Below are 137,115 nucleotides of genomic sequence, written 5' to 3'. Positions count from 1 at the left end.
GTCCCCTGAGCCTGCCAGGAGCAATTTCAGAGAGTAGAGCCAGGAGTAACCCCTGAGTGCTGCCGAGTGTGACCCAAAAACAAACAAACAAACAAACAAAAAAAATAACAAGTAGCAGTGTTAGTTTTTAGACTTAATTCTTAGCACCAGATCTCAGAGTTATTTACATGTTCATATGTATAAAAATGCTGTGAAACATTTAAGAATTATGATCTAGATTTTATGATTAATTCTTATGTCATAGAGATATTCATGCATTAGTATAGGAATAAATACTAAACCAATGTCATTGTTTTAAGCAAAGAACACATTTTACCTGAATTTTACAAATAAATTCCAAACTATTATCCTATACTTTACAAACAGGCATAAAGGAAAATAAAATTGATTTAAAGTTCTTTTTTTAATCATTCTATATCAAAATAATAGACACACATTTATTCAACAGGAAATTAAATCATGCAACATTTCTAATATGATACTTAAAAAAAATTAGTCCCTTCTTACCAGGAACTCCTGGTTTTGGCATGTAATATTTGCATAAAATGTACTTGATAGGCTTTCAAGGCAACCTACTGTATGTTGGGGAAAAAAGCTAAAAATATACTTCACTGGCAGGACTGCAAATGCTCCTAAAGATAAGGAAGAACGACTGCTTGTATAAGCAAGATGGACTATAATAGACATGATGACTATATTCCATCAAAGAGAGAAAAGGGCTCTACAAAATATACAATTTAATCTTCTTTTAAGTGACCTAAAATACTTTTTTCTTTTTTTCGTTTCAGGGCCACACCTAGCGGCGTGCAGGTGTTACTCCTGGCTCTGTGCTCAGAAATCATTCCTGGCAGGCACTAATGCTGCAGGTGTGGCCCAAAAACAAAAATAAAAACATCAAAATAGCAGCAGCTATACTGGGAAAATTCAATTAACAAGGTATTTGTATCCTTTGTATCCATTTGTATCCTTTGCATTATGATGTCTCAGAAGATAAATGAATAGGAGCCGGAGAGATGCATGGAGGTAAGGCATTAACTTTCATGCACAAAGTCATTGGTTGGAATCCCAGCATCCCATATGGTCCCCCAAGCCTGCCAGAAGCGATTTCTGAGTATGGAGCCAGGAGTAACACCTGAGCACTGCCGGGTGTGACCCAAAAAAAAAAAAAAAAAAAAAAAAAGATATTGAAATAAAAATATTGGTAACAAAATTATTTCATTAATAAATGAAATTTTTGAGTTATGCTGTTTCCTTACATAAAATGAGAATAAGTTCCCCAAGTAACTGTGCAACTAAGAACTTTGAGGCCTAGTTGCACAGTATTAACCTAACTTCCTGAATTGAGCACTACTCACTTGTTCAACTATAAAAATATTCCAGACAAAATGGACAACTTTTTGCAATTCTCTCCACTATTAAAAAAAAAAGTGTATTGAGATCAGAAAAAAATAAATAAATTTAAGTATGTGGCTAGAATAAATAGGAATGAGTAAACTGAAGGAGAAAAAAATTTGTTGGGCGATATCATAATTTGATATATTTTCTTCATATCAAGTATCTGAAGAACTTGATGGCATGAACTCACTTTACTAGCTTCATTATTATCCCTAAGGCATTAGAAATATTAAGCAGAGGGCTAGAGTGATAGCACAGTAGTAGGACGTTTACTTTGCATGCACTCATTACAGGACACCCCTGTGCCTGCCAGGAGCTATTTCTGAGCAACTCCTGAGCACCACTGGGTGTGGCCCCAGAACCAAAAAAAAAAAAAAAAAGATTAAGCAACTTCCCAAAATTTTTTGAAATTGAGACACTTTCAAGATCATGTTCTGCTGCCTCTCCTTTGATTAGAGGCAGCTAAAGGTTATAAAGCAAAATAAAACAAGACTAATGAACAGATTACAAATATACAATAAAATCAAGTAGAACAAAAAGCAAGTGAATTCATTTTGAATAAACTTATTGAATCCTATATTAAATAAACAAAACCAGCGTGTTTCTATTTTGTTCAATAGGTGTTTAGCCCCTAATATTGTCTAGCTTTCAATAGTAAAAATTCCAAAAACAAGTCCTATTCTTTTCCTACCCCAATCATCTTTAAGTCCCAAGTTTCCCAAGCATCTCTGTCTCAACTACCACCATCTTATCTTCTCTTGCTGCATTGAGCTCCAAACTGAACATCCCATTTCAATACTTCCTCCACTCAAAATGTCAAAGGTTCTGTTCAAATCATAAATCAGAACGTAACTATAAGACAGTTCATACCTAGTGGCAACCTAAGACTTCAAATAAAATCCTAACTACTCACTATAACCCACAAAGCCCCAGCTTCTGACTTGGCATTCCTGTCCTCACTATTGCCCCAGCAACACAATTTTCCTTCCAAATATTTTACCCAGACACCAAGTCATTTTTTTCATTTTAGCCTTTTTTGGTCCTTCTTTAATGGCTACCTGTAAAGTTCTTCCTGGCTCAGGTATCTACTTATAGTTTCAGTTCAAATGTCATACCCTGCAGCTGGAAAGATAGTACAGCAGGTAAAACCCTTCAAGGAGCCCAGGTTGGATACCAGGCATCCCATATGATCCTCAAGCTCCTCCAGGAGTGATTCCTGAGTACAGAACCAGAAGTAACCCCTCAGCATTGTAGTGGCTCAAAAATAAAACAAAGAGGGCCAAGAGAGATAGCATGGAGGTAGGGGGTTTGCCTTGCATGCAGAAGGATGGTGGTTCGAATCCCTGTGGTTCGAATCCCGGCATCCCATATGGTCCCCCAAGCCTGCCAGGAGCGATTTCTGAGCATAGAGCCAGGAGGAACCCCTGAGCTCTGCCGGGTGTGACCCGAAAACAAAACAAAACCAAAAAAAAACAAACAAAGATAAAAATAAAAGTCATCTCCTGGGGTCATAGTAATAGTACAGCAAGTAAGGTGTTTGTCTTGCCCAAGAACAACCCTGGCACCTCATATGGTCCCAGAGCCCATTACGAGTGATCACCAAGGGCCCGGAGAGATAGCACAGCAGCATTTGCCTTGCAAGCAGCTGATCCAGAGCCTAAGGTGGTTGGTTCGAATCCCGGTGTCCCATATGGTCCCCCGTGCCTGCCAAGAGCTATTTCTGAGCAGATAGCCAGAAATAACCCCTGAGCATCACCGGGTGTGGCCCAAAAACCAAAAAAAAAACCAAAAAAAAAAAAAAAAAAAAAAAAAACAAAGAGTGATCGCTGAGTATAGAGCCAGAAGTAAACCCTGAGCACAACAGAATATAACAGCCCCACCCTCAACCCAACAAAACCCGTAAAATCAAGTATCCTCTACGAGGAGCCAAAGAGAAACCAGAAGCTTAATTAAGGAGCTTGCCTGTATGTCGACGATCCTGTTTCAATCCACAGCAGTGTAAGGAGTGAGCCAGGAATCCCCATGAACATGGCTGGATGTGACCCAGAAACAACAAAACATAAGAATAACCGCTCAAAAAAAAAGAATAACCGCTCAATGGAAATCGACCTTCACTCATTAAATGGTTTTGTGGAACTAGAGTAACTTCACCTCCACCCAACTCCTGTTCCCTTTCTGTCTTTTACCTTCCCTATATTCCTCATCCCCCACTGTAAATAGTTACATATGATTTCCACATATGGCATATTTATAGTGTGCTTAGTTTGGACTCTAACTCCCAAGAAGTGGTTTTCGGTTTCATTCCAAATACATGTTATTAAAATTCAAATTAAATTAGAAGAATATTTTTAATTTTTTTTGTGTGTGTGTGTGTGGTTTTTGGGTCACACCTGGCAGTGCTCAGGGGTTACTCCTGGCTCCATGCTCAGAAATTGCTTCTGGCAGACATGGGGGACCATACTGGATGCCGGGATTCGAACTGATGACCTTCTGCATAAAAGGCAAATGCCTTACCTCCATGCTATCTCTCCGGCCCCTGAAGAATATTTTTAATTTTAATGACTTCCTTTAATAACATTAAAGGACTCCATTAAATGTCTACAATAATTGTCACATATGAGCTTGACGATGTATTTTATCTTTCTTTTTTCTCTTCGCTTTCATTTTATTTTTTCCACCTCTTTCAATAATTTTGCTTTCATTTATCGAAAAACAAATGTGTTATGATCTACTATGTGATGCGTTTTCATTTTTGTCTTATTTGTTATTAATATCTTTATTTAAACACCTTGATTACAAATATGATTGTAAATTAGAAGAATTTAAAAGTAAAATAGGGGGCCCGGAGAGATAGCACAGCCGCGTCTGCCGTCTGCCTTGCAAGCAGCCGATCCAGGACCAAAGGTGGTTGGTTCGAATCCTGGTGTCCCATATGATCCCCCATGCCTGCCAGGAGCTATTTCTGAGCAGACAGCCAAGAGTAACCCCTGAGCACCGCCGGGTATGGCCCAAAAACAAAAAAACAAACAAAAAAAAAAACAAATAAAAGTAAAACAGAGTAAACATCTCAGAAGAAAAGTTTATATATATGATGATTACTACTTAAAACAAACATTTCAAAATTTTATAATTTATGTGCCATTGCCAAAGGAAATGAACTGTCCAAACAGGTTATTTGAACTCTAAAGCAATGTATATGAAGAGCAAATAATTGACAGATAAAAGAAGAAAAAGCAAACTGGAACCACAAGGGTTACCCTCAGAACAATTTTAAGCATCAAGGGGCCTGGCTCCTGAACAACAGCACAGCAGGTAGGGGGCACTAACCTCACACACAGCCAACCCAGTTCAATCTCCATCATCCAGTATAGTCCTGAGAGCACCACCAATACAAAGCCAGGAATAAGCCCTGAGCATCGCCAGGTTTAGACCAAGTGTAGCCCAAATATTAAAAAAAAAAAGGGGGGGGACCCACACCTAATGATGCTCAGGGGTTACTCCTAGCTATGTGCTCAGAAATCACTCCTGGGGGCTGGAGAGATAGCATAGCGGTAAGGTGTTTGTCTTAGACATAGAAGAATGGTGGTTCGATTCCCGGCATCCCATATGGTCCCAGGAGCCTGCGGAGCCATTTCTGAGCATAGAGCCGGGTGTAACTCCTGAGCGCTGCTTTTGTGACCCAAAACAAAAAACAAACAAACAAAAAAAGCACACCTGGCTTGAGGGACCATATGGGACTCAGGGGATCTAACTGCGGTCTGTCCTAGGTCAGTCGCGCACAAGGCAAATGCCCTACCACTGAGTCATTGCTCGCCCCCCTCCCAATTAGGGTGTTTTGCCTGGCATGTAGAAGGACAGTGGTTCGAATCCCGGCATCCTATATGGTCCCGGAGCCTGTCAGGAGCGATTTCTGAGCATAGAGCCAGGAGTGATTTCTGAGCATAGAGCCAGGAGTAACCCCTGAGCACTGCTGGGTGTGACCCACCCACCCCCCAAGAAAAAAAGAGTCAAGGTGCCAGAAACATAGCTCAAAAAATTAGTGTGCATGTTTTGCATACAATGAGCATAGTTTGATAATCAGCTCCACATGATCCTTGAGTAGTGCCAGGAGCAATCCCTGAGCACCAGTCTGAGAGTAGGTCCCAAGCACTGACAGGAGAAGCCCACCCCCAAAATTAAATCTGTCAAATTTTTTTTTATTTTGTTTTCCAATTTCATTTCTCAAGTAGAAACAAACTGTGTGTGTGCAGAGAGTGGGACAGATCAAAGTAATTTGGAGATTTTTGACTCTTCATTGATCCGTAAGTACTTAAACACTAATTTTTTGGTTTTGGCTTTGTTTTGGGCCTGGTGGCACTCTGGTTACTCTTGTCTCTGCATTCAGAAATCGCTCATGGCAGGCTCAGGGGGACCATATGGAATGCCGGGGATCGAACCTGGGTCAGTCGAACCTGGGTCAGTCCCAGGTGGTCTGTATGCAAGGTAAACGCCTTACCAATGTACTATCACACTAGCCCCAAAATTTAAATTTTAAATTTAAGAATCTGTTTCTTTTGGGGGGAGGGGTGCATATCCAGTGGTGGTGGGGGCTTTCCCTAGCTCTGTGCTTGAGTTCCCTAATATGCCCAGGGACCATCTGGCACTGAGGATCAAATCCAGGTTAGCAATAATGCAAGGTATGTGCCTTAACTAACTAACCCTGAATCTTTCTGGCTAAAGTCTAATATTTTTAAGGGAATTTCAAAGTTCTACGATAATCCTCAATCAATTATTCTAAACTACTGATTCACAGATTTTCCTAGTACTGAAACTAATTTTCTGCACATATAAATTAACGCATTTTTGTTTCAGCATTATTCGAAAATACAAATATTCTTAAATGAACCGATTTCCTGTTTACTTCCCCTTCAATTCAAATGCTCCAGTACATTGGCAGGGGCAGGAGAAATAGTAAAGAAGCGAGTAGGACATTAGCCTTGTACACAATTGACCTGGAAACAATCCTTGGCACCCGGTATGGTCCTCCAAGCCCTGCCTAGAATATCCCTGAAAGCAGAGCCAGGAATAAGCACTTTGCACCACCAGGTATGACCCAAAAACGATAAAAATAAAAATAAATTCCTGTAAATAGGGGCCAGAGAGAGAATACAGCACATAGAACACTTGTCTTGCACTTGGTCTTTCCAATGCCACATATGGTTTCCCAAATCCTACCAGGAGTGATCCCTGAGCACAAAGAACACCACTAGGTACCCAATAAACTGGCCCAAAAATTGTTCTAAAATTTTCAGAGCTGGGCACTGGAGAGGGCTCACTGGCAAAAGGTAACCTGCACTTGCAAGAGTGAGGTCGTGAACTTGATTGAGGTGCTTCCCAAATGTGCTGACCTAAATTCTAGTGGCTCTGCTCTCAGGGACCCACATTATAAAAATGTTAGATCTCTGGGAGTATGTGACCCCCAAGTGAGCATCTCAACCAAGCATATGTGATCATCAGTTATCACAATAATTATAACAAAGGTAAGTGAAGGGGTAAAAAATTAAGAAATATTGTGTTAATTCATTGATTACATTTTATTTCACTGACATTATAAATTTGTACCTTTTTCATTTTAATTCTCAGAAAAATTAGTGTTCAAGTTTCCACATCTATTAGTCAGTCAGTTTAGGCAACTACCACCAAAAGTGTTAGGCTCCTTTTTATGCATTCAACAAATATCAATACACACTTCCTGAGTAAGAAGTGTATTATTTTGGAGGAGAAAAGGGAAAATTTTTAAAGTAACAGATATAGACATGTTCACAATGGTTTTTATGGTCTAGTACAGATGAAAAGAACAAATACATAAAAAACTGCTTTAATAAAAGCAAAGCAAAGCATTAAGAATTTCTAAAATAAAAAGAAAAAAGAAAAGAATTTCTAAACTTAGGATCAAGGAAAACTCAAAGGGTCACAGTATATAATCTTTATATGTAGAAGCACCAGGTTAAATTTCTGACACTGCATGGTCCTCCAAGCACCATGAGTGGCAATACCTTGAGTACCACCAGGATGGCCAAAAGTAATTTTTTTATTTTTTGAAAAGAATTTCCAGAATGAGAAATAAAGATAGGTACCAAGAATGTGGTTAAGAAGTAGAACATACACTTTGCATATGCAAGGCACCACTGAAGAGTGCCCCCTCTGTATCTCACTGAAAATAAATATTCATCTATGGAGGAAGGAGACATGTGACCTAACCTTTGAAAGTCAGACAGGATTTAAGTAGATATAACAGAGATCGAAAGAGTAAGTACAGAAATAAAGCCCAGGGCCAGAGCAATAGCACAGTGAGCGGTTGGGCATTTGCCTTGCATGCTGCTGATTTGGGACAGACCCAGGTTCAACCCTTAGCATCTCAAATGGTCCTCCGAGCCTGCCAGAAGTGTTTTCTAAGGCAGAGGCAGGAGTAACCCCTGAACACTGCTGGGTGTGGCCCAAAAACCCAAAAACAAAACAACAACAACAAATTTAAAAAGACTATAAAAAAAGACAATAAAACTTTCTTGCTGTACCATATATTATGCAACACATCAAGTTTAAGAGTCAAAATGGAATAAATAAATAAATGTGCTATGCTTTAGCATTAATTTGAGAATATATAAAAAGTAAAGGATCAGGGTGTAACTCAACAATACAACCAAGACTTGCATGGAATAACTAACATTATAATTTAAAAATTTTAAATAATAGCATGCCTATACTATTATAATAAATTGTATGTCATCAATCAAAAATAAAGCAAACATTTATCAAAAATAAATATTATACATGCCCAAGAAATATTTTAGTAAGCAAAATGTTTGCCTTTCACATAACCACGTCTGGTTAGATCTCTGGTACCTCTATGGTCCCCAGAGTAGCACCAGGACTGATCCCTGAACAGAGTGAATAGTGAGCCCTCAACTTTTACTAGGTACAGCCCAAACACTCTATTAAAAAAGAAAGAAAGAAAACTTTACACATGAGCTTTCAGAATACAAAATGAGTGGGGCCGGAGCAATAGCCCAGTAATAGAGCATTTGCCTTGCATGCAGCTGACCCAGGACAGACCTGGGTTCAATCCCCGGCATCCAATATGGTCCCCCAAGCCAGGAGCAATTTCTGAGCACATCACCAGGAGTAACCCCTGAGTGTTGGGCCACCGGGTGTGGCCCAAAAATAAATGGATGGAAGGAAGGGAGGGAGGGAGGGAGGGAGGGAGGGAGGGAGGGAGGGAGGGAGGGAGGGAGGGAGGGAGGGAGGGAAAACCTAAAGCGATAGCACAAGTTATAGAAGTGTGAGGTCTTGTGTTACTCCCTGGCTTGACTACTACTTAGAGTAATCTACTTACCAAGCACCTCCCATCATCTCCCCACAACAGCTAACAACTAACAACAACAAAAGATGCTAAATTTAGACTGGGAATGTAACTCAGTGGTAAAGTGCATGTTTTGCATGTATTAGACCCTGAGTCTTATTCCTGCCTCCCCAAATATGTTTTGAGGCCACACCCAATGGTTCTCAGGACTTATTCCTGGCAATAAGGGACCATACGGACTGCAGGGGATCCAACCTAGGTCAACTGTATACAATGCAAAGCACCCTGCCTACTATACTATCAATCTGGCCAAGGATGTTAAACTCAATGTCCAAAATGAATAAACTATTTCTCATTTCTCATCCATCCCACTTTTCACTTTAAGCAATGCCAACCATCATATTCAATCAATCATCCCAATAAATGGTATAAGGTTAATTTCACTACCATAGGTAATAAAAACTGAGGTTCTGCAACTGCCTGATTACATTAGGTAAATCAATTTCACTGTCTCTCAATTTATTTACCAGGATAAAACTGGATATATGACTTTATATTACAAAATTCTACAAATTATTAACTTTGGGGAGCACACCCAGTGGTGATCAGAATTTGCTCTGACTCTACACTCAGAAATCACTGCTAGTACGATTCACAGAAATATATGTGGTTCCAGGAAGTGACCGAGGAATCGTCACATGCAAGGCAAGCACCCTATCCACTGTACCACCTCTGGCCCCAATTTAGATTTTTTACAACTCATGCTCAAGTATAGTGATAACACACGTGGATGAACTAAACTGAACAACTCCACAGAACATTCACCATGGTTTTGTAAGATCTCACTTTCAAAGCCGGAGAGCCAAAACCTAGCTAACAAAATGTTAACAAAAATGTTGTATTTGGGGCCCGGAGAGATAGCACAGCGGTGTTTGCCTTGCAAGCAGCCGATCCAGGACCAAAGGTGGTTGGTTCGAATCCCGGTGTCCCATATAGTCCCCCGTGCCTGCCAGGAGCTATTTCTGAGCAGATAGCCAGGAGTAATCCCTGAGCACCGCCGGGTGTGACCCAAAAACAAAAACAAAACAAAAATGTTGTATTTGAAAACTACCAAGTAATATTATAACCACTTAGCTTCCAGGGAAGAATAAAACGATAAGGCAGTAAAAATGTCCAACAAAAAAACACCACCAAAGAATATCAAAATAAAAAATAAATGAATTATGAATAGTTATGCTTCGTGAATAGTTAAGAATATACAAACTTTTATACGTTTTCAGGAGCATCCTGAATGCTCAGGATGCTCCTAAAGAAAAACAAATGTCAAGAGGTGAGGGTGGGGGCCGGGAAGGTGGCGCTAGAGGTAAGGTGTCTGCCTTACAAGCGCTAGCCAAGAACGGATCGCGGTTCGATCCCCCGGCGTCCCATATGGTCCCCCCAAGCCAGGGGCGATTTCTGAGCACATAGCCAGGAGTAACCCCTGAGCGTCAAACGGGTGTGGCCCAAAAACCAAAAAACAAAAACAAAAAAAAAAAAAAAAAAAAAGAGGTGAGGGTGGAGAAGGTCCATCAGACTTCAGAGGAGGAGGATTATTAATACTTTGGTGGTTGGTTGTACTGTGGATTTAAAAGTTGTAGATGGATAGAAATACTGAAAATCAAAGAAATATGAACAGTCTTCCTAAAATACATACAGTGTTGCAAACTCAATTTTTTAATGCTCCAGTAGGTAAAGTTATATTCAGGATACCCCATCAATAACAATATTGCAAACCAGTGTCTAAAATGTAAAAAGGAAAAGAGAGAGAAGAAAAATGTCTGCGGGGCTGGAGAGATAGCACAGCAGCGCTTGCCTTGCAAGCAGCTGATCTAGGACCTAAGGTGGCTGGTTCGAATCCCGGCGTCCCATATGGTCCCCCGTGCCTGCCAGGAGGTATTTCTGAGCAGATAGCCAGGAGTAACCCCTGAGCACTGCTGGGTGTGACCCAAAAAACAAAAAGAAAGAAAAGAAAAGAAACAGTTTAATATAAATAAACATATAAGATTTCAAGGGGGCAGCAGCAGTGCACAGCGTTAGGGCATTTGCCTTGCACGCAACTGACCTAGGACAGACCGCGGTTTGATCCTCCAGCCTCCCATATGGTCCCCCCAAGCCAGGATCAATTTCTGAGTACAGAGCCAGGAGTAACCCCTGAGCGTCACTGGGTCTGACCCAAAAAAGGAAAGAAAAAAATATATATAAAAGATTTCAGAGGCTGGAGAGAGTAGTACAAGTAAGGTCTTGCACACGACAGCCCCGGTTCAATCCTTTGTAGCCAACCAGCCTGCCAGGAGTGATCCAAATCTAGAATGAGGAGTAAGTCCAAAGCACTGCTGGTGTGGCTAAAGAATTCGAAACTTCCATCATTCTAACACAACAGTAATATGAAATTACATTTACAAGTTATCATATTGGTCTAGTGATGCAGGTCAATGGGAGAGCAAATGACTTGCAGTATTAGGGCCTAAGTTTAATCCCCAGATGGACAAAACAATAATAAATAGTACACAGCAGGTAAGGCACTTAAGCCTTACAGACAGTGGACCTCGGTTTGATCCCCAGCAACCATATAGTCGGTTCCTGGAGCACCACAAGAAGTAATTCCTGGGTGCAGAGCCAGGAGTAACATAACACTTGAATACCACTGGGTTGGCCCAAAATCCAAAATAAATGTAAATTTTAAAATAATTACTCGGAAAGATTAAAAATAAAGTTAAAATCGAGTAAGATATATAAAAACCTAAGTTACAAACTGAAAAATAAAAAACATGGTCTATTGAAAGACCATCTTTTGTTTATTTGTTTGTTTGTTTTTGGGTCACACCCAGTGGTGCTCAGGGGTTATTCCTGGCTCTGTGCTCAGAAATTGCTTCTGGCAGGCATGGGGGACCATATGGGATGCTGGGATTCAAACCACCATCCATCCTGGATCTATTGCTTGCAGCAGTGCCATCTCTCCTGTCCCAAAAGACCATCTTTCTACTGCAGTTAGCAATGGCAAGAAAATCCTGTAACCTTTCCATTTTAAAAATTTGCTTAAACAGAATACTTGACTAGAGCCAAAGCTATAGTATAGTTACACTATACTCTAGGAAGGGCTTGCCTTAGATGCCAGTCCACCCGGGTCCAATTTCCAGCATCCCATAAAGTTTCCTGAGCCCACCAGAAGTTCCTGAGTGCATTCCTGAGTGCAGAGTCAGGAGTAACCCCAAGTACCACCAGGTATGACTCAAAAACAAAAATGGGCCAGAGCTATTGCACAATTGCATGCAGTTGACTAGGGTTCAATCTCCAGCATCCAATATGGTCCCCTGAGCACCACCAGGATTAATTTCTGAGTGCAGAACCAAGAGTAACCCCTGAGCACTGCCGAATATGATCCAAAAACCAAAAGAAAAGAAAAAACTGACTAACCTAAATTGGCCTTACGTCCTGGCACAAATTTTGTGGCACAAAATGTCATTCAATAAAAGTTTTAAATATATATTAATTCATCACATTTTGTGATCTTTTAAAAATTATTAAACAAAATTATTAAATGTTTACTATACGAGTAAATACAATGCACATGCATGCACGCGCGCACACACACATTTTCCCCAAGTGTGGCTTTTTAAACTGTGGGTGATGACCTCCATACATGGGGTCATTTAACCAGACATGGAAGTCATGAAAATATTTGTTTCAAGGGCCCGGAGAGATAGAACAGCGGCGTTTGCCTTGCAAGCAGCCAATCCAGAACCTAAGGTGGTTGGTTCAAATCCCGGTGTCCCATATGGTCCCCTGTGCCTGCCAAGAGCTATTTCTGAGCAGACAGCCAGGAGTAACCCCTGAACACTGCCAGGTGTGGCTCAAAAACCAAAAAAAAAAAAAAAAAAAAAAGATTTGTTTCAAAATAAATTTATGGGACCAGGAGATAACAGAGGGATTAGGCCCACAGGTAAAATCCTATTAATGGTAAATCACAGGGTGAGATTAGGAGACAACCAGTAGGGCAGAGTAAATTCCCCCCACCCACGGGAAGTAAACAAGAAGGGGGCCGAAGCTGGAAAACAGCTGAGAAATAATGCTCTAGAGAACACCAAAAAGCACCATCAAATATCAAGTATATCCTAATACATTACAACGTGAATACATTTTTCTTTTTTTTTTTTTTTTTTTTTTTTTTTTTTTTTTTTTTTTGGGCCACACCCAGTAACGCTCAGGGGTTACTCCTGGCTATGTGCTCAGAAGTTGCTCCTGGCTTGGGGGACCATATGGGACGCCGGGGGATCGAACCGCGGTCCGTCCAAGGTTAGCGCAGGCAAGGCAGGCACCTTACCTTTAGCGCCACCGCCCGGCCCCGTGAATACATTTTTCTAATTAGTAACCTACTAGTTCAACAAACATTTGCAGTGTCAACATAATACACAGAAAAATCCTAGACAGTGCCTTAAAGATAAAAATCAGAGAAGGGCCTATCCCTATCATGCCCTAAAGAAGAGATAAGACAGGTATATAAATAGCCAAATACAAGACAAAAAGTGTAAATTCCATGAAAGATATTCAGATAAAGCATTTCAGGAGTGGAGTGTTGTAACTACACAGAAATATAACCCTCTCGATCTGCTTAAAAGCAATTTCATAACAATTGCTAATCTTAATACACACAACAACCAACTCTATGAAAGCACATGTTTCCTACCATCAGAGAAGAGGAAATTGGGCCAGACTGATCAGACATAGGGTAGGGAGTATACCTTGCATGCAGCCAATCCAGATTTGATCTCTGAAGTCCCATCTGATCCCCTAGTCTGCTGGGAGTGATTCTTGAGTGCAGAGCCAGAATTAGGTACTAAACACTTCTGGGTGTGGCCAAAAACAAACAAAAACTGAAGGAAACCAAAGCAAACAGAAAAGAGCTGACCACATTTCAATATGTCACATAGTTTAAAAGGAAAAATCAGGACACCGTGTATTGTATTTTTCTGGAGAAGTAGTTCAACATGTTCCATCTCTGGTCAAATTAAAGTATTTTGATATTAAAGTAATTACATCACTGCGCGTATATGTACGTGCATATTATTTACAGCGTGTGTTAACTTTGACTCTTGTGAACAGGTGCAGGAGCAAGACAAAGCAACTGGGTACTATAAATGTTAAAATAAATAAATAAACGTCCACGTACTTTAACAGAATAATAATATGCGACAGTATTTCTTTCTCCAACCACATTTCTTCTGCAATTTTTACCCAGGTCTAAATAAGATTCTATACAGATTCCTGAGCTCAGAAAAGTTGGTTCGTCAAATAAATTATCTTTATGAAAGGATACAGCAAGACATATTTAAAAAAAACTATTAAACACTTCAGTTCTCAAGGGGAGAAGGGATTAAAAAAAAGCACACGCGATTAGCAGCGAACATCGACTGATCAAGACATGTTGAATGAACATCTCAGACCTTGTTGCTCTTTGCAAACTGCCATGTTTCGCCCCAGAGGATTGCCTCCTGGAGATGCACACCAGAAACGTGCCTTTCCACCTACTTTACTATTTACTGCGAGTGAACAACATAGGAACCCCAAAGACTAGAGAGACTCGTCCACAGGGCAACTCCCAAGGTGAACTGCTTAAGGAGGCCCCCGGGTCACACATCATAAAAAAAAAAAAAAAAGAAAAAAAAAGAAAACTGACACTTTCTGAGCAAACATTTTTATTTTCCACAAATCTCAGCTTCCCACCACACCTTTTAATACCTGACTCGACCTGATCCGGTTCATCTAGGGGAATCCAATCTCCAATGCACGGAGGCTGAGGTCTCGCTCTCTCCACCGGGCTCCCTCCAATCTTCCTTCTGCTCCCCCAAAAGAGGCGCCTTCTACCAACTGGGTTCGCACACGACTACACCCGCAAGAAATGGCATAAGGTCGAAGGTGCGGGTCTGGCCGCTTCCACCAGCCACCCTACTTCGCCATTGCACCCCACAGCCCGTCCGGAGCGCGGGACGAAGAGAAGGGGGGCAACGACTTGGGGCTCTCTGCACGCTCGGGCCCATCGCTGTCACTCCGCGGGATCCCCTTCACGGCCCCCAACTCCGCCGGCAAGGCGAGCGAGCGCCCAGGCCGGCCACGGGTGGGTGCGGCGGCCGCTGAGGGGGTCCCCGGCCCTCGGGACTCCCCCACACACACACACACACACACACACGGCCGCAGCCCCCCATTCTTCCTCCGAACTCCACAAGCCGCCTGAGGCGGCTGAGGTGGAGGTGGAGGAGGAGGTGGAAGAGAAGAGGCCGGGCCCGATCCGCCACAGCAGCCGGGCACGCTACGCCCCGGCCGGGCCCGGCCGAGACGCAGCCGGAATCCCGCCCGCCTTGGGGCGACTGGGGCGCGGAGGCCGGTGAACGGGCGGGCACGGGCGCCCACCCCGGGGCCTAACTCACCAGGAGCCGGCGGAGCGCGGGGATCGATCGGCCCGGCCGGCCAGAGGGAGGGGAGGAGAGGAGAGGACAGGAGAGGAGAGGAGAGCGGGGACGCGGCGCACGGCGCGGCCCGGCCTGGAATCCCGCGCGTCGCTGGGCCCTGCGAGCCGGGCGCTCGCTCACTCCGGGCGCCGCCGTCGCCGCCACCGCGGCTGCTCCTCCGCCACCTCGGCCGCCATCTTGCTCAGCCCCGGCCCGCACGCCTCCCCCTCCCCGGCCGCCGCGGCCGCCGCTCTGGCGGCTCCGGCGCGGCTCCTCCTCCTTCCGGAGGGCTGCGGGGCCCACACCCTCCGCCCGCCCGCCGGCCGCGCGCCGCTCCCACCTGCCTGCCTACCCCGCTGCCTAGCTACCGCCCTCAGCGAGCCCGGCTGGCGAGCCCGGCCTCTCAGCGAGCGGGCCCTCAGCCTGGCGCGGCGCTCCCTCGCCCGGGAGGAGAGTCGGGGCCCGACGGACGGACGGACGGACGGACGGGCCCGGCCCCGCGCGCTCGCTTAGTGTTCAATTCAGCTCACTCCCGGCTCGCCTGTCTCCTCCTCGAGGGACTGGCGGGCGCCCTCGTCGGAACCTTAGCCTCTTCCTTCCTTCCCCCCGCTCCCTCCGCGACGCTCTCAGCCCCAGGCCCCGAACTGCACAGGGGCGACGAAGACAGACAGACAGACAGACAGTCCTCGGGCCCTCGGCACCGGGTTTGGGTGGCTAGTGGCCAGAACCGAGGCCGGCTTGGGAAGGAACGCGTGGGCTCAAAAAGGGCTAAGTCGCACGGAGGTAGAGCGCTGGCTTTGCATGCAGGAGGACGGTGGTTCGAATCCTGGTATTCCCCCCCCCCCACCCGCCCCATGAGCCTGCCAGGAGTGATTCTGAGCAGAGAGCCAGGAGGAACCCCTGAGCGCTGCCGGGTGGGACCCAAAAACCAAAGTAAATAAATAAATAAATAATAAAGGGGCCCGAGAGAGAGCATGGAGGTAAGGCGTTTGCCTTGCAAGCAGCTGACCCAGGACCAACGGTGGTTCGGATCCCGGCATCCCATATGGTCCTTCGAGCCTGCCAGGAGCGATTTCTGAGCATAGAGCCAGGAGTAGCCCCTGAGCGCTGCCGGGTGTGACCCAAATACCAAAAAGAAAAAGAAAGGGATAAGTCGGGAGCTTACTGGGCTCATTCATTCTCAAACGCTTCTCTTGGAAGCGAGGCAGAAGGAGCGGGACTGGGGCCGGAGAGAGAGCGTGGAGGTTTGTAGGGTGTGTGTTTGCCATGCATGCAGAAAGGAGAACAGTGGTTCGAATTCGAAACCCGGCATCCATATGGTCCCACCACGGAGCCTGCCAGGGGCGATTTCTGAGCCTAGAAGAGCCAGAGGGACCCCTGAGCGCCGGGTGGGACCCGAAACCCAAAAAGAAAACAGAGCAGGACTGAACACTGGGCGGCGAGGTCCAGCCCGGCCTGCGAGCAGGCATAAGGAAGTTCCACACGGCGAGAATTCGAGCGAGTCTGCAAAGCCTCCCTGCAGAGCAGCTCGGCGTCCCAAGTCGGCGGAGGCAGATCGGATCGGATCGCGGGCCTGCCAGACTCGGAACGCCTTTTGCGCGAGCGCAGTTTCCCCTCCGGAGTCCGGGTCCGAGCCACCCGCCCGGGTGCGCAGGCGCAGAGCCGGCCGGCGGAGCATGGCGGTGCTGGAGGGGCTGTGCTTGGCGGCAGCTGCCGCCTTGGCTTGGGGCTTCCTCTGGGTTCGGGACGCTTCGGAACGAAGCTGGAGTCCCGAGCACGCCGGCCTGCAGAGGGGGGGAAACCGGACCCTTCTGGTCATCGCACACCCCGACGACGAAGCCATGTTCTTCGCGCCCACGGTTTTAGGCTTGCATCGCCTCCAGCGCCGGGTGTCCTTGCTTTGCTTCTCCGCTGGTAAGAGACGGGGGCGGGGCCCCCCTGGAAGTCTCCCAAGTGGGGGTCTGGAAAAGGATCAGTCTTGGGAGCTTCCTAGGGAACCCCCATGTCCCAGACTAGGGACAGCAGGATCCAGCTTAGGCAGTTTAGGGCCTTGTTAGACTTGGTGTCTTTCTAGGTCTTAGGATTTTGTTTTTGTTTTTGGGTTACGCCCGGCAGCTCTCAGGGGTTCCTCCTGGCTCTAAGCTCAGAAATCGCTCCTGGCAGGCTCGGGGAGACTTTTGGGATGTCGGGATTCGAACCACCGACCTTCTGCATGCGAGGCAAATGCCTTACCTCCATGCTATCTCTTCGGCCCCATAGGTCAGGATTTCTTTTTTGTTTTGTTTTGTTTTTGGGCCACACACGGCGTTGCTCAGCGGTTACTCCTGGCTGTCTGCTCAGAAATAGCTCCTGGCAGGCACGGGGGACCATATGGGACACCGGGATTCGAACCAACCACCTTTGGTCCTGGATCGGCTGCTTGCAAGGCAAACGCCGCTGTGCTATCTCTCCGGGCCCAGGTCAGGATTTCTTAACAACAGATGAGAGAAGTAGCATTTGATGGGCTGGAAACGACTCCGTATATGTGCGCTCCCCAAGACTATAGGAATGGAAGGGAGCGTGAGAATTGTTCAGACTTGCTCCCCATTCAACGCCTCCATATCCAGTGGAAACTGGGACTGTGCTTAGTATTCTTGGAGCCTTTTTATTTGAAGAAGTTGATGGTCTTACTGTAGTATAACCCAGTAGTATCTTTTCTCTTTGGTGTCTGACCAACCCTTAACGTTCTACTTATGACGATAGCAAAGGCGCTTTCTGCGACTTCAAAATGTGTATTATGGCAGGAAGATACTTGTGTCAAATGGAAGAGGTAGAATGACATTATTAAGCTGGACAATTTTATAGGCAGATTTTAAGTTCAGCTTTATCGCCTTTTAGTAGCCCTTCAGCCGTCGGTTCTAAAGGCACAAGATAACGGCATAGAAATAATCACAGTCAGAGTTTCAGCACAGTCACCTAGGTTTATTCCATGTCCATATCTGCCATGTGCAGACTTTGCACCAAGTCTACTGAACTCACCTCTCTTTCTCTCACTCTCTCTGTCACTCTTCCTGCAGATCTCCAAGGTTCCTTGCTCCTTTTTTTCCTCTCCCCTTCCCCACAGGGAAAACCTGTGTTCCAAACCTCAGACCCCTTCCAGCTGTGGGTGGGTCTGATCATACAGGTGATATTAATATATGGCATTGGGGGAGAGGTAACACCTGAACACCACAGATGCGCTCCTCCCAAACAATCTCTGTAAGAGGGAAAAAAATTTTTTTAGATTTTTTTTGGGGGGAGACACCCGGTGGAGCTGAGGGTCTACTTCTGTCTCTGCTTTTAAGTCACTCCTGGCAGGCTCGGGGGACCATATGGATTGTCGGGATTCGAACCTGGGTCGGTCCTGTATTGGCCGCTTGCAAGGCAAATCTCTCCGACTCCAAGAGGGAAATTTTAATGTCAGAAAAATAATTCCTTGTTACTGGATTATAGTGATAAATGTATAAACAATTAATTTGATATCTATGTGTATGTATATATATTTTATGTAATGTAAAAATTAGACCTCAATAAATTTTTCTATGTTGTCCATGACCTCTTCTATGTGTGGCCTATAAATTCTTTTTCTGAATAGATTTTTTTTACATTTTATAAGCTCTGTAACTTTTCGTCTTAATATTTATCCTTCATTTACTTGCAAATACATTTTTTTTTTTTTTTTTTTGGTTTTTCTGGCCACATCCATTTGATGCTCAGGGGTTACTCCTGGCTACGCGCTCAGAAATTGCCCCTGGCTTGGGGGGACCATATGGGACGCTGGGGGAATCAAACCCTGGTCCTTTCCTTGGCTAGCGCTTGCAAGGCAGACACCTTACCTCTAACACCACTTCGACGGCCCCTGCAAATACATTTTTAAATGTCTGTTTTACAACACACTTATTAACAATTTGGAACACTAAGAACCCCAGATATTGACACGTAGAGCAATAGAAACACTCTCTGAAAAATAGTACAACCACTTTTGAAGGCAGTAAGTTTAGAAGTTTCTTGAAACATTAAATATATTCTATTCCTCAGTATTTACTCAAAGAAGTTGAAATCACATCCACACTAAAATTTTCCATGATTGCCAAAAGTTGGGAGCAACTAAAATCTCCTTCAGTAAGTGAAGTGATACATCCTGACAATAGAAGAATATTTAGCACTAAATTGAATTGAGGGGTCTGAATGATATAGCACAGCAGTAGGACTTTTACCTTGCATGCGGCCAACCCAGAGTGAACTCAGGTTCGATCCCTGGCAGGAGGAGTTCTGAGAGCAAAGCCAGGAATAACCCCAGAGTGCTGCTGGTTATGGCTCAGAAAAATAAATAAATTTGAATTGTCAAATTATGTATATAGTTACTTATATATATAAAGTTATATATATAATATATATATATATTACTGTGGGCGAAGCGGTGGCACAAGTGGTAAGGCATCTGCCTTGCCCGTGCTAGTCTAGGACAGACCTCAGTTTGATCCTCTGATGTCGCAATGGTCCTCCAAGTCAGGAGCGATTTCTGAACGCAGAGCCAGGAGTAACCCAGAGCATTATGGGGTGTGGCCCCAAAACAGAAACAAACCATTTTACTAAGAAAGGAGCTGATCAAAAGGTCAAATTGGGCCAGAGAGATAGCACAGTGATAGGGTGTTTGCCTTGCATGTGGCTGACCTGGTTCTATACCTGGCATCCCATATGGTCTCCAGCCTGCCAGGGGCGATTTCTGAGTGCAGAGTCAGGAGTGGCCCCTGAGCACCACCAGGTGTGGCCCAAAAAACGAATCAATGAATCAATAAATAAATAAAGTTTTTTTAAAAAGTCAAAACTATGGAGATAGCTAAAAGATGGAGCAGAGGGGCCGGCGAGGTGGCGCTAGAGGTAAGGTGTCTGCCTTGCAAGCGCTAGCCCCGGCGTCCCATATGGTCCCCCCAAGCCAGGGGCAATTTCTGAGTGCTTCGCCAGGACTAACTCCTAAGCATCAAACGGGTGTGGCCCGAAAAACAAACAAACAAACAAAAAAAAAAAAGATGGAGCAGAAAAAATAGCTCAGTAGGTTGAGTATGTACCATATTTTTCGTACCATAGAGCCAGGAGAAACCACTGAGCACCTCCGGGTGTGACCAAAAATAACCAAAAAAAAAATGTTCTTTAGTATTCTTTTTTATTTTTAACAGCAGTACTAATATTAACATTTTTACTTCTTTTGGGGGGGGGCACATCTGGCTGTGCTCAAAGTTAATTCCTGACTCAGCTGTCACTCCTATTATGGAGAACCATATGGGATGCCAGGAATTGAACCTAAGACTGGCCACATGCAAGGAAAGCAACTTATTCACTGTACTGTTTCTCAAGCCTCTTAATATTAACACTTTTGGCATGCAGTGTTACCACATCATACCCACCACTGTCCTTGTGTTTTTGTTTATTTTTGTGCCACATCCCATGTTTGGGGGTTATGCCAAGTGGTGCTGGGATACCACAGTGCTAGGGGCTAGAGCCTGGTCCTTCTAGTGTAATTTTTTTCTTTTTTGGGGGGTCACACGTAGTGGCACTCAAGGGTTATTTTTGGCCATGCGCTCAGAATTCGGCCCTGGCAGGCTTCAGGAACCGTATGGAATGCTGAGAATCCGATTCCAGGTGGCCGAGTGCAAATGCCCTACTGCTGTGCTATCGCTCTGGCCCCTCTAGTGTAATTTTTGTTTTGCTTTGTTTTTTGGGGGGGCCACACCAGGTGACGCTTAGGGGTTGCTCCTGGCTCAGGGGACCAAATGGGACACTGGGGATTGAACCCAGGACGGTCCTGGGTCAGCCGCATGCAAGGCAAACGTCCTACCGCTGTGTTATCGCTCCAGCCCTCTAGTGTAATTTTATAATGATTTTTAAAACGCTAACCTATTCAGAGGTTAGAGAGCAGCTCAAAGGGCTAGTGGGCATGCTTATCTGGAGAGTCAGGTTTGAACTCTGTTATATATTCCACCAAGCACCACTGAGACAGATGCCTAAGCACTTCACCAAGCCCATAACTGTACCACCAAGTGCGTCCTCAAAAAACCTTTTAAAATAAAATTTGGCTGAAGGCCGATGAAACATCGCTTGTTTTACAATATAACTCCTAATTTTCATTACATGAAATTCTAACATTTTTGTTTTTATTTTGGGACTACACCCAGTGGTGCTCAGGGCTTATTCCTGAATCTGCAAGGCTGAAGACAGTTACAACTGGAAACAGTTGCCAAGGATTTAAACCAGTTTTAGCAAATTTAGATGCATATAAAGCACCATGGTGCTTAAATAAAGAAATTTATTTATTTATTTATTTTGGTTTTTGGGTCACACCTAGCATCGCTCAGTGGTTACTCTGCACTCAGTGGTGGCTCTGCACTCAGATATTGTCCCGTCCTGCAGGACTTCGTTATTCCGAGGGTATAGAGGGGACCCAGCCTGAAAAGAGAATGGGGGAAAAGAAGAGATGGAGACCAAGTAAAGTGCCTTATCAAGGTCTTGCTTTATTGATTGGTACAGGCTCTTTTAAGCACGATTAAACACGGGGTGGAGAGAAAGCAAAATGAACAGCCAGCATTACAGACAGTCTCTACAGGTAGCATCCTGTGAGTAAAATTTACATGCTATTTTTACACAGGAACCATTTTCACCCTAAGATAGTAAAGCTTCAAAGATGTCTCAAGCTTCCTGGAATGTGTGGCTGATAGGATGCTGCAGCATTTCTTTGAGCTCTTGGGCTAGTTAATAGCTAATGCCTAGGTTACATATTCAGGCCACATAAAGTAGCTTGTCCTGCAGAATTCCCTATCAGGGTTTGGTCTCTGGCAGTCTCTGACAAGATGTCACTCCTAGCATCCTGGGTTGGCAGCCTACAAGGCAAATGCCCTACCACTGTGCTATCACTCCAGCCCTAAAGAAATTATTAATATATATATATATATATATATATCAAGCCCTTTACCTCCAGTCCTATCTCTTCTCCTAGAATTTTTTTTATTAGAAGCAAAAATGCCACCACCTATTCCTTTTCTCCCCAGATTCTGGCTACCAATATTCTATTTTCTTTTATTATAAATTTGACTATTTGAGGGGCCAATAGCACAGCGATAGGGTGTTTGCATTGCACGCAGCCGACCTGGGACAGACCTAGGATGACCTGGGACAGACTTGGTTCCATACCAGCATCCCATATATCCCCCAAGCCTGCCAGGAGCGATTTCTGAGTGCAGAGCCAAGAGTAATCCCTGAACGTTGCCGGGTGTGGCCCAAAAACCAAAAATAAATAAATAAATAAATTTGACTATTTGAGGTACTTCATCTAAGTAGAATCATATAACATGAATCATAAAACATTTCCATGTTGTTAAAGTTCATTCATGTTGCATGTACCAGAGCTGCTTCTTTGTTTTGTGGACACCCCCAGTGTTGCTATAGTGCTCCTCCTACTATAGTACTTAGGATTTCCTCTAGGATTCAAACCAGTTCTTCCTGTATGCAAATTATGCCACTCTAGCTCTTTTATCCATATCCTGTTTAGATCTTTATTTCCATTTTTTGTTTGTTTTGGTGGGACCCACCCAGCTGTACTCATCAGAGCTTCTGTCTCTGTGTTGAGGGATTATTCCTGACAGTGCTCAGGGGCCATTGGGTTGCCAGGGATTGAACCCAGGTTGATCATGTATGAGATAAGCCACTTACACACTGTACTATCTCTCCAGCCTCAGAACTCTTTTTTGGGAAAGAAGGGGGTTCCACACCAAGTAGTGCTCAGGGCTTCTAGATTTGTGCTTAGGGATCACTCCTGGTGGACTTGGGGTCATGTGGCATAAGAGATGAAGCCAGGACTGCCACGTGCAAGGCAAGCATCCCACTCGCTGTACTATCTCTCCAGCCCTCTTATCTTTTTTAAGACTGAAAATGCCTTGTGTATAAATCATATTTTGTTTTCCACTCATCTATTTATGATTGTTTTGGGAAGGTGCTATTATGAGTAATGCTACTGTGAACAAGCATTCACAAATATCTATTTAGTCCCAATTTTACTTTATTTTTTTAAGAAATCTTTGTTTTGTTCTGGAACCTCTCCAGGAGTATAGAAGACTTCAGCACTACACTTGGGTGGTGTTGAGAATCAAACCTGAGCCCCCAAATATGCCAAGTTTTCACTCTAGACCTTTGAGTTATCTCTCCAGTCCCTTAAATCCCTGTTTTAAATTATTTTTGGTATATGACTATCAGTAGAATTGTTGAGTTGCATGCTTAATTTTATGTTTAAAATTTTGAGGGAAATACCAAAATGTTTTTCATAGGGGCTCCGAGGTAGCTCAAAGAGCTGTAGCACCTGCTTTGTATCCAAGATGCTGGGGTTCCATTCCTAGCTATCCCTGGTACTGCATGTAGTTGACTCCAGAGCACTGCTAGGCGTGACCCAAATTTCTCTTCCTGAAAAAGTTCTTTACAGCACTTATGTAATTTCATCTTCCCACTGGTGTTGCATGAGAGTTCTAATTTCTTCACATGCTCACCTACACTTGTAATTTTCCATATTTGTTTTGCTTTAGTTTTCTGATTTCTTATTCTCTTCCTGGTAGGTGTGAAATGCTAACTAATTGTGGTTTTGACTTGTATTTCCTTAATGACAATGACACTGAGAGTCATTTTATGTGCTTGTGGATCACTTGCATATCTTTGGAAGCTTTTTCTGGATCTTTAATTATTCAAGTCCTTTCTTACTTTGAGGATTTTTTGTTTATTTGTTTTGGGTCGTACCCAGCAGCGCTCAGGGGTTACTCCTGGCTCTGTGCTCAGAAATCACTCTTGGCAGGTACAGGGGACCATATGGGATGCTGGGATTTGAACCACCATTTGTCCTGGGTCTGCTTGCAAGACAAACGCCCTACTGCTGTGCTATCTCTCCAGCCGTCCAGGGAACTAGGGGTGGAGGTTTAGGATGCATGCTGGAAACTACGGTGGAGGGGGGTCAACACTGGTGGGTGGAAGGAATGGTCCTAACTCACTGTCACTATAAGTCTGAAATACAACTGTGAGAGACTTGTAATTCACAAAGGTCTCAATAAAAAAATTAAAAAAATAATAAATCTAGTAAAATTTAAACAAACTGGGAGAGGGTATATACATGGATTTAAGAGGACTTAAAAGACAATGTCTACTTGGAAACTAAAATATACTTTGACTTTTTTTTTTTTTTTTTTTTTTTTTTTTGTGGTTTTTGGGTCACACCCGGCAGTGCTCAGGGGTTACTCCTGGCTCCATGCTCAGAAATTGCTCCTGGCAGGCACGGGGGACCATATGGGACGCTGGGATTCGAACCGATGACCTCTTGCATGAAAGGCAAACGCCTTACCTCCATGCTATCTCTCCAGCCCATACTTTGACTTTTTAAAATGATAACACTAATATATAAGTTTTTATAAGGACTATTAAATATTAAATTTACTGAGCCAAGGAAAAACCTTAGCAACCATAGGTGCATGTTTCCTTGCCTTACATGAGGACCCGAGTTTGATATCAGATACCACATGATCCCTCAGCACCTATGATTGAAGCCCTGGTGGTTCTAACAACAATAGATCAGAGCACATTTCTGCATCTTCAAAATTGATTTTCCAGGCTTTTTTTTTTTTTTTTTTTTTTTTAGGTTTTGGGTCCACACCCAGCAGTGCTCAGGGGTTACTCCTGGCTCTGTACTCAGAAATCGCTCCTGTCAGGCTCGGGGATGATACAAAGTTGAATGAAACTGATTTTTAGGATTACTGACATTTAGAAATTAGCAATTCATTTGTGGAGAAAAGTTCATAATTATGAGCAGAATACTGGAAATGCTTACTTGCCAGGAGAAATAGGAAGCTTCTGGGGAAAAAAAAAATATGCTGTTTGATCTGAATGATAAAGGAAGAGGACAGAATAGTTTACAGTAAAGAACTGTAAGAAAGAGAAAGCTGAAACTGTATATGGAGTCTGGTAATTTGGTAAGTATTTCATCTCATCCTAAGGACAGCCTAAAAAGATCACCATTACCCCCATTTTACAGGTGGAGAGGCCATAACTCACGAATATTAAATAATTGATACAAACACAGAGCAATAAAAAAAATAGCTCAAGAAACACATTGGGGGCCGGAGCAATAGCATGGAGGTAAGGCATTTGCCTTTCATGCAGGTCATCGGTTCAAATCCTGGCGTCCCATATGGTCCCCCATGCCTGCCAGGAGCAATTTCTGAGCCTGGAGCCAGGAGTAACCCCTGAGCACTGCCGGGTGTGACCCAAAAACCACAAAAAAAAGAAAGAAAGAAAGAAAGAAAGGAAGGAGGGAGGGAGGGAGGGAGGGAGGGAGGGAGGGAGGGAGGGAGGGAGGGAGGGAGGCAGGAAGGGAGGAAGGAAGGAAGGAAGGAAGGAAGGAAGGAAGGAAGGAAGGAAGGAAGGAAGGAAGGAAGGAAGGAAGGAAGGAAGGAAGGAAGGAAGGAAGGAAGGAAAGAAAAGAAAAGAAACACATTGGTTTCAATTCTAAGCAGTTTCTCCAACATAATCAGTCTATTGTAAACAGCCTTTTATACTTCATAGTACTTGTATATAATGGATTTTGTATCGCCAAAGGTCAAGTAATTTTTTTTCCCCAGTTTTTGTGCCACATCTGTCGGCGCTCAGGAATTACTCCTGGTTCTGTACTCAGAAGTCACTCCTGGCAGGCTCGGGGGACCATATGGGATGCTGGAAATCAAACCCAGGTCTGTCTCAGATCAGCCGCAGCAAGGCAAATGTCTATTGCTGTGCTATCGCTCCAGCCAAGATCAAGTAATCTTAAGAAAAACTTATAGCAGTTATCAGAGAGTTGAATTTAGGGCCACATTAGTTAAACCAACTGTTCCCAAACTTATTTGGTCTATGACCCACTTTTGCAGGAAAAACACTCAACACTTGCCTAGAAATATTTATGCACCCCTTGTACCCAGGCTACTATGCTTCCCATCATTCCAGCTCCCCTCATCCCTCACTTCCACAGTGAGGGATGCACCGTAAGAAACTATGAGTAAATGATTGTGGTAAGTAATAATTTAAATAGTATCAAAACTTTGCTGTCTGCTATTTGGAAGAATACAAAGGACTTGTATATACCAGAACTGTTCTTAGAAAGTAGGGTTTATGGGGCCAGAGCGATAGCACAGTGGTAAGGCATTTGCCTTGCACGAAGCCAACACAGGATGGACCACAGTTCTTTTTTTTTTTTTTTTTGGTTTTTGGGCCACACCCTGTGACGCTCAGGGGTTACTCCTGGCTATGCGCTCAGAAGTTGCTCCTGGCTTCTTGGGGGACCATATGGGACGCCGGGGGATCGAACCGCGGTCCGTCCTAGGTTAGCGCAGGCAAGGCAGGCACCTTACCTCCAGCGCCACCGCCCGGCCCCAGGACCACAGTTCTAATCTCGGCATCCCATATGGTTCCCCGAGCCTGCCAGGAGCGACTTCTGAATGCAGAGCCAGGAGTAGCACCTGAGCACCACTGGGTGTGACCCAAAAACCAAAAAGAAAAAAAAAGAAAAAAGAAAAACTAAGTATGATTTATAAACACTGTTTCAAGAAATAAAAGAGAACTCAAGGAAATGGAAACATACCCTGCTCATGGATTGGGAGGATTAACATCATTAAAATGGCAGGCAATACTTCTCAAGCATTGTACAGATTTAATGCAATCCCTCTAATGATACCCATGACATTTTTCAAATAAGTGGATAAACACTCCTGAAATTAATCTGGAATAATAAGTACCCACCCTTGGGAGAAAGAAGATGGGAGACATCATTCAACTTTAAATTTTACTATAAAGTAATAGTAATTAAAACAGCAGGGTATTAGAATAAAGACAGACCCTCAGATTAATGGACCAGACTTGAGTATTCTGAGACTGACCGTCAGGTATACAACCAATCTTTGATAAAGGGGCAACAAATACCAGTGGAGCAAGGAAAACCTCTTCAACAAGTGGTGCTGGGAAAACTGGTCAATTACTTGCAAAAAAGGAACTCAGACCTCTCTTTACCACTATGCATAAAGGTCAAATTAGAATGGATTAAAGATCTTGATATCAGGGCCCGGAGAGATAGCACAGCAGTGTTTGCCTTGCAAGCAGCCGATCCAGGACCAAAGGTGATTGGTTCGAATCCCGGTGTCCCATATGGTCCCCGTGCCTGCCAGGAGCTATTTCTGAGCAGACAGCCAGGAGTAACCCCTGAGCAACGCTGGGTGTGGCCCCCCCCCAAAAAAAAAAGATCTTGATATCAGACCTGAAACCATAAGGCATATAGAGGAAAACATAGGCAAAACACTCCAAGACATTGAGACTAAAGGCAAGATGAAATACCCTGTTTAAACAGTGGAAGCAGAGATAAACAAATGGGACTACATTAAACTGAGAAGCTTCTGTACTTCAAATGAATCAATGATTAGAATACAAAGGCTACCTACAGAATAGGAGGAACTATTGACCCAATATAATCTGATAAAGGGCTAATATCTAAGATATATAAGGTACTGACAGAAATGAACAAAAAAGACATCTAACCCCACCAAAAAATGGGAAGAAGAAATAAATAGACATTTGCTCAAAGAATAAATACAGATAGCCAAAAGGCACATGAAAAAATGTTCTACATCACTAATCATCAGGGAGATGCAAATTAAAACAATAAGGTATTAACTTACACCACAGAGAATGGCACACATGACAAAGAACAAGAACAACCAGTGCAGGTGTGGAAATGGGGAGAATGGGACTGCTGGTGGGAATGCCGTCTAGTCCAATCTTTCTGGAAAACAATATGAATATTCCTTTAAAAATTGGACATTGAGCTCCCATATGATCCAACAAAACTACTCCTAGGGATATACTTGAGGAATACAAAAAATGCAATACAAAAATTACCTATGCACTTCCATGTTCATCACAGCACTATTTATAATGGCCAGAATTTGGTAGCAACCCAGGTGCCTGACAAAGATGAGTGCCTAAAGAAACTGGTATATCTACACAATGGAATACTATGCAGTCATTAGAAAAAGTGAAGTCATGAATTTTGCTTATACATGGATGGACATGGAGAGTATTATGCTGAGTGAAAAGAGTAAGAGGGGAGAGATAAACAGAATAATCTCACTCATCACTGGGATATTAGAAAAATAAAAGTGTGGGAATGATATCCGGAAACAATAGAGATGAAAATCAGGACCATTCCATGTAGGTAGATTGCCACAAAGAGCGGAGAGTGCAGTTATAGTAGAGAAGGTCTAATATGGAAAGAACATTCCGGCCACCCCTTCATTTGAAGTAGTACAAACCACAATGCCACAAAAGAGGTGTGTGTGTGTGTGTGGGAGAGAGAGAGAGAGAGAGAGAGAGAGAGAGAGAGAGAGAGAGAGAGAGAGAATGCCTGCTTCAGTGTTAAGTGGGAGATGGGTGGGAGGAAAGAGGGGGCATCAGGGAATGTGAGAGGGAAATTTTTTTGGTTTTTGGGTCACACCCGGCAGTGCTCAGGGCTTATTCCTGGCTCTATGCTCAGAAATTGCTACTGGCAGGCTCGGGGTACCATATGGGATGCTGGAATTTGAACCACCGACCTTCTGCATGCAAAGTAAATGCTTTACCTTCATGCTATCTCTCCGGCCCCTGAGAGGGAAACTATTAACACTGGTGTCAGAAAATGCGCACAGGGGAGGTTGTTATACATTGTATGACTGTAACTCAATCATGATCAACTTTATCTGTGAGGAAAAAAAACACTATTATGAACAACCTTTTAACTATGGTGTTTAAATTTGGGGCCAGAGAGATAGCATAGCAGCGTTTGCCTTGCAAGCAGCCAATCCAGGACCTAAAGTGGTTGGTTCGAATCCTGGCATCCCATATGGTCCTCTGTGCCCGCCAGGACCTATTTCTGAGCAAATAGCCAGGAGTAACCCCTGAGCACCGCCAGGTGTGGCCCAAAACCCAAAAAAAAGAAAAATACTATGGTGTTTAAATTTTAAAAAAGAAAGTATGGTATATGTAATGGCAGAATAAAGAATATGTAAGCCAGGGGCCAGAGAGATAGCATAGCGGTAAGGCATTTGCATTGTACTCGGCTAACACATGATGGACCCGGTTTGAATCCTAGCATCCCATATGGCTCCCCGAGCTCTGCCAGAAGCAGCTTCTGAGTGCAGAGCCAGGAGTAACCCCTGAGTGCTGTCAGGTGTGACCCAACCCCCCAAAAAATATGTAAGCCAATTGTAGGGGTTGGGGTTATTTTGGGTGCTAAGATATCCCTGGGGAATCAATAAAATAGTTGGTAACTTTTTTTTGGGGGGTCATGCCTGGCAGCACTCAGGGGTTACTCCTGTCTCTGCTCAGAAATTGCTCCTGGCAGGCTCAGGGAACCATATGGGATGCCTGGATTCGAACCACCGTCCTTCTGCATGCAAGGCAAATGCCTTACCTCCATGCTATCTCCCCTGCCCCCGGAAAAAATCTTAATTAGGGGCTGGAACCATAGTACAACAGGTAAGGCATCTGCCTTGCACACAGCCGACCGGGTTCAATCCCCAGCATCTCATATGGTCCCCAAGCCTGCCAGGAGACTTTTTTTTTTTTTTTTTTTTGGTTTTTGGGCCACACCCGGCGGTGCTCAGGGGCTACTCCTGGCTGTCTGCTCAGAAATAGCTCCTGGCAGGCACGGGGGACCATATGGGACACCGGGATTCCAACCAACCACCTTTGGTCCTGGATCGGCTGCTTGCAAGGCAAACGCCGCTGTGCTATCTCTCCGGGCCCTGGGAGACATTTTTGAGCTCAGAGAAGTAACCTCTGAGCACCACTGAGTGTGGCCCCCCCAAAAAAAAATTGTAATGATGCCTAAATATTTTCCTGGAAAACCCAAGATTAACCAGTCTCTTTAAAATACATTTGTAGATGGACCAGAGAGATAGCACAGCAAGTAGGGTGCTTGCCTTGCATGCAGCCAACCTAGGTTTTGTTTTTGACATCCTATATAGTATCCCCAGCACCAACAGGAGTGACCCCTGAGCACAGAGCCAGGAGTGGTTCCTTAGCATTGCCAGGAGTAGCCCAAAAACAAAAAAATTAAAATATATGTTTTAGGGGGTGGAGAGATAGTATAGTGCAGGGGTGGCGAACAAGTTCGACACAAAGAGCCAAAATGTTAAACTGAGAGTCAGAGAGCCACACCACGCAGTGACCTGCCAAAACAGACAAACACTCACACAAAAGCATCTAATTTTAACAATAATATATTAAACACATACTGCATTTTGCCATTTTGAGTGAGAGTAGAAATCCTGCAGTGATGGTGAGGGTGGGCTGCGTCCTCCACACTAAGAACTAGCGGCAAGATGTGACCCAACATGTGACACATGGGTCCCCCTGCTTGCTGGCCCATGTAGTTGTTTCCGAGGGATGGGAGACGGGACTACACGCCTGGAGATCTCAGAGGTCCCTCTTCAGAAGCAGCAGAACAAAATCCAAACTTGGCAAAGAGCCACAGTTTACAAAAGAATGAGAAGAGGCAAAGAGCCACATTCATTTTGGCCGGGAGCCGCATGCGGCTGAGAGCCGTGTGTTCACCACCCCTGGTATAGTGGTTAAGATGCTTGCCTTACATGAAGCCAACTAAGTTCAATTCCCAGTATCCTATTTGGTGTCAAAAACCATTTAGGAACTGAGGATATAACTCAGTGAATAGAAGAGCACTTGTCTTTCATGTGTGAGCTCTTGGGACTGATTTTCCATTCCATAAAGTCACTGAGTAGAGAGTAACCCTCAACACCAAACGAGGGAGATTCCATCCATTAACCCCTCCCCAGCACCAATGGGGATGGCCCCAAAATCAAAATAATTACATGTGTAGATGTATACAGATATGTCAAAGTTATCAGCTTAAAGGCTTCTGAATTAGTTTTCCCAGGTACCCCACTTGTTCTGTGTGGTTATATAATAGTTACTTCTAAATCAGTTTTTTAGTCCTTGAAGGGGGTAGGTTGGGATGAACACACCAGCAACCCTACTTTGTGCTGAGGAGTGAACTCTAGAGGTGCTCAGGGGAACATTTGTGGTGTCAGTAATCAAACCTGAGCCATCCACATACATGGCAATTACCTTAACCCCTGTATTATTTCTCCAGACTATCAGTTTAACTATTAAACCAGGGTTCATCACAACAGATTCTTCTGTCTGCATCATATGACTGGAAAGCAGACAGGCAGACAGACATAGCAACAGATACCATATATACAGGAGTATAAGCCGACCCCCTAATTTTACCCAAAAACTGGGAAAATGTAGTGATTCGAGTATAAGCTGAGGTGGAAAATGCAGCAGCCACGGGTAAATTTCAAAAATAAAAATATATACCCAAGACAATTACATTATTGAGGAATCAGTAGGCTAAATGTTTTTCAATATTTATTGCTAAGAAAAACTAAACTAGGGACCGGGAAGGTGGCGCTAGAGGTAAGGTGTCTGCCTTGCAAGCCCTAGCGTAGGATGGACCACAGTTCGATCACCCGGTGTCCCATATGGTCCCCCCAAGCCAGGAGCGATTTTTGAGCGCATAGCCAGGAGTAACCCCTGAGCGTCAAACGAGTGTGCCCCCCCCCCAAAAAAAAGAAGAAAGTAAAACTAAACTAGCAACAATAACTTTAAAACTTTAAAGTGTATGCTGGTGGGAATGCCATCTAGTTCAACCTTTATGGAAAGCAATATGGATATTCCTCCAAAAACTGGAAATCGAGCTCCCATATGACTCAGCTATACCACTCCTAGGAATATACCCTAGGAACACAAAAATCCCTTCCTTACACCTATATTCATTGCGGCACTATTTACCATAGCAAGACTCTGGAAACAGCCAAGATACCCTTCAACAGATGTATGGTTAAAGAAACTGTGGTACATATACACAATGGAATATTATGAAGCCATCAGGAGAGATGAAGTCATGAAATTTTCCTATACATGGATGTACATGGAATCTATTATGCTGATGAAAGACATTCTTGCAATAATAACTTTCAAACACAAAAGAGAAAAGAGCTGGAAATTACAGCGCACCTCATGAAGCTCACCGCAAACAGGGATGAGTTTAGTTAGAGAAATAACTACATTTCGAACTATCCTAATAATGAGAATGTACCAGGGAAATAGAAAGCCTGTCTAGAGTACAGACGGGGGTTGGGTGGGGAGGAGGGAGATTTGGGACATTGGTGATGGGAATGTTGCACTGGTGATGGGTGGTGTTCTTTACATGACTGAAACTCAGATACAGTCGTGTATGTAATAAAGTTGTTTAAATAAAAAAAAAAAACTTTTAAAGTGTAGAAAACCATAGCTTAACAGGTAATCAAGTTAAATTACCAAGGTTAAAATCCTTCAAAACTGGATTCCTCCTCATCATCATCTGTATGTCTAAACAGCTTCAGCTGTATCTGATGTGAGGGAATCAGCATAGACATTGTCATCATCACTGAGTTCGCAGAGATTACCATCACTGCTGTCGATCTCATCCAAAGCACAGATAGAATGTTGTGGGTTAAATAGTTTAGTGGCATCCAGTTCAGTTCAGCTGACTCCCTCTTCAGCTCTGCGCGACTTGTGGACTGAGCTGAAGAACCGCCCCCTCCAGCAGACAGCAGAAGACAACTGGAAACTGTATGACCCGAGTATAAGCTGAGTTCAGGGTTTCTGCACAAATTCTATGCCTAGGGGCCGGAGAGATAGCATGGAGGTAAGGTGTTTGCCTTTCATGCAGGAGGTCATCGGTTCGAATGGTGTCCCATATGGTCCCCCGTGCCTGCCAGGAGCAATTTCTGAGCCTGGAGCCAGGAACAACCCCCGAGCACCGCCGGGTGTGACCCAAAAACCACACACACACACACACACACACACACAAATTCTATGCCTAAAAACTCGGCTTCTACTCGAGTATATACAGTTAAATGTTTCCCAAAGTGGGCAATGCTGGGGGGGGGGGGTAGGGACACTGGATTGATCACTTATGATAGTTGATAGCAGTCTTGGATGCAGATGGGGACAATTTCTGTGTTTTTGCCTTGAAGAAGGTAGATTTCAGGGTCAGAGAGATGCTAAGTACAGCAGGTAAGGTGTTTGCCTTGCACCAAAAGAGTTTCGACCCCTCTCTTACACAAGCATAGAACCTAGAGTAAGCCCTGAGTGCCCCTGACTGCACGAGTAATTTTTTTTCTGAGAAGGGAATGATAGGCCAAATAAATCTAAACCTCTCACAAATATAGGGAAAATATTTCAATGTTATTAGGATTTGCACTGCTAATTACTCTCTTACTGAGTGAAACTTGAGTATGTTGAGTATGGTATCATTTTCAACTTTCTTTTTTTTTTTTGTTTTTTTGTTTTTTTTGGGTCACACCTGGCAGTGCTCAGGGGCTACTCCTGAGCTGTATGCTCAGAAATCACCCCCAGCAGGCTCGGGGGACCATATGGGATGCCAGGATTTGAACCACAGTCCTTTTGCATGCAAGGCAAATGCCCTGCCGCTGTGCTATCTCTCCGGCCCCAACTTTTTTTTATAATCACAAAATTTTCAGGTATTTAAAATTCTATAGGTTAAGTATAAGTGAATTGTTATATATTGACTGTTAAAGAAAGCCACCATATCTGTTTGTTATCTAGGAAATTACTACAATCAAGGGGAGATTCGTAAGAAAGAACTTTTGCAGAGTTGTGAGGTTTTGGGGATTTCGCCCTCCCATGTGATGATTATTGAAAACAGGTAACTTACCTTTTAACAATGTAGAAATTTATTAGCAGTAAATATGCACATTCAAATGTCTAACCCCCCTTAAAAATGCTAATGTGGGTGAATAAGAACATCTATTTGAGAAATCTACTTAAAATAGTTTCAAAATTTGTTTTTAAATAAACTGTGATAAAATATACTTTTTCAGGCCTGGAGAGATAGCACAGCGGTGTTTGCCTTGCAAGCAGCCGATCCAGGACCAAAGGTGGTTGGTTCGAATCCCGGTGTCCCATATGGTCCCCCGTGCCTGCCAGGAGCTATTTCTGAGCAGACAGCCAGGAGTAACCCCTGAGCAACGGCGGGGTGGCCCAAAAAAAAAAAAAAAAAAAAAAGATTATTTTTCAACTTCTGTTCAAAATTTGTATCTTAAGATAACTTTTATCTTCAAAACATTATACAAAATTTCAGAGTAATACAGAAGTATAAGGCAGTGGTCAGCAAGCTTATGATATAAGATTTCAATGCTGTGCCATAAGCCTTTTCTCCTACTATTTCCAGACTAATATTTATTGTATTGTTATTGACCTGCCTGTTAAATTTAAAAAGAAAAGATGTTTTTCTTTTACACTATTTAATATAATAGTTCTTGTTACACAGTTTGTGAGTGTTGCAATGTTTTGGGCTTAAAATATGTTCCTTACTTCCTTTTCTATTATGGAGTAATATGCAAGAAGTTAATTTTGCAACTTAAAACACAGTAAACAGTTGAATATGTGTGCCTCAGGGATAAAGCAGCAGCTATGCATTTGTAAAACCTATTTGATCCCCAGTACCACAAAAAGAAAAACATACTCAACAGACAAGTTCTTTTAAATATAGGAAAAGAAAGAAAGAAATATCAAATGAAATAGAAATAGCAATTTTGCTGATGTTCATTTATTCCTTAAAAAAAAGAAAAGCAAATTTTTGGGGCCAGAGAGATAGTTCAGATAGTATAGATAGTAATGCACTTGACCTGCAGGTGGCCAATTTGGTTTGATCCCTAGCACCCTTTTATAGTCCCCTCCCTAAGCTCAGAGCCAAGAGTGAACCTTGAATATTGCTAGGTGTGACCCAAAAACAAACAAAGAAGGAAAATTTTGTGGGCCAGGAAGTAGCTCAGGGGTAAAATCCTGTGTTTTACAGATGTACAAAGACCCTAGTTTGATGCCCAGTACTACCCGGCCCCAGAACTACTGGGGTTGCCCTTCTTGACCTCAGCAGCACTGGGCCTGAACAATATCACATTGTCTGATGTAGATTCAAAAAATCCAATTACTTTTCCCATATTATAGATAAGAAACAGACATAATGAAAATGAAGTCATTTGCCCAAGATCATCCAGCTGGTAGGAAGCAGAACTGGCACATGACTGACTCAGTCTATCCTCCAATGCTACTTGTGCCTACTCTTCCTGACACACATTTTTACAGAGGTCACCTCATGTAATTCTTTTTTTTGTGTGTGTGGGGGGGGTTCGGCAACACTCAGTGATGCTCAGGGTTTACTCCTGGCTATGCACTCAGAAATCACTCCTGGCTTGGGGGACAGGGGACCATATGGTCCACAGTCCATCCTAGGCTGCACACGCAAGGCAGATGCCTTACAGCTTGCACCACTGCTCTGGCCCCAATCTCCTGTAATTCTTAAAATTAACCATAAAAAGTAGGTTTATTATCTTTCTTTTTTTCACATGAAGAAACAGAGGTTCAGAGGGCTTGAGAATTCTCTGAAGTCATACTTTTTTTTTTTTTTTTTTTTGGTTTTTGGGTCATAGCCAGCAGTAGCAGTGCTTAGGGGTTACTCCTGGCTCTGCACTCAGAAATCGCTCCTGGCAGGCTCGGGTGACCATATGGGATGCCGGGAATCAAAATTTGGTACGTCCTGGGTCAGCTGCGTGCAAGGCAAATGCCCTACCGCTGTGTTAGCTCTCCAGCCCCTGAAATTGTACACTTAATAAGTGGCAGTGCTAGTGTTCAAAAGCAGAGGAAGACAATTGATTCTTGACTTTTAGAAGGAAAGTAGGTCACGCTCACTACTCCTTGAAAGACCAATGTGTATTAAAGAGAATATTTAATTGACAATGTATGTGCTAGTTCTTTCTTCCCATGGTGCTGAATGCCAATACTTCATTTCAGAGAGACATTTAGCCAACCAAGCTCTTGCAAGTAAACCCCTTATCTGATCTCTTAGAGAAGAATTCAGTTCCCAGGAAAGAAGGCGGACTTTCAGTCATTAGACAACTAAATGGATACTTGTAGTAATTGTACCCACTTCCTTTATATCTAAGGGCTCTGCCAACTTTATGAGTCATATGATATTAAACTACATGTTCTTTGGTTGACAAATACTTATTAAATATCTGGGATGGGCAAAGCACTGAGCCAGTTGTTGAAGAAAGAGAAAAACAGCTTAAAAGTGCAGAGGCTACAACTAGGGGTAGGCATGTCATGACTGCTGTGTTGTGGAAAGTTGTTTGGCTGTGCAAATGTGCAGTGCGAGCCTAAAGAGCAGAGCAGAGACTCTTTTGGGATACTTGGGAGTTGTATGTGAATGGAAACTTTCCCCAGATTGATATTCAATTGTGGCTTTTGTGTTTCTTAATTTATTAGAATGAGTTCACAGAATTATTTTATTTATACTTCAAAACAAAGCAGAAGACACCTAGAAAATGCATTCCTATATGCATAGATGACATATATGTATCATATATGTATATATAATATATAGAGAGAAATTTGGGCCACATCTGACTCTGTACTCAGGAATTACTCCTGGCAGTGCTTGGGGAACCATATAAAATGCTAGTTATGGAACCCAGGTTAGCTGTATAAAAGTATGCTTTTGTATACTTTTTATATACTTTTATACAAAATAGTGAATAGATGCTTACCTTACTCTGCATCCAGCTTTGATCCTCAGAACTGCACCGCCAGGAATAAGCCCTAAGCACCCTCAAGTGTGGCCCTCAAAACAAAAACCCCTGAGCTCTGCAAGATATGACCCTCCTCAATCCCCCCCTCAAAATGATACATGGATTGAAGGATGGATAGATAGATATTTAAAGACCACAGTGCCAGGAAGGTAGCTCAAAAAGTTAGACTCATGCAGGAGGCTCAAAATTAATCTCCAGCACATTAGGAGTAACCCACTAAGCACTTCTCTGGGCATAGAACCTGAGTACTGCCAAGAGTGGCCCGTAAAGCCAAAACACAGCAAAAAAGACTACCTTTCATAACTAATAGCTAATAAAACATTCCTCCATGTCTGCTCAGATTCTACCTACATAAGTGTATACTGAATTAGAAATAATTCTGTTGGGGCCAAAGAGATAGCACAGTGGTAGGGTGTTTGCCTTGCATGCGGTGGACCTGGGAGGGACCCAGTTCGATTCCCAGCATCCCATATGATCCCCCAGACACCTGAACAAGGAAATAGAATCCAGTATCTACTAGAAGACATAAATGAACTTGGCATTATAGTAGTCCCTGGAAGTTTGTATTTTCCAATAAATGCATGTAAACTTTTCAGTAAAAAAGAAGCCACAAGATAGTCTGGAACAGTTGAGGTCATGTTGGTAATTAAACCCCAGATTTGTTGTGACCCAATAAGAGACACAATTTTTTTCTGTAACTTTTTTTTAATTAGTATCTTTATTTAAACACCTTGATTACAAACATGATTGTGGTTGGGTTTTCTGTAACTTCTTTTTTTTTTTAATTATGTGAACAATGATGCAAAGAAAGAGCACAAGGTAAAGTTACAGTGGAAGGACAGTCACCCAAAAACAGAGTTCTCAGAAGAAATCACCCTGCTGACACCTTAATTTTAGACTTACAATCAAAGAAAGATAAAACAGAACCCATGTACAATTATTTTGTCAGCCACGATTTTTTTAAAAGACCATATACTGTCTGCCAAAATCTGATGATGCACTCTCTCTCTGTGAGAGATGAAAATAAAACTCTTATGGTTCTTTTCTCCATATACATGAAGAAGCACTTGGGCTGAAGCTTAAGGCATAGTTCCAGTTCCAGTTGGCAAGAGCAAGGCAGGGTTCCCTTCCTCCTCCCAAAGGCACAAAGGACAAGAATGTTTCCTAGAAACAAAAAACAAAAAACAAAAAAACAGGTGAAAGAGACTAAAGAAGACTAGCTGATATGGAGCTATTATTGTGAGAACTGGAAGCTACTTTAATAATACTTCAAAGGCAGATTATTTTGAGAATTGAAGGGAAGATAGGCCTCCAGTAACATAACTGGAGGAAATTGGTGCAAAAGGAATAAAGTGGTACCAGGGGCCAGAGAGTTAGTACAGCGGTAGGGCATTTGCCTTGTATGAAACAGATCCAGAACAGACAATGGTTTGAATCCTAATATCCCATATGGTCCCTCGAGCCTGCCAGGAGCAATTTCTGAACGCAGAGCCAGGAGTAACCTCTGAGCACCACCAGGTGTGGCCCAAAAACCAAAATAAATAAATAAATAAATAAATAAATAAATAAATAAATAAATAAATAAATAAAATAGCACCCAAAAATAGTAGGCAGTTAGTTATTAGTTATAGAACCATGGTCTAAAACTAAGGCAAAATTCAAAATTTGCTATGCATTTTTAATAATAAAAGGATGTTTACATTATATTGAATTAGAGTATTTCTTTTTTTTTTTTTTTTTTTTTTTTTTTTTGGTTTTTGGGCCACACCCGGTAACGCTCAGGGGTTACTCCTGGCTATTCGCTCAGAAGTTGCTCCTGGGTTGGGGGACCATATGGGACACCGGGGGATCGAACCGCGGTCCGTCCAAGGCTAGCACAGTCAAGGCAGGCACCTTACCTTTAGCGCCACCGCCCGGCCCCGAATTAGAGTATTTCTGCATTTTGGTTTTTGTATTTGTGTGTGAGTGTGTGTGTGTGTGTGCACCAGAGGTCAAACCTAGGATATGCAAAGCAAGTCTGCTGAGCTTCCTTCTAACTCCATGTGTATCTTTCTAATTTCCAAGTATCTCTTTCTCTGCCTTTCTTTTCTTTTTTTTGGTTTGTTTGTTTTTGCTTTTTTGGGCCACACCCAGTGACGCTCAGGGGTTACTCCTGGCTATGCACTCAGATATTGTTCCTGGCTTGGAGGACCATATGGGATGCTGGGAATTGAACCAAGGTCCACCCTGGATCGGCTGTGCGCAAGGCAAATGCCCTACTACTGTGCTATTGCTCTAGCCCCTGCCTTTATTTTCTTCTCTCTCTCTCTCTCTCTCTCTCTCTCTCTCTCTCTCTCTCTCTCTCTCTCTCTCTCTCTCTTTCATTTTTACCATTTTTATAGAGGTACAAGGATATAATATATACTGTTCACTATATTTTTATGCATACATCATTCCAACACCAAACCCATCACCAATGTCCCAGGGCCCCTCCCAGTCACTGTCCCTCACCACCATGTAAGCCAGTTCTAGAGATAAAATCTCCAATTTTGATGACTTTGGCCATTTTTAAGTTTGGTCCTTGCTATGTGTCTTTATAGCCCACATGTTAAAAAAGACTTTTTTTATTGTCAACATGGGGGCTGAGAATAGGGAATATGTATACTGGATCCAACTTAGAGCCTTGCTATTTGAGACATTTCTGTGCCAGGTGGTGCTAGTTTTGTTTGTTTGTTTGTTTGGGGACATACCAGGCAGTTCTAGGGGACTTACTCCTGACTCTGCTCAGGAATCACTTCAGGTGGGATCAGGGATTATATGGAATATATAAAGCAGAGCCACTCCCACCCCACCCCCAGCTGAAGTGATAATTGGTCCTAGATAAATGGCCCTAGAGTGGTTCCACTTTGACATTTGGAGCTAATTGTCATGAAGCATCTCAAACAGAAAATAGACAAGCCACGTGGCTTTGACATATGATCTCACAGACTCTTTGGAAGTCTTGACCAAGTGGTCTAGCTCCACTCCGTAGAGTAATAGACACAGGAAAATCAGATCAAAGCCAAGACCATGCAGGAGAGGGATCCAGAAAGCTATAGGAATTATGGTGGGAAAACTTGGAACTTGACACGCACAGATGCTTAAGAGTCACTATTAGACTGGAGAGATAGTCAGGGATCTAGGTGCCTGACAGGTGCCTGACTGGTGACCAATCTCAGTTTGACCCTTGGTGGCAAATGGTGCCTCAAACACAGCAGAGTATAATCCTCAAGACTTTTCTGGGTGTGGCATTGGAGATCCAAAGCACCACTGAGTTGGTCCAGGTAATCCCTGGTGCTCCCATAGCATCCTCAGCACTGGCCTTGAACCACTGGACTGGTTGAGACTTTTTGGGAGAGACCCAGGATCTCCTAACCAGTTTGATAGAACGAAAACAATTTAAATTTAAAAGTTTAGTTTTTTTGATAGTATAGTGTACTGTAGGGCATTTGGCTTCCATTATTACCTATTCGGTTTCAATTCCCAATAACCCATATGCTCTCTCAAGCATGGCTAAAAGTAATTCCTGAGTGCAGTGCCAGTTGTAACCTCTGCATTGTTGCATGTGCTCCCCTCCCCCACCGAAAAAAACTCAGTATCTTTCAAAATACCTATATGTTCTCAGACTTGTAAATACCACATGCATGTTTAGATAGTTATTTTCTTAGAGATTGGAGACCCCTGAGGTTTTAAGCCACAGACTCAAGGGCTTAGTAGACCTCAGTTAGAAAACCTTGCTGGACGTTTATTTATTTATTCTTACTTTGTGGGGGAGGAGAAACGTCCAGCAGTGCCCGGGACCCACACCTGGTCCTGCCCTTAGTATATTTTAGTGATCTATCATCTTAGTATATTCTAGTGAGTCTCAGGAGATGATATAGGTACTTAAGATAAAACTCTGGCTGTCATATGTAAGGCAAGCACTCTCTCCACGTGCCTTTAGGCAAGTGCTCTACTGTAACTCTGGCCACTGCACTCAGACTAATTTTGAGACATGGTTTAGATATTAAATCCAGGAACATTCTAACTTGCCTAAGAAAATTCTAAATTTTTGTAAGTGCTCTGAAAGAACATCAACTACTTCTATGCTTCAGAGACTAGGTACTAGGGGTTACTAATAAACAGTGCTATTCCATCCCTGTTATCTTCAGGTCAGATAGACCATCCCTGACACACTACAAGTGTGTCTTTGTTTATAATTTCAGGTAACCACACCAAATAGGGTCGACCCAGTTGGTAATGATCTTGAAGTGATTTGTATTCTTTCTTGTGTATTTATTTGCCTTTTAAGTCTTTAACCTGCTAGATATATGTTTTTCATTACAAAATATAATGCACAATTCTTTACCTTTTATCTTTGAAATACTAATTTTAGAAGGATTTTAAAACTGATATTGGCAAATTTTTATGACTGGCCAATGGAAAAGAGAGAGGATCAAGGGGATCTTTGATAGAATTTATAATGAAAAAGGGAACTGGGGGGATCCAAAACAATATACAGCAGATAAGGCACTGGCCTTGCAGCCTGCCACTCCGGGTTCCATCCCAGGCATTTCATATGATCCACTGCCTGGAGTGATACCTGAGTGCAGAGCCACAAGTAACCCATAGCACTGCCAGGTGTGACCCAAAAACCGAAAAGAAAAAGGACCCCCCCCAAGCACCAAAACAAACAAAAAGGTAGGGGTGGGGTACAAAGGCTTCACCACCTTGTGCAGAAGAAAGATCTAGCACGGTGGTGATGTCCACTGTTACTTCTATGTGACAGGAGATAATCAAGTGTACTAGAGAAATAAAACCCTTTAATCACTTGTCTTCGAAATACTGATATTAAGAGAATGGAAAGGAAGACAGGTGTCCTTAGAGGTTGGCCATTGACCCAGGACTATATAAGTCATCATAGTTATGCTGTGCTTCCTTGGCATGGACACAAGTTCTTCTTAGGAATAATTTGTCCCTTAGCAGTCATCTAGGGATCCAGAGAGATGGTACTGGGGTAAAGCAGTTGCCTTGCAGTGCTGCACATCCCAGTTTAATCCCCAGCACCCTGAGCACTGCCTGGCATGATCCCTGAGCACAGAGCCAGGAATAAGTCTTGAGCATTCCCCAGTGTGGCCCAAATCATTCTCCCTCTCCAGCCCCAACTAACTAAATAACTAAATAATAAATAAATAAACAAAAAACTGGGGCCGGGAAGGTGGCGCTACAGGTTAGGTGTCTGCCTTGCAAGCGGATGGACCGCGGTTCGATCCCCTGGTGTCCCATATGGTCCCCCCAAGCCAGGGGTGATTTCTGAGCGCATAGCCAGGAGTAACCCCTGAGCATCAAACAGGTGTGGCCCAAAAACCAAAAAAAAAAAAACTGACCAGTAAGTAGAATCTTTCTGAGTAATGTGACAGATCCCTAATTCCTCACAGCTTTGCTTCCACAAAATTCCTAAAAAGCTTCCCTTTTTGTGGACAGAGGGTAGTAACTGAGTATTTGTCCTAATTCTCCATGCCTCGAATAGTCAGGGTCTCAAAGTATAAGAATAAGATAGGATAGAAATAGGGGCCAGTAAGATAGCATGGAGATAGCATACAGGACAGTGGTTCGAATCCTGGCATCCCATATGGTCCCCGTGCCTGCGAGGAGCGATTTCTGAGCTTAGAGCCAGGAGTAACCCCTGAGCCCTGCTGGGTATGACACAAAAACAAAAACAAAAACAAACAAACAAAAAAAAACCTCACAAGGTAAGATAGAAATAATTCTTTTTTTTTAATTCATTAAAAAATCCACTTTTTTAGAAAGAAATGAAGGGACTAGAGACCTAATACTAGAGGTTCAGGTGCTTGTCTTGATTGCAGTGGATGGAGTCCTGCAGGTCATTCTTTTTGTTTTGTTTTGTTTTTTATTTGTTTTGGGGCCACACCCATGCCCAGGTGGTGCTCCAGGGACCTTGTGGGATGCTGGAATCAAATCAGTCAGCTCCAAACAAAACAATTACCTTATCTGCTATGCTATCTCTGCCCCACTTCAGGTCGTTCTTTACACTTATTCCAGGGACCCTAAACAGTTCTTGGCTAGCCGTTAAAACTTAGCCTGAACTCGCACTGCCCTCTTCATAACTGCTGGAATTCTTCAGAAAGGGAATAAAATAAACATCCTGCATGTGCCTCATGAACTTGGATGGCTACCAGAACATTGCTCGTGAAAGCTGTTCTCATAAATAGGACCAGCTCTTATCATGCTCATTTACCAGCCCCTACCCTAGTATGCTGATGCTCCTTTGTAAATATTTATATGCTATTCAAATTAAGTCAGACAGGCAATCTCCAAGTGTTTCTCCTCTGTCTCAGAGGCCTGCTCCTCTCACTGATCCCCTTTCTTAGTATATCTTCTTCAGACATCACTCTTCAGTCTCCTAGTCAGTCAGCCCAAGTTCTCACATCTGTGCTGCCACACCACCATCCTGTCTAAAGTGACAGTCACTGGGGTCCACTTAACCTTCCAATATCTTTCAGCCCTCTACCAAAGTGTGTCATGTCTCAGTATTAATCTCCTTTTATTCTAATAATCTCAATTCAGGCCCACATTGTTTCCTATCTGCCCTTCTATAGTTTTCTCCCATGGAGACTGTACCAGAGTATGTTTCCCTGAAACATAAACCTTAAAGGTCTGCCAGCTAGATGCTCACTTTAGCAGAGGATTCATTAGCAGAGGTTCCATCCTGGCTTGACTTTTTTCTTTGACATTTTTTTAACTAATCATTTAGAATTTCGATAGACCACTTCTTTGTGGTCTCAAAATCCATTGTGCATTTCTTCCTCACCATTGAATTGCCTTTCTTTCAGGAATCAAGTCCATAGCTAATGGCATTTATTGGACACTTGTCCTGTGCCAAGCTCCATTTTGTTGATCAAATATTATCTCAGGTAATCCCTTTAGCAGCCTGATGAAATGGGAACAATTAACTTAAACATTTAGCTATTTTCTCTGTGCTTTTTATTCCCTTCTCTGTAGCCACAAATTACCCTGTTTTACCCATTATGTAGGTAAAACTGAACCTAGGTCAGTTGCATGCACAGCATGCAAGTATCTTAACCTCCTATCTCTTCAACCGAGCACTTCCAGGAATGATTCCTTTCAGAGCCTAAAGTAGTCCTTTAGTCCTGTCTGTTATTGTGCTACTCTCAGTTTGAGTTTCTACCAACCTATTGATTTCTTTGCTTCAATCTCAAAACTTCCTCAGGATTATTAAAAACTTAACCATTTTTTTAAAAATTAAAAACACAATCATTTGGGTTTCCATTCTCTTTCTATTTTCCTGTCTCTCTAAAGCTTTTTTTTCTTTTTTGACTTTTGGGACACACCCAGCACTGCTCAGGGATTACTCCTGGCTCTGAGCTCAGAAATGGCTTCTGGAGGGCCTCGTGCAAGGCAAACACTCTACTGTTGTGCTGGGCAAACACCCTACTGCTGTGCTGTGCTGTGCTATCACTCCAGCCCCCTCTAAAATTTTTTGAAGTCATTTACTGGTACCACTTTCTCACCATCCACTGACCCGTCTTTATTCTTAGCTTCTATCTCTCTATTCCATTTCACCAGGGGATTACTAAAGATTTCAAGGAGTAAAATCGATTTGCCTTATTTTTGTTTATTTGTTTGTTTGTTTGTTTTTGTTTTTCATTTTTTCAGCCACAGCCTGTGAAGCTCAGAGGTCACCCCTCGCTATGTGCTCAGAAAAACGCTCCTGCCTTGGAGGACCATGTGGGACGCTGGGGGACGGAACCGAGGTCGTCCTAGGCTAGCGTGGGCAAGGCAGACGCCTTACTGCTTGCTCCGGCCCCTTTTGTCCTTATTTTATAAATTTATCTTCTTCTGGGGCCGGAGAGATAGCACAGCAGTAGAGCATTTGCCTTGCATGTGGCAGACCTAGGAGGGTCCCGGTTTCATTTCCAACATCAGATGATCCCCCAGCCTGCCAGGGGTGGTTTCTGGATGCAGAGCCAGGAGTACCCCTGAGCACTGCTAGGTTTGGCCCAACAACTAATTAATAAATAAATAAACTTTAAAAAAATTATCTTCTTCAACCCAATGGCAACATTGGGTTTGATGTCTGCTCTGCTTACTGCTTTTTTTTTGTTTGTTTGTTTGTTTTGCTTTGCTTTGCTTTGCTTTGCTTTGCTTTGCTTTGCTTTGCTTTGCTAGGAAGGATGAGACAGTTGGATCTCAGGTGCTGATGTTTAAAGGCTCCTCCCAGCTCCATGCCCAGAGGTTCTCTGGAGAACATGTGATGCTGGGGAATAGAACCCAGACCTCCTACATGCAAAGCATATTCAGCCTCACTTTTGTTTTGTATTGTTGTTGGGCTACACTCAGGGATATACTTCTGGCTCTGTGCTCAGAAATTACTCCTCACAAAAAAAAAAAAGAAAAGAAAAGAAGAAAAGAAATTACTCCTCGCAGGCTTAGGGGACCACATAGAAGCCAGGGATCAAATCCCAGTGGGCTGTGTGCAAGGCAAATGCTTTACCTGCTGTGCTATCCCTCCAGTCTCAACACTCAGCCTTTTAAGCTCTCTCTTGCCCCTGCTGTGCTTTCTTCTCTTTTTGTGTTGTGGCCATACCTGGTGATGCTCAGAGTTTATTTGTGGCTCTGCCCTCAAGAATTACTCTGGGTTGTGCTGGGGGACCATATGGGATGCCTGGATTCAAACTTAGGTTGGCCGTGTGCAAGGCAAACACCCTACCTGCAGTACTATCACACCAGCTCCTCTGCTTCCTTTTATCTCACTCTCAACTTCCATTTTACTAGTATCTTTTTTACCCATTTTTCTTGCTTCTTTTTGTTTTAGTTTGTTTGGGGGGCTATACTCGGAGGGGCTCACAACTTACTCCTGGCTCTGTGCTCAAGGATCACTCCTAGCAGTGTTTAGAGGACCATATGGGGTGCCAAAGATTGAAGTTGATTGGCTGAAAGGCCTTACCCATGTTACTATATCTCTGGCTCCCTCCCTAATTCTTTTCAAGAAGTTGTTTTTTTGTTTTTGTTTGCAGTGGGTGTTTTTTGTTTTTTGTTTGTTTGTTTGGGGTCACACCCGGCTCTATGCTCAGAAATCATTCCTGGGGACAATATGAGATGCTGGGATTCGAACCACCGATCTGCATGCAAGGCAAACACCCTACCTCCATACTATCTCTCCGGCCCTGATTTTTGTTTTTTGAGGGGACCACAACCGGCAGTACTCAGCGGTTACTCCATGCTCTACGCTTAGAAATCACTACTGGCAAGGTTAGGGGACCATTTGGGAAACTGGGAATCAAACCTGGGTCAGCCACTTACAAGGCAAACGCCCTACCCAATGTGCTCTCAAGAGTTCTTTCTTGACTGGCTTAGGAAAAAAAGTTAAAAAAGAGTTTTTTCAAGCTAGAGTTTAAGAATCTCTTTTTTTTTTTTTTTTTTTTTTTAGTTTTGGGTCACACCCGGCAGTGCTCAGGGTTTACTCCTGGCTCTATGCTCAGAAATCGCTCCTGGCAGACTCAGGGGACCATATGGGATGCCAGGATTTGAACCACCAACCTTCTGCATGCAAGGCAAACGCCTTACCTCCATGCCATCTCTCTGGCCCCAAACTTAAGGAATCTCTTGATGCAAAGCCCAAATAATTCTCTCCAAGACTCTAGCTTCTTTTTTTTATTATTTTTATTTTTATTTGTTTGGGACATACCTACAGGTGCCTCGGGATTGCTTTTGGCCCTGTGCTCAGGGATCACTCCTCGTCAGGGCTTTGGAGACCATAAGTGGTGCCGAGGATCAAACCCTGGTCACCTTTGCAAAGTAATAGCCCTACCTGCTGTGCTATTGCTGGTTCCTATGACGTATGTCTGGTTCCTATGACCATAGTTTTTTTTTAATGGGGGGGACTATTTAGGGGGGATAGGAGGGGGAGATACGGGGAAGGTGCCAAGGGGAAGAAAAGGAGGGAGGAGGGGGGTCTCAACCATAGTTTCTTTTCTTTTTTTTTTTTTTTTTTTTCCGGTTTTTGGGTTATACCCGGCAGCGCTCAGGGGTAACTCCTGGCTCCACGTTCAGAAATCGCTCCTGGCAGGCACGAGGGACCATATGGAATGCTGGGAATCGAACCACTGTCCTTCTGCATGAAAGGCAAATGCCTTACCTCCATACTATCTCTCCGGCCCCTTTTCATAGTTTCTTAATTAGAATCTCTAATAGGCTGTTTTAATTTTGATGATATGAAAATTATTTATCAAAAATATTTAGATACCTGCAATTTCAGTGCCCATTCTGGTACTTCAGATTGTTAAACCAAATGATAGCTACCTAAAATGAAAGCATTTAACTTTAAAGGGATGTTTTTAAAAATGGAGTCCTTCCCTTTCCCACTCCATTGAAAATTTCTCTTTGATGTCAGTTTATTCCTTGTTATGCCATGCCTACTTAGCTGCTAAATCTGTCAAAGTCATCAAACTAGAGCTGTTAGCTCTTTACCTTCTTCTAGTTTATGACCACAATCTGTGGACAATTATAACTGCCTAACCATCCTCTACTCCTCAGGTTTGTAAGCTGATTTTCTAAACATATCTGATCTGGCCTCTTTCTTGTAGAAATCTTCCCATTACTTCTTTATATACTAATTTCCCTAAGAATTGAGAGGATTGACAGATAACTAAAATGAATTTGCTGTTTTGAAAGTATAGCTACCAATCTACCTTGGTTTAGGCTGTTTTCCATTGTCTAGAATTTTGGTCCCTGATGGGAGGAGTTGAGATATAACTATCTGCCTCTTTGGGGGTTAGCATAGCAAATAGAACACTGTGACCACTTCAAAATTGTCGTTGTTGCTTTATTAGTTTATTTTACTTTGGTTTGGATTTGGAACCACACCCAGTAGTAGCTACTCCTGGTGGCCCTCAGGGAACCATACAATTCTTGGGATTGAACCCCAGGCTTAACTATGCAAAGTGTATGTCAAGCCCTTAGAGTTATCTCCTTGGCTTTCCATGACCTCTTTGAAGTGAGTTCAGTGGGCTGATTCTATTCTGTTTCAATAGCCATATTAGATAGTAAATTGGCAATTCTCGGGAAAAGCTTTCTCACAAGAAATTTTTAAGCTTTACATCTTATTTATTGCAGTAATATGAAATGAATGTTTTCTAACTAAAAATATAAAACTCATACTCAAGACCGGGAATTCTCCTGGAATATTCCATTGGGTGGCAGTATTTGCAGTCTGCACCCTCTGTGTTGAAAGCACCTGCTCCAGGAAAACTTCCCTGCACTCCGCAGGCCTGAGTGTTAGCTCTGAACTCAAATGACCTTTGCTTCTTGGACTACAAAGGAAGTAATCAAGTTTAGAAATGTGCTGGAGGTGGATGGGGGAGGGACAGCCTGAACCTTCCGCTTGGCTTAGAAGCCACAAGACCAAATAAGGACGTGTGAGTCGTCTGTCTGTATTAAAGTTCATAGTGCAGTGTGCAAAAGTGGGGCTTGGTTTTCAGAAGATAAACTATTACCCAACCCTGGTGGAGTTCCAGCTGCAGAGACTGACTGGCCTTTGCCTGCTGGGCTGGGGCTTGAGAAGGAAAACCTGGGTTGTGGGCCTCCCTAATGTGGAGAAAGGAAAGGAGGGAAATCTTTCCTGGTTGCAGCTCTGGTACTCGAAACCATCAATGCCAAGGATTTTCCTGAAAATTCCATTACTCTCCTGACACAGTTTAAAGAGTCAGGGTAAGTCATTAGAAAGTGTAGCAAAGGTCAGAGATTGAAGCTCTTCAGCCACTAAGAAAACAAGCGTTCTGTGAACCTTCAAAGGCTGAGAGGTCAGACTTGTTTATGAAACTAAGGTCTAGGGCAGGATGAGGCTTGGGGCATTTATTAGTAGTAGTAATGCTACTTTTGGGGGGGGGGGGGCAGTGAGACAGTACAGCAACAACAGTACTTGCCTTCTATGTGGCTGGGTTTAATCCCCAGCACTACATACTACTGAGCATGAATAGGACTGATTCAACTCTTGAGCTCAGAGTAAGCCCTGAGCATTGCCAGGTGTGACCCACCACTGCCCCCTTCCCAAATAAACAACTGTTTGCTTAATATACCCCAGAGGAAAGTTGTGAGACTACTAGTTATACCTAAAGATTAGCAAAAGTTGTCTTTGATAATAAGTTTGATTACTTCCAAAGTTCTTTCAGGGCCAGGCACAGAGCTGTCACCTCTAGGAAGAACTTTAATAGCTGCTGATTGATGATGAGATCTTAGACAAGCGAATTGCTACTGTAGCCCAGCCAGGACTTACTCTACAAATTCCTTCTTATCGTTTCCCAAACCAGAGGGGTGAGATTTCGGCTTCCTGAGGGAAAGGACCTAGACTTTTATTCATGTTTGTTTCCCTCCCCTTAGCCCCACACTTGACACCTCCCGTGTATGGTACAGTGATTCAGTTCTCAGAGTGCTGCTGTGCTTGTGGCTGCCGTGCCCCCACCCCCATCCAACCACAGCTGGATGATGGCTATGCCAATTTGCAGCAGCTCTTGTTTTCTGCCCTGGAGTTTCTCTGCCATTATTCAGTTTCAGGTGCTCAAACTTACCCCTAACTACTGACGAGTTTGTACCCTGTAGAGATAATTTATCTCTTTCCTCCTGGACAGAAGAACAGTCCACGAAGCCAGTGCCTAAAAGTGGGACCACATATATAAAGCAGCCTCATGGAAGCTCTGCCTCCTGCCTTTGCTGCTTCCTACCTTCACTCCAGTTCTCAGGAGGTATATGTAATCATATACCACATTAGACTTCTGCTGAGGCTCTGCTTTCTGGGAAGCCTTAGCTAGCACATCTGGAGACTGAAATATATTCAGAAGCTTCCTCACAGGTTTGCCATCAAAATTAATTCCTTTAAATATTTAAATATATTTCTGATCCTCTTTCATACGTATCATTCTTTTATAAAGACTGAAAAAGACACAATTACAGTTAATATATTTTTTGTTTTGCATTAAAACTCCTTATTTTGGGGGTCTCCAAGCTTTCTTTGCTTTTATGTCCTAAACCGTATTATCTTTAATGTTTTTCATAAGCCACAACTCAGGAAGTCAGAGAAATTGCCCTCTGGTGGCAGAACGGCGAAAGTACAGACCTTCTTGCCTGAGAAGTACATTGAAAGTAATGTCTGTTCACTTTGACCTTTAGAAGTCTCTAATTATTTCCTTAGAGTAAGTTTATAGAAGTTTAGGGTCAAAGAATACAGTAATCATTATGGGGCTTGAGAGATAGCATGGAGGTAAGGCGTTTGCCTCGCATGCAGAAGGTCGGTGGTTTGAATCCTGCACATCCCATATGGTCCCCCGAGCTTGCCAGGAGCGATTTCTGAACATAGAGCTAGTAACCCCTGAGTGCTGCCGGGTGTGACCCAAAAACCAAAAAAAAAAATAACAAATATAGCAATCATCTGACCAAATTGTGCCCTTATTGATATGTAAACATTTAAGCTTTCATCAATTTGATAAACGTCCCTTTCTTTTGGTTGCTCTTTTGGCTTGTATTTTGCATTTCTTTGAGTTTTTTTTTTGTTTTGTTTTGTTTTTGAGAATCAGAATATATGTATTGGGACTTTACAATTCTCCCTTTATAAAATACTCTTATTCTTCAAACAACTTTTAGTACTGTTATTTGGGGGTTGGGGGAGAGTTGGAGGATGGAATTTACTCCTGGCCCTGCACTCAGAGATCACTCCTTGTGGGCTCCTAGGACCATCTAAGGTTCTGGGAATCAAACTCAAGTCAGCTGTGCACAAGACAAGCACCCTAGCTGCTGTACTATCTCTTTGACCCTTTAGTAGAATTATTTTTTAATAATTTGTTTGGTTTTGGTTTGGGGTGGGTCACACCATCTTGAAGGCTCCTCTAATCTAGGTCTTTAGAATTAAAAATGACTCTAGCCATTTGAACTATCCCCCTGGTATTTTTATCATTCTTTCTAGTTTTTTGATAGGTCTGGGTCACACCCAGCAGTAATGGGAGCTACTCTGAGCTCTGTGCCTGGTACTACTCAGCGGACCATAGTGCTGAGTAGAACCAGGGTAGACTACATGCAAAAGAAGCACCTTAACCCCTCTGTCTCTTAGGGTTTACATTTTTTTCTCTGTGGCCCTTTCGGTAACCCTTAGACTTCCTTTGTTAGCAGCCTTTGAAGCTCCACCTGTATTCCCAGTTTTCCATTCTCGCTTATTATCTGAAAGTACCCTGGTAGATATGAGTTGTAGAGTAAAAGAGAGAAAACTAGATTTTCTAAACTACAAAGCCCAGGTACTGCATGACTTACCAGATATTTCAGGGCTTTGATTTCATTATTTTTGAACTGAGAGGGCTCTGCACTAACATCTGAAAATGAGAGACACATTATGAGAACAGTATAAAAATTGCCTGATGCAGTCACTAGTGTTCCTCTGTTTGATTTGGCCAGAAATTTGGTCTTGGCCCACCAGATCCATCTTTTTAAGCCAGAAAGAATTACTTGAGGGGCCGGAGAGATAGCATGGAGGTAAGGCGTTTGCCTTGTATGCAAAAGGTTGGTGGTTCAAATCCCGGCATCCCATATGGTCCCTTAAGTCTGCCAGGAGCATTTTCTGAGCGTAGAGGCAGGAATAACCCTGAGCACTGCCGGGTGTGACCTCAAAAAAAACCAAACAAACACAAAAAAGAATTGATTTATAGTGATCAAAACAGCATGATAGTAGAACTAAGACAGACTTTTGGGGGGAACAGGTGTCACACCCTTAGAGATTACTCATGGCTCTACATTCAGAAATTGCTCCTCCTGGCAGGCTCAGGGATATGGGATGGTGGGAATCAAACCCAGGTCCATCCCAAATTGACCGCATGGCTCTACTGCTGTGCTATCTCTCAGGTCCCAATACAGACTTTTTTTTTAAGTAAATTATTTAATTGAATCATCATGAGATACACAATTACAAAATTGTTCATGATTGAGTTTCAGTCATACAGTGCCTAACACCCACACCTTCACCATAGTGATAAACATTTTTCTTCTCTTTCTTCTTTTTCCTTTTAGACACTGTGGATATTGTTACTCATAGAGTATCATGCATGCCACTGTATTTCTTTTCAGCACTCAATTCTTGCCCATGGTGATCATTTTTCTTTTTTCTTTTTTTTTTTTTACTTTTGGGCCACACTCAGTGGTGCTCAGGGGTTACTCCTGGCTCTGTGCTCAGATATCGCTCCTGGCAGGCTTGGTGGACCATATGGAAGCTGAGAATCCAACCTGGGTCCTTTCTGGGTTGGCCACGTGTAAGGCAAACACCCTGTACTGCTGTGCTATCACTCAGGCTCCATAGTGATCATTTTCAACTATTATTTTCATAGAGGTACTTTCTCTGCTCTAACTGCACTCCTCCAAGCTTTGTTTCAAACTTCTTATCATGGACTGGTCCTCCTGGCCCTCATCTCTATTGTTTCTGGACCATGATGTTGTTTGTTTGGATTTTTGGGCCACACCTGGTGACGCTCACGGGTTACTCCTGGCTATGTGCTCAGAAATCGCTCCTGACTTGGGACGCCAAGGGATTGAACTGCAATCCGTCCTAGGCTAGTGCGGTCAAGGCAGACTTTTTACCACTAGCGCCACCGCTCCAGCCCCATGATGTCTTTTTTTTTTTTGGTTTTTGGTTTTTGGGTCACACCCGGCAGTGCTCAAGGGTTACTCCTGGCACTTTGCTCAGAAATCACTCCTGGGAGCCAGAGAGATAGCATGGCAGTAAGCGTTTGCCTTGCATGCAGAAGGTTGGTGATTTGAATCCTGGCATCCCATATGGTTCCCTGAGCCTGCCAGGAGCGATTTCTGAGCATAGAGCCAGGAGTAATCCTGAGCACTGCCGGGTGTGACCCAAAAAAAAACAAAAAAAAGAAAGAAAAGAAATACCTGGCAAGCTCAGGGGACCATATGGGATGCCAGGATTCGAACCACCAACCTTCTGCATGCAAGGCAAACGCCTTTCCTCTATGCTATCTCTCTGGCTCCATGATATCTTTTTTTTTTTTTTGGTTTTTGGGCCACAACTGGTAACGCTCAGGGGTTACTCCTGGCTATGTGCTCAGAAGTTGCTCCTGGCTTGAAGGACCATATGGGACACCGGGGGATCGAACCGCGGTCTGTCCAAGGCTAGCGCAGGCAAGGCACCTTACCTTTAGCGCCACCGCCCGGCCCATGATATCTTTTTTTAATATCCCACAAATAACCATCATTCTATGTATATCCATCTCTCCTTTAATTTTACTCAGCATAATAATTTCATATTCATCCATTGAATAATATATATAACAACAGTGGGCTGGAATGGTAGCACAGTAGATAGGGTATTTGCCTTGTATGGAGCTGACTTGAGTTTGATCCCCAGCATCCCATGTGGTCCCCCAAGCCAGCCAGGAATAATTTCTGAGCACCGAATCAGGAGTGAGCCCTGAGTGCCACTGGGCATGCGCCAGAGAAACAAAAGGAATATCTAACAACAAATCCCCAAGTGTGTGGTCACTTTTTTTTTTTTTTTTTTTTGGTTTTTGGATTTTTGGGTCATATCCAGTGGCACTGTGGGGTTACTTACTCCTGGCTTTTTTTTTTTTTTGGTTTTTGGTTTTGGGGCCACACCCGGTAGTGCTCAGGGGTTATTCCTGGCTGTCTGTTCAGAAATAGCTTCTGGCAGGCACAGGGGACCATATGGGACACCGGGATTTGAACCAACCACCTTTGGTCCTGGATCAACTGCTTGCAAGGCAAACACCGCTATGCTATCTCTCCGGGCCCTACTCCTGGCTTTGTGCTCAGAAATCACCCAGGGCAGGCTCGGGGGACCATATGGTTGCCAGGAATTGAACTGAGGTCCATTGGGGTTGGCCATGTATAAGGTAAATGCCATACCACTGTGCTATCACTCTGGCCACAACCTAATTTTTTTTTACTTTTTTTTGTTTTTTTGAGACCACACCCATTGAAATCGCTCCTAGCTTGGGGGGAACATATGGGATACTCAGGGATTGAACTGTTGTCCTTCCTAGGCTAGTGCTTGCAAGGCCTTACCTCTAGTGCCACCTCTCTGCCCCCCCCAACCTAATTTTTGATAAAGAAGTCAAGAACATGAAATGGAGTAAAGACAGTCTCTTCAAAAATGGTGTTGGGACGATTGGGTACCCACATGTGAAAAATTAAAGCTGGATCCATATATCATTCCTTACACAAAAGTTAATTCAAGTGGATTAAAGACCTTAAAATCAGACCCAAATCTATAAAATACAGTTGAGGAAAATATAAGCAGTACACTCCAAGACCTAAACCTCAAAGAATTCTTCAACAATATGATACCAATGGCAAAGTTTACAGAATCAGAGCTAAACAAATGGGACTACATCGAACTAAGAAGTTTCTGTATGGCAAATGAAACATGGGCTAAAACTTAAAGACAGCTGACTGAGAGAAAATATTTGTACTTAATACATCATATAAAGGGTTGATATCATGGATATATCAAGTACTCACAAATATTAACCCTCAAATATCTAAAATCTCATCAAAAAATGGGGAGAGAAAATGGACACCTCACAAAGGAAGACCAACAAAATGCCACAGGCATATGAAAATATGCTCATCATCACTTATCATTAGGGAAATCCAAATCAAGACAATAATGAGATATCATCTTATACTAGTGAGTATGGTACATATCAAAAATACTGGGAACTGGGGCCAAAGCAATAGCACAGAGATAGGGTGTTTTCCTTGCACACAGCTGACCCAGGATGGACCTGGGTTCTATCCCCAGTGTCCCATATGGTCTCCCGAGCCAGGAGCAGTTTCTGAGTGCATAGCCAGGAGTAACTACTGAGCATCACTGGGTATGGCCCAAAAACCAAAAAAACAAATAAACAAAAAACTGGGAACTATCTATGTTGGCAGGGATGTGGTAAGAAAGGAACTCTCATCCACTACTGATTCATTCCCTATGGAAAACAATAAGGAAGGTTCTCAGTAAACTCAGAATTGAGCTGCCATTTGACCCATAATTCCACTTTAGGGAAGCTGTCCTCTGGACAGAAAAACATTACCAGTAATCCAAAAAGATATATACACACCATTATTCATTATAGCGCTCAGTACAGTAGTTAAGAGCTGGAATCAACCTAAATGTCCAACAACAGAAGAGTGGATCATGAAGATGTGGTACATCTACACAATGAAATACTACATAGCTGTAAGGAATGATGCAGTCATGCAATTTGCTGCAACATGCATAGAACTATAAGGTATTATTTTAAATAAAGTAAGCCAGAAGAAGGATATATACAAGATGATATCACTTACATATGGAATTAAGAATAATTGCATGAGGGAATGCAGTGATTTAAATGGGTTGCCTAGAACATTCTTGATCCTAGAGTATAGTGAGAAGAAGGAAAAAAAACAAGTGGCGGGGGAGAAAGACATGGAATAAGGGGAGACAGGGATCAAAGGGATTCAGGTACATTGGTGATGTTAAAGGACAGAACTAAATATCCAATCCACAGAACCAATAATACTGAAATCATGAGACCCAGACATTAGCAACCAAACTTAAAAAGGTGTCTGTTTTGATGACAGGTGAAAGGGAGGAGATGAGGAGGAAGTATAAGGGAGGGAGTCTGGAAACATTGTTGGAAGAAGATTGACACTGCTGGTGGGATTAGTGCTGAAAATTATATGTCTAAAACTCAACTATGTATAACTTAATTACAATTATGAATAATTTAATCACAATAACTAAAATCACTATGCTTTAAGGACCAGAGCGATAGTGATAGTGGGTAGGGCATTTGTCTTGCATGTGACCAACCTGGGTTCGATTCCCAGCATCCCATATTGTCCCCTGAGCCTGCCAGAAGTAACCCCTGAAGGCTGCCGATGAATCCCAGGTACCTCCTGGCCTTCTGAACTTTAGCAGGTGTGGCCCTGGGCACTCCAAGCACTACTAACACAGCCCTAGTCTTCCCCAACACCAGTGATCCTAAGCAGATTTATATGCTTGTGCCAAACATGGAACCCTCTGGCCTGGTTGGCTGAGTAGTGCCAAGTGCAGCCCTTTAGATTCCATGAGCACTACTTGAGAGTCCACTCCCCCCACAAAGTAAAACATGAAGGACCTTGCAAATAATTCAAGGCAGTTTCTAAGAACTCTGTGCCTAGTGAACTTTATTTCCATTTCCTGTAGGCAGATCTGAAGTAAAGAGTAGCAAGGGAACTTATATAAATGCCTGTTTAAGGGCTGGAGTAATAATACAGTGGGTAGAGTGCTTGCATTGCATGCCATTAACCTGGGTTTGATCCTCGGCGTTTCATATGGTCCTTTGAGCCCTGCCAGGAAAAATTCTTGAGAGCAGATCCAGGAGTAACCCCTGAGCACTTCCAGGTGTGGCCCCATCCCGTAAATTGCCTGTTTAATAATTGAAGCAAATCTATTGCCTGGTTCACAATTCCTTCTCATAAGAAAGTCGACACCAGGCCTTCTCTTTCTTACATTCTCATCCCCTTCCTTTCTTTCGTTGTGCTGACAGGGTAGCACACTTGGTTGAGGGATTGGTGATTGGTTGCTTCAAAGCCTGTGAACCCCAGCACACTGCTGGCAGTTTCTAGCTCCCGTCCAGCCAGGGTGAGAGGGAGAACTATAAAGGGTTCCAACCCCCAGTGAGCACTGATAAAAGATGCACACGCACCATGACCAGGAAGTGTGACCCCTGTGAGCACTATAATGTTTCTGAGCACCACAACCAAAAGGTCAAGATGCATGTGTTCACTCTCTTGTAGATGCACCTTAACATGAACGTGAACTCTCTCCCCTCAGGAGACACTCATGCTCTCTTGAACAGAAATGCAAACCCCTTCTCCTCCCCCACCCTACTACCCATGTTTCTCTAAATAAAACTGTTTTTAGTTGAAAATAATAGTGCAACTCCTAAAAACCACCATAATAAAATAAGCAGCTTAATGTACTACCCCAGCAAGCACCACAGCCAGGTGTGTGAGATTTCTGGCTATGATAATAGTAACAACTGCAGGAAGGTGAGAGGGGATGATAAATAAGTAAAATAAATTAGTATCTGAGGGTCAGAGACAGTACAGCAGGTAAAGCACTTGCCTTGCACGTGTCTGGCCTGAGTTTGATCCCAGGCACCAAGATGGTCCCCTAAGCCCACCAGGAGAGATTCTTTTGTTTGTTTTGTTGGGGGGCCACACCCAGGGACACTCAGGAGTTACTCCTGGCTATGTGCTCAGAGATCACTCCTGACTTGAGGGACGATATGGGACGCCAGGGGATCGAACCTTGGTCCGTCCTAAGTTAGTTTGTGCAAGGCAAATATGCCCTACCACTTGAGCCACCGCTCCGGCCCCACCAGGATTGATTCTTGAGTGCTGAGCCATTAGTAACCACTGAGCACTGCCAGTGTGGCCCAAAAGCAGAAACAAAAATCATCTGAGATTTTTAGAACAGTCTGGGCTCTTACAACAAATTGTTAGTGTTAATCTTTTCTGTCACTCTATAACATGCACAAAATTCCTTTAATTAAAAAAGCACTTTCGGGGGGCCGGGCGGTGGCGCTAAAGGTAAGGTGCCTGCCTTGCCTGCGCTAGCCTTGGATGGACCGCGGTTCGATCCCCCCGGCGTCCCATATGGTCCCCCAAGCCAGGAGCAACTTCTGAGCACATAGCCAGGAGTAACCCCTGAGCGTTACCGGGTGTGGCCCAAAAACCAAAAAAAAAAAAAAAAAAAAAAAAAAAAAAGCACTTTCGGGGCCGGGAAGGTGGCGCTAGAGGTAAGGTGTCTGCCTTACAAGCGCTAGCCAAGGAACGGACCGACCGCGGTTTGATCCCCCGGCGTCCCATATGGTCCCCCCAAGCCAGGGGCGATTTCTGAGCACATAGCCAGGAGTAACCCCTGAGCGTCAAACGGGTGTGGCCCAAAAACCAAAAAAAAAAAAAAGCACTTTCGGGGCCGGAGAGATAGCACAGCGATAAAGCGTTTGCCTTGCATGCAGAAGGGGTTCGAATCCCGGCATCCCATATGGCCCCCCAAGCCTGCTGGGGGCGATTTCTGAGTGTAGAGCCAGGAGTAACCCCTGAGTACCCCTGGGTGTAACTCAAAAACAACAAAAATCACTGACTTGTACATTTTGGGGATAGAGAGATAGTATAAAGGTTAAGGCACTTGCCTTGCAACTGACCCCAATTTGATCTCAGACATCACCGATGGTCCCATGAGCACTTCCGGAAGTAGCTCCTGTGCACCATCAGGTGTGGCCCATAAGCCCCAAAAAGAAACAAAAAATAATTGTATGATTTAGACAGGCATGTTTGTATTATGAAAATCATAACTTTTTTTAAGTTGATTTTTGGGCTGAGAGATATTATGTTGGTTTGGTGAGCCTTACCAGGGTTTTTATATGTTTGATTGTTTTGAACCACACCTGGCAGGCACTCAGGTGTTACTCATGGCTCTGCACTCAGAAATCATTCCCTGTGCCTTACCCACTGTGCTATTGCTCTGGCCTCCCAACCAAGATTTTATTCGAAGTACCACTTCGTCCCCAGAGCATCTCTGAATGAAATCCAGGAGAGCCCTGGACACATTTGGAGTGTCTCAGATATCCTGGCACTACAGGACCCAAAGAACCCTTGAACCCTTGCGCTGAAGCACTGTCCAAGGTAGTCAATACTAGCTAGTGAGACCTCAGGTCTCTTGGCATTACTTAAGAAGGTTCCATCCACCAATTCATTTCTCCCCCAAATATTTTTTGTTTTGTTTTGGGACCACATCCAGCAGTGCTCAGAGGTTACTCCGTCTCTGCACTCAGAAATCACAACTGCCAGGCTTGGAACCAAATGGGATGCTGGGGATCAAACCTGGGTCTGCCTTGTGCCAGGCAAATACCTTGCCTGCTGTGCTCTCACTCTGCCCCTCCCCCAATTTTTGGTGTGTGTGTGTGTGTGTGTGTGTGTGTGTGTGTGTGTGTGTTCAGTTTATGTTTGTTTTTGGCCATACCCACAATGTTCAGGGGTTACTCCTGGCTTTGCACTCAGGAATTACTCCTTCTGGCAGTGCTCAGGAAACCATATAGGATAACCAGGATCAAACCCAGATGAAACATAGGCAAGGCAAGAACCGTACCTGCTGCACGATCTCTCACGCCTCATGTTTTCTGTTGTTGTTGTTGTGCCACATCCAGCAGGGCCCAGGACTTACTTCTGGTTAAGTGCTCAACAATGATTACTGGTGGCCTCAGGAAACCAGATGTAGCAGATCAAACCTGTATCAGCAGTATACAAAACAAGTGCCCTACCCACTGTACTATCATTCTGACCCCCAAAAGAAATGTTTTTAAACTACTTGTGAAAAGTCAACCATAAGATGAGTGGATCATGGGGCCGGGCGGTGGCGCTGGAGGTAAGGTGCCTGCCTTACCTGCGCTAGCCTTGGACGGACCACGGTTCGATCCCCCGGCGTCCCATATGGTCCCCCAAGCCAGGAGCGACTTCTGAGCGCATAGCCAGGAGTAACCTCTGAGCGTCACCGGGTGTGGCCCAAAAACCAAAAAAAAAAAAAAAAAAAAAAAAGATGAGTGGATCAGACTGGTGACTTCCAAACATGTTTGGTTGTTGGCTGTTTGGTTTGGGTGTTACATCCTCAATGCTCAAGGGCTAGTTCTGGCTCTGTGCTCCTAGTCACTCTGGGCAATACTCATGCAACTGCTGTCAGTGCCAAAGCATGCACTGGGCTCCTGGAGCTGTCTCTCCAATTCCTGTCCAAAGATCTTCGATCATAGTTCCCTGATATTAAAACTCAGTATGTTTCCAATTTACTGAGATTATTTATTTCAATGATATACATGTTAAACTCTGTTAATATATGATGCCTAGGGCCGGAGAGACAGCATGAGGTAGAGTGTTTGCCTTGCATGCAAAAGGGTGATGGTTCGAATCCCGGCATCCCATCTGGTCCCGAGCCTGCCAGGAGCAATTTCTGAGCATAGAGCCAGGAGTAATCCCTGAGCACTGCTGGGTGTGACCCAAAAACCAAAAAAAAAATATATATATATACATATATGTTTTTTTATATATATTGTCTAGTTTTATATAGATACATATATATACATATATGTATATATATGATGCCTAATAAAACAACTAGAAACTTAAGCAGAAAGAAAAATACGTAATTTTTAAATAAGTTTAAATTTTTTATTTCTGATTTTAATAAATTTTCATTGAATCATAGTGTAATAGTTACAAAGTTGTTCATGATTTCGTTTCAGTCATACAGTGTCCAACATCCATCCCTTCACTATTGCACAATTCCCACCATCAGTGTCCACAGTTTTTCTCCCACTTGCCTTTGTCAGATCTCTCTCTCTGTCTTTCCTTTCAGACACAGTGGTTTGCAATATTGTCTGAAGGGGTTTCATGAATATCACATTACCTCCTTTTAGCACCCATTCTTTTTTTTTTTTTTTTTCTTTTTTTGGTTTTTGGGCCACACCTGACGTTGCTCAGGGGTTACTCCTGGCTGTCTGCTCAGAAATAGCTCCCGGCAGGCACGGGGGACCATATGGGACACTGGGATTCGAACCAACCACCTTTGGTCCTGGATCGGCTGCTTGCAAGGAAAACGCCACTGTGCTATCTCTCCAGGCCCTGTTTTCACTCTTAAGTTATTTTCCCTGGTTTTCAGCTGAGCTTAGCAGATCATGTTCTGTTACATTCATATTAAGCTTGGTTCCAAGGAAGACTAGGCTTAATGCTGATCCTTCCTCTTTCTCTTTATTCTAATTCACTCCCCCACCTGCTAAATAGTCTGTTCCACTTACCTCATAAACCTTATATAAACTACATTGAATGGTTTTGAAAGGTACAGAAGAGCTGCTCTCCACACAAGGCACCCTCTGTGTTTGATTGAAGCTAGTCTATGAAGCTAAGGTAACAACTACATTAGTGAGTGCTGAGGCTTATGTTATTCCCCTACTGAGAAACGTTTGACATTCCTTGGACCAGAGTCCTAACCAGGGGAGTTAATAGATTTGACCCACAGAGGTTCTAAAGCATCCTTCCTGGTGGGAAGCTTTTTGTGTCTTCTCAGTTGCATCGTATGTGTTGGTACAGGACCTGAGCTGAACAGAGGTGGGTAATATCTTTAAAAGGGAGGTAAAAATTGAAGACTTGTGTCTTATTAGGTGATACCATTTATACACTAAAAAGGACAAGAAGAATTTCTTTGGGTGAGAAGAGGTTGTGTGGTCCATGGGGGCCACAGATTAATCTGACAGAGGTGCTAGAGACCCTATTTCTGCTATCTGGTGTGCCTCACTAGGAGTAGCAATGGGTGTGTCACCAGCTCCCTAGGGCGAGAATATCCTGGCTTTGCAGTCATAAAATCTAGGTTCAATGCAGCTCACAACTTCACAAGTAAAGTTTTATTGTTGTTTATATAATTTTATCTGTAAAGGCTTCTTCAATGGCTGTTCATGAAGTTAAATAAAATTACATGCATTTATACATTTTATTAAGGCACTGTTAATTTTGGAAGCCAGAGTGATGATAGCACAGTGGTAGGGTGTTTGCTTTGCATGCTGCCTATCCAGGATGGAACTGGGTTTGATTACCAGCATCCCATAGGGTGCCCAAACCTGCCAGGACTAACCACTGAGCGCTGCTGGTTGTGGCCCCAAAACAAAAACAAAACAAAGAAATAAATTTTTGACCAGTTTTACTAAAGATTGGTATGATTTGCTTTTCATCAGTCTGTTCTCAAATGCTGCTAGTGCTGTCCGGATCACCTGGGTTCACAATAGCCAGAGCACATGCTTCTGGAGTGTTTTCCATATGCCTGGCCCACCCACGGTGATGGGCACCAGCGTGTGATGGGCACTGTAACCATGTTTGCAGGTTTTCTCCAGGCTGGTAGTTTCACTTTAAACTTGATGATCATTTTCTTCCTTTTTTGTTTTTTTTTTGTTTTTGGTTTTGGTTTTGGTTTTTGGGTCACACCCGGCAGTGCTCAGGGGTTACTCCTGGCTCTATGCTCAGAAATTGCTCCTGGCAGGCTCAGGGGACCATATGGGATGCCGGGACTCCAACCAATGACCTTCTGCATGAAAGCCAAACGCCTTATCTCCAGGCTATCTCTCTAGTCCCCCCACTTTTTTTTTTTTTTTGATGATCATTTTCTTAAGTCTGCTATTGATTGCTTAGCATGTATTCTCCACTTTTCGTAATCATTTGGAGTTTGGAATTCATCAAAAAGTTCAGCAGGTGTGTGTGTGTGTGTGTGTGTGTGTGTGTGTGTGTGTGTGTGTGTGTGTTCTTTGTGACCTGACACTTCCTACTTTAGATGTAGGACAGCTTGTGTGTGTGTGTGTGTTCTTTGTGTGTGTGTGTTCTTTGTGACCTGACACTTCCTACTTTAGATGTAGGACAGCTTATACCCAAAAGCAGCCACTATGACTGATGGCAAAGGGCCAGAGTGATAGCACAGCAGTAGGGTATTTGCCTTGCATGTGGCTGCCAGGAGCAATTTTTGAGTATGGCCCAAAAAACAAACAAACAAAAAAAGACTGATGAGGGGCCGGAGAGATAGCATGGAGGTAAGGTGTTTGCCTTTCATGCAGGAGGTCATCGGTTCGAATCCCGGCGCCCCATATGGTCCCCTGTGCCTGCCAGGAGCAATTTCTGAGCCTGGAGCCAGAAATAACCCCTGAGCACTGCCAGGTGTGACCCAAAAACCACAAAAAAAAAAAAAAAAAAAAGACTGATGGCAGAAAGATTCCTTACCCATATAAAGCTACATACCATTATGTCACATCTTATTTATGTATACATTTGTAGTTGACACATATATCTCCACAGCTTATCAGCAGAACCCTTTCTCATTGGTATCTATTCCTTCCCTTGGCAATGAGCACAAAGCTCCAAAACTATCTAGGATTGTGCCTTATTTCTAGTTGTGTCATGCTTACTCTGACAGAAATCTGCCTTCCGAAATCTGACACTTCCTCTCACAATCCTGATACCTACCTACCTACCTACCATAGCTTAGAGAAGAAGATCCTGCTGATTCAAAATGGTGCTCTATTCTGCTTGCTTCCAGGGACTTCCCAGATGACCCAGGGGTACAGTGGGACACAGAGCATGTGGCCAGTGTCCTCCTCCAGCATATCCAAGTGAATGGCATCGATCTGGTAAGGGAACCCCTTCAGTGCAAATGTTCTGCTCACGTTTCCATTTGTATCTCTGTGGCCATGCTATAAAGAGGCCCCAGGTTGGGGAGCTAACTCAAAGGCCTGTAGCACATGTCTCTGTGTGCTTGAGACCTGAATCTAGTTCTACAGACCACAAGGTGCCCCAAACCCTGCTGGAATACTCTGGGAGCCCCAGAAAATTTCCAGGTCAACCTGATACTCCACTACTCCCAGGATTACTAGACCTAAGCACTGAACAATAATTACATAGAGCTGGACTAAGTATTGGCCCCAGAAATGGCCCCCAGACCTCTCTTCACTGCTTAGAGACTCCATATAAGTAAAAAGAGACCCAAACATTTAGTACTTTACTTTGTACTTACCACATGCAGTCTTTTTGTTTGTTTGTTTATTTGGGGGCCACACCCAGCAATGCTCAAAGCTTATTCCTGGCCCCTGACAGGGTTCACAGTGCTCTTTGAACTCTTGCCCTAGCTCCTGTTTCATACTATTTTTATAGTTTTTGTTTGTGTTTAGTGTGGGGGCCACATCTGGTGGTGCTCAGGGATTACTCCTGGCTATGCACTCAGGATAGGATGCCAGGATTTCCGGCTGATCCAGGTTTGGCTGTGTACAAGGCAAACGCCCTACTTGCTGTGCTATCACTCTGGCCCTTTATAGTTTGGTAAATCAGGATCAGCTTAAAAAACTTTCCAATTTTTGTTAAGCCTTGTCCCTCCTACCTTGCTCGCTCCCCTCCAGCCCCTGACCCCACACCACAGCTATGTGAACAAAGTTCACACCAAACCAGTCGGAGAAACCAAATGTGTAAGTGAGTAGGTAGGTTAGAAACAAAGATATTCTGAACCCAAGTTTCATTTAGAATTTCTTTTAGAATGCTAAATTCTAACTTGTTTCACTGGCCAGTAAGGAAAGTAAAGAAATAAACACTGGGATTCAGGGTTTGGTAATCTCCTTCCCCAGGGACTAGGCATGGCCATTTTGAAGTCAAGACAAGAGAAAAAGTATGACAGAAACAAGTGAAAGTCCTCCCTCCCTATTTCATTCCTTTACCCTCCTTCTCTTCCTCTGGTGAAGGGCCACACCCAACAGGGCTCAGGGGAAACTTGGTGTTCAGAATTTGTTCCTGACAGTCCTCAGAGAACCATGTGGTGCTGGGGACTGAATACAGAACTTCTTCTTGAAAGTCAATGTTATAAGAAGACAATGTTGCTGGGCCCACAGAGATAATGTAGAGTTTAGGGCACTTGCCTTGACTTTGGTTCAATCCCCAGCACCTGAGCATTGCCAGGAGTTATCCCTAAGCACAGAAACAGGAGTCCTGAGTGTAGTTGGGTATGACCCACAAACAAACCAAAGAATACAATGTTGTGATTCTCCATCCACAATCAGATTGCCAACATTCTTCTGCCACTGTCTTTAGGAGCCTTCTCATCTCTTGCTCACCTCCCACTTAGTTCTATAGGCAGACTCTCAGGGCCTGTTATGATGGGTTATTATTTATTTTCTTACTGTGTTTCTTTATAGTCTTCATATGAAGAACATCATTTGGTATTTGTCCTTTCCCTTTGACTCCCTTTGACTTTTGCTTAGCATTCTACCCTCAGTACCCTCTAAGTTGCAGTGAACTGTGGCAATATACCTTTTGTTTAACTGAGGAATTTTCTATTATGTGTATCATATACCACATATACATGTACCACAATATTTTTTCTATTTTTGTTTTTTTGTTTTTGGGTCACGCCCGGCAGCATTCAGGGGTTACTCCTGGCTCTATGCTCAGAAATCGCTCTTGGCAGGCTCGGGGGACCATATGGGATGGCGGGATTCGAACCACCGACCTTCTGCATGCAAGGCAAATGCCTTACCTCCATGCTATCTCTCCAGCCCCTATTTTTTCTATTTTGATTTTGGGGCCATACCCAGTAGTGCTTATGGGTTACTCCTCACCCTGTGCTCAGAAATTACTCCTGGTAGGCTCAAGGAACCATATGGGATGCTGGGGATCAAACCCAGGTCAGCTGCATATATGTAAAATTGCCTCCCGGCTGTGCTATCTCTCCAGCCCCTGATACCACAATTACTTTATCCATTCATTAATTGCTAGGCACTTGGATTGTTTCCAGATGTAGGTTATAGTGACTATTGCAATGATGCAATAGTTGTGGGTTACAAGTATATGAAATCTCTATTCTTTTTTTTTTTTTTCTTTTTTTGGGTGGGTCACACCCAGCAGTGCTCAGGGGTTATTCCTGACTCTACGCTCAGAAATCGCTCCTGGAAGGCTCAGGGGACCATATGGGATGCTGGGATTCGAACCACCATCCTTCTGCATGCAAGGCAAACATCCTACCACCATACTATCTCTCTGGTCCTGAAATCTCTACTCTTTAAGTTTTTGAGAAGTTCATTTACTGTTTTCCATAGAGGCTGAACCAGACAATAATCTCACAGTGAATGAATGAGGCTTCCTATTTTACCACATTCCCACCAGCACTATATTTTTCTACTCTTTGATATATGTGACTCTCACTGGTGTCAGATGATATCTCATTGTTTATATCTTTGTCTGTTTTATTTATTTATTTATTTTTGCTGAAGAAGTATCTGTTTAGCTTCTCTTCTTTTTTTTATTTTTATTTTATTTTATTTTATTTTATTATTTGGCTTTTTGGGTCACAATGTTGGCACTCAGGAGTTAATCCTGGCTCTGCACTCAGAAATTACTCCTGGCAGGCACGGGGATCACATAGGATGCCGGGATTCCATCTGCCGTCATGCTGCCTGCAAGGCAAAAATCCTACCACTGTGCTGTCTCTCCAGCTCCTTCTCTTCCCATTTTTGATGGGTTTTTTTTTTTGGTTGTTCTTTTTTTTTTTTTTTTTTTTTGGTTTTTGGGCCACACCCGGTGTTGCTCAGGGGTTACTCCTGGCTGTCTGCTCAGAAATAGCTCCTGGCAGGCATTGGGGACCATATGGGACACCGGGATTTGAACCAACCACCTTTGGTCCTGGATCGGCTGCTTGCAAGGCAAACACCGCTGCTGTGCTCCAGGCCCGAATTTTTGATGTTTTTGTTTGTTTGTTTGTTTTTGTTGTTACTAAAGTTTCTGAATTGTTTATAAATCTTGGATATTAGGACATTGCCAGATGTGGAGTAAGCAAATATCTCCTCCCACTCAGTAAGAAATCTTTTTTTTTTTAATCATTCTTGCACAGTACAGAACCTTTATAGCTTGATGTAGTCCCATTTGTCTGCTTCTGTTTTCTGAGCCAATAGCATCAACTAATTAAAGACGCCTCTTCAGTTGACACCATGTAGAATATTACCTATGTTTTTTATTCTGTATATTTTATGGATTCAGGTTAAATGTCAAGATCTTTAATCCATTTTTAATTAACATTTGTGTATGTTATAAGTTAGAGATTCTATTTTTTCTTTTCCTATTTTTTTAAATTTATATAAAATCTTTATTTAAGCATCAGGATTACAAGCATGAGTGCTGCAGTTTCTTTAAAAAAAAAATTTTTTTTTTACACATGGCTAGCCAGTTTTTCCAACATTTGTTGAAGAGCTTCTCCTAGCTCCACTTTATACACCCAGCTTCTTTGTCATAGATTAAATTCACAAACTTGAGAGTTTCTCTTTGGGCTCTCAATCTTTTCCATTGGTCTGAGAATCTACCTTTATTCCAGTACCATGCAGTTTTAATTACTATTATAGTAATTGTATTGTAATTTAATGTCAGGGAAGGAAATATCCCCATCTTTGTTTTTTCTCTTGGAATGGCTTTGGATATTTGGAAAGTTTTATCACTCTATACAAATTTGATTACTATTTTTTCTATGTCCCTAAATAATGCAGTAGGGGTATCTGAGGATGTAGTTCAGTGGTAAAGTATAAGAAAACAAAGACTCTTATGGCCCCTGGTCAGACATATGCATGCTCCTGACCCTTTAAGGGTGGAGACGTCTGTTATGAGATGTTCCTTTTCACTATTGCAGGAGGTCAATTGAGACCAGAGAATATAAGTCTGGAGCAGAAGTACCGAGGGCCACCCCTTGCCAGATTGCCCCTGCCTGATGATTGCTGCACGTTTGCCTGAGAAACTGCCTGCGGGACAGTGCTCCTGCTGCTTTTTGCTAATTCTACTATGTCTTCCTATGGTCCTTTCACTGAATGACTTCTTGCTTTAGTTCTAACCTTGGTTCTATCACTGTCACTCTCGTCTCACCCCTGCTTTGCCTCTCCCTGAATTAAATCCTGTTTCTAACACTCTCTCATTGGGGGTTTTGATTGGCCCTGACAATACCTTATGTATGGAGGGCCCTGGGTTCAATCCTAAGCAACACACACACACACCTCACAAATAATGCCAATGGGAATTATAATGTATAATACTTTAATTAGGATAGTCATTTTAGTTATGTTAATTCTTTCATAATTCTTTTCAGAGACACAGAGACAATATATGACAAGAACTAATATCCATTTATGATAGTGAAAAAAATAAACAAAATGGGGAAAGAAGGAACTTATTTCGTTATAGTAAAGGTCATATATCACAACTCACAGCTAATATATGTTTTGTTTTAGGGCTTTGAGTAGTGCTTAGGATGTACTCCTGAGTCTGTGCTCAGAGATCACTCCTGGCAGGGATCAGGGGACCATATATCAGGGGATGAAACCGAATTAGCTGCATGCAATGCAAGCACTCTACCCATTGTACTTCCTCCAACCCCTGCAAAGCTAACATGCTTGGAAAAAAAAAAAAAAACCTGAAAGGCTTTCCTCTCCCTTATAACTTGGGATAAGACAAGATTATTCAATATAGTGTTAGAAATCCATGCCACAGGGGCCGGGCGGTGGCGCTGGAGGTAAGGTGCCTGCCTTACCTGCGCTAGCCTAGGAGACGGACTGCGGTTCGATCCCCCGGCGTCCCATATGGTCCCCCAAGCCAGGAGCGACTTCTGAGCGCATAGCCAGGAGTAACCCCTGAGCGTTACCGGGTGTGGCCCAAAAACCAAAAAAAAAAAAAAAAAAAAAAAAAAATCCATGCCACAGAAATTGGCCAAGAGAGATAAATGATTAAAAAAAAAAAAAAAAAAGGCAGGAGCCAGAGCCATAGTATATCAGGTAGAGCATAGAGCCCTGAGAGCAATACCAGGAGTAATACCACTGAGTATGGCATAAAAGGAGAGAAGGAAGGGAGGGAGGGAATGAGGGAGGGAGGGGGAGAGAGAAGGAAGGATGGAAGGAAGGAAGGAAGGAAGGAAGGAAGGAAGGAAGGAAGGAAGGAAGGAAGGAAGGAGGGAGGGAGGGAGGGAGGGAGGGAGGGAGGGAGGGAGGGAGGAAGGAAGGAAGGAAGGAAGGAAGGAAGGAAGGAAGGAAGGAAGGAAGGAAGGAAGGAAGGAAGGAAGGAAGGAAGGAAGGAAAAGCTGAAAAGAAATCTAATGGAATAATAGGATAAGAAGTCAAACTAGGGCCCGGAGAGATAGCACAGTGGTGTTTGCCTTGCAAGCAGCCGATCCAGGACCAAAGGTGGTTGGTTCGAATCCCAGTGTCCCATATGGTCCCCTGTGCCTGCCAGGAGCTATTTCTGAGCAGACAGCCAGGAGTAACCCCTGAGCATCGCCGAGTGTGGCCCAAAAACCAAAAAAAAAAAAAAAAAAGTCAAACTATTCAGATGACATAGTATGATACATAGAAAACTGGAGACTTCATCAAAAATCTAGAAACATTAAGTCTATACAGTAATGTCAGGTGACAAAATATACAGAAATCAGTTTTATATGTAAGTAATGTAGAAGAGAAAGAAAAATACTTTTTTTTTTTTTTTTTTTTTTTTGGTTTTTGGGCCACACCCGGCTGTGCTCAGGGGTTACTCCTGGCTGTCTGCTCAGAAATAGCTCCTGGCAGGCACGGGGGACCATATGGGACACTGGGATTCGAACCAACCACCTTTGGTCCATGCTTGCAAGGCAAACGCCTCTGTGCTATCTCTCCGGGCCCAAGAAAAATACTTTTTAACCATTTACAATTGCTCCTCAAATATCAAGTACCTGGAAATCAATTTAACAAAGGTTTAGTGTTAGTAGGTAGGGTGCTTGCCTTGCATGTGGCTGACCTGGTATCACATCTGGTCTCCCAAACACTGCCATGAATAATTCCTGAGCATGACTCAATATGGCTCCAAAACAAAGGAGGTGAAAGACTTACGCAAATAAAACTTTAGCTTCCAATTTAAAAAGTAGGAAAAGACACAAAATTAAATCAAGCCTTGTGTTTTTCTGCAGGTGGTGACTTTTGATGCTGGAGGAGTAAGTGGTCACAGTAATCACATCTCTCTGTATGCGGCTGTGAGGTATAGATCTTACAAATGGTGGTGGAAATGGAAGATGGTTTGTTCCTTTGCTCAGGGTGGATGGTGTCTAAAACATCCTCCATTGCTCCCCACTTCATCCTTCTTCAGGCAGAGAGCACAATCTACTCTAGCAGATGGTAGATGGGGGAAAGATCAAAAGTGAGAAAGAAAACTATCAGGGAAGAATATTTAAAATTATTTAATATGGTTTTGAATTTGTGTCACATCCAAAACTTATTTCTGATGGGCTCTGGGAACTGGTTGGCATACCGAGGATAGAACCCAGGTTCAGCACTTTCGTCAAGCACCCCACTTACTATACAATCACTGTAATCCTAAGAAAAAAATATTTATTTTCATTTTGGGGACACAGCTGGTGGTTCACCAGGGCTTACTTTTGGCTGTGTGCTCAGGGAACATTCTTGGCAACCATATGTGGTGCCAGGATAGGAAATTGATCAGCTACATTCAAGGCAAACACTTTATCCACTGTACTATTTCTCCAACTCAAAGTAATTTTGTTTTGTTTTGGGGCCACACTCAGTGGTCTTCAGAATGTACTCCTCACTCCATCCTCAGGGAACACTCCTCGTGGTACTTGGATGATGACTTGCATATAGTCAAACTTGGTTCAATTATATGCAAAGCAAATGCCATTGTACTATCATCTCAGCCCCCAAACTAATTTATTATTTTGTAACATTCTATTAGCATACTCACATTACAATTTTAAAGATGAAAACTAGTGACTAGTGTCATCATTTTAATCTCTAATGGACAAAGCTTGGAGCAGAGTGCCTCAGAAGCCATTGCTAACTACTGCATGGATACCCCTAGAAAGGGAGTTCACCCTGGTCACTTCACCTGTAGCCACAGTCATAAAGCCCAGAAAGTTATCTGGTGAATTACGCAAACAACTACCTAGAAGAGCCAGGGAGATGGGTCAAAAGGCATATTTTGCATGCAGAAAGCCAGTATCCCTGAGCACTGATGGAAGTGACTCCAGAGCCTAAGCCGGGAGTAGCCAGCCCTGACACTGCCAGGTGTGATCTCTCCCAAAAATATAAAATAAAAGCAAAAAAAAATGATTCTGTCATTTATACTTTCCTTCCTCCAGGTCCTTGCACTCTGAAGGAAAGTTACCTAAAGGTAAGGCCTTATTAAAGTTGCAACTGTAAAGCTTACTTTTTTTTAAGATAATTATTGGAAGCTGGGTCAGCAGCTCAAGTGGTAAACACAGGCCCGGTATGTATGAAGCCCTGAGTCTGATCTGTGGCACCTCATTACAACATCACTACCATCCCTGAACTGCTGACTATAGTCCAGTTGGCCCCTGTTTGTCCCAATAAAAAAGAGAGACACTAAGTAAAGTATCATTCCTAAATCCAAAGGACAGCCTTTGAATCATGAACAGGTGAGAGGGAGAGGAAACATGCCTCTTGATTCTCCATGTGCCTGTCAGTGGAAGTGCCCAGACTGTGCCATGGGGAAGTGCCCTGCCAGCCAATGCAGTCCTGAGCATGAGTAAAGGCAGATGTGCTGGTCAGATTCTCCAGCAGTACAAGATAAATTAGAGGTTCTATCTATGTAATGTATTAATATATGTAATATCAACAACATATAAGATTACTTTCGTCTCTGATTGACTTGTGCATTGATGGAAGCTGAGAAACCCAATGCTTTGCTGACCCAGGAAAGCTGAAGATGTAACTTGATCTGATTCCAAACCATAGAGGCAGGAAGTCTATAGCATAATACCCCGTCCTCCCAATCCAAGTTTTGATCTTCATCAAAATAAGATACACTTAACATCTCAGCACTGTTGGGTGTGGTCAAAAACAGAAAAAGAAAGGAAAATTAGGGCCAGAGAGATAGCATGGATGCAAGGCATTTGCCTTGCATGTAGAAGGTCATTGGTTTGAATCCCGACATCCCATATGGTCCCCCAAGCCTGCCAGGAGCGATTTCTGAGCCTGGAGCCAGGAGAAACCCCTGAGTGCTGCTGGGTGTGCCCCAAAAACCAAAAAAAGAAAGAAAGAAAAAAACTCAGCCAAAGAGCAAAGGATGGGACTCAGAAATAGAGCATCTCCCTCTCGTGTATGAAGCACCTGGGTTTGTTCCCTGACATTGAGAGTGAAGACAGACAAGAAGCCACGTCTCCCTTCCTCTGCTTCTCTTTCATTTAAGACCCCAGCAGACTGGTGCCCAACCACTTTAAGGAGAACAGTCTGCTTCTCTGAACCTACCATCAAATGATAATCTATACCAGAAGCTCCCTTACAGACATACCTAGAAACATTGTTCAAAAGATAGGTATTTCAGGCCGGAGAGATAGCATGGAGGTAGGGCGTTTGCCTTGGATGCAGAAGGTTGGTGGTTCAAATCCTGGCCTCCTATCTGGTCCCCCAAATGTGCCAGGAACGATTTCTAAGTGTAGAGCCAGGAGTAACCCTTGAGCGCTGCCCGGTGTGACCCAAAAAAAAAAAAGATAGGTCTTTCAGGGCCAGAGAGATAGCATGGAGGTAAGGCGTTTGCCTTACATGCAGAAGGTCGGTGGATCGAATCCCGGCATCCCATAAGGTCCCCTGAGCCTGCCAGGAGCGACTTCTGAGTATAGAGCCAGGAGTAACCCCTGAGTACTGCTGGGTGTGACCCAAAAACCAAGAACAAAAAAAGATAGGTCTTTCATGGGACCAGAGCAATAGTGCATCCACTTGTCTTACAGGTGCCCAACCCAGTTTCTATCCCCAGTACCCAGTTTCCTGAGCATTGCCAGGAGTGATTCCTGAATCACTAAACACTAAAACAAAAAAGGTATCCCTTTTTTTTTTTTCTGTATAATTTTCTGCATTTCTTTCATTTAGTCCATTCAACTCATTCCATTCCCCCCAATTAAGTAGTCACCTATGCATGGCTTATGAATGCCTGTATGGCTAATCACTTAAATTAGAATTTTCCTCTTGGGGCTGGAGTGATAGCACAGCAGGCAGGGCATTTGCCTTACATGCAGCCGACCCAAGTTCGATTCTTGGCATCCCATATGGTGCCCCGAACCTGCTAGGAGCAATTTCTGAGTGCAGAGCCAGGAGTAATCCCTGAGTACCACCACTAGGTGTGGCACCAAAAATAAAAAAAGGAATTTTCCTCTTTCTGACTCAGTACTGTATATGATCTACACTAAACCATTTACTAAGGACACACATGTGGAACTTCTCTAGCCAGTAGAGATAATATCCAGCCTTCACAGGAGTGGCATGATGATTGTACAAATGTAAAATAAGTAGTGTATACACTTTCTGTGTGTACTTACTGAGCCACGGCCTTGGAACAAGATTGTTGTTCATTTAGTTATTAGGTCTCTCTTTGAGAGACATCCCACTCTCCCAAAACCATTATTTTATTTAGTTCTCTCTTTTTAAATTTTTTTTTTTGTTTTTTGTGGTTTTTGGGCCACACCCGGCAGTGCTCAGGGGTTACTCCTGGCAGTCTGCTCAGAAATAGCTCCTGGCAGGCACGGGGGACCATATGGGACACCGGGATTCCAACCAACCACCTTTGGTCCTGGATCAGCTGCTTGCAAGGCAAATGCCGCTGTGCTATCTCTCCGGACCCTCTTTTTAAATTTTTTTATTTTAATTTTTGGTTTTTGGTCACAACCAGCGGCAATCAGGTTACTCCTGACTGCGCTCAGAAATCGCTCCTGGGGCCGGGCGGTGGCGCTGGAGGTAAGGTGCCTGCCTTACCTGCGCTAGCCTAGGAGACGGACCGCGGTTCGATCCCCCGGCGTCCCATATGGTCCCCCAAGCCAGGAGCGACTTCTGAGCGCATAGCCAGGAGTAACCCCTGAGCGTTACCGGGTGTGGCCCAAAAACCAAAAAAAAAAAAAAAAGAAATCGCTCCTGGGAGCCGGAGAGATAGCATAGCGGCATTTGCCTTGCAAGCAGCTGATCCAGGACCTAAGGTGGTTGGTTCGAATCCTGGCGTTCCATAGGGTCCCCCATGCCTGCCAGGAGCTATTTCTGAGCAGATAGCCAGGAGTAACCCCTGAGCGCCTCCAGAGTGTGGCCCAAAAAAACAAAACAAAAAAAAAAAGAAATCACTCCTGGCTCGGGGGATCATATGGGATGCCAGGGATTGAACCCATGTCCATCCTAGGTCAGCCACATGCAAGGCAAGTGCCCTACCACTGTGCTACCACTCAGACCCCTCCTCTCTCCTCTCTCTCTGTAATGTCAGAGATCAAACTCAGGGAAAGTACTGTATCTGAGATACATCCCTGGCCTCCCTTACAGTTATGAACTGAGACTTAAAAAGATTAGCAGCTTCCACAAGTCTTAGCTCTTCAGTGGCACAGCAGGAACCAGGTACTAAACCTCCAAATTCAACAGTTTGAGTTTCTGTTCCTTCCCCCTGGCCTTGAGATAGCTAGAACCCAATCTCCACCAACCCACTTCCTTTGCTAGCAGGAAGAGAGCAGGCAGACAATTTTCCAGCCTGTGAAAAAATAGGCAAAGAACGGTTTGGCGCTAGAGTCACTTTCTAGCAGCTCTATGGTAGCTTTCTTGTCCACTATATGTGTGCCCCAACAGAGAGGTAAGATGTTCAGAGAAGAAGTGAGCCTGGAAGTAACTAGATTCCATGCCTTTCCCCTCTGACTAGGGTGTGCTGTACTCACGCTGCAGTCTGTGAATTTGCTGCGCAAGTACATCTCCTTTCTGGATCTGCCTTTTTCTCTGCGCCGTACCCAGGATGTTCTCTTTGTGCTCACCAGCAAGGAAGTGGCGCATGCCAAGGTAAAGAATGTGAATTCCTGAGGGCCTGAGAGATAGCATGGATGTAAGGCATTTGCCTTGCATGCAGAAGGACGGTGGCTCAAATCCCGGCATCCCATATGGTCCCCCGAGCCTGCCAGGGGCGATTTCTGAGCATAGAGCCAGGAGTAACCCCTGAGCGCTGCCGGGTGTGACCCAAAAACCAAGAAAAGAGAATGTTAATTCCTGGATACCTCCATTCTTGATCTAATTCCCAGATCCTCTGGTTTCTCAAAACCTGGCTTCATAGAGAGCTAACCAAGGACCCTCCATAGTTGTTTGGCATCTGATTTAGCACTGTTTTCTAGATCTTGGGACTCAATGAATTTGAGGACTTTCACCTTTTCCCCATTTCTGTTGTTGAGGATGGTGTTACAATGACTGGGGTGTACATGCCTTTAATTACAGTACCAGCTGGCGTCACACATTTGAGATGTGGTGTTCACCAAGGTAACACCCTAGGTGACAGTGCTCAGATGCTTTTCTGGTTGTAATGTTCACTGGAGTCACACACTTGGGTGAGGGTACCCTCAGAACTACTATGTAGCTATTTCTGACTCTGTGCTTCAGTAATCTCTTAATCTGAGCATATGCAACACAAGTGAGAAGCCTGGGCTCAATTCCCACCACTGCATAGTTCCCAGAGTTCCCCACAGGAGAAACCCTCAAACACAGAACTAGGATTAGTACCTGAGCAATGACAGGTATGATCCCCCACAAAATATTTAGCTGTATTTCCTATATTAGAATTCTATTAAATATTTTCCAAGTGTATTCTATATGCTAAGTCAACTTTTTTTTCAACTGAGCCAAATCTCGCCAAAACCATGATTGAAATTTTTTGAGAGCCACACAGGGCACGCACTGACAGAGGCTAGAAGCAGAGTCCTGACTCCTGGAGCGGCCGCCCAACACAAGGAAGAGCCGCATTAAAAAGTGTAAACAGGGCCCGGAGAGATAGCACAGCGGCGTTTGCCTTGCAAGCAGCTGATCCAAGACCAAAGGTGGTTGGTTCGAATCCCGGTGTCCCATACGGTCCCCTGTGCCTGCCAGGAGTTATTTCTGAGCAGACAGCCAGGAGTAACCCCTGAGCACCACTGGGTGTGTCCCAAAAACCAAAAACCAAAAAAAAAAAAAAGTGTAAACAGCCATATGTGGCCTGCAAGACGCAGCTGGCCGACCACTGTGCTAGGTTATAGTTGTTTATCATATAAAATGGTTTTGATATCACAGCTATGTATAGATCTCTAAAGCTGATATAGACCAACTTTAAATCTAAGTTCATAGATTTAGATCAATAGATAGACAGATGATAGAATTCTAACTTTTTTTTTTTTTTTTTTTTTTTTTTTTTGGTTTTTGGGCCACACCCAGTGATGCTCAGGGGTTAGTCCTGGCTCTGCACTCAGAAATTGCTCCTGGCTTGGGGTGACCATATGGGACACTGGGGGAATCAAACCGCAGTCCATCCTAGGCTAGCGCAGGCAAGGCAGACCTTACCCCTTGAGCCACCGCTCCAGCCCGAGAACTCTTAACATTTTTAGGGACCAGAGATATAGCTCATCAGTAGAGCACTTGCTTTGCATGTGTAAGGCTCTGGGTTCCATTTCTGACACCAACACACACACATACACGCATGCTTTTTTTTTTTTTTTTTTTTTTTTTTTAGTTTTTGAGTCACACCCGGTGATGCACAGGGGTTACTCCTGGCTCCTGGCTCTGCACTCAGAAATCACTCCTGGCAGGCTCAGGAGACCATATGGGCTGCTGGCAATCGAACCAGGGACTCTCCAGGGTTGGCTACGTGCAAGGCAAATGCTCTACCACTGTACTATCTCTCCGGCCCCACACGCATGCATTTTTAAAGTTTTGGAATATTAGCTTAAAGAGACAGGTTAGCAGGGATGTAGGTCAGTAAAGCGTACGCCTTGCATGTATGAGGCCCTGGCTTCAATTTCTGGTACTGCAAATAAATAAGTAAACATTTAATTATTGTAGAGAAAAACAGAAATGCCATTTTTTATGTTACATCTAGCCAAATCAATTTTGCATTACCTATCCTGTTTAAAAACTGAACTATAGGAAATGATAGTATAATAGGTTGCACTTGCCTTGCACACAACAATCCGTATTCGATCCCCAGTGTCCTGAGCCCACCAGGAGTGACGCCTGAGTTCAGAGCCAGGACTAAGTTCCACCTGAGTGGTGGTGAGTACCACCACTGAGTACTACCTGAGTATCACTGAGTGTGACACAAAAGCAAACAAACCAAAAAACCTGAACTACAGGGGCCCGAAGATAGATAGTACAGAGTGTTAGTACAGAGTGATAGGACACTTGCCTTCATGCAACTAAACTAAGTTCAATTGCCGGCATCCCAAATAGTCTCCATGTCCTGCCAGAGTGGTTCCTAAGTTTAGAGCCAGGAGTAACTGCTGAGTACCATCACCCAAAAACAAAAAATCTGAACCACACTATGTCTAAATAATAATAATCATTTAAAAAAAAAAAAACAATGATTTCCCTCACTAAGTACCATTCTTTATTCATTTTTGGAGGGGAGGGCACACCAGTGGTGGTCAGAGATTTTAGGCTAATAGATTGCATGGAGTTCCAGGGATAGAACCTAGTTCTGCTGCATGCAAGGTGAATGTCCTACCAGCTGTTCTATCACTCTGGCCCCTGTAGTTCAGTGAATTGTTTGTTTGTTTTTGCGTCAACTATACTATCTCTCTAGCTTCTCATTCCTCTTTATTCTAAGATGTGATTATACTTTCCCAGCTTACTTTATTCAGTAGCGCACCAGCCCTGTACTCCAGCTTTCTTCCCATAAAATATGTGAAACGGGGCAAGAGCAGTGGCACAGAGTGGTAAGGCATCAGCCATGCCTGCACTAGCCTAGGATGAACTGCCATTCGATCCCCCAGCATCCCATATGGTTCCCCAAGCCAGGACTGATTTCTGAGCAAATAGCCAGAAGCAACCCCTGAGCCTCACTGAGTGTGCCAAAAAAAGTGAAACAGGGCCAGAGTGGTGGCACAGCACTAGGGTGTTTGCCTTGCATGCAGCTAACTTAGGACAGACTGCGGTTCTATCCCCTGGTGTCCTATATGGTCCTCAAGCAAGAAGCGATTTCTGAGTGCATAGCCAGGAATGTCACCGGGTGTGGCCCAAAAACTAAATTTAAAAAAAAAGTGTAAAACAGGTGCTGTCCATGTCAGATCCTGGGACAGAGATTAGGAATGCAGGCTCCAGGTCCAAGCCCAGGAATGCAGCACAAGTGGTAGAGCTCTCCTGCAGCTCCACCGCTGCCCAGCTCTATTCCACAGCCAGAACAACAAAGACAAAGGAGAATGGATGTTAAGTGTCAATAGATGGCTATAGGTACTAGATCTCAGCTATTGTGGATAATAAGATCCCTCACCTGTAACAAAAAGAGAACAATAATATAGTGTTCAATTCACAGGGTGACTAAAACTAAGGGGCTGTGTGGAGACTAAGTGCTTAGATACCACCACTATATCCTTTGCTGTTATCACACGGGAATAAATAGGACAGAGAAGAGGTCGAGTACTGATTGGAGGCAGCCTTGGTATAGGAAGAAGGCAGGCAAGGGATGTGTCTGTCACACGGGAACAAGGTGGGACTGAAGATAACAGTAGCAACCTTCTTGATTCTTCTAGAGAGCCATGTTCTGCCACCGCAGCCAGCTTCTCTGGTTTCGCCGCCTCTATATTCTCTTCTCTCGGTACATGAGAATCAACTCTCTGGATTTCCTCTGAAGCCCAAAGTTTCCTGATCCAGGAGAGAAGGAAAGAAAGACCAGGAAGTCCAGGGCCTGGTGTGGAGTCAGTTCATCTCTCTGAGCTGAAGGACAGCCCCCAGCAGGGTTGCTTGAAACTTTGTTCATGTTTGGTGGCCAGACAGGCCACAGTGCTCTCCAGACTCCAACAGCTGCGTTGTCGTCGTCTTCCTTTTTTTTTTTTTTTATTATTGTCATACAATATTTATTTTAATAAAATCAAACAATGGTATACTCAAGTAAATAATTTGTGTTACATTTCTTGGAATGTCAGATTTTTATTTTTAGTCTTCATAAAACTTTCAGATAGTAGAATATATTCAAAGGCTAATATGTATTTTAGTAAACAAGGAAACCTTGTTGCCCTCATAAACTATGAAGAAATATTAGTATACATTTTCAAAGATAAGTTCAGTTTTATACTAACATGTCTTCTATAATCTCCTATGAGTTCTAACACTTATAATAACCAAACAACCCACACACATTCCAAAGAAAAGTGATCAATATCATACTGCTAAGAAGGACATAGGAGAATTTCCTCTTCTTCACCTGTACCATGGGCCATAATGTGGAGGGTTGTTTTCTTTTTTATGATCATTTAATAGAGAAGGATGAAACATAAGCTTACTTTATAGCTGAATAGTGATATAATGTCATCAAGTTAAGTAACTGTTGCTTTATTTGTTTTTGTTTTGGGGCACACCTGGTGGCGCTCAGGGGTTACTCTTGGCTCTGTGCTCAGAAATCACTCCTGATAGGCTCTGGAGACCATGGAGGGGTCCTCAAACTTTTTAAACAGGGGACCAGTTCACTGTCCTTCAGACTGTTGGAGGGCCAGATTATAGTAAAAACAAAAATTATGAACAAATTTCTATGCACACTGCATATATCTTATTTAGAAGTGAAGAAACAAAATGGTAATAAATATAATATGTGGCCCGCGGGCCATAGTTTGAGGACCATTGCTAGTAAGGGATACCCAGGATCAAAATCGGTTGGCCACGTGCAAGGCAAATACCATACCCACAGTGCTATTGCTCTGGCCCCACATCATTTTTTTGAACACATCATATAGCTTTAGGGATTTAAAACTACTATTAGTGACATTATGCTACAGAAAAACTTAAGAACAAATGTTGTCTGGAAGCAATTCCATTTAATAAATTAGAGCTTTAAGTCAGAAAGAAATGAATTAGTCATTAAGCGTTTAATATAATAGTTATCCATTTTTGACGATTAGGGATTAACCCCCTTACACATGCTAATTACAAAAATTTAAAAAGCCATTCAGAAAAAAAATCCAGATAGAGTTATGTAACAAAACCCAAAAACTACAGGGGTGGAGTGCCTGCCTAGCAAGTACAAAGTCATGTGTTCAATCACTTGTACCACCAAAGAAACAAACAAAAGAAACTTAAAAGGATATAATAAAGGTAAATATGTTTATAAATTTGATAAAATGGAATTCTCAAATGAGACATAAGTCATTGAACTAAATATTATATAGTACACTATTTCTTCCTTAAAAAATGAAGTAGGTTTTAGGGCCCGGAGAGATAGCACAGCGGCGTTTGCCTTGCAAATGGCCAATTCAGGACCAAAGGTGGTTGGTTCGAATCCCGGTGTCCCATATGGTCCCCCGTGCCTGCCAGGAGCTATTTCTGAGCAGACAGCCAGGCGTAACCCCTGAGCAATGCCGGGTGTGACCCAAAAACAAAAACAAAAACAAAAAAAAATGAAGTAGGTTTTGGAAAGTTAGCATGGGGGTCAGATGCATGTGTGGGACTCTGGTTGATCTCTGGCATCCATGGCCAACTGGGCACTGCTGGGTGTAAACTTGCAATAGTGTAGGGCATAAGCAATATCACATCTTTGAACCTCAACATTCAATTCATTGGTCTGGTTGACCAAGTATCACTGATCAACTGCTTTGAGTATCACTGCTTTGAGATATTAAATCAACACCCCCTCATACACACATATAAAGAAAGATATAAATCATAAGCCAGAAAAATAGAACACTAGGGCAGGAGAGATAGCATGCAGAAGGATGGTGGTTCGAATCCTGGCATCCCATATGGTCCCCCGAGCCTGCCAGGAGCAATTTCTGAGTGTAGAGCCAGGAGTGACCCCTGAGCGCTGCCAGGTGTGACCCAAAAAACAAAAACAAATAGAACACAGTAACGAAAAAATAATGATGATCAGTTTCATTTTATAAACACCATCCAGGCAGCTGACTTACTAGGGACCTCCAATCCAGTAACACAACGTAGGGTGCAATCTCTGGTACACAGCCAAGTATGTGCAAGCACTACAAGGAGACAGGAAGATAGCTGGAAGGGCTGGAAATGCATGTCCTGTATATAGAAAACCCATGTTTGATTCCCAAAACGGCATGCTCCCCACCAAGTACCACTAAGTGTTAGCACCACTCTGGCTGGCCAACCTCATTGCTGGACCCTAGTGATAAACCTACCCTGCTAGGCCAGGTATCACTACAGTGTCTCCCAGACTCCTGAGTACTGGGGCTCCCCTCCTAAAGAAAGCCATGAGCACCACAGCCAGTTCAACCCCAGATAATCACTACAACCAGAATATGCTGAAGCACCCCAAATAGATGAGTATGACCCTAGAGCAAAGGTATTAGGACAGAAGTGTGAAACACCTAGTAACAGAGAAGTCTGTAACCCCTGGTGAGCACCACAACCAAGCAAGTGTGACTTGATTGCAGGTCATCACAACAGAAAAAAAAAAAAGGGGGGAAGAAAGGGGAAAAATAAACACGGACATGATTTTTTTTTTTTTTTTTTTTTGTGGTTTTTGGGTCACACCCGGCAGTGCTCAGGGGTTATTCCTGGCTCCAGGCTCAGAAATTGCTCCTGGCAGGCACGGGAGGACCATATGGGACGCCGGGATTCGAACCGATGACCTCCTGCATGAGAGGCAAACGCCTTACCTCCATGCTATCTCTCCGGCCCCACATGATTTATTTTTAAGAAAGGTAAATTGGAGCCAGAGAGATAGCATGGAAATAAGGCATTTGCCTTCCATGCAGAAGGTTGGTGGTTCAAATCCCGGCATCCCACATGGTCCCCCCAAGCCTGCCAGGAACGATTTCTGAGCGTAGAGCCAGGAGTAACCCCTGAGCAAGACCACCCCCCCCCAAAAAAAGGAATGGTAAATTGGGTGTGGCTCTGTATCTAAACTCAATTTAGGCTGGTTTGCCTCATGCACAGCAGACATGAGTTCAGTCCCTAGCATCCCATATAGTCCCTCATGCACCACCAAGAGTAATTCTTGAGCACCACCAGGTGCAGCCCAAAACAAAAGGTAAATCTTATAATTAGAAGCAGATTTCTCCTTTTTTGGGGGGGAGGGGTTGGGCCACACCCATTTGATGCTCAGGGGTTACTCTTGGCTAAGTGCTCAGAAATCGCCCCTGACTTGGGGGACCATATGGGACGCCGGGGGATCGAACCTCGGTCCTTCCTTGGCTAGCGCTTGCAAGGCAGACACCTTACCTCTAGCACCACCTTCCTGGCCCCAGGTTTCTCCTTTTATTTTAAAGGAGGGGTATATTTGTGCTCAAACCTGATAGTGCTTACTCTCAAGATTCCAAGTGGGGTCAGCAAAGTGTAAGGCAAACCCTGTACTCTCTCTTTCTCTGGCCTGATATTAAATAAAAAGTGTAGTAAAAGAGCTGGAGTATATGCAAAGCAGGTGAGGCATTTGCAGCATCCCATATGGTCCCCTGAGCCTGCCAGAGCGATTTCTGAGTGCAGAGTCAGGAGTAACTCCTGAGCACCACCAGGTGTGTCAAAGACAAAACAAAACAAAAAAGTATAGCCAATACTTTGGATCTAGACCTTGGATATAAGCCTGTCTCCCTCCCAATATGACTACAAGCATTGTAAAAGTGCTCAGCAAAGATCTATGTAATGACTGACCTTGGAAGTAAAATCGAAGTGCAAAGAAAATGATAAACCATAGAAACCCCTTCTTTGATGTTAAAAATGTTTATTTTTCTAAAAGATCACACAAAAAATGGGTAGAAAGGTCAACTAGCCTACATCAAATTTTGGGTAAAGGAAGGCCAAAGAGCTGCCTACAGAAAGTGTAGCTGAGCAAAATAAGATGTCTGCTGGCTGGAGAACTGGCAGCCCAAGTTGATCACATTCAGGAGACTCGCTGAGGTGCATCAGGGATAGCCAAGTGGTGACCCCAATTCTTCTTTTTCAGGAACGAGAGAAGCAGGGCTCACTCTTTAGACATGTTCTTAATGGTCTTATGCTCTTTCATGGCCTTTTCCCAATTGCTGCCATTGAATTCCTCAATGGACACACTCCGCACGGTGCCATCATCCAGGCAATGTGGCGCAATTCCTAAAAGGAAGTGACACAAAAAAGAGGAGTTCCAAGTGTGAGTGAGACCAGGTACCATATTTTCTCTTGGATAAACCCACACATGCAGCTCTGGCTTTTCAAGAAAAACTAAAGCTTACTATGCTAGCTTCTCTGCAGTTCTCCTGCATAAATGTGAACTCTCAGGAGATCAGAATGGCCAAAGTGGAACATCATTACATATCCAGCCAAAGTTAAAAAAAAAAAGTGAAAAAACTCAAGCTCTAAGTGATCTCTGACTGCAGCCTGAAAAGGTCCCAGGTCTTTCCCAGGTGCTAGATAATTCTATAGCAAATATCTTTCTATGTGGACTTTTTTCTTTTAAAACAAAAACATCAGCAAAAGCTTTTGCTGTTCCTTGAGGAATCCAGAAGAAGACTTTATGAGACAGATGAGGAACAAACTGGAGCTGCTAAGGAAATGGGGTGAAGAGGGCAAGGGTGATGCTCCTGCCCCAGCAATGCAAGGTCCAAGATGGTCATAATCCCAACTACCCAACCACATTCTAGAGGCAGCACGTACATGAGGGACACGTGCCTGAGAAATACTACCAATATTTCCATTCAATTCATACTACAACTGATGTCATTTTAAGTAATGGCTTAAGCCCCCCCCCACCCAGTCTTTTCCTACACAGGATCTGGAGGACCATGGAGGTTTTTCTATTTTTTTCTATTTAGTGTTTCTAACAAACAATAAAATATATTGAAGGTATAATCAATACTCTTTATTTCCAGGCCCCTCTGTCCCACTTTTCACTCTACTTCCCAATGTCATCTCCCTTAGCATTAAGCTCTGGCAGTAAATGAGAAATCAGGATCTAACAGGTTTTTAAATAGCCATATTTAGTCTTACATTCAATCACTGCAAAAAAGCTCTGCTGAGGAGCCTGTTCTTATGAAAATGTATATGGAAAGACTTAGCTAGGCAAGCAGCTAAATATATCCGTGCCAACCTTTATAACACCATTTTAACTCAGAGCAGTCACAGGACCTCTCCAGACACTCCGAAGCATGTGTCCCATTTTTTTCACTTACCGAAGCCTCCAGGGTTTGAGCGAGGTGTATAAAAGCTCTGAACACCACATTTCTTACAGAAGGTGTGCTGTGCTTTGTGTGTGTTGAACGTGTATGTGGTTAAGCTCTCAGCTCCCTGAAAACAGAAAAATAAGTGTACTCCTTTTACAAAGGAATTTTTGGGTTTATTAAAAATATTAATCTTTTACAACCTGTGGTGAGGGAAAGCCCTTTTGAAAGGCTTTCAGGATTATAAGGACATGCCCAATAGACCAGAGATTAAGGGGCTTTCTGAAAGCAGGAACCCTTTACACTGCCTCAAGTCACATACAAGCAGAGGAGAGCACTCAGGTTCTCTTAGGTCTCTGCACACAGCAGAGACCGTGCAACCTCCAGCTTTCCAGATCATGTAAGCATTTCCTGCTGAAATTCCCTATGGTATGTGGTGGAAGATAGTTTATTCTAGTGACTGATTTCATCTATAAAGTACACACTAAAAAACAGAATACTTACCAGACATGGGAGACAATGTGTTAATTTTTTTTTCTTTTTTTTTTTAGTTTTTGGACCACACTCGGCAGTGCTCAGGGGTTACTCCTTGCTGTCTGCTCAGAAATAGCTCTTGGCAGGCACGGGGGACCATATGGGACACCGGGATTTGAACCAACCATCTTTGGTCCTGGATCGGCTGCTTGCAAGGCAAACACCGCTGTGTTGGGCTCTCCGGGCCCAACAATGTGTTAATTTTTATTTTTTAGTTTTTGGGCCACACCCGGTGGCTCTCAGGGATTACTCCTGGCTATCTGCTCAGAAATCACTCCTGGCAGGCACAGGGGACCATATGGGACACCGGGATTCTAACCAACCACCTTAGGTCCTGGATCGGCTGCTTGCAAGGCAAATGCCACTGAGTTAGCTCTCCGGCCCCTTCTTTTTTTTTTTTTTTTTTTTTTTTTTTTTTATTATTTTTAGGTCACACCCGACTATACTCAGGGATTATTCCTGGCTCTGCACTCAGAAATTGCTCCTGGCAGGCTCCAGGGAACAGATGGGATGCCGGGATTTGAACCACTGTCCTTCCTGTGTTGGACATGTACAAGGAAAACACCTTACTGCTGTGCTATCACTCTGGCACATGGGTTAATTGTCTTAATATATAACTATGGGGCCGGGCGGTGGCGCTAGAGGTAAGGTGCCTGCCTTGCCTGCGCTAGCCTTGGATGGACCGCAGTTCGATCCCCCGGTGTCCCATATGGTCCCCCAAGCCAGGAGCGCAGGAGCGACTTCTGAGCACATAGCCAGGAGTAACCCCTGAGTGTCACCGGGTGTGGCCCAAAAACCAAAAAATAGATAGATAGATAGATAGATAGATAGATAGATAGATAGATAGATAGATAGATAGATAGATAGATAACTAAACAGGACACTAGATAGAGGACATGAACAAGTGGTTCACAGAACTTTTTTTTAACTTATTAAATGATGTACATAAAGGACATTTTTTAATATTGGGGAGCAAAAGTAAAAAAAAAGTTGGTGAATCAACTGATGAATATATAATATGTACTATTATAAGAATATATAATTTAGGGCCCGGAGAGATATCACAGCAGTGTTTGCCTTGCAAGCAGCCAATCCAGGACCAAAGGTGGTTGGTTCGAATCCCGGTGTCCCATATGGTCCCCCATGCCTGCCAGGAGCTATTTCTGAGGCCAGGAGTAACCCCTGAGCAGCATCACCGGGTGTGGCACAAAAACCAAAAAAAAAAAAAAAAAAAAAAAAAGAATATATAATTTGGTAAAATTAGGCAACATCTATCCGAAATTTTAAATGTATACATCCTTTAACCAGAAATTCTATTTCTAGAAAGATAAAAAAAAAAATAACATTTTAGACTTACAGTTTAAGTCTAGTATAGTATAGGAATTCCATTTTTATCTTATGTACATAAATACTAAAGTACTATTTGCAAAGGCCCAAGATTGGAAATAATAAAACATCTGTCAATGGAAGACTGATGAAAGCAATTATGGACACTAATAAAATGAAATACACTACAACTTTTGAAAAGGATGGGGTGATTCTACTTACTAATGCATATCTGTATGGAACAATCTTCAAGATGATAAAACCAGAGAAAAGTACAAAGCAATTTGTATAGCATACCACCATTTTTATTTTGGGGGGTGTGGTCACACCTGGCAATTCACAGGGGTTATTTCTGGCTTTGCACTCAGGGATCACCACTCCCTGTGGGGTTAGAAGGACCATATATGGGATGCCAGGAATCAAACCGGGGTCAGCCACATGCAAGATGAGCATCTTACCTACTGTCCTGTATCACAAACACTATTTTTTTTTTTTTTTTGGTTTTTGGTTTTTGGGTCATACCCGGCAATGCTCAGGGGTTATTCCTGGCTCTACGCTCAGAAATCACCCCCGGCAGGCTCGGGGGACCATATGGGATGCCGGGATTCGAACCACCGACCTTCTGCATGAAAGGCAAACGCCTTACTTCCATGCTATCTCTCCGGCCCCAAGCCCTCTATTTTTTAAAAACAGGGGTCTCCTTATGGTACAGAAAGTGAGAGACAGGAGACACTGGCAGAAATGCTCAGCCTGGTGAGAGGGCATGACAGATTCAATGCTCATACCCAGGTTGATAATGTTACTTGGGCCTGGACTTTCTTTTATTTATCTTTTGGGGGGGTTATGGGATGGGGGGGCCACACCCAGTATTGCACAGGGCTTACTTCTGGCTCTGTGCTCAAGAATCACTCCCATAGGTCCCTGCCCCAAATAATAACAAAAACAGAAGAGCTGGAGCAATAGCACAGCAGTAGGGAGTTTGCCTCTCATGCAGCCTGGTTTGATCCCCAGCATCCCAGTTGGTCCCACAGCCTGCCAGGAGCGATTTCTGAGAACAGAGCTAGGAATGACCTCTGGGCACCATCAAGTGTGGCCCAAAAACAGAAAACAAAAACATAATCATTCCTAGCAGGGCTTAAGGAACCATATGTGATGCCAGGGATTGTATCTGGGTTAGCTAATATACAAGATAAATGCCTTGCCCTCTACTGTACTATTGCCCCAGCCCCTGAAAATTCATTCAACCACTAGGGCTACACCTGGCAGTGCTTGAAAGTCATTTGATAATGGGGAGCAAAGGTCATGCACGTACTTGAGTTATTTCTATCCCTTATTTCTATTTGTAAATATTATAGCTCATATGCATATGAATATACATATGAAGATTACTAGCATGTATGAATATGAAGATCTATCCAAGAAATAGTCACCTCCAAGGAGAGCCATTGGGTAGCTTAGCTGTAAATATGAGGTAGAATTTTCTTACTGCTTTTTTTTTTTTGGGCCACACTCATTGATGCTCAGCAATGTGCTCAGAAATTGCTCATGGTTTGGGGGACCATATGGGATGCCGGGGGATTGAACCACAGTCCATCCTACTCTAGCATGCATAAGGCAAATGCCTTACTGCTTGTGCCAATGCTCTGGTCCCAAAGTTTCTTACAACTTTTGACCTTTATCTCCTTTATGCCATAGCATACTACCCACCTGGGTCTAGGATAGTTTAGTGGATGCACATGCCTAGAATATATATGTTTCGCTGGATTCAATCCTTGGCATAAGAAAATAAAAAGTAGAGGTACCAAAAAAAATTATTTGGGGGCCGGAGAGATAGCATGGAGGTAAGGTATTTGCCTTTCATGCAGAATGACGGTGCTCGAATCCCGGCATCCCATATGGTCCCCTGTGCCTGCCAGGGGCAATTTCTGAGCATAGGGCCAGGAGTAACCCCTAAGTGCTGCTGGGTGTGACCCCCCCAAAAAAAAAGTAGGGCTGGAGAGAGAGCATGGAGGTAAGGTGTTTGCCTTGCATGCAGAAGGACAGTGGTTCGAATCCTGGCATCCCATATGTTCCCCCAAGCCTTCTGAGCAATTTCTGAGCGAAGAGCCAGGAGTAACCCCTGAATGCTGCCGGGTGTGACCCAAAAACCAAAAAAAAAAAAAGTAGTACCCTTTAAACAAACACAGAATTGAACACAGGGATTGAACCTAGCTTGGTCACGTGCAAGACAAGCAGCCACCCACCAGTGTATTTTTATATATATATATATATATATATATATATATATATATATATATATATATATATATATATATATATTTAATTTTTAATCACCATGAGATACAGAGTTAAAAAGTTGTTGATGGTTGAGTTTCAGTCATACAATGTTCTAACACTCAGCCCTTCACCAGGTACATTTACCTCTACCAATATCTCCTCCCCCACTTCTCCTACCCCCAGTCCACCTGCCTTTATGGCAGACACTTTTCTTCTCTCTCTGAAACAGGAACCTTGAACCTGGGAAATAGCCCAAAGAGCTTGATAGTATAGTATGCTTTGCTTCCTGGAGCCCTAGCACATACTCCCTGAGCACTGCCCAGAAGGGGATTCCCCAGCACCAAACTAGAAGTAGCCCTACACACTGCCAGTTGTAGCCCAGAAACAAAATACAAAAAGAAAGATGAAATATTTGCTGTCTGCAAAAACAGAAACTGTAGGGGTTAATGCTAGTCAGAAAGAGAAAGAGAGAGAAAAAGAGAAATACTAAAGCTTCACCTATATGTGTTATATAAAGGCATAAAACAAGGGGAGGCAGAGAGAAAGCATGGAGGTAGGGCATTTGCCTTGCATGCAGAAGGACGGTGGATCAAATCCTTGCATCCCATATGGTCCCCCAAGCCTGCCAGGAGCAATTTCTGAGCGGAGATCCAGGAGGAACCCCTGAGCACTGCTGGGTATGACCCAAAAAATACAAAAAGGGGGTCGGAGAGATAGCATGGAGGTAAAGCGTTTGCCTTTCATGCAGAAGGTCATCGGTTCGAATCCCAGCATCCCATATGGTCCCCCGAGCCTGCCAGGAGCGATTTCTGAGCATGAAGCCAGGAGCAACCCCTGAGCACTGCCAGGTGTGACCCAAAAACCAAAACAAACAAACAAAAAAAAGGCATAAAACAAGGAATTACACAAAATTCACCTAAAATTTTAACACTTAGATCAGGCTGCAGATCTGAAATAAAAACTAGTGGCTTAAAATAATACATAGTAAGGAACTAGAGTGCTTGCCTGACATGTACAAATTATTTGCTCCGCTTCCTGGCAATGCATGGTCCCCAAACACTGCCAAGTAGCAACCTCGTGGCTCCTAAGCACCACCAGGATGGCCCTGGGGGTTCTCATCACCTCTTCATCTAAACAGCATCACATCACTAAGCCCTAGAACTGAGCCATCAGGCCAGTTCTACTAGGCCAAATATCACTAAGTTCCCCCTGGGGTCACCCAAGCTCTGCTGGAGAAGCCAAAAACTTTACAAACACAGATTTAGAATCTAAAAAACACAATAAATAAAATGGAAACCTGCATGGGAAGCATAATAGGCTCAATTCCACACAAAAAAATTAATTAAATCAAAGATCAAATTTCAGCAATGTCTTAAATGAAAGAAGAAATTAGTTAGGAAAAATGAAATATTTTGTGAATTTTTTTTTTTTTTTTTTTTTTTTTTGTGGTTTTTGGGTCACACCCGGCAGTGCTCAGGGGTTATTCCTGGCTCCAGGCTCAGAAATTGCTCCTGGCAGGCACGGGAGGACCATATATGGGACGCCGGGATTCGAACCGATGACCTCCTGCATGAGAGGCAAACGCCTTACCTCCATGCTATCTCTCCGGCCCCATTTTGTGAATTTTTAAGACTATATTTGGTGGGGGGGCAAAGTGATAGTATAGTGGTGGGGCGTTTGCCTTGCACGTGGATGATCTGGTGGACCTGGGTTCAATTCCCGGCATCCCATACAGTCCCCGAGCCTGCCACGAATAATTTCCTTTTCTATTTTTATTTTTATTTTTATTTATTTTTTGGTTTTTGGGTCACACCCGGCAGCACTCAGGGGTTACTCCTGGCTCTACGCTCAGAAATCACTCCTGGCAGGCATAGGGGACCTTATGGGATGCCTGGATTTGAACCACCATCTCACCTAATTCGGTTGCAAGCATGGCAAACACCCTACTGCTGTGCTATCTATCTGGCCTCAGGGGAAAAAAACCGTTTTAAATCGAGGATTGGGAGACAGTTCAGAGTTTGATTCCCAGCACCATGTGGCAGTTGGAGAATCACTATATGGAATTATGGAGATCCCCTGAAAACTACTAGGCCTGAGTAGCGCCTCACTAAAACACAGGCCCATTTGGTCTATTGCTAGGAGTGGCTCTAGAACCTCCTGAGCACCATGTGGGAGACTCCCCATCAAAAAAAAAAGGGGGGGCCCTGGAGAGATAGCACAGTGGCATTTGCCTTGCAAGCAGCCAATCCAGGACCTAAGGTGGTTGGTTCGAATCCCGGTGTCCCATATGATCCCCCGTGCCTGCCAGGAGCTTTTTCTGAGCAGACAGCCAGGAGTAACCCCTGAGCACCGCCGGGTGTGGCCCAAAAACCAAAAAAAAAAAAAAAAAAAAGGAACTTAAAATGAAAAGGCCAATAAAACCCATGACAGAAGATATACCAACAAAGTATAAACAAATGTTAGAATGATAGTAACTAAGCAATTACTCTAAATGTGATCAGCATGAAACATATAAAAAGACAGCATCGGGGCTGGAGAGACAGCACAGTGGCGTTAGCCTTGCAAGCAGCCGACCCAGGACCTAAGGTGGTTGGTTCGAATCCTGACATCCCATATGGTCCCCTGTGCCTGCCAGGAGCTATTTCTTTTTTTTTTTTTTTTTTTTTGGTTTTTGGGCCATACCCTGTGACGCTCAGGGGTTACTCCTGGCTATGCGCTCAGAAGTTGCTCCTGCGCCACCGCCCGGCCCCCCAGGAGCTATTTCTGAGCAGATAGCCAGGAGTAACCCCTGAGCGCTGCCGGGTGTGGCCCAAAAACCATAATAAATAAATAAATAAATAAATAAAATAAAAAGACAGCATCAAAGTGGATAAAACAGCTGGATTCAGCCTTTATATAAATATAAGAAACTCATAAGCATATATTAAGGTAAACAGATTTATAATTAAAAGCTGAAAGAAAGTATTGAAAGCCATTACTAGAAAAAGTCAAGAACTATTATGCTATATAGTTAAAGGCGTGGTATATATACAGTATAAATGTGAAAGCATTTACCTAAAATCCAGCCAGTCCTAGTTCAATCCCTGTACTACATATGGTTCCTCAAGCACTACCAGGAGTGACCCCCTGAGTACAGAACCAGGAGTAACAACAACCAAAAAAACCCAAACACATAAGTCAAGTCGAGCTTTTTTCAGACATTATGTGGGAACTCGTAAAGATTATACTATGCTTCAATTTATGGAATAAAAATAACCAAACGAAGCAAACTGGTAAAACATTCCAAAAACAATGTGAAAAAAAAACAGAGGGAAAGGAATAGAGAGAAGGTAGAGGTTACCATTTGATAGAATTGATGGGATTTTGGTGTTGGTGAATATAGTGAGAACTGGGGCCGGGCGGTGGCGCAAGAGGTAAGGTGCCTGCCTTGCCTGCGCTAGCCTTGGACGGACTGCAGTTCGATCCCCCGGTGTCCCATATGGTCCCCCAAGCCAGGAGCGACTTCTGAGCGCATAGCCAGGAGTAACCCCTGAGCGTTACCGGGTGTGGCCCAAAACCAAAAAAAAAAAAAAAAAAAAAAAAAAAAAGAATATAGTGAGAACTAACTACAAGAACTAATTAACTATAAGTGTGAAACTTGACTCCTAAAATCTAAGTATTGCAAACTAATGATAAATCAACAAAATTAGATCAAAAGAGAAAGCTTCCACAGTAATATATCAACTATTCATTAAAATATATGGGCCGGAAGAGATAGCATGGAGGTAAGGCATTTGCCTTGCATGCAGAAGGTCGGTGGTTCGAATCCCAGCATTCAACATGGTCCCCTGAGCCTGCCAGGAGCGATTTCTGAGCATAGAGCCAGGAGTAACCCCTGAGCATTGCCGGGTGTGACCCAAAAACAAAATAAACAAACAATATATATATATATATGGGCTAGAGGGATATAAGTCTTGGATGAAGGAGGACTAGGTTCAGTTCCTGGCAATATTATAGTCCCTTGAGGAAAGCAGGAAGTGAACCCCACCAACAAGCCCCTAAACATCCCCAGATGTGGGCCAAACACAAAGTAATTTAAAAAAAATGCATATACAAATGGAAGAACCAAGGATTTTGTGTTTTGGTAGGGAGCCATACTGAGCTGTGCTCAGGGTTTACTCCTGAGTCTGACCTCAGCTGGGTCTCAGGGAACCATATGTGGTGATGGGCTCAACCTGGGTTGACCAGGTACAAAGCAAGTGCCTTACCCACTCACTGTACTATCTCTCTGGCCCAGAAAGGATGAAGGGTATCGTAGAACATTTGCCTTGCATATCTGAATACCTGGGTTCATCTACAGTACTCGTAGCAATAGTAACTTTTTAAAAAGTAAACAAAGAAAATTAAACCTTCCGATAGATGCTCTCTGCTTATGTACCCCCAAAGTACACCCTGCTCACCAAAGGCTCTGCATTCATCCTGCCCTTAGCACTAACCTTCAAGAGTTTGAAGCGAGAAGCTGGAACAATGAAGTGTCTATTCTGCTTCTTCTTGCAAATACTGCAGCTAAAAAAGAATACATGCCAGATTGTAAATAGCCATCTGCAACCTCTGAGTTCCAAGGAGGTCTATCCTCGTATGCTCTGAGAGCCAATTCACTCCAGAGATCAACCCTTTCAGCACTGTTCAGGAAGGGAGCTTCAGCAGATGGACTGGATATCTGGGTCCTCTCGTCTCCGTGAACAGAGAAGAGCCTGCAGGTCCCACAATCAGTTGCGTAGCCAACCCCTCTCCTAAATCCCACCCCAGGTGTTTGGTTGTTTTTAATAGTAAAGGAAAAGCTGGATTGCACACACACTTAGAAAATGCTAAGGCATTGCTACAATCTTTTTTATTAGCCACCTGGTAATGATCAGAGGTTACTCCTGACTCTGAGCACGGGAATAACTCCTGGCAGTGCTGGATCATATGAGATTCCAGGATTGAACCCGGGTTGGCTGCAGTTCCCAGGCAAGTATCTTACCTGCTGTACTATCTCTCTGGCCCTTAGCATTCCTACAATCTTAATGCCTTTCAAATATTCATTATTCAAATGGACAAGTAAACTTAGGTTCCCTTCAGAGAGAGTCTAGCTCCAAGTGAAACAATCTCAGAATTACCAATTTATTTGTCCACTTTTTAAAATATATATATATTTTGGTTTTGAGGTCACACCCAGCAACCCTCAGGGGTTACTCCTGGATCTACACTCAGAAATTGCTCCTGGCAGGCTCGGGGGACCATATGGGATGCCAGGATTTGAATCACCGTCCTTCTGCATGTAAGGCAAACGCCTTACCTCCATGCTATCTCTCCGGCCCCTTAAAACATTCTTATTAATAGAGTCCTCTAACAAATTATTCTGCAGTACTTATTTTCCAATCTGAACTGCACTGTGAGTAATCTCATATGGAGTTTGAGTAATTAAGTAAATTAAGATTAAATAATATCACTTATGGATTTTGAGTAATTCAAATCAGCCCACTTGAGCAATTCCATGTCATTTATTTATTATTCACACGTTATTCAAGTACTGTAACACCTACAGGCAAAAAATATTGGATAGTGCTACATAATTAGCTATATGGCAACTACTGCTCCAGAAGCCAGAGCCTGTGGTCCTTGTTATATCGCAATGCTGGGGACGGTGCTAAAACATAGGCCCTCCACAGACCTTGGAGGTTCTATCGGCCTCATAAAAGAACAGGTAAGAGTGCCAGGAGATACCAGATATGCACACCCTTACTTCCCCACTCTGAAACTGCCCAAATCTTTTCAGTGCCCAGCCTGACCACCTCCTCTATTCTCTCCCCCAATCCACCAGCAATATTAGTCTCAAGATGAATTCTGTCACAGGATGCTGTTTTGTATTTCTTGAGGCAGTGCTACAAAAGTGACCTCTCTGTCTTTCTCATTTGTTCCCTCAGCCTTAAGACACACACACACACACACACAGATCAAATTCAAATTATTTTCAGGCTACCTATCATTGTAATAAACCCTTATCCATCATTGACTGCATTTAAACTCTTAAGTCATTACTCCTGTATGTGCATTACTGCACATTCTTTCCTTTAAGTCAACCTAGGAAGAGAAATACTCACTTGCAGTCAAAGATGTGCAAGTCAGCTGAAGCCCAAACTTCAAAGCGAACTGCTCCACAGTGGCAGCCTCCAGTGTGTTTCACAAGGCCTTGGTATTCACTAAATGAAGGGGGAAAAAAAGAGAAGATTTATGAAGAATCAGGCAGAATTTTATTACATACGCTTACATTCTCCTTGTATTGTTGGACAAAGTCTTTTGCATCCAACAGGAGATGTATTTCTTCTCTTTGTTGCTGTCGTTAGAGCAAGGTCGCGTTTGGGCCATACCTGCTGTGTGCAGGAATTACTCCTGGCTCATTGCTTAGTATCACTTATGGCAGGGCTTGAAGGACCAAATGTGGTACTAGGGAGAGAACCCAGGTCAGTCACAGGCAAGGTAAGCACCTTACCTGTTGGTCATCTCTCCAGCCCCTGAATTTCTGTTTTTTTTTTTTTGGGGGGGGGGCCACACCCGGCGGTGCTCAGGGGTTACTCCTAGCTGTCTGCTCAGAAATAGCTCCTGGCAGGCACGGGGGACCATATGGGACAACGGGATTCGAACCAACCACCTTTGGTCCTGGATCGGCTGCTTGCAAGGCAAACACCACTGTGCTATCTCTCTGGGCCTCCCCCCCCCCTTTTTTTAATCACTCCTGGCAAACTCAGGGGACCGTATGAGATACTGGAATTCGAACCACCAACCTTCTGCATACAAGGCAAACGCCATACCTCCATGCCATCTCTCCGGCCCCTGAATTTCTGTTTTGACAAATATCATTTAATTGTTTCCCCAAAGGGCTATACACTTATCAATAATGAGAATATAATTCATTCTTCTTTCTCAAACAATATTACAGGAAAAATAGTTTGGTGTTTAAATGTGATTTGTGGGGCCGGCGAGGTGGCGCTAGGGGTAAGGTGTCTGCCTTGCAAGCGCTAGCCAAGGAAGGACCGTGGTTCAATCCCCCCCCCCCGAAAAAACAAAAATAAATAAATGTAATTTTTTTGCATATTAAGAATAAATTTGAGCCCGGAGAGATAGCACAGCGGTGTTTGCCTTGCAAGCAGCCAATCCAGAACCAAAGGTGGCTGGTTCGAATCCCGGTGTCCCATATGGTCCCCCATGCCTGCCAGGAGCTGTTTCTGAGCAGACAGCCAGGAGTAACCCCTGAGCAATGCCGGGTGTGGCCCAAAAACCAAAAAAAAAAAAAAAAAAAAAAAAAAGAATAAATTCGGGGGCCAGAGATATCGCATGGAGGTAGGGCATTTGCCTTGCATGCAGAAGAATGGTGGTTCGAATCCCAGCATCCCATATGGTCCCCCGAGCCTGCCAGGCATGATTTCTGAGTGTAGAGCCAGATATAACTCCTGACCACTGCTGGGTATGACGCCCCCCCCCCCCCAAAAAAAAGAATAAATCATGGGGCTGAAGTGATAGCACTGTGGTAGGGCATTTGCCTTGCACGCAGCAGACCTGCATGGACCTGGGTTTGATCCCCAGCATCCCATATGGTCCCCCGAGCCTGCCAGGAGCGATTTCTGAGCACAGAACCAGGAATAACTCCTGAGTGATGTCGGGTGTGGTCCAAAAAATAAATAAATAAGGGGCCAAAGTGATGGCACAGGGTATAAGGCGTCCCATATGGTCCCCCAAGCCAGGGGCGATTTCTGAGCACATAGCCAGGAGTAAGTCCTGAGCGTCATCGGGTGTGGCCCAAAAATAATAAAGAATTCACACAAGATGGGTCAGAGCAATAGTACACTGGGGAGGGCATTTGCCTTCCATGCAGCCCACCCCAGAATAGAATATGCTTCTAACCCCCTCCCCCCTACTCCAGTAGTGATTTCTGAGTCACTCCTGAGTGACTCTTCAGGAGTGAGTTACTCAACACCGCTGGGTGTGGCCAAAATAATTGTGGGCGACCGTACACCCACATATTCAATGGATTTTTCACCGCTGCCTGATTCAAGCCATAAGTTTGCATAAGCCCTGAGCCAAAAGAACCCTGCAAATAAATTTAGCTCACCACAGAGAATCTGGCTTAACTAGATTCCTTAAATCTTTCCATGGAACCTGTTTTTGTAACTGCTCTCATACAACGCAATTATAGATAGGTTTTTGTAAGGTTTAAACTGTAAGATCTATTAAGGATTTGCTTCCCCTCCCCCCATCCTGCCAGGTTTCTCCTTATCCTTCCCGCCATCAAAATGTGTCTGCTCCCATTGGTTAAAATAGTTGTACCTGTACAAATCTGATTGGTTTAAATTTCAATCCTATGTTTTTGCTCCTCCCACTGAAGCAGGGCATAAAAACTCTGCTTGCTCCATCATTAAAGCCTCTTGACAGGAACTCTGCTTGAGCGTTTTATTAACTTCTACGGCTTAATTTTCTAGGTGTTCACAAAAGAGCTTAAACACTTGCGAATTATTTGTATTCGCCTTCTACCTTCTGTCCTGGTTGAGAGAAAGCTGCTAGCCGGAGATCTCTCCCATTAAAGGGCAGAAACGGAGGCGAGTACAAATAATAATAAAATAAACAAAAAGTAATTAATTAATTAATTAACATAATACAAAATAATAAAGTGAAATTATTTTTAAAAACCATTTTATATATTATTCTACTATGTTGTGTAGAAAATTAAAAATGTTATTAAGAGGGCCCGGAGAGATAGCACAGCAGCATTTGCCTTGCAAGCAGCCGATCCAGGACCAAAGGTGGTTGGTTCGAATCCCGGTGTCCCATATGGTCTCCCGTGCTTGCCAGGAGCATTTCTGAGCAGACAGCCAGGAATAACCCCTGAGCACTGCCGGGTGTGACCCAAAAACCAAAAAAAAAAAAAAAAAAATGTTATTAAGAGTTGAATAAAGTAAATTGCTTTGTTTTGGGGCCATACCTAGTGGCACTCAGGGGTTACTCCTGGCTCTGCGCTCAGAAGTTACTCTTGGGGGCCAGTGAGATAGCATGGAGGTAAGGCGTTTGCCTTACCTGCAGAAGGATGGTGGTTCAAATCCCAGCATATCATATAGTCCCCGTGCCTGCCAGGGGCGATTTCTGAGCACAGAGCCAGGAGGAACCCCTGAGCGCTGCTGGGTGTGACCCAAAACAACAACAGCAACAACAACAAAAAGTTACTCTTGGCAGGCTCCAAAGACAATAAGGGATGCTGGGGACAGAACAGAGTCAATAGCATGCAAGGCAAATGTCCTACCTGCTGTGCTATCTCTTTGGTCCTAATTCACATATTTTAAATTCAGTGTGAGAGAAACAGTACAACAGGTAAAACACTTGCTTTGCACATAAACAACCTCAGTTCATTCCTAAGTACTGCAAAGAGTGATTTCTTTCTTTCTTTTTTCTTTTTTTTCTTTTTTTCTTTTTTTTTTTTTTTTGGTTTCTGGGTCACACCTGGTGACAATCAGGGGTTATTCCTGGTTCTGTGCTCAGAAATCGCTCCTGGCAGGCTTGGGGGACCATATGGGATGCTGGGATTTGAACTACTGTCCATCCTGGATTGGCTTGCAAGGCAAACACCCTACCGCTATGCTATCTCTCCAGCCCCAAGGAATGAATCATTCTTCCTTCCTTCATTCCTTCGTTCCTTCATTCCTTCGTTCCTTCCTTCCTTCCTTCCTTCCACCCTTCCTTCCTTCCTTCCTCCCTCCCTCCATTCCTCTGTCCTTCCTTCCCTCCCTCCTTCCTTCCTTTCTTCCCTCCTTCATTCCCTCCTCCTTCCTTCCTTCCTTTCCTTCCTTCCTTCTTTTATTTTTTTTGGGCCACACCCGGTGGTGCTCAGGGGATACTCCTGGCTATCTGCTCAGAAATAGCTCCTGGCAGGCACGGGGGACCATATGGGACGCCAGGATTCGAACCAACCACCTTAGGTCCTGGGTCAGCTGCTTGCAAGGCAAATGCCCCTGTGCTGTCTCTCTGGCCTCTCCTTCCTTCCTTCCTTCTTTTCTGCCTTCTTTTCTTCCTTCCTTCCTTCCTTCCTTCTTTAATTTTTGGGCCACACCCCTGTGCTGTCTCTCTGGCCTCTCCTTCCTTCCTTCCTTCCTTCCTTCCTTCCTTCCTTCCTTCCTTCCTTCCTTCCTTCCTTCCTTCCTTCCTTCCTTCTTTCTCTCTGGCCTCTCCTTCCTTCCTTCCTTCCTTCCTTCCTTCCTTCCTTCCTTCCTTCTTTTTTTCTTTCTTTAATTTTTGGGCCACACCCGGTGATGCTCAGGGGTTACTCCTGGCTATGCACTCAGAAATCGCTCCTGGCTTAAAAAAAAAAAAAAAAGAAAAAAGAAAAAGAAATCGCTCCTGGCTTGAGGACCATATGGGACACCGGGGGATCAAACCTTGGTCCATCCTAGGTCAGATACGTGCAAGGCAAACACCTTACCGCTACGCCACTGCTCTGCCCCCCCCCACAAGGAGTGATTCTTGAGGACAAAGCCAGGAGTAAACTTTAGTATGGCAAGGTATGACCTTCCAAAAATCAAACAAAATAAGGATAAGTTCAGTTAATTTAAAATATTTAATTTTTTCTGCATACATCTGTGTTGTAAAAAATTAAAACTTTTTAATTTTGATATCAAAAACATTCATCCAAAAGGATGTATGCACACCACTATTCATTGCAGCACTCTGTACTTGGAATCAACCTAGATGTCCAACAACAGACGAGTGGATCATGAGGATGTGGTTCATATACAAGGGAATACTACATAGATCTAAGGAATGGTGTAGTCATACAATTTGCAACAACATGGATGAGATTAGAAAACATTACGTTAAATGAAGCAAGAAGGATAAATACAGGATAAATATAAATATTATATTCATTTTGTATTATAAATAGGTGGTATTTAGAATTATGTTCTAAATACTATATTCTAAATATGTGGTATTTAGAATAACTGCATGAAGAAATACAATAGTATAAATAGGAGTTGTCTCGAATACCACTGGCTCCAGAGTACAGTGAGGAGAAGGAAAGAAACTGAATAGAAGAGAATATGAAATGATGGGGGCCAGAGGCCAAGTGGTCTTAGGTGCATTGGTAGTATTAAAAAAAGACAGAACTAAATACCCAAACAAAGGCAACAACAATAGAATCAAGAGACCTAAACAGCAGCAGGCCTATTTGCCTTGTACATAGCTGACCCAGAATGGACCAGGGTTCAATTCCCAACATCCCATATGGTCCCCCAAGCCTGCCAGGTGTGATTTCTGAGCACAGAGCCAGGACCAACCCCTGAGCACTGCCAGGTGTGACTCAAAGTCTAAATAAATGTTTTTTATTTATTTGTTTTTGGGTCACACCCAGCAGCGCTCAGGGGTTACTCCTGGCTCCAAGCTCAGAAATCGCTCCTGGGGCCGGGCGGTGGCGCTGGAGGTAAGGTGCCTGCCTTACCTGCGCTAGCCTAGGAGACGGACCGCGGTTCGATCCCCCGGCGTCCCATATGGTCCCCCAAGCCAGGAGCGACTTCTGAGCGCATATAGCCAGGAGTAACCCCTGAGCGTCACCGGGTGTGGCCCAAAAACCAAAAAAAAAAAAAAAAAAAAAAAAAAAGAAATCGCTCCTGGCAGACGCGGGGGATATGGGATGCCAGAATTCGAACCACCTACCTTCTACATGCAAGGCAAATGCCTTACCTCCATGCTATCACTAGCCCCGGGACACCCTATTTTTAGGCCAAATGTTTTTTTGTTTGTTTTGCTTTTTTTTCGTTTTTGGTTTTTGGGTCACACTCAGCAGCGCTCTGGGGACCTTATGGGATGCTGGGATTTGAACCACCATCCTTTAGCATGTAAGGCAAAGGCCTTATCTTCCATGCTATCTCTCCAGCCCCAGGCCAAATGTTTTTTCTTTCTATTTTCCCTAACTTTTGTTGCACCTATGCAAAAAACAAAAAACAAAAAAACAAAAAACAAAAAAATAAACCTGTCACCTTTTTTTTTAATCTTTTGGTTAAGGACTCCTGCTTTTTCCATAGAAACTTGGGACATTAATTACTTGGTTTTAGTCTTACACTTCTGCATTTTTCTTTCTTTTTTTTTCTTTTTTTCTTTTTTTTTTTTTTTTTTTTTTTTGTTTTTTTGGGCCACACCTGGTAACGCTCAGGGGTTACTCCTGGCTATGTGCTCAGAAGTTGCTCCTGGCTTGGGGGACCATATGGGACACCGGGGGATCGAACCGCGGTCCGTCCAAGGCTAGCGCAGGCAAGGCAGGCACCTTACCTTTAGCGCCACCGCCCGGCCCCGCATTTTTCTATAAAATTAAGAAGGGGAAAAAATAAAAGATGGGGCCGGGGACAAGTGGTCTCGAGTACGTTGGTGGAGAAAAAATTGAACAGAACTAAATATCCAGGCCAGAATTAACAACAATGGAATAAATCAAGAAACCCAAACTTTAACAATCTAAACTTGAATGGGCCGGTTTTACTGGCAGGCCAGGGGCAAAGGGTGGTGGTATAGGGTACACTTTGGGAACAATAGTGGAGGGAGGTCGACTCTGGTGATGGGATTGGCCCGGATCATTGTATGTCTGAAATCTAATTATAAAGGACTTTGTAGATCACAATGGTTCCAATAAAATAAAATAAAAAGTTTAAAAGTGGCCTATAATCCTCATAACCAAGAGAGATGCAAACTATTCGCTAATTCTCCTTTTTTAATACATTAGCAAAACTAATGCAGTAATATATTCCTATTGCACGCAGTCAATTTAAATTTAGTGGATTTTTTATTTTTAATAAATGTACGTACTCTTGCCAGTATAACAAATTAAAAGTTTACTTTTGTCAACATCTTTTATGCCAAAGTCTTTTTTTAACCATTAGGTTTAAAATTAAAATTTTACTTCGTTTGAGTTTTACATGTTTCTTCTCTACCGAGTTGGGACTCCATAGATACTAAAATATATTTGAGGGATGGAGAATATTAAAACAACTTTTTGTTATTCGGGGCCCGATTGGAGCTCACACCTTTGTATACCGGAGTCAATAGTTCGGGGTACCTAGAACTCTAACAAGAAGCGAATCTCCAGCACCGAGCAGATGCTGAACAAGTCTACGCAGTCAGGTGCGGCCCCCACACCAAAACCAAAATATTATTCAGTCCATTATGGTCAAAGATAATAAATCAAATAAAAGTGAAGCCTCTCGAGAATGCTCCATCTCCAAGGGAAAACAACAAAACGTTCTTTTCCTAAAGCAGAGACAATAGAAAACTTTTGTTCAAGATAATCCTCAGGTTGTTGGAAAAAAACTACTGCGGCTTTGCCTGTCCCCCACCCTTGGGTCTGGGTGGTTTTTAATTCTTCGAGCATCAACAGAGAGAACGTTAGGGAGTGAGTGGCCAGCTATCTCCCTAAACTCCCCAGCTTCGCAGGGTCGGGGTCTGCATGCTTCCACAAGGCAGCCCTGGGCAGACAAAGTGGGGAACAGGGGAGACACGTTCGCAGAAGCCCGGCTGGGGCGGGTGGGGAAAGGGGGCTCCCACCTTGCACTCTAGCTCTGCGGGACAGGCGGAATGTCCCCGGCGTGGCGCAACCGGCTGGTGGATCGGTGCGCGCCCCTCGCCAGGAGAGCCGGAACAATGCCCCGGGCTCGTCGCCCACCAGGCGGGTTCCGAACCACGCATGGCAGTTCACAGCCCTCTCGCCTCCCGCCCACTCGCCCCAGCTCGCCCCTAGGGATCCGTGGCTGGGAGTCGCCGCCTTTCCGCGGAGGCCCGCGCGCCCTCTGCGCGCCCGGGTGGCCAAGCGGGGCCCGCGCGCGGGACTGGCCCGCGGGACCAGGGCGTCCCCGGGCCCGGCCTCGGCCTCGCAGGCGGCTCCAGCCCGGAGCCCCTCGGACGGGGCCCCTCGATCGCCAGCCACGACCCCCGGAGCCGCGCGCACTCACTAGGTGTCCAGCAGCAGCTTGGCGGCGGCCTCGAAGCTGAGCCTCTGCCGCTTCTGGAACGCCTCCCAGCGCTCCCGCTGCGCGCCCAGCTCCGGCGGCGCGGGCGCCGGCCCCGAGGACGTCGGGGTCGCGGGCTCCGGCTCCCGCTCCCGCTGCGGCTCCCCCGGGGCAGGCTCCGGCGGGCTCGGCCGCGGCTTCGCGCGGCTCCGGCTGGCGGCCTGGCTGGCGGCCGGGCCCGTGGAGCGCCGCGAGCCACCTCCCGGGGCTGACGCCGCGGCGGGCACGGCGGGGGCCGCGGCGGGCTCGGGCCGCTTCTGCCCGCGCGCCCGGGTGCCCGCGCCGCTCCGCGTCCGCCGCATGCTTCGGACCGCCGGGCTCGCAGGCCTCGCTGCCCGCTGGCTGGCTGGATAGCTGGCTGGCTGCGCGTCCCCGCCGCCCGCACGCGCTCCGAGCAGCCGCCCGACACCAGGCTGGGCCAGGGGGCGCTCCCAGGGCCCGTGGCACCTGCCTGCGAGGCGCTTCCTCCGCTCCGTTCCGCTCCCCCTGATCCGGGTCAGCCTGGCACCGACTGTCGGTCGGTCTGTCCGATCCGCGGTGGCTGACCTGGCTGGCTTCACCTCCAAACCGATGGGGACATTTGGGACTTTGCTGGCAAGAGCCTTGGCGCTCCTGAAATGAATGGGCTCGGGAGTTCCAGTGTCGGCCCTGGCCTTGCTCCCTGCAGGACTATACAGTAAGGGTCGGTCTTGAGGGATTGACAGTGCAGGGATTAAGGCGCCTGCTTTTTGTAGGAGGCCTCTCCAGCCCCAGCAAAGTCTGGGGTAGTCCCGCCACGCCCAGCATCGCCAAAACACCCCCTTCACACATGTAAGACGATATTGCATACAATGCTAGTAAAATATGATTATAAATCAATGCCTTTCGAATACTGTCTTCAATAGATTTATAACTGTAAGAGTAACTGGCAGCCCCCACAAGTACACTAAATTTTATTATGGTATTTTGTTTATTTGTTTGTTTGTTTTCGTCTATGTTTTTTTTGGTTACTCCCGGTAGCGCTCAGGGGTTTCTCCTGGCTCTGCACTTCGAAATTACTCCTGATGATGCTAGGGAGAACATATAGGTTTGTTTTTCTGTGCTGGAAATCAAACCTAATGCCTCACACATGCAAGGCAAGTGCTGTGTTGCTGAGTCACGTCCCAAACTGGTTTAAATGTTGATATTAGCTTATATTGCTAGCATAATTCAGAAAAATAGTAAAAATATTTATATTCTGTTTTGGTGTTTGCATGTTTGTTTTGTTTTAGGGCCAGATCCTGATGTGCTCAGAGCTCAGTCATCACCTACAGCTATGATCTACGAATGCCACATAGAAGGCAAATATCTTACCCACTATACTATACTATCACTCCTTACTTGTTATCGAATCTTTTACTTTGTATTGACTTGGAAAAAATTTCTTTTATCTCTTCCTATTAATTTGGAAGTTCTAATGCTTACCTCTATAATATATTGTTGTTTACTTTCCCGCACATTATTATTTAAAACATGTGTTGTTCTAGTATTATTTCAAAATTACAATAAATATGTATTCTAAAACATTCTCCCTCACACCCCCTCACTCTGTTCACATAGATGAAAGCTCTATAAATTAAAATATTTCTTCTTCTTCTTCTTCTTCTTCTTCTTCTTCTTCTTCTTCTTCTTCTTCTTCTTCTTCTTCTTCTTCTTCTTTTTATTTTGGTTTTTGGATCACACCCGGCAGGGCTCAGGGGCTACTCCTGGCTCTATGCTCAGAAATCGCCCCCGGCAGGCTCGGGGGACCATAGGGGATGCCGGGATTCGAACCACCAACCTTCTGCATGCAAGGCAAATGCACTACCTCCATGCTATCTCTTCTCAAATTAAAATATTTTTATATTTTCTCATGGACCCTCATACCCTAAATCAACTCTTTTTTTTTTTTTTTTTTTTTTTTGGTTTTTTGGGCCACACCCGATAACGCTCAGGGGTTACTCCTGGCTGTACGCTCAGAGGTTGCTCCTGGCTTGGGGGACCATATGGGTCGCCGGGGAATCGAACCGCGGTCCGTCCAAGGCTAGCGCAGGCAAGGCAGGCACCTTACCTCTAGCGCCACCGCCCAGCCCCAAATCAACTCTTTTTAAGGTTTTTTTGTTTGTTTTTTTTTACCAGCAATGACATATATTTGTTACTAGCTCAGATCATAGCAGTCCTGTACTGGCCCTTACATTCAAATGTTTGCTAAATGGCCTCTTGAGACCCCTAAGAGGTGTTCTAGGTAATCCATAGCATTGCAAACCAAGAATCACCTTGGGTCCTAGCATCGAACCACAGTCCAGTTGGCTGAAATGACAGAAAATGGCACCCAGGCCCCCTGAGTATCACTTGAAAGGCCCCCAAAGCTTTTTGAATTTCTCTTTGTTTTTTAGGCACACTGAACAATTCTCAGGGGTTACTCTGATCTGCACTCAGGAATCATCCTGGCAGGTTTGGGGGATTATATGGGATGCAGGGATGGAACATAGATTGGCAGAGTGCAAGGTAAGTGCCCTACTCACTGTCCAATCTCTCTGCTCCCCACTCAAAACATTTTTTAAAAGTTAAATAAAGGGCCCGGAGAGATAGCACAGCGGTGTTTGCCTTGCAAGCAGCCTATCCAGGACCAAAGGTGGTTGGTTCGAATCCCGGTGTCCCATATGGTCCCCCGTGCCTGCCAGGAGCTATTTCTGAGCAGACAGTCAGGAGTAACCCCTGAGCAATGCTGGGTGTGGCCCAAAAACCAAAAACCAAAAAAAAAAAAAAAAAAAAAGTTAAATAAAAAGTTCCGGCATGACTGTACTGGTCACCAAGTCTTGCAGGAACGCCTGAGGATAATAGCCATAGGCTAAAGAAAAGAACAAGAGGCTGAACTCCAGCATCGCTGGTCTCTCAACACGGTGGGGGGAGAGGCTCAGGAGGAGGAGCAAGAAGTTCTGGGTTTGATCCCTGATGCTGAACACTGCCAGGAGTTGCCTTTGTAAGTCCTGGTGGCCCCAAGCACTACCAAATGTGGCTCCCACAATTACCAGAAATCAAAATAGCCTTCCTTGTTTGTTTCATTGTTTATCAGAGAGTTCCGGAATTTTTCCAGGAAATGTGCAGTGTATTATTTTTGTTTATTTTTCTTTTAGAGTCAAAAGTAAAATCTGTCAAGTCTGATAAAGGAGAAAAACAAATGATATACATTTATTCAATAGAAACAGAAAAAGAAATGGAGTCAGAGGAAGAGAATAGTGGGTAGAGGCTTTGCCTTTACAGGGCCAATGAAGGTTCAATCCTCAGCACCCAACTGGTTTCCTGAGCAGCACCAGTGGTGAGTGCAACACCAGAAGTAACCTCTGAACATCACCAAATGTAGCTCAAAAACAAAGAAAACAAAGAAAAAATGCACAAAAAAATAGAATGAATTTAAACATTTATAATAGGATCTTGTATACTTTTTTACACTCTTAATTGGAAAAAGTTTTCCTCTGGCTATTGCACTCTTAATAGCATTCATGGTTTGGGTAGGTTTTGTTAAGATTTCCTAAACTTAGACAGGAGACAGCAAGTAGGTTCTTGCACGAAGCTGACCCTAGTTTGATCACTGGCACCATGGATGGTCCTTTGAGCAGCACCAGGAATGCTCTCTGAACACAGCTGAGTGCAGCCCAAAAGTAAATTGAAAAACAACAATAAGGGACTGGAGAGATAGCATAGCAGTAGGGCATTTGCCTTGCATGCAGTCGATTCAGGACAGATGGTGTTTCAAATCCCGTCGTCCCATATGCTCCCTCGTACCTGCCAGGAGCGATTTCTTTTTTTTTTTAATTTTTTATTTTTAATTATGAGAACAAAGATGCAAAGAAAGAGGACAAGGTAAAGTTACAGTGGAAGGACAATCACCCATAACATAATTCTCAGAAGAAGTCTCCTTGATGATATCTTAACTTTGAACTTTCAGCCAAAGAACATTAAGATAAATAAAACAAAATTCATGTACAATTACTTTGTCCCTCAAGTCCCCAGATTGTAACACATTTTAATATTTCTTAACAGCACACAAGGCAATCTAAAGCCATAAAACTTACGTAACTCCTTAAACATTAGAGGCATAGTATTTTTTACATTTCCATGTACATGCATATTAGTTTAAGTTAACCTCAATTTTTAAGTGGTTTTTTTTTTTTTTTTTTTTTTTTTTTTAGTTTTTTTGGGTCACCCCCAGCAGTGCTCAGGGGTTACTCCTGGCTGTCTGCTCAGAAATAGCTCCTGGCAGGCACAGGGGACCTCATGGGACACTGGGATTCGAACCAACCACCTTTGGTCCTGGATCGGCTGCTTGCAAGGCAAACACCGCTGTGCTATCTCTCCGGGCCCAAGTGTTTTTTTTTTTTTTTAAGGATTAGACTCAAAGGAGTACAGTAAAAATGGTGTTAGAGTGGCTATTGTTGTTTGTATAGGCCCACCAAAATATGAGGGGCATGGAAAGGAATAACCTTGGCCTAAATACAAAGAGACCCTACCCCTGAAGTTTCCTGGCATAAGACCAATTCTAGGCTCCAGGCAAGCTAGATCGTCTAATCCAAGACATTGTCTGTAGTGCCAACACACTTTTATTTTTCTTTTTTTTTTTTTTTTTTTTGGTTTTTGGGCCACACCCGTTTGACGCTCAGGGGTTACTCCTGGCTATGTGCTCAGAAATCGCCCCTGGCTTGGGGGGGACCATATGGGACACCGGGGGATCGAACCACGGTCCTTCCTTGGCTAGCGCTTGCAAGGCAGACACCTTACCTCCAGCGCCACCTACCCGGCCCCACACACTTTTATTTTTCACACAGTCTCTGTTGTTGGTATCATGTTTCTGTATTAAAGATCCTGGAATCTGTATATCCTACATTGAAGTCAGGGCGTGGAGCGTCCTCTTGTTTCACCTCACAATAAAGGGTAATGCAGGAAGCCCTGTCCTGTAAGCAGGTCGTTGTTGTTGTTAAGTCTTCTCAGTGTTAAGGGAAATCTCTTGAGCAGGTCGATGTCTGAGCAGTGGTAGTGTCTTCCGTGGTAGAGGATTGCTTCCAGATGATGTTATAGACAAACCTGGATTATTCGTGGATGGCTTCCCTGGTTCAGTGAATGGAAAATGCCCTTTCTTCTGAGGCCTGTGCCAGGTCATTATGTCAATGTTCAGGGTGTAAGGTCTCTTTGCACTACAAGATTTGTGTGTTCCAATCTCTATTAGATAGGATCTTATTTGTATGTATAGTATTTTCCCATTTTAATGTGCCTATGCAAAAAAGGAGCAATGCCAAGTGGCGTTATTGGCGCATATGGGGGCCGTAAGAACAAGTCCAACAATCCCCATGACATGGTTCAATCATAAGCATTAAACTGGGGGACTCTTTCACCAAAATTCCTTGTTGAACAGCTCATAAAGAGAAGATAAAAAGTGGTTAGAATCATCACTGTATAAGGGAATATTTAGTAAGACTTATAGCTGTCAGAGAAAAAATACAAAATATTCTAAAGAAATACATGTTTATTTTATGTCTTTTGAAACAGTTTGGGGTTGTTACACACATTGCATGGCTTTGGTCAGTGATTAGAATTGTGCAGTACTTGTCCGGCCGCCTGGGCTGCCACCCCAGAAGGGCTGGAGGCCGGGGGCAGAAGAGGGGAAGGCTGGGGGCCTATCAAGGCTCCCAGCGCACCCAAGTTAGGGAGAAGGCCTTCCACATGGGGTCTCCCCCAACCCCATGCCGGCTAGAGCTAGCTTCCAGCTCAAGAGAGGATCGAGAGAGAGCCGGAAGCCAGGATCTGCCCGCCCTACACCCTGTGCCCTTCCCTCCCTAGAGCTGAGGGAAGGGCGGGGAAAGCTTGGGACCCCATCCAGGAGGGACCCCCCTACACCCACCTTGTCTGGCCGCCTGGGCTGCCACCCCAGAAGGGTTGGAGGCCGGGGGCAGAAGAGGGGAAGGCTGGGGGCCTATCAAGGCTCCCAGCGCACCCAAGTTAGGGAGAAGGCCTTCCACATGGGGTCTCCCCAAACCCCATGCCAGCTAGAGCTAGTCTCCAGCTCAAGAGAAGATGGATAGAGAGCCGGAAGCCAGGATCTTCCCCCACCCTACACCCTGTGCCCTTTCCACCCTAGAGCTGGGGGAAGGGCGGGGAAAGCTTGGGACCCCATACAGGAGGGACCTCCCAACACCCACCTTGTCCGGCCGCCTGGGCTGCCACCCCAGAAGTGCCAGGAGCGATTTCTGAGTGAAGAGTCAGGAGTAATCCTGGAGCACAACTGGGTGTGACCCAAAAACCAAAAAAAGATAAAAAGAAAAAAGAAGAAGAAAAAACCCCACCAAAACCCAACAAGAGATATTAGAAGAGAGCACTTGCCTTGGGTTTTTGTTTCTTTGGGTTTTTGTTTTTGTTTTTGTTTGGGATTTACTCCTGGTTCTGAGCGCAGGCATCATTCCTGGTGGTGCTCAGTGACCATATGCAGTCAGAAATGGTACCAGAGCACAACCAAGTGCAAGGAAAATGCCTTAACTTCTGTTCTCTCTCTCTCTCTCACTCTCTCTCTCACTCTCACTCTCTCTCACTCTATCTATCTATCTATCTATCTATCTATCTATCTATCTATCTATCTATCTATCTATCTATCTATCTATCTCTTGCTCGCTCGCTCTCTCACCAGAGTCTTTATTTTTAGTAGAAGTGACTGCACAGGCACTTTTATACTCCCAGAAGCAGTGCTCACACGTCTTTAATTGTGGTCCTCATATGCACCTAATGGCTTGCATTACTCCAGGGATCTCATACACTATTCCAATATTGGGGGCCCCAAACAGATCCAGTAATACCATGCTCTCAGCACAGGTGGTTGATACCAGTGATTGTACTTGCTGGTCACTCATACTTATAAGGCAGATGCTTTTGCCAATGAGCCATATCTCAACCATAAATTATTTTATTTTATTTATTTGTTTGTTTTGGGGTTACTCCTGGCTATGCACTCAGAAAGCGCTCCTGGCAGGCTCAGGGGACCATATGGGATGGCAGGAATTGAACCCTGGTTCATCTGGGGTCAGCAAAGCAAACACCTTACCGCTGTGCTATCTCTCCGACCCCATAAATTATTTTAAGTTTGTCCTAAGTTTTAGTTTGAAAAGATGAAAAAATAGTTATAGCAGGGGCCAGAGCTATAACACAGTGGGTAAGAAGTTTGCCTTGCATGTGGCTGACCAGGGTTCGATCCCCAGCATCCCATATGGTTCCCTGAGCCTGCCAGGAGTAACACCTAAGTGCCGCTATGTTTGGCCCCAAAACAAACAAAAAAATTATAGCAATATTTTGGGGGCAATGATTATAAAATAATGTAAATGATTTTGTTTTTGTTTTTAATGTTACTAAACTTAAATTGACTAAAGTGGGGCCTGAAATGTGGATCAAGAAGTTGAGAACATATGTTTTACATATGTGATGTCCTGGGTTTGATCCCCAGTACTTCATGGCCATCCAAGCACCACAGGGTGTGACCCCCCACAAAGATATTTTTAGACTGTTAAAATGATAACTTTTTGTTTTGTTTTGGGTCATGCCCGGCGGTCTCAAGGGTTACTCCTAGCTCAGAAATTGCTCCTGGCAGGCTCGGGGACCATATAGAATGCTGGGGATTGAACTTGGGTCTGTCCCAGGTCGGTCACATGCAAGGCAAATGCCCTATCCACTGTGCTATCGTTCCAGCCCCTAAAGTGGTAACCTTTATGTTTTTCCTTAACTGTAAGCTGTTTACCTGTAAACAATGTGATGAGCCAGGGCATGGCTTGGAGGTTGAGCATACATCTTATGTGTAAGGCCCTGGATTCATTCCCTCAAACATCAAAAATTAACCAGTTGAAATAAAACCAGCATGATGGAGTCTCTAATGTAGGAAAGTAAAGCTATAGAGCCAATATGTTACATACTCACAGAAAAGAATAGATTCAGTACTATTCGACTTCAAAGGGAAAACATAAAAAAAAATGTCAATACAAAGTGACCATTTTTACAGGGTTTTAAAGAAAGGGATTCTGGGGCTAGGGAGATGGCTCAAAGGCTAAAGCTCATGCTTTAGGAATGGAGTCCTGAGCTCCATTTCAGCACTGCTCGGTCCCCCACCCAGCATGGCTGGAAGTGAGTGATCCTCAAACAGTAATTATGAGTAATCCCTGAGCACCATCAAGAAAACAAAACAAAACAAAAAGATAATTAATTTAGTATAATGTTTAATATACTTTTCTCCAAACTTTCCATGATTAGGATAGGATTGTTAGAGCATAGACTCAGTGAACTAAATGACAGTTTAGACTCAGAGTAAATGACAATGTTCTACTGAAATTACTTTTCAGAGAGAGGATTTGTCTTCTGGGCTTGAGACCAATAGTTCCTGGCAATTTTCCTACTCAGCAAACAAACTCCTGGTGCGATGCTGTCCACCAGAGGGCAGGAGTCCCAATGTAAATAGGTCTTCAGGAGGAAGGGAAGGAATGGAAAGAATGTAGGAAGAATGAATGGAAAAGTTACTTTCTCCATTCCTTCTTCAAAGGATCAAACCTGATGGAAACCAAAAAGACTTACAAGAAACCCCAGCTACCTGAAACTAGGAAAAGCATTTATAGAGGTTAGAGAGGACTTGCTACCAAAGTATTTTATCCCATCTACCAACGTGCTCAACACTGTTTTTATGAGCATCTACAAAAATACCACTACTCTGTCTCTTATAAGGAGCTTACCAGACATAGTTCAGCCATAGTACTGTCATATTACATTTGCCTTGCATGCACCCTTATGGGCTCAATTCCCAGTACCACATATGGTTCCCTGAGCCAACTCTGAGCACAGCCTAGCATAGCCTCCACTCCCCAAAAGTCTCTTCTAGGTAGACACAAATTAACTGGCACAAGAACTGACTAACTGGTGTTTCTGAGTGAGTTAGGAAGAAAAACATTGTCTTCCTGAACAGCAGCAGTTGGTTTCAAGTGCTAAATGCCAGCCATTAAACCTTGTGAATTGTATTTTTAGTTTCTCCTCCACCATTATGCCATCTCTTTATCCCTGTTTCTCTTGACAAATAAAAATCCCTAACTTGGGGGCCGGAGAGATAGCATGGAGGTAAGGCGTTTGCCTTTCATGCAGGAGGTCATCGGTTCAAATCCCGGTGTCCCATATGGTCCCCCGTGCCTGCCAGGAGCAATTTCTGAGCCTGGAACCAGGAATAACCCCTGAGCACTGCCGGGTGTGACCCAAAAACCACACACAAAAAAATATTCCTAACTTGGAAGCTGGAGTGATAGCACAGGGGATAGGGTGTTTGCCTTGCACGAGGCTAACTGGGGTTTGACCCCGAGCATCCTATTTGGTCCCCCAACCACTGACAGAAATTTCTCAATTTCTGTAATTACCCTTGAGCACAGAGCCATAAATTATCCTGAGCATCACTGGGTGTGACTCAACCACCCCCCAAAAATCCTAATTTTATATAGCTAAATTTATAAAGATTTACTAACCCTTTGCCTTGATCATTATATTATTTGTCTATATTTTCTTCTTTAAAAAAAAAAAAAAAGCTAAAACGGGTCCAGAGTGATAGTACAGAGGTAGAGTACTATCTTGCATGCAGTTTAATCCCTGGCTCTCCATCTCTCCATATGGTCTATGGAACCTCTAGGAGTAATCCCTGAGCACAGAGCCAGAAGTAAGCCCTATGCACTATTGTGTGTGGGAAAAATTAAACTAAATAAAAAAAGCTAAAGGGCCGGGGTCGGGAAGGTGGCACTAGAGGTAAGGTGACTGCCTTGCAAGCACTAGTGTAGGACGGACCACAGTTCGATCCCCTGGTGTCCCATATGATTCCCCCAAGCCAGGGGCGATTTCTGAGTGTATAGTCAGGAGTAACCCCTGAGCGTCAAACAGGTGTGGCCCAAAAACAAAAACAAAAAGCTAAAGGGAGGCCAGAGTGATAGTTCAGAAGATAGAGTGCTTGCCTTGCATGTGACTGACCTGGTTCAATCCTGGTCATATGGTTCCCCAAACTACCAGGAGTAGTATCTCTGAGCACAGCAAGTAAGCCTTGAGCACAGCTGGCAGTGGTCCAAAATCAAACAAAAAAACAAAACGAAAAAGCTTTACCTTTCAAATTTTAGGCCAAATTAACCACCTAGAGTTTTAGGGGTTGCTGTAGAATAGGAGCCTATTCTCATGTTTTCCAAATGTCCCATCACAATAGTTTTTCCCTCACTCTTTTATATTAGGTTTTTTTTTTTTTTTTTGGTTTTTGGGTCACACCCGGTGACGCTCAGGGGTTACTCCTGGCTATGCGCTCAGAAGTTGCTCCTGGCTTCTTGGGGGACCATATGGGACACCAGGGGATCGAACCGCGGTCCGTCCTAGGCTAGCGCAGGCAAGGCAGGCACCTTACCTCTAGCGCCACCGCCCGGCCCCATTATATTAGGTTTTTTATATTTGTATGACTCTTTAAGTTTTCTTGTTCTTTCATTAGTCCTCATCCAACCAGATAATTTTTATTTTAAGCATCATAATTTACAATGTAATTAATGATAGACTTTCATGCATACACCATTCCAATAACACTCCCTCCACCAGAGTGTCAGAATTACTGAACACAGAGGTTTCACAATGTTCTATATTCTGATTGTGCTCACCAGGAGTCACACATTTTAGTTGTGTTGCTCATGCACATGCTTGTCAGAGGACTGCACTACTGGGGCTCAAACTTCTTTCTAACTACGGTGCTCACCAGCGATTATACTTCCTGCTAACCTGGTTTGGTTTGGTTAGTTTTGGAAGGGGCTACACCTAGCATAATCGAGTTACTCCTGGCTCTGAGCTCAGGAATCACTCCTGGTAGAGTGGGAGGATAGGAGGACTATATGGGATGCCAGGGAATCAAACTCAAACTGGCTGCACTTAAGGAAAGCTCTCAACCTGCTGTATCATCACTCTGGCCCCTTGCTAACCTGTTTTATATTTTTTTCATAGCACTCACAACTCATATGAAGGGTGTTTTTGGTGTGTGTTTGTGTGTATGTGTTTGTATAAGCCCATTTTAGAAAGTACATTCTATGAATAGGGAATTCTGTCTTGTTTACTGTTTTCAGGGCCTTGCCTGCTGATTTGGGTTTTTTTTGTTTTGTTTTGTTTTGTTTTGTTTTTTGGAGGGGGACACACCCTGTGGTGTTTGAAGGTTACTCGTAGAGGTCTGAGGACTATATGCAATGCTAAGAATCAAACCCAGGTCGGCTGCATGCAAGGCAAATGCCCTACTAGCCATATTATCACTCCAGTTCCAGTTTTTCTTTTGTTCTGCTTTGTTTTGTTTGGGGACTATACCCAGCAGTGTAAGGGCTTACTCTTGCTCTGTGCTCAGGGATCATTCCTGATAGACTCAGGGGACCATATATGGTGTGGGGCTTCAAACTCCAATTGACTGCATGCAAGGCAAGTGCCCACCTCAGTGCTATTTCTTCAGCTCTTACCTAGTCTGTTTTTATGGGGGAAGGGATTTCATGGAGAGAATTTTTTTGTTTTTGGGCCACACCCGGCAGTGCTCAGGGGTTACTCCTGGCTATCTGCTCAGAAATAGCTCCTGGCAGGCACGGGGGACCATATGGGACACCGGGATTTGAACCAACCACCTTTGGTCCTGGATTGGCTGCTTGCAAGGCAAACGCCGTTGTGCTATCTCACCGGGCCCCATGGAGAGGATTTTAATTCTCTAAAAAGTTTTCATTTGTTTTAGGGCTATATCCTACAATGCTTAGGTGTTAACTCCTGACTTTGTACTCAGAAATCACCCCTTGTGGGCTGAGGTGACCATATGGATTACTTGGGATCCAACAGGCCAGTTGCTCACAATGCAAGTGTCCTACACAGTGGTAGGGCGTTTGCCTTGCACAAAGTTGATCCAGGATGGTTGGTGGTTCAAATCCTGGCACCCCAGATGGTCCCCCAAGTCAGGAGTGATTACTTATTTTGCTTGTGTGTGTGTGTGTGTGTGTGTGTGTGTGTGTGTGTGGTTTTTGGGTCACACCCGGTAGTGCTCAGGGGATTTTCCTGGCTCCATGCTCAGAAATTGCTCCTGGCAGTCACGGGGGACCATATGGGACACCGGGATTTGAACTGATGACCTTCTGCATAAAAGGCAAACGCCTTACATTCATGCTATCTTTCCGGCCCCCAGGAGTGATTTCTGAGCACACAGCAAGGAGTAACCCCTGAGCATCACTGGGTGTGGCCCAAAAACAAACAAACAAACAAACAAAAAAGCAAGATCATTCTAATACATACTCTGTAACAAGTTCTTCTAATTAATTTGTCTACAATTCTCAAATGTAAATTGAATTAAGTATGAAAAGCACCACATGTTTACAGATATGATAGTGATTTTGTGTTTTACTTTTCTAAAACAATCAAGTAATGAATGATCAAATAAACTTTAGTACACAACTTTTTGGTTTTGTTTTGGGGCTATAATTGGCAGTGCTTACAAGCAACTTATGGCTCTCTGCTCAGTAGTTGCTTCTGGCAACACTTGGTGAGCCATGGGGATTGAACCTGGGCCTCCTTCATGCAAAACATGTACTCAGCCCATTGAGCTGAGGAATTCCTTAATTTTCTCTTCCCTTCCTATTTGGTGGTGGTGGTTGTTGTTGCTGTTGCTGTTAGAGTAACTGAGGATTCCACAGTAAATTGTAATCCTGGGACACTTTTATTTATGGAATTTATGAACACTTCAGTTGCTTGCTGGAAGTCACATTCTTAGCTGTTTTCTCACACATTTAGTTGTGGTTCTCACTGGGGGAATCACACATTTTAATTACATTTAAACACTTACTTGTGGTGTTGAATCTGCTTCAGCTGCATGCAAGGCAAATGCCCTACCACTGTACCACTGTTCTATCCCCAAACATCATGATTTTATGTGTATGTATATACATACATGAAGCAAATCATGAAATAAATGCTATAAAAATTGTTTTTGTTTGTTTTGTTTTTGTGTTACATCCAGAAATGCTCGGGGCTTATTTCTGCATTTGAATTCATGAATCACTTTTGAGAGGCTCAATTCTATAGACTTCAGGTTGATTGCATGCAAGGCAAGATCCTTACGCACTGTACAAAGTCTAGTCTTCTATAAAGCTCTTTTGTTTGTTTATTTGGGGATCACACTTGATGCTCAGGGGTTACTCCTGGCTCTGCTCAGAAATTATTCCTGGATGGGGCTGGAGAGATAGCATGGAGGTAAGGCATTTGCCTTGCATGCAGAAGGACAGTGATTCGAATTCCAGCATCCCGGGATCTCGGGCATCCACCGAGCCTGCCAGGGGCGATTTCTGAGCGTAGAGCCAGGAGTAACCCCTGAGCACTGCTGGGTGTGACTCAAAAACCAAAACCAACCAAACAAACAAAAACACATAAAAGAAATTATTCCTGGAAACTCTTGGTGGACCATATGGGATAACAGGAATAGAATCAAGGTTGACTGCATGCTTGCTTTAAAATTCAAAACAAAACAAAAAAGTGTATAAATTGATATATTTCAATATATGATTATACTTATTAAAATATCATCAAAATAAATATTTCTATAATAACCTCAAATCTCTCCTACTTTCCACAACTTATATAGATCAGGACCTACTCCTGGCTTAATGTTTAGGAATGATGCCTGATAGTGCTCAGAGGACCATGCAATGCTGGAGATCAAACCCAATGCAACTGTACAGAAAGAAAGAAAAAAAAAGTTTTTGGCACTACAGACAATGACTTGGGTTGGACAACCTAGTATGCCTGGAGCCTAGTAATGGTCTTATGCCAGAAAACTTCAGGGATAAGGTCTCCTTGTATTTAGGCCAAGGCTTTTCCTTTCCATGTCCTCATATTTTGCTGTGCCTATGCAAACAATTGCCACTCTAACACTGTTTTGGCTGTACTTCTTTAACTCTTATCCTTAAAAAAAAAAAAAGAAAACCTTATTAAACCTTCTGCTAGGCCTTTAATGAGTTAATTGGTGATTCAATGATTTTCAAAAATATACTTGCTACTGTACCTTTCTTTCTCTTCCATCTCATTAGATTTTTTATTTTTTAAAATAAATTTGCCTTTGTTCTTCCTGAAACAAATGTATTATGATCAATTGTGTCAACTATGTGATATATTTACTTTTTTTTTGGGGGGGGGCACACCCGGCAGTGCTCAGGGGTTACTCCTGGCTGTCTGCTCAGAAATAGCTCCTGGCAGGCATGGGGGACCATATGGGACACCGGGATTCAAACCAAGCACCTTTGGTCCTGGATCGGCTGCTTGCAAGGCAAATGCTGCTGTGCTATCCATCCGGGCTCCGTGATATATTTACTTTAAATAAACTTAAAAAATAGGGGCTGGAGGGCCCGGAGAGATAGCACAGTGGTGTTTGCCTTGCAAGCAGCCGATCCAGGACCAAAGGTGGTTGGTTCAAATCCCGGTGTCCCATATGGTCCCCCGTGCCTGCCAGGAGCTATTTCTGAGCAGACAGCCAGGAGTAACCCCTGAGCACTGCCGGGTGTGTGACCCAAAAACCAAAAACAAACAAACAAAAAAAATAGGGGCTGGAGAGATAGCATGGAGGTAAGGTGTTTGCCTTGCAATCAGAAGGTCGGTGGTTCGAATCCCGGCATCCCATATGGTCCCTTGAGCCTGCCAGAAGTAATTTCTGAGCATAGAGCCAGGAGTAACCCCTGAGCACTGCTGAGTGTGACCCAAAACCCAAAATTAATTAATTAAAAAAATAATTCACTCCAACCAAGCACTCCATTTTTTTGTCCTCTGCTACCCTTTATAATCCATCTCAAACCCAGTCCATCTCCCTATCATCATTCCCAAGTGACTGCTAATCTGCTTTCTCACTCAAGTTATTTTGAATTTTTTAGAATTTTATATGTAGATCACAAAATTATTCCAGTCTACCCATTTTGTAATGTATATCAATAATCCATTTCTTGTTTATACCTGGGTAGTATTCCACTCTAGGGATGTATTTTCATCCAATTTTTTTAAAATAAAAATCATAGAGTTTCTATTATTTTTTGTATCTACAATGGCTGAAAAATATATGGCTCAAATGAAACAAAACCAACATTTTGTATACTAAACCACTGCAGCTTCTTTCTTTTCCCCTTCCTCTTGCTTTTCATCTTTTATTTTGTTGTATTACATTTAAATCTACCTTGGATCTTTTCTGAAACAAGGACAAAGTACAAGTAAGCATGCTGTTTCTTTTTTTTTGAGGGGGTTATACTCTGTGGCGCTCAGGAGTTACTCCTGGCTCTGCACTCAGAAATCGCTTCTGGCAGGCTCGGGGGACCATATGGGACACCAGGATTCAAACCGGGTTTTGTCCTGTGTTGGCCATGTGCAAGGCAAATGCCTTACTGCTATGCTATCACTCCAGCCTCAAGCATGTTGTTTATATTTGATTTTCTCAGTTTCTTCTCCTGTTTTAGGTGTGCTAGGTTTTGTTGACTTGGCCTGGATATGAGTAATAGCTTGGGCAACTGCTATCATCTCTGGAATGTTCTTTTCAAATTCATTCAACTGTTATGATGTCACCATGTCATTGTTAGTAAATAGAAATCTAATTATGTCATTACCATGCAGACCAGCAGAAAGAACATAGACTCCTTACATAGCAAGGTAATTCCTTCATCGGTCACTCAATCTTTCAATGATTATTTAGTGTTTATTAGCACCAGGCTCTATTCTAGTAGGCTAAGTGTAGAGATATGGTGATAGACTGTTTAGGAAATTCATATTCTAGTTGGAGGGGGGGTCAAAGAGATAAATAACCATGTAAGCAAAAATAGGATTTGGATATGCATGAAGTGATATCATTGGGTTCAAAGATAATTCTTTCTTTTTTTTGTTTTTGTTTTTGTTTTGTTTTTTGGGTCACACCCAGCGGTGCTCAGGGGTTACTCCTGGCTGTCTGCTCAGAAATAGCTCCTGGCAGGCACAGAGGACCATATGGGACACTGGGATTCGAACCAACCACCTTTGGTCCTGGATCAGCTGCTTGCAAGGCAAACGCCGCTGTGCTATCTCTCCGGGCCTCAAAGATATTTCTTAATACCATTCTTGCAACTTTCCATTAAATGATAATTATTTAAAAATAAATGAGGGAAATTCAGAGTAAAATCACAATGAGATATCATCTCATACTCAAATAGGATGACATATATTAAAGAATAGAAACAGTAATTGTTAGTGAGACTGGAGAAACTGGAACCATTGTGTTCTGCTGGTAGAAAAAATAAAAATAATAATTTGGGTTTGGGAATGTAGCATACCTCACCTGTGTGAGGTTCTGGGTTTGAGCCCAAGTACTATATACGTCCAAAAAGTAAAAAAATAGATTGGTGAAATTGCTCAAAAAGTTGGAGCTCCAGGGGCCGGAGAGATAGCATGGAGTTAAGGCATTTGCCTTTCATGCAGAAGGACAGTGGTTTGAATCTTGGCATCTCATATGGTCCCCGTGCCTGCCAGGGGTAATTTCTGAGTATAGAGTCAGGAGTAACCCCTGAATGCTGCTGGGTGTGACCCCAAAACAAAAAAAGTTGGATCTCCAAACAAACAAAAAAAGGGGGGGCTGGAGAGATAGCATTTGCCTTGCATGCAGAAGGACGGTGGTTTGAATCCAGGCATCCCATATAGTCCCCCAAGCCTGCCAGGAGCAATTTCTGAGCATAGAGCCAGGAGTAACCTCTGAGTGCTGCCGGGTGTAACCCAAAAACAAAACAAAAAAAAAAATTGGAGCTGATATCTGACATGCAGAGGCCTTGGGTTTGACATTTGGAACTACATGACTGAGCACTATGGGGTAATCCTGGTGGCCCCCAACATTGCTGGAACTGCTTAGTTATTGTTATCTTTGTGTGTAATCTAAGCCACCTCTGTAAGCACTGCTTGGCCATTTGCTCTGCCCCACCCATGCTACCTAGTGACTCAACAATCCCACTTTCAAACATGCATAAAAAAAAAAAAGTGCAGAGGGGGCCAGAATGAATGCACAGTAGGTAGGGATTTGCCTTGCATGCAACCGACCCAGGTTCAATCCCTGGCATCCCATATGTTTTTCCAAGTCTGCCACAGAGATTTCTGAGAGTGAGTACTGGGTGTGGCCCAAACCACAGTTCCAGTGGTTATACAACAATATAAATATTATTGATACTATTGAACTGAATACTTAAAGTGATCAAATTCTGGAACTGAAGCAATGAATAGTACAGTAGGTACTTATTTTTCATATGGTTAACCTAGGTCCTATCCCCAGCATCCCATATGGTCCTCTAAGCCCACCAAGAGTTAATTCCTAATCCCATTTTTTGATGGGATTAGATAATAATAATAATAATTGACATCTAATCCCATCAAAAAATGGGGAGAAGAAATGAACAGACACTTTGACAAAGAAGAAATACAGATGGCCAAAAGACACATGAAAAAGTGCTCCACATCACTAATCATCAGGGAGATGCAAATCAAAACAATGATGAGATACCACCTCACACCCCAGAGAATGGCACACATCACAAAGAATGAGAATAAACAGTGTTGGCGGGGATGTGGGGAGAAAGGAACTCTTATCCACTGCTGGTGGGAATGCCGTCTAGTTCAACCTTTATGGAAAGCGATATGGAGATTCCTCCAAAAACTGGAAATCGAGCTCCCATACGATCCAGCTATACCACTCCTAGGAATATACCCTAGGAACACAAAAATACAATACAAAAACCCCTTCATTACACCTATATTCATTGCAGCTCTATTTACCATAGCAAGACTCTGGAAACAACCAAGATGCCCTTCAACAGACGAATGGCTAAAGAAACTGTGGTACATATACACAATGGAATATTATGCAGCTGTCAGGAGAGATGAAGTCATGAAATTTTCCTATACATGGATGTACACAGAATCTATTATGCTGAGTGAAATAAGTCAGAGAGAGAGAGAAAAATGCAGAATGGTCTCACACATTTATGGGTTTTAAGAAAAATGAAAGACATTCTTGCAATAATAACTTTCAGACACAAAAGAGAAAAGAGCTGAAAGTTCCAACTCACCTCAGGAAGCTCATCACAAAGAGTGATGAGTTTAGTTGGATAAATAATTACATTTTGAACTGTCCTAATAATGAGAATGTATGAGGGAAATTGAGAACCTGTTTAGAGTACAGGCGGGGGTCGGGTGGGGAGGAGGGAGACTTGGGACATTGGTGATGGGAATGTTGCACTGGTAAAAAAAAAAAAAAAAAAAAAAGTTAATTCCTGAGTGCAGATATAGGAGTAACTCCTAAACATCTCCCTGTGGCCCCTTTCCCCAAAATTTAAATTTTTTATCGTGTATGTTTTACCATAATGAAAAAAATATGAAAACACATATTCTGGTAATGGGTTGTGATTATAGTATCTCAAATTTTATGCATAAGTATTTTCTAGTTTCTTTTTTTTTTTTTTTTTTTTTTTTGGTTTTTGGGCCACACCCATTTGACGCTCAGGGGTTACTCCTGGCTATGGGCTCAGAAGTCGCTCCTGGCTTGGGGGACCATATGGGATGCCGGGGGATCAAACCATGTCCGTCCTAGGCTAGCGCAGGAAAGGCAGGCACCTTACCTCTAGCGCCACCGCCCGGCCCCGTATTTTCTAGTTTCATTGAGAAATAATTGACATACATTATAAGTTTTAGATAATAGAGGATGGTGGTTTGGTGTATGTATATTGTGAATAAAAACAAAACAACTTTTGAAATTTTCTATTTTTATTGTGATTTATATTCCAATACAAGACTATTAATTAGGGCCCAGAGAAATAGCACAGTGGCGTTTGCCTTGCAAGCAGCCAATCCAGGACCTAAGGTGGTTGGTTCGAATCCCGATGTCCCATATGGTCCCCCGTGCCTGCCAGTAGCTATTTCTGAACAGACACCCTGAGCACCACCGGGTGTGGCCCAAAAAAAAAAAAAGATTATTAATTATATATATATATATATATTTTTTTTTTTTTGGTTTTTGGGCCACACCCAGTAACGCTCAGGGGTTACTCCTGGCTATGCACTCAGAAGTTGCTCCTGGCTTCTTGGGGGACCATATGGGACGCCGGGGGATCGAACCGCGGTCCGTCCAAGGCTAGCGCAGGCATGGCAGGCGCACCTTACCTTTAGCGCCACCGCCCGGCCCCTATTAATTATATTTTCAAGTGTATATTGAGTGTCAGCACCACACCCACCACCGAAGTGTGGGTTTCCCTCTACCAATGTCCCAAGGACACCCTGTGCTCCCAAACTATTCTGCAGATCAACTCTCCAATTCTGTTGCCTTTGGATATTTGTGTCTTTCTTAAAAAATAAAGGGGGGGGTTTATAACCACTATATACAAAAACATTTAAATGGGCTGGAGCAATAGCACAGCGGTAGGGTGTTTGCCTTGCAAGCAGCTGACCCAGACAGACCTGGGTTCATCTCCTGGCATTCGTTATGGTCCCGGAGCCTGCCAGGAGCAATTTCTGACCACAGAGCCAGGAGTAATCCCTGAGCAGTGCCAAGTGTGGCAAAAAAAAAAAAAAAAACCCAAATAGGGGTCGGCGAGGTGGCGCTAGAGGTAAGGTGTCTGCCTTGCAAGCGCTAGCCAAGGAAGGACCGCAGTTTGATCCCCCGGCGTCCCATATGATCCCACCATGCCAGGGACAATTTCTGAGTGCTTAGCCAGGAGTAACCCCTGAGCATCAAATGGGTGTGGCCCGAAAAACCAAAAAAAAATAAAAACCCCAAACATTTAATTAAGAACTAGAGCGATATTACAGTGATAGTACAGCAGGTAGGGCACTTGCCTTGCATACTCCTGACATGGGTTTGATCCTTGGCATCCTACATGGTGTCCTGAGCACTGCCAGGAGTTCCTAAGCATGGAGCCAGGAGTAAACCCTGAGTACCTTGAGCATCATCAGGTATGGCATAGCACCAAAAGAAAAAAAACGTAAATAGCTGGGGTTTGTTTTTTGACTTAGGGCCACATCAGGAACTACACCAGGGCTTACGCCTTACTGTGTACCCAGGAATTATTCCTAGAGGTTCTCAGGGGGATCATAGGGAATGCTAGGAAGCAAGCTCAGGTCAACTGCCTAGAAAGCAAACACCCTACCAGCTGTACTATCACTCAGGCCCCTAAATAGCTGGGGTGTGTGTGTATGTTTTATTTATCTGTTTGTTTTGGGGCCATACCTGGTGATGCTCAGATTACTCCTGGCAAATGGGGCACAGCAGGTAGGCATTTACCTTGCATGCTACCACCGACACAGGTTCAATCCCCAGCATCCCATATGGTCCCCTGAGTCTGCCAAGAGTAATTTCTGAGCAAAGAGCCAGGTCTGAGCCCAGACTGCAAGGTATATACTGCAAGCTATGGCCCAGAAACAAACAAAAACTTCTGCGGATCCAGGAGGTCATAGGGGATGCGGGGATGAAACCTGGTTTGGCTGGCTACCTGACCTGCTGTTGCTATCACTCTGGCCCCAGCAGCTGTTTTTATTTTTTTTCCCCTAACCCCCAGTTGTCACTGCACGTAACATGGATGTCTCCATTATTAACGGAAGCAACACCAGATGTGTCTATTGGCTTTCCTGGTGCAGTGCCTGATTTTCCTCCAGGAAATATATCAGCCAGAAGGCCCATTGGAGAAGTCAATCATAACCCCTGAGTGGATTACTAACTATATTTCTGTTATATTTATGACATATTTCTCTTTCCTTTTATTTATTTGGCTTTGCCTCCCTTGCAAAACTACAGAAATTCAGCCTTAGTTATCCTGCAGTCAAAAGAAGTTTCAGTACCAAAGAAAGCTGCTAAAAGGTCCCTGCTGGCTAAGTATATTTGCAACTCAATGTCCAGCCAGCTACCTCTCTTTCTGTCTGCCTATTTACTTCCAAAGGCCAAGTCAAAACATAGCATCTTCAAGACAATGGTCTTCTCTTCTTGCCTTTGAGCACCACAGCAGAATAACTTTGCCTCAGGGACTTTCCCTGTCACTTTGAATACCTGCTAACAAACAGGTTCGGCCAGTGTAGCATTGGCCTATTTTACTAGGTATAATTCTGTACCTCTTTCATAAGTTTTATCTCTTTCTATTACCAGATCATAGGAAGTGGGTCTTAGCCCCTAGCTAGAATACTATTCCCTCAGGTTAAGGATATTTGTAATTAGGAAGAAAACCAGGATTCCTGCTATCCCTTAATTTACATCAGTAATGACACCTAGGGCCAGAAACAACTTTGTGGTTGTTGTTTTTTTTTTTTTTGTTTTTTTGTTTGTTTGTTTGTTTTTGGGGGGCCATACCCTGCATCGTTGCTCAAGGGTTACTAATAGGGGGGGGGGGAACCATATGGGACACTGGGATTCGAACCAACCACCTTTGGTCCTGGATCAGCTGTTTGCAAGGCAAACACCGCTGTGCTATCTCTCCGGGCCCCAGAAACGACTTTGATATGTAAGAAATTAGCCTTCCTTTTATCCTCTGACTCCTAACTGAAACCTATTCTATTCTAAGATTACAAACCATCTACAGGGGTCTCAAACTCAATTTACCTGTGGGCCTCAGGAGGTAAAGTGGGGTGATCCTTGAGTGCAAAGTCAGTAGTAAGTCTTGAACATTGGGGGGTGTGACCCAAACAACTAAAACAAAACAAAACAAAAAAGATTCCTCTAGGGCAGGGCCACAAAATGTTGTATGGAGGGCCGTTTGCAGCCAGACCCCTGATCTAAAGCCATGTGTAGTTGGGTTTTTTTGTTTGTTTGTTTGTTTGTTTCGGGCCACACCCGTTTGATGCTCAGGGGTTACTCCTGGCTGTGCGCTCAGAAATTGCCCCTGGCTTGAGGGGACCATATGGGAGGGGGGGATCAAACCCTGGTCCTTTCCTTGGCTAGCGCTTGCAAGGCAGACACCTTATCTCTAGCGCCACCTCGCTGGCCCCATGTGTAGTTGTTTTAAAATCAAACAATGTGGGCCCGGAGAAATAGCACAGAGGTGTTTGCCTTGCAAGCAGCCGATCCAGGACCAAAGGTGGTTGGTTCGAATCCCGGTGTCCCATATGGTCCCCCGTGCCTGCCAGGAGCTATTTCTGAGCAGACAGCCAGGAGTCACTCCTGAGCACCGCCGGGTGTGGCCCAAAAACCAAAAATAAATAAATAAATAAAATAAAATAAAATAAAACAATGTACATTGCATTCCTTCCATGATATGACTGTCTCTTTTTCCCTTTATATACTCCCTTGCCTAAAGATTAAAGTAGTCGCACACCTGCCAGAAGTGTATTGACCCCACATACACTGTGTGTGGTATCATTATTTCATATTTCATATTCGGCTGCTTGTGTTACCCGTTTTCCTCCGTGAAGGACTCCGTCCCACTAGAATTGCTGAGACACAAGACGCCTACAGCACCCAGTAGCTGTTTTTATAAATGGACACATTTCTGTTATTTTGAAGGCCAATTTAGATAACAAATTTTGCTTCTCTACTCCTTTGGGAATCCACTATCAATTTCAGAGAAACAGTACAGTGAGTGGGGCATTTACCTTTCACGTGGTTGACCCAGGTTTAAAACTAAACATCCCATATGTTCTATCAGGAGTAATTCCTTAGTGCAAAGCCAGGAGAAACTCTGAGCATCACTAGGTTTCACACACACCCCACCCCCAAAATTGTAACTTGCTATTAGCAAAGTAGTAATTAGTTTTAAAATTATACGTCCCCTAAAAAGAAAATGACTAAACTAGGCTAATTCTACTTTAAATTTCAGCTGGTGTCAAAAAAAAAAATAAAGGGATAACTACCACTTTAGTTTTATTAGACTTTTAAAAAGTAGAAAAACCTATAGGGTTAGAAAGATAGCTCAATAAACTGAGTAAGTTTTGCACATGGGAAGCCTGAGCTCAATCCCCAGTCCCACATGGTTCTCTGCAGCATCTTTGGGAAGAGTCCCTAAGCACAGAGCCAAGTATAGGCCCACTTCACACACAACTGTGGTCCAAACTGGCTACCCACTCCTCACAAAGACTCACCTATAATCACTTCCAACCTGAAAATCAATTCCTCTTGAATTCAAAGGAACTGCTTAGGCAAACACCATTTGCCTATGGAAATGAAGTAACAACCTATTTTAGTGCCTAAGGCTGATTAAATAAATTTGAATAATCATTGCACTTCACTATTTATTTTTAACACAATGCAAGTATTATACATGATTGTCAAATTCTGTGTCTTTGGTACTTGGTCGTTATATTCTTTAGTTATAAATGACCTTTTACAATTTGTGACCAGAAATGATCACTTACTACTTCCTTCAAACATAAAAAATGTATCTTCTTTATTTTGCAAGTACAGCCTACAAACTCCTTTTGAAAACATTTAGCTTAGTTGAGATTACAAATGACCTACTTTGGGAAAAACATTAAAACAGGAAGCTGTGTGACTAACAGTTCTTGCAGTTCCAGAACACCCAGCAAAGTCATCGTCCAGTTATGCTATCTCTATCTAGGTCATTCCACCAATAAACATGTATGACTCCGGGGGAGCTTTCAGATGGGAAAAACAAGTTCAGTCTCTGGGTCAGGAGGAAGAAAATAAAAATTCATACTTGGTCCAATAAACATTCTATCAGCTACCCAAAGTTTATCCTAACGAAATGGCTTATATCTAGCACAGCATTATTTAATTGACTCGGTTTGGGTAATTAAATCTTAAATTAAAAACGGTTTTGGTGTTGCCTCATTGGTGTCCAAAGTTCAAGTTTTTAATGACAAACTTAGAAACGTTGAAGGCTGGTGACCTTTTAGGGTGCTATCTCGCTAATTTGTATTTATTGACAAATCTTGAGGCAGATCTGTGTATTTATTTACACCACGTCGATGACTCAGACCAGGGGGCAGAGCCACCCCACCCTGCCTTACATCTCCGGATAATCAGGCTGCAGCATCCAGGGGCCCCAACCCTGGTGTATGTGGGGGGAATAGCTACAGGGTCCCAACGGCTGACCCCTTCCTTCCTGTCGCCCCACAACTGAAGTTTGAGTGAGAACGTTAATGTTTTGAACATAAATTCCCTACCACTGGAACTAGGTTTTGCCTCTTAGGTTTTTTTTTTTTTTCCTAGAAAAGAGTCACGGGTGTGGGCCCCCCAAAAAGATCTAGTTAAACAAACAAACACGCAGTATTCTAATTTAAAGAAGCGCGACCAAAGCCGAGGACCGCCTACAATCATTCTAAACCCTCCTAGCACGCACCTCCAACCTAGTGCGGCCTAGTGCTCGAAAACACGAGACGGGAGGGATTCGAACTTAGGAACGAGCAACCCGGGTCCCGCGCCTCCGAGATCCGAGGCCGGAAGTATCCCCCGCTTTTCCGGGGCGCGCTTCGAGCCCGCCGCGCACGCGCACTCCGTTCCTTAGCAACGTCCGCGCCGAAGACTCTCGCGGCGACCCCGGCAACAACAAAGCTCGGCTCTCCCGACCAATCAGCGCCAGCCACTGCTCACGCTCCTGACCAATCAGCAACCGCGCCGCCGGGACGTTTCCAGAGCTTTCCAGGAAGGGCCTCATCACGCAGATTCATCCGCCTGGTAATAGTTCCCTCTTTTTCTTCACAGAGGGCAAAGATAACCCAAGAGCTGATGGGACTTGATTATTTAGGCTTCTCTTGGCCTGTTCCGAGGAATTGGGTGTTCAATTAAACGGCTTATTAGCTACGGAGAAGGTGGGGCTGAGGGGACTACTTTCAGCGGCGCACGAACACGGCGTCTACGTGGGTGGAAAAGTGACCTAACAGACGTCGTATAAATAGCCTCGCCGCGGCGCTGCGCGTTCAGAGGCGAGGCGGCAGTCGGCGACTTTCCATCGGATCATCGCGTTGGTTCGGCGTGATTGGCCCTTCGCGGAATCTTCGCTTTCGCTGACAGGTAAGGCGGCCCAAACTCCCGAAGCTTCCGAGCGGTGAAGGTGAAGCGCGGGGCCTCTGTGAGATTTCAGGGGGGCAGATTTCTGCGCGTTTTGGGGGGGGTCGTGATGAGGCGGTGGGGGAGGGGAGGGCGAGTGACGCGGCGGGCCGCTCGCTCGCTCGCCCGGAAGTGGGGCTCCTGGCGCGTGGGGGCGGGGGCGGTTGGCGCGCGCGCCGACGGGACCAACGGGCCCAACAGATGGCGAGTCCGCCGCGTCGGCCTGCGAGGGGGAAGGCGGGAAGGTGGGTCGTGAGGGGGCCCCGCTCGGACCCGCGGCAGCGGGAGTTTTCCTTTAAAAGGACTTAGGTTTTTTTTCCTTCTCTCGGCGGAGGCCGGATCGTTGGAAGGAAGCGGGGTGAGGGGCCAACGGAGTAGAGGGTTCCATGAATCCTGTCTAGATAGCACAGTTCGTTTGCCTTGCAGGCGCAGACCCAGCACCAGCACCCACGGCGGTTCGAGTCCCGGCCTCCCACACGGTCCGTCTCCCGAGCCTGCCACGAGCAAGTTCTGAGCGCAGAAACTCCCTGAGCGTGCCTGGTGTCCCCCCAAACAAAAACTTTGTTTGGGGGCCACACCCGGCGGTGCTCAGGAATCACCCCTGGTTCTGCGCTCAGGACTTTAACTTTTTTTTTTCTTTTTGAGTCACACCCGGCGGTGCTCAGGGGTTATTCCTGGCTCTGTGCTCAGAAATCGCCCCTGGCAGGCACGGGGGGACCATATGGGATGCCGGGATTCGAACCACCCAACTAATGCTTGAAAGGCAAACGCCTATCTCTCCGGCCCCTGGACTTGACTCGTACGGGCTGGAGGAAACAACGGAGGATGCCGAAGATGCAGCCCCTCCCTCCCCGTTCGACCCGCATCAAGTCAAATGGCATCCTACTGCCCATTGAGCTAGTCTTGCTTATTTTGAAGTTTAAATCTTTATTTTTTTTTTATTTTTTTACTTTTATTTATTTTTGGTTTTGGCTACACCCGGTGATGCTCAGGGATTTACTCCTAGCTATGCGCTCAGAAATCTCTCCTGCCCTGGGAGGACCATATGGGATGCCAGGGATCGAACCCCCAGGTCCGTCCTGTCCTGGGTCAGCTGCATGCAAGGCGAGCATCTGTGCTATCGCTCTGACCTCTGAGTTGAATCTTTAAACAAAGAACCAATGAATGGTGGGCCCGGACAGATAGCACAGCGGCGTTTGCCCTGCAAGCAGCCGATTCAGGAACAAAGGTGGTTGGTTCGAATCCCGGTGTCCCATAAGGTCCCCCGTGCCTGCCAGGAGCTATTTCTGAGCAGACAGCCAGGAGTAACCCCTGAGCACTGCCAGGTGTGGCCCCAAAAAAAAATAAAAAAAAAAAGGCAATGAATGGTGACGCCATCTAATTGTGGGTTTGAGTGAAGTTAACAATAGTTTAAATTTAGAATACTAGAGAGGAGCCAGAGTGATAGCACAGTGCATTTGTCTTGCACACGGCCAGACCTTGGTTCGATCCCCCGGCGCCCCATATGGTCCCCAAGCCAGAGCGATTTCTGAGCGTATAGCCAGGAAAAACTCCTGAGTGTCAAAGGGTGTGGTCCAAAAAGCAAAAAATAAAAAAAAGAATAGAATATTACAGATATTGGCGATTTTTATAAGGATATGCTTTATTTTTTTTTTTTAATTTTACAGACCAAAATGCAGATCTTTGTGAAGACCCTGACCGGCAAGACCATCACTCTAGAAGTGGAGCCCAGTGACACCATCGAGAATGTGAAAACCAAGATCCAGGATAAGGAAGGCATCCCCCCAGACCAGCAGAGGCTGATCTTTGCTGGCAAGCAGCTTGAAGATGGCCGCACTCTTTCTGATTACAACATTCAGAAAGAGTCCACCCTGCACCTGGTCCTGCGTCTGAGGGGCGGCATGCAGATCTTCGTGAAGACCCTGACCGGCAAGACCATCACCCTGGAGGTCGAGCCCAGTGATACCATCGAGAATGTGAAGGCCAAGATCCAGGATAAGGAGGGCATCCCCCCTGACCAGCAGAGGCTGATCTTTGCTGGTAAGCAGCTGGAAGATGGCCGCACTCTTTCTGACTACAACATTCAGAAAGAGTCCACCCTGCACCTGGTCCTGCGTCTGAGGGGCGGCATGCAGATCTTCGTGAAGACCCTGACCGGCAAGACCATCACCCTGGAGGTCGAGCCCAGTGATACCATCGAGAATGTGAAGGCCAAGATCCAGGATAAGGAGGGCATCCCCCCTGACCAGCAGAGGCTGATCTTTGCTGGCAAGCAGCTTGAAGATGGCCGCACTCTTTCTGACTACAACATTCAGAAAGAGTCCACCCTGCACCTGGTCCTGCGTCTGAGGGGCGGCATGCAGATCTTCGTGAAGACCCTGACCGGCAAGACCATCACTCTAGAGGTCGAGCCCAGTGATACCATCGAGAATGTGAAGGCCAAGATCCAGGATAAGGAAGGCATCCCCCCTGACCAGCAGAGGCTGATCTTTGCTGGCAAGCAGCTAGAAGATGGCCGCACTCTTTCTGACTACAACATTCAGAAAGAGTCCACCCTGCACCTGGTCCTGCGTCTGAGGGGCGGCATGCAGATCTTCGTGAAGACCCTGACCGGCAAGACCATCACCCTGGAGGTCGAGCCCAGTGATACCATCGAGAATGTGAAGGCCAAGATCCAGGATAAGGAGGGCATCCCCCCTGACCAGCAGAGGCTGATCTTTGCTGGCAAGCAGCTTGAAGATGGCCGCACTCTTTCTGACTACAACATTCAGAAAGAGTCCACCCTGCACCTGGTCCTGCGTCTGAGGGGCGGCATGCAGATCTTCGTGAAGACCCTGACCGGCAAGACCATCACTCTAGAGGTCGAGCCCAGTGATACCATCGAGAATGTGAAGGCCAAGATCCAGGATAAGGAAGGCATCCCCCCTGACCAGCAGAGGCTGATCTTTGCTGGCAAGCAGCTAGAAGATGGCCGCACTCTTTCTGACTACAACATTCAGAAAGAGTCCACCCTGCACCTGGTCCTGCGTCTGAGGGGCGGCATGCAGATCTTCGTGAAGACCCTGACCGGCAAGACCATCACCCTGGAGGTCGAGCCCAGTGATACCATCGAGAATGTGAAGGCCAAGATCCAGGATAAGGAGGGCATCCCCCCCGACCAGCAGAGGCTGATCTTTGCTGGCAAGCAGCTAGAAGATGGCCGCACTCTTTCTGACTACAACATTCAGAAAGAGTCCACCCTGCACCTGGTCCTGCGTCTGAGGGGCGGCATGCAGATCTTCGTGAAGACCCTGACCGGCAAGACCATCACCCTGGAGGTCGAGCCCAGTGATACCATCGAGAATGTGAAGGCCAAGATCCAGGATAAGGAGGGCATTCCCCCAGACCAGCAGAGGCTGATCTTTGCTGGCAAGCAGCTTGAAGATGGCCGCACTCTTTCTGATTACAACATTCAGAAAGAGTCCACCCTGCACCTGGTCCTGCGTCTGAGGGGTGGCTATTAATTTTCTAAGCATAAGCATTTCTAGTGCCCAATAATGGCTTTACTCTGCATTCTAGCCATATGTTCTGATTTAAGTTTAGAAATCTCCAATTTCAGTAATAGCTAACCTGTTAAAATGTCAATAAAGGTTTTGTTGCATGATAGCATTATTTGGTTTCTGTTAATTGTCTTACTATATAAGATGGGGGAAATGGTTAAATGGTCAGCAAATCATTGAGAATGTTAAGGTTTTCTGCTAGTGTAATTCATAAGCTTAGACTTGTGGCAAACAATTCAAGAAGCATTTGATCAAAAGAATATACTGGCATTTTCCAACTGGAGACTGAATCCCCAGGATATTTAAATGGCCATTAGTATTAATGGGAATGAGGCCTAATGATTGAAGGCGAGAGAGCATCTTCCCTAGGAAATTTAAACCAGGCCATGGGTGAAAGTGATGTGATTGGGCGGGTGCTGTTGCTGTGGGGGGGGGGGGTCCTGGTCTTCTGAGTTCCATGTGCTTTACAGGTGAAATGGTATATATGGGGTTTGGGACCACCAAACCTTTTGTGGGGAGGCTCACACCAGGCAGTGCTCAGGGGTTACTCTTGTCTCTACGCTCAGAAATCACTCCTGGCAGGCTCGGGGACCATATGGGATGCCGGGATTCAAACCACCATCCTAATGCATGCAAAGCAAACGCCTACTTTCATGCAATCTCTCCAGCCCTGGGATCACCAAATCTTTAAGCTGAATATCAGGGTGTCTCTTGGCTCCCAAAAAGGTATGTTAAGGGGAAACAACTAGTCAACTACTGGAAGCAAACTTGGTTGAGGCTGAACAATACTCTTGTCAACACTAGTTATGTGCTTTTGTTTAAACGCAGTGGTAGGGTGTTCCCCTTGCATGTAGCTGATCCAGGAGGGACAGTGGTTCGAATCCTGGCACCCCATTTGGTCCCCCGTGCCTGCCAGGAGTGACTTAAGAGTACAGAGCCAAGAATAGCGCCTGAGTGCTGCTGGGTGTGACCCAAAAACCAAAAAAAAAAAATTTGCTTTGAAGAAGTGGAGTTGGAGACCCAACCCCAAAGACTGGGAAATTTGTATGCTGGATTTCTTGGCTAGGTTGTCTCCACTGTTTACAGAATGACAGCTTTTTATATTCATAGGCAAAGACTTGGAGTTGCAAATGATAATTGTCTTAACTTGGGGTTTGTGCCAAAATAGTCTTAAATTAGACCAAGAGGAACGTTTCTAACTAAATTGGAATAGAATAAAAGGTACCCTTTCATTAAAATACTTGGGGATAGGAAGATAAACATGCAGTTCTGCAGAATGGAGCATTGGAACTATAATTTGTATTTTGATTTTGGGATACACCTTAGTGTGATGCTCAGGAGTCAGTGCCAGTGCTTAGTGGACCATGTGGGATGATAGGGATTGAACCCAGGTCAGCCTTGGTACATACAGGTCAAGTGCCTTACTGGCTCTCTGGCCCCTGAAATTTTTTTTTTCTTGGTTTTTGGGCCACACCCGGCTATGCTCAGGGGTTACTCCTGGCTGTCTGCTCAGAAATAGCTCCTGTCAGGCACGGGGGACCATGTGGGACGCCGGGATTCGAACCAACCACCTTAGGTCCTGGATCGGCTGCTTGCAAGGCAAATACCGCTGTGCTCTCTCTCCGGCCCCTGAAATTCTTAATCCCAGTCCTCAAGACCCAAGTTCCATGATGGTGAGATCCTGGAAAACAGCACTGCTGGGGATGCTTTTGTAGGCCTTCAGCACCACCACTACAATCCAGAACAAGTAAGCACACACACTTCAGCCAGATTGCAGATTATTATGGAGTGGCCCCTGGGATTCCTCTTAATAGAAAAACGGTATAAATGCTCAACTTTTCCCCTCATCACAATGCCTAAAGTCTAATTTTAGTGGTTCTCTATTAAGAAAACTAGAAGTGGTGTGAGCATTGCAAGAAATTGACTTTATGATTTATGAAGGTTTCAGTAGGGAAATAACTGCTAGTCCTAAAACCTGATTTGATCACAAGTGATCTGTTAGGACTGGGGACTTAAGATGCACAATATAAAAATATACTTTTGATATATTAGGAACATTTGATAGTGATGTGCTTCATAGAAATATGCTTAAGCCTAAGTCTAATAAAAGTTGGAGTTTTTAAATTCCCAGCTTTCCTGATAAGCATTGACGGTATTATAAAACAAATGGTGTAATAAAGCATTTACTAGACACAATGCCATCAGGAGATTGTGGCTGGGAATGGCCAGCTTGCGAGACTGAAGTATATTTATAATACAATTGGCCTCAGTTTATTAAACACATCTAACTTTTTTGTTTGGGGGCCACACGTGGCAGCGCTTGGGTTACTCCTGGCTCTGTTCAGAAATCGTTCCTGGCAGGACCATATGGGATGCCAGGATTTGAACCACCATCCATCCTGGGTGGGCTGCTTTCAAGGCAAACACCCTAACGCTGTGCTATCTCTGGCCCCTACCTTTTATTTTTCCATCAGAAAAGAAACATTTTGGGGGGCCAGAGAGATAGCACTGCAGTTGGGCATTTACCTTGCATGCAGCTGACCCTGGAGGGACCTGGTTCGATTCCTGGCAACCCGTATGGTCCCCCAGCCTGCCGGGGGCGATTTCTGAATGCAGAGCCAGGAGTGGGGCCTGAGTGCTGATGGATGGGGCCCAAGCCCCCCACCCCAAATAAGCTTTTTTTTTTTTTTTTTTTGAGCCACACCCAATGACACTCAGGGTATGTGCTCAGAAATCGCTCCTGGTTTAGGGGACCATATGGGACGCCAGGGGATCGAACCACGGTCTATCCTAGGCTAGCACCGCCAAGGAAGACACCTTACAGCTCTGTGCCACTGCTCTGGCCCTGGAAAAGTACATCTTATGGTATGAAAAATATGGTACAAATATTTTTAGGTTTTGCGTGAATTATTTGTTTTGGATTTGGGGCCACACCAGGTAATACTCTGGTTACTCTTGGCTCTGCACTCAGTAATCACTCCAGGGAACATATGGGATGCCTAGGATCAAACCTGGTTTGGCAATGAGCAAAGCAAGTGTCTTAACTTAATATATAGCGCCTTTGGTGAATTCTTGGGTTCTTTGTAATTAAGGTAAAAGAAAATCAGGGTACTGAGGAAAAAGTCCAGTGTTTAGTGAGAGGAAATACGAGACAGTAAGAGATAGACTTATCAGTTATATCTTTGTGCACCACATGGTGCAGAGTTTAGTCCTAGAGGTCTTCAAGCACTCCCCTGGCTGTCCCTGGCACTGTAGGGCCTGAGTGGCACTGAATCCTCAGACCCTGGTATTGAATTGCCAGGGCTTCCACACCCTCATCCTCTTCACACACAAAGGGAAAACTTATAAAACTTGGACATAGTTGGTGAAGAGCAATTGAACCTCTTTAAAAATATTCTTGGATTTAGGAGGCCAGAGTGGTAGCGCAAGCTGTAACGCATCTGCCTTTCAAGCGCTAGCTGACTGACAGCAGTTCGATCCCCCGGCGTCTCATATGATCCCCCAAACCAGGAGGGATTTCTGAGCGCATAGACAGGAGTAACCCCTGAGCGTCAATCAATGGGTGTGGCCCTAAAACGAAAACAACAAAAACATGCTTAGATTTAGGAGAACACTTTCCACTCAGACTTGAAGATGAATTCTCCAGCCACATTTTACTGCCCTAGTTCTAACTAGAATAAGGGCTGGAAACCAAGCATACTGACTGTCAACTGACTGTCAGCTGTCAACACTTTTCAAATAGAGTCAGTGAAAGGATTTTCTTTTCTTTTTTTTTTTTTTTTTAGGAATTCAGGAACTCAAAGTAGAGCTTTTCAGTAAGCTGTTTTTTTTCTTCTCAAATATACATTTCACTAGTGAGGTTGGATTCTAAAGATTGTTTTATTTGAGGCCAGTAGTAGTGCTTGCCTTGCATGAGGTTGACTCAGATTAAATCTCCTTAGCACCTTACATAGTCCCCCACCAAGAGTGATTCCTGACTGCAGAGCCAGGAGTAAGCCCTGAGCACCACTGGGTGTGTCCCCAAAGTAAAACAGGTTGTTTTCATCTTCCCCACACTTATTAAAGAAGATTTTTTTTTTTGTGGAGGTGGGAATAGGGTTTTTGTTTGGTTTTGGATCATATCTGGCAGTGTTCAGGGCTTGTAGGCTGAGTTTCAGGTCTTTAATTTTGTTATTTGCTTTTGTTTTGGGCCACATATAGCAATGCTTGGGTTAATTCTGCATTTGGCAGTACTGGGGATGTGGGGACCATATGAAATGCTGAGTGTTTGAATCTGGGTCAGCTTGCAAATCAAGCACTGTACCCCACTTCTATCTATTGCTCAGGCCCCTCAAAGTCTTTTTTCTTTTTTGGGAGACCACAACTGACAGTGCTCAGGGGTCACTACTGTCTCTGTGCTCAGAAATTACTCCTGGAGGCCAGAGAGATAGCATGGAAGTAAAGCATTTGCCTTGCATGTGGAAGGACGGTGGTTCAAATCCCGGCATCCCATATGGTCCCCCGAGGATTTCTGAGCGTAGAACCAGGAGTAACCTCTGAGAGTTGCCAAGTGTAACCCAAAAACCAAAAAAAAAAAAAAAAAAAGAAGAAAAGAAAAAAGAAATTACTCCTGGCAGGCTCTAGAGACCATATGGGATGCTGAGAATCAAACCTGGGTCAGCCACGTGCAAAGCAGATGCCCTGTCCTCTGTTATTACTCTAGTCCCAAGTTTTTTTTTTCCTAGTTGAGTGACTATTCTGGTGTAGAACAAATATTTGTCACTATATATTGTTATAATTGTCACCTCATAATGGTGAGGCCCTGAGCATGATCCCCAGTGCTGCTGCATGCAACAAGGTAGTAGTCCACATGGTCCCCCAAGCACAGCCAGGAATGATTCTGAGTGCAGGAGTGATTCCTTGTGAGCCAGGAATAATCACTGAGCACTGCAGGGAATTGACCAAAATGAAACAAAAGTCTGGTTTCTCGATTTCTCCAATGGACAGGTCCCTCTACTAACTTCCTATTTGCCAAGCAGAAACCTAAACCTGGTTGAGTTCAACACCTGCCTTCTCCCTACCTGCACTCAACTGCTGTGAAAAAATAAATAAAATCACACAACTAAGTTTCTTTTTTTTTTTTTTTTTTTGTGGTTTTTGGGTCACACCCGGCAGTGCTCAGGGGTTATTCCTGGCTCCAGGCTCAGAAATTGCTCCTGGCAGGCACGGGAGGACCATATATGGGACGCCGGGATTCGAACCGATGACCTCCTGCATGAGAGGCAAACGCCTTACCTCCATGCTATCTCTCCGGCCCCACAACTAAGTTTCATTTTAAATCCAGTAGGATAAAACTTCAAATTGCTTCTTTTTTTTTTTTTTTTTTTTTTGGGGGGGGGGGGTCACACCCAGAAGCGCTCAGAGGCCACTCCTGGCTCTACATTCAGAAATCGCTCCTGGCAGGCTCGGGGAACCATATGGGATGACGGGATTGAACCGCAGTCCTGTGTCTTAAGGCAAACGCCTTACCGCTATGCTATCTCTCCAGCCCCTGAATTTCCTTTTATTTTTTGTTTTTGTTTTTGTTTTTGGGCCACACCCGTTTGACGCTCAGGGGTTACTCCTGGCTATGAGTTCAGAAATCACTCCTGGCTTGGGGGGACCATATGGGACGACGGGGGATCAAACTGCGGTCCTGTCTGTCCTAGGCTAGTGCTTGCAAGGCAGACACCTTACCTCTAGCGCCACCTTCCGGGCCCCTGAATTTCCTTTTTTTGTGTGTGTGTTTTTTTTTGGTCACACCCGGCAGTGCTCAGGGGTTACTCCTGGCTCCATGCTCAGAAATTGCTCCTGGCAGGCATGGGGGACCATATAGGACGCCAGGATTCGAACCGATGACCTTCTGCATGAAAGGCAAACACCTTACCTCCATGCTATCTCTCCGGCCCCTGAATTTCCATTTTTAAAGTGGTTTCATACCACCAAGTTCTGCTAAAGTAATAGAAAATAAGTAAAAGGTTATATATATATACATACATACATACATACAAGGATGGAGAGTGAGAAGAGGAGCACCATGGACAGTGGATCATAGCTTAGAAATTTAGAACCTTAGTGCTTTTCCACCCAAGCCCAGATGAGAGAAAGAAAATGAAGTAGGGGGCTGGAAAGATAACATGGAGGTAAAGCGTTTACCTTGCATGCAGAAGGTAGGTGGTTCAAATCCCAGCATCCCATATGGTGGACATCTGAATATTAAATTTTGGAAAACATGATGTAGCCTCGGGGGATATTGGGGAAGTTACATCTAATCTGGCCTTTCTGGTACCAGAGACACTCAATGTCCTCTACCAATGAAGGACAGAAACTACAGAAAAAGCAGACAGCTCAGAGAAAGAAAAGTTTGATGATGTGCATTTTCCGATTCTTTCCCATCTCTCCCTCACTCTCTGAAATCCTCACACTCCAATAAGGTGGAGGCCTCCCAAGTAATGATCAGGGGTCACCCCAGCAAAGCAGTCATGTTATTTTAGTACTTGGGCCTTGTGATGTAATGCCGCTCAGGTCCAGAATGCCTGGGGACCACTAGGACTAGAGGTGCATGCAAGGCCATAAAATGATGGGGATCAAATCTGTGGTTCCCCCACCCCACAAGCATGCA

At 44.1% G+C, this 137,115-nt stretch overlaps 3 protein-coding genes across 7 annotated transcripts; 2 read left to right on the top strand and 1 right to left on the bottom strand.

The window, feature by feature from the left end:
• Positions 1–16,884: 16,884 nt before the first annotated feature.
• Positions 16,885–78,483, top strand: PIGL (phosphatidylinositol glycan anchor biosynthesis class L). Its single transcript, XM_049776951.1, has 7 exons — positions 16,885–17,130; positions 33,952–34,051; positions 63,184–63,274; positions 69,592–69,659; positions 70,777–70,808; positions 74,319–74,452; positions 78,154–78,483. Exons 1-7 carry the CDS (start codon positions 16,893–16,895, stop codon positions 78,250–78,252), a joined length of 762 nt encoding a protein of 253 aa, XP_049632908.1. The 5' UTR covers positions 16,885–16,892; the 3' UTR covers positions 78,253–78,483.
• Positions 78,484–82,272: 3,789 nt separating this feature from the next.
• CENPV (centromere protein V) lies at positions 82,273–102,219 on the bottom strand. Its single transcript, XM_049776949.1, has 5 exons — positions 101,829–102,219; positions 93,960–94,058; positions 92,313–92,382; positions 83,713–83,827; positions 82,273–82,657 (listed from the first exon to the last, which is right to left on the bottom strand). The coding sequence occupies exons 1-5, from the start codon at positions 102,185–102,187 to the stop codon at positions 82,533–82,535; spliced, it is 768 nt and encodes a 255-aa protein (XP_049632906.1). The 5' UTR covers positions 102,188–102,219; the 3' UTR covers positions 82,273–82,532.
• Positions 102,220–126,816: 24,597 nt separating this feature from the next.
• Positions 126,817–130,584, top strand: UBB (ubiquitin B). Of its 5 annotated transcripts, none has more exons than XM_049776860.1 (3): positions 126,817–126,900; positions 128,604–128,885; positions 129,342–130,584. In XM_049776860.1, the coding sequence occupies exons 2-3, from the start codon at positions 128,610–128,612 to the stop codon at positions 130,437–130,439; spliced, it is 1,374 nt and encodes a 457-aa protein (XP_049632817.1). In that variant the 5' UTR covers positions 126,817–126,900; positions 128,604–128,609; the 3' UTR covers positions 130,440–130,584. The 5 variants fall into 5 exon arrangements, with proteins under 5 accessions (XP_049632817.1, XP_049632814.1, XP_049632815.1 ...); XM_049776857.1 differs by having other exon boundaries at positions 128,604–129,113; XM_049776858.1 differs by having other exon boundaries at positions 128,604–129,269; positions 129,498–130,584.
• The last annotated feature ends 6,531 nt before the right edge of the window (positions 130,585–137,115 follow it).

Source organism: Suncus etruscus, chromosome 7, assembly GCF_024139225.1.
Source record: "Suncus etruscus isolate mSunEtr1 chromosome 7, mSunEtr1.pri.cur, whole genome shotgun sequence".
NCBI lineage: Eukaryota > Metazoa > Chordata > Mammalia > Eulipotyphla > Soricidae > Suncus > Suncus etruscus.
The sequence above is the reverse complement of the archived record's forward strand: the minus strand, read 5'-3'. Positions and strand labels throughout refer to the sequence as shown.

Excerpts from the sequence above, each read along its gene's own strand:
- PIGL (XM_049776951.1), top strand. The coding sequence starts at position 16,893 with ATGGCGGTGCTGGAGGGGCTGTGCTTGGCGGCAGCTGCCGCCTTGGCT. Across the intron at positions 34,052-63,183 it reads GTGATGATTATTGAAAACAG|GGACTTCCCAGATGACCCAG; the intron begins GTAACTTACCTT and ends GCTTGCTTCCAG. Across the intron at positions 63,275-69,591 it reads AAGTGAATGGCATCGATCTG|GTGGTGACTTTTGATGCTGG; the intron begins GTAAGGGAACCC and ends GTTTTTCTGCAG.
- CENPV (XM_049776949.1), bottom strand. The coding sequence starts at position 102,187 with ATGCGGCGGACGCGGAGCGGCGCGGGCACCCGGGCGCGCGGGCAGAAG. Across the intron at positions 94,059-101,828 it reads AAGCTGCTGCTGGACACCTA|TGAATACCAAGGCCTTGTGA; the intron begins GTGAGTGCGCGC and ends CCCTTCATTTAG. Across the intron at positions 83,828-92,312 it reads CTCGCTTCAAACTCTTGAAG|GGAGCTGAGAGCTTAACCAC; the intron begins GTTAGTGCTAAG and ends TTCTGTTTTCAG.
- UBB (XM_049776856.1), top strand. The coding sequence starts at position 128,610 with ATGCAGATCTTTGTGAAGACCCTGACCGGCAAGACCATCACTCTAGAA.